This window comes from Sander lucioperca, chromosome 11, assembly GCF_008315115.2.
Source record: "Sander lucioperca isolate FBNREF2018 chromosome 11, SLUC_FBN_1.2, whole genome shotgun sequence".
Classification (NCBI taxonomy): Eukaryota; Metazoa; Chordata; class Actinopteri; order Perciformes; family Percidae; genus Sander; species Sander lucioperca.
The window spans coordinates 5,252,789-5,374,188 of record NC_050183.1 but is presented as its reverse complement, the minus strand read 5'-3'; the positions used below and the strand labels follow the sequence as shown (position 1 = coordinate 5,374,188).

The following is a 121,400-nucleotide window of genomic DNA, read 5'->3' as shown; positions in this document are numbered from 1 at the left end:
CCATCTGAGCTTTCATTTTCTCAAAGGCAGAGCAGGATACCCAGAGCTTGGTTTACACCTATTGCCATTTCTAGCCACTGGGGGAACGTAGGCAGGCTGGGGGAACTCATATTAATGTTAAAAAACCTCATAAAGTGAAATTTTCATGCCATGGGACCTTTAAATACCTGCCATCTTCTAAACTTGAAAGCTTTCTGAGCCATTCATTTTTGTTTTGTTGTTTGTTGTTTTTCATTTTGGTTTTGGCTCCTAGCTTCTCTTTGTTCCCTTTATGCTGACTGGATGGAGAAATACACACAAAAGCTGGGCAACATTGATCTGTAAAACCTTCGTTATTGTGAAAACTTTTAAACTTTCTCATATGAACAAAAGTTGTTACAGGTCTAAAAATATCTCTTTTATCTTCTAGGGTGGCTTTAATAGCCCTCACATTTGATGTATGCATCAGACTCTTATTTTCTTGACTGTATTCATTTCAATACAGTGTAATAATATTACAGGTATTGGATGTGTAGCTGCAAGCCAAGACCTAAGAAAGATTGGGGCATTTCCTAATGCAGTCATTTGTATCTTTGCTGTGCCTCCACAGGCAGTGACACTCATACATTTAATTAAATCAGTCTGCCTCAGCCATCATGCATGATATAAATATTTATGTAAGCTTGGGCAGAATGCTGCACATATTTGAAAAGCTATTTGTTTTGTCACCTACAAACTTCAATTCATATGAGACCATTATGTTATCGTGCATCCACAAAACACATGATTGTATTGAGCCAGTTATTCCAGATAATTCCTCTGCACCACCACAGAAGCAAAGCTTTTATACATGCTTTTTTTTTTTTTGCTTCTCTGGCATCACTGTTGCTAGTTTGAAAGTCACTCTGTGAAGTGAACATCACGTTCCTCGCCGTAAATGATAGACAATCTGCTATTCTGTATAGCTCAGCACCTTGGTGTCTAACAGGCGTGTCCACAGTCTGGGTGTGCTGTAGAAAGTAGGTTTTTATTCTCAGATCCTATGCAAAAGGTCATGTTTTATGTTGCCATTCTCAATTGTCAGTTTGTCCCTGTCTGCCTCGGTGGACCAAAAGGAAGTGGTGATTCTGTGCTTTGAAAGAACGCTATCAGGGGAAACCAGAGACCGGCAAGAGAGCCATTCATCTTCCAAACTGTACAGCTTTGATGTCATGGTCTGTATGAGAAGAAGTGTTTCATTAGGAAGCTGGGGGAGAACAAAACAAGTGTGATTGTGAAAAGAACAGAACCATCCACCTAAAGTGTAGCCTTCATGTTTTATAACTCTGTGGTGTAGCAATATGACCTCACACTCTCTGTATTTACAGACGTACATCAAGCTTTGCTATCAGATGTATGTTTTATTCCACAAGCGGCCACATATGATCTTTTTGAAACTAACCTTAGATGCACTTTGGGAAGAAAACTCTCCTTTTTAAGTGGACAACTAGCAAACTATTACTATTATCCAACCAATCACATTAATATGTTATCCACTCATACTAGCTACTGGCTACTAGCATAATAGCTACTGCAGTCAGATACTAAAATGTTGGCAGAGAGTCTCTTTGGCCAACCATGATGTTTAATAGATCAAGGAGGCAGAAGAGCCCAGTGAGACACAGCACATATGTTCATGCCACTAACAATCTGCATCGGAGGGGGGCTGACAGTGGACTGCACAATGGCAAAGGCAATGAGGACAAAGCAGAAGTGGATGCACACATTTATTCAGAGATTTTATTATGATAAAAGAATTGTCAGTGAAGCTGTGACATCATATCTGTGGGATAACGTCAGTAGATTTGAGTAAAATACAGACTTCACTTATCCCGTATAATAGGGCTTAAGTTAGTGCTAGCAGCACAGCTTTATAGATGGAAATGTCGCTCTGTCGGCCCACCACTTTGGTGCAGACTGAAATAGCTTAGCAGCTGTTTGATGGATTGCCATGAAATTTAGTACAGAAATTTATGTTCACCAGAGGATGACTCCTACTGACTTTGGTGATCCTCTGACTTTTGCCCTTGCGCCACCATTAAATAAAATGTCGAAACTATTGGATGGATCGCCATGGAATTTGGTACAGAGAATCTTACCCCCCTCAGGATGAATTGTAATAACTTTTGTGATCCCCTGACTTTTTTATCTAGCATCACCATCTGGTCAACATTTTAATGTATCCAATATTTTGGTTTGTCAGAATCAGAATTGACTTTATTGTCATTGTAGGTACATACAACGAAATTAAAAGTGCTACTCTATGGTGCAAACATAAAAACACACACATTAAACTAAGAACATAGAGCAGAGAATGTGAAGATGGTAAAATGATTCAAACTAGAGTAAATAGTAAAATAGTGAAATAATTTAGTAAAATAGTAATAAATTTACTTTAGTAGGTTCAAGGCTTTTTCCTATTTAATGTGCAAATTGCTTGTGGGAAAAAACTGTCCCTGAATCTGGAGGTGCGTGTTTTGGCCAACCTATAACGCCTCCCAGAAGGCAATAGTTCAAAGAGGTGATGGCCAGGATGGGTATAGCGTTTTTTATGTTATCTGTGTTGCAGAAGTCACACCACTCTGACAGTCTCGGTACCTCGTCCCTCGACCAAATACCTGCAAAATTGACATTCTCATCAGTCTCAGCTGTCCTTTGCGTTTACTGTTGAATAGCGACTTTTGGCACGCTCACACAAAAAAAACTGCATGACAATGATAAACATTATACCTGCTTAACATCAGCATGTTAGCATTGTCATTGTTAGCACCACTGTACAGCCTCACAGAGCCCCGAGCAGGCTGTAGACTCTTGCTTGCATCTACGTTACAGCTGCACAGCTACATTTAGCTCATTATCAGATCAAAATCTCAGAAAGTCCCAGACAAGCTTCCACCCACTTTTGTTTCCACAACCCATAAACCCAATCTACTTGTAATAGTTCCCTGAGAGATTGTTGAGAGACATGGGAGTTATTCTTGAGGCCAGTATCTTTCTAATTTAAAATATAAGCACCTATTCTGTCCCTGGTCCTCTCAGCTGTCTTTTGTGTCAATAGTGAACTGTAGGAACTCAAAACATGATGTATGGTAAGTTGTGATTTCCAAATCAACTCTAGTTTTCTTATGAGATTGTAGGTCTTTGCTTTTTTTGCATTTCAAGATACTGTAGTTGTGTTAAAAATGAGAAACTTATTTTTTTAAAGAAACTTTAAATTGCTGGCTTAAAATGGTAACTTCTACTGTGCACATTATACTGCAGTGCATTGAGATTGGATGCCTGGTGCCAGTTTTCTTTTTGTAGAACCTACCTACTGTACTGTACCCTCTCAGGTGAACTGACCTAGCTTAACGCATGCTCCTGAGGAACAGATCGAGGTTGATCGCATGCTAGATCCTCTCCATTTATTTTTCGGAATGCTGTTTTTATTTGTATGCATGAAATACATAGAAGTGCTTTCTTTTGCTCCCACAACTAACATAGAAAAATGAAATATATCATGAGGTTTTCTTACAATATTTCTACAATGCACTTTGATAAAAAGTGATGTACATAGGCAGTATATATTCGACACAAAATGCTTCTTCTTGCATAGAATGAGTGAGTGCGCAACTCGAGCGGGGAAACAGTGTGTGAGGAGTAACACACTTAATCTCTTCTGAACATGCTGAACTTGAGCTTACTGGTGCATTGCTACAACTGGCTAATCATAGGGTTAGACATTTAGAAATTCTGTAGACATTTTGTAATTATGGCTTCTACAAATTATAAATGTACTGATAACACTTGTAATAACCCCAGCCAATAGAGCTATCTATCTGTTGTTACCAACTGCTTTTTAATGTTGAAACTTGATCATGCTTAACTTAATATCAATAACTTGTTACACACATTCATAAAGCTACTGTACACTATTAATAGTTATGTGCTGCATTAGCAAACAACAAAAAACATTTAAATGAATGATATTAATATGTTCAGTACTAAGTTTACATATCTTTCCTCATCATGATTTATATATGGAGACCCAGGGTGTTAAAATTGAATAAATAAATAAATAAATAAGTCATTATGAAATAAATAATATATTAATTATAAATAAATAAATAAATAGACATATATACACAAAACCATGAAATAATTTGTGAAATCACAAACTCAGCTTATTAATTTTTACAATAACAGAGTATATTGCACGTCATTTATATTTAATTGTAGCCAGTTATGTGATTGGCTGTCTACTCAAAGTCACAGCCAATCACATGACTGGCTCTGGCCAGTTGGTCTTGATTGACAAAGGAAGACTTTGTGATGAAAGGTGGCAATATGAAATAAAACGGTCGCTGGGAAAAATGGTGGTGTGAAATGAAAACAGACTGGAAAAATATAAAATATAACTACTATGACTCTTTACAGCAGGCAAGAGAAAATATTTAAGACTTTTGTAAATTAAATGCAAGACTTCTATTTTTTGAGGAAACTGAGTTCAATGCTTTTCAAGACTTTAAGACCTGCATATACTCTGTATTTAATGTTGGAACACTTTTTTTCTCTATAGTTATAAAGCATTTCCTATTGCTTTGTAAGTGTGGTAATAACAATTTATAGATGTTTAGTCTTCTGCATTAAATAAAGCATTTCCAAAATGTTATTAACAGCATCATTGGTTGGGCTTCATAAAGGTTATCAGTGCATTTTTTTTATTCGCTCCTTAAAATCAACATGTGTACAAAAGGCTGTTTGTTCTGGTTTATTTATCGATGCATCATACATATGAATAAAATATTTTGATGAATGAACGTAGAAATTATATACTTTATATACAATATGAATTACTTATTGAAACACCTACTATACTGCATATTACTCTCCCTGTATAATCACAAGGAAAGCATTAGCACCTTTCGAAACGTACAATATGAAAGTAATCTTTTAAAATAAATTGTTGTTACATATTCTGTGCTCTTGTGTCTTTATTTTCCAAAAGTAAACACTTGAACTGAAGCGTTTTATTCATTCTTAAAGAAGGCCAAGTCTCAACAAAGGTGTAGTTTATTAAATTACCCAAACATTGTAAGTAAACAGTGCCACTGCGTATACTGTCATGACTCTATTCACATACACCTAAGCCACATTTGGATAAACGCATACATTACAAAAGTCAACTTAAAATAATCCCTTCAGGAAATCTATGTAATGAAAACTACAGAATTGGCACAAGCTTGTTTTCAAAAAAGGCAACAGAGTAAAAAGAAGTGAAGAACCTTTTTTTGACATTTAGTGAAATGAAAGAGAATACAACTCACAAAAGTACAATTGTACAATCCAAATAACTAAATGTCAATGTCTAGTGCACATGCTGACAGTGAAAAAGCATTTTTGTGACAAATGGAACCGTTTTAACGTTTTAACAACGTAGAGAAAAAGAATGGAAGAGACCGAGCTGGAGGAAGAGCTGAAACAAAAAGACATAAAATACAAAGACGACAACGTAAACAGGAAGATGGGGGGGGGGGGAACAAAAGGCGCAGAGAAATAAAATTAATTGCACAGAATATCTGAAGACATTAATGACAACAATAACAGCAAGACAAGTTTATCCCCCCCCATCCACTGATGTTCAAGAGCAGAAACACTGATTACAGACGAGGGTTCGATAGGATACATGTGGTTTCTGACAACAAAAAATCACTTTTTATTGGAAGAACGGCAGAAACACAAGACTTGCATAGAGAGACCTTTTAAGCCCCTGACACACCAACCTGACGGCCGACCGTTGGCAGAAAAGGCAGTCGGACTTATGATTCGGCTCCCCGAGGTCACACCCAACACACCGAAACGATGCCGACTTGAGTGTACGCTCTACGCGTGCGCAAGACGTAATACGTCTCCATAACAGCAGGCGGCAGCTGATTGGACGAACGCGTCACGTGGGTCTGGCTGCTCCCGGATTTTTCAACCGGGCATAATGGCGTCTTCGTTCGGAATACGATCTCATATTTTACTAAAATAGTTCACCGAAACGGGTTTCTGAAAACATTTTAAGTGAGAAATAGGCCATGCAGTTGCTGAATCTGTCTTAATTTCAGATCGACAAAGGTCAGTTTAAAAGATTTTCGTCAGATTTTGAGAGGCTTAGTCATGCTCACCCTGCTTGTCATTTCCGGGTTAGCACTCCACCAATCAGATTGGTCATGGAGTCCGACTGCCCACCCTCCGACCCAGCAAGTCAGGTCGGCCAAAACGAAGGCCGACAGCTCCTCCAACGGACGACGGCATGGAACATACCGAACAGACTCGAGTCACTGACCTCGCCAGACTGTCCAACGGCCAATTATCGGGTTGGTGTGTCACTGCCTTTAGAATTCCCAGCTGCATAGACAATGAAGCTGCAGTTGAGCAAGTATTGTCTAATGAAGATGAGAGGTCAAGATATAATAAAACTGAAGTTCTGCTCAGGGAAGTCCACGCACAGTGTTGTTAAAGGGGAGCACCGCTGAAATATGGATTTATTCTGTAATAAAATTTTTGTCTGTAAATATATTAACCCTAAAGGAAAAACACTCCTATGACTGTCTTAAAAAGCATTACCTGAGATTGTTGAAAGACATTTTTAGGGACAAGCATAGTACATTACAGTTATTGATGTTAATCAGATATGCAGTCAAATATGTCTCCTTTTGTTTCTTTCAACCCTCTTAAGAAATGTCAATTTAATGTCAAAGGATTGTCCTCTCCTTGAATATGAGAGGGAATGACTACAAAATCAGCAAAAAAAAATGCAAATATTAAGAAGGTGTAGACTTTTGCAGAATACCGTAACATTCGGAAAGTCTATTTTCAGCGGAACTCCCATTTGAGATATGCACCCAAAAGTGCACCATTGAGTGAAAGACAGTTTCACCACATGCCAGGATCACCAAACTGGAATTAAGTGTTTGTGCCCTTGACAAAATACCAACACTGTGATATTACACTTTTTTGGGATGCAACAGATAAAACCAGATTCAGTCAGAGGTTGCAAATTCACGAATATTTGACAAACAATGCACATAATATCCATTCTGAATCTGTCTGGCACATTTCAAACATACTGAGTAGATAAATGAGAAGAGTACAGAGTTGGTGGATAATCCAGCATGAGGTTATTTATAGTGACTAAACAGCAAAGGGCCAGTTCTACGTTCACTGTGGTTTCGGAGTATTTAAGCTGAACAGGAGGTTTTGGTTGCAGTGAGCACCATGGAGTTATACATTCAGCACTGCACCACATCTGTTAGTACAACAGATGCAGGTCACTGTACAGCTTTTCATCATACAGTAGGTTCAAGAGTAGATTTGGTTGTAGTTGCATATATTGCTTTACTCGTGAAAACAGTTCAGATGCATACATGAATTAACTGACCTGTTAAAAAGTGGCAACAGGTGAAGGAAAACATTCATTTTAAGGTTCTGGGTCACAGTCTAAATTTATCAGAGAGAAAGGAGCTAAACTGCACCGGCTGCAGCTGAGAGTTGAAGTTTTGCCAACTATGAAAATATCTTGTAATATGGACAAAAGGAGAATGAAGAAGTTCAGTGAACTTATGATTTGATAGATATTAGAATGAGCACAGCATTTCTTATATTAGATATCAATTATATGCAATGCTGTCATCTCCTTCATAGACTAATGGCTACTTCAAGGACTTACATGGTCAGCAGTACTGAAGTTGAAATTTAAGATATCACATTCAACTGCTTATAGCTGGTAAAATAAAAGTCCACTTCAACTGTATCAGCTGCAAAATATAAACTTGATTTAATCAAAAAGTGCTTTCAGGGAAGGAAAATACTTCTATCTTGATACTGTAACTCAGCTGGTTTACCTCAGAAAGTTTCTGATTAAAAAAGGGACAAACTTGCATGTCATCTCCGGGTAGAACTGGAGCAGGTCTGAGCCATTATTCAACCTGTAATACTGTATTTTTAACTACAGTCTAGTTAACGCCTTTTCATGGCCTTCTTGGTGCTCCCCTACAGTCTGAACATACAGTATGTTGTTAATTCTCTCAGTGACCACCCAAAACATTTTAATTCTTAATGTCCTTTCAATTTCCTAGGGATGAAAAAACATTCTTTTGTATTTCAAAGTAAAATACAAAGCCACGAGAATCAATGATTTCTCGTTTGTTGTTGCAGTTTCAGAGCATTTCAGGGCCGGCAGTGAAGCCATTTCAATATACATTTATAAAATGTACCACTTTGAAAATACTGGCACAGTAGCTGAAGGCATGAAGGAGGAACAATAAGATTTGATATTGACATTTTGTGTAGTGGAAATTGCACACATCCCTCTGCACCTACACTGTCAAGAAAATGTCTTTTCTTAAACATAAACACCGAAATATACATTTAAAGCATAACATAACACAAATGCACATTGCTTTCCTTTTCTGACCACATTTCCTGGTTGCTCCTGAATGACATCACATTAAGGCGAGCAGCTGGTCTGAGAGGTTATTTCCATCGTTTTCACTGTGGCTGTTATTAGAGTTGTCTGCCAGTCTTCAGGGTGAAAGACTGCGGTTCTTTAAAAGGTTGCATTGTGGAAGGGGGGGGGGACTTCAGTTTAACTGCTAGACAGTCGATGGTAAAAGTAGATGTAGCCCAAGTCTTTTGGAGGCCTTTCTGACAAACACACTTTGTGGTCGTTGTAGATCACCCACCTACAGGAAAACGGAATATGTGTGGAGTGTGAAATGCTTTGTCAAGTGTCACTTCTTTCAAAAACAGACTGCTATGAGGACAGAGGAAATGGGTCAATTTATTTTTTCCATTCAGTCTGAGAAAAATTGACTGTCCCTATGATTTTCAGACTTCTGGCGGCAAAAGCTTAATATTAGAAATGATAGAGATGCACCGATTATAATTTTCTAGGCCGATTCCGATTTTTCATTGAGTTTGACCTGCCGATACCGATTTGAGCCAATTCCGATTTAATTTTCTCTAACCACTTTACAGCACACACAAATATTTATATCCTATCTTTTCTTAGAACATTGAAAGGGGGGGGGTTGAACGTCAAAAAGTAACACCAGCGTGTAGTTTCTTTTTAGCATCTAACATCACACTTTCGGTCACTATGACCACTACTACGGTCAGAAACGTGCCAAAATATGAACAATAACATCTGCTAATGTTAGCAACCGACTGTTACCTTTAAACTATCCAGCAAATAGACGGTAGCGCAGGGTGCCGTTACCTGAAACCGGTGATTTAATGTCACCGCTCATTTTACACACAGTTTAACAACAAAACAAAACGCTGAGTGAACATTACTAGCTACATTTTTCATGTTGATTTTGAGCGGTATGCACCCCCACTAACCTGGAAAACGGTTTTAAAACAGTAACGTTAATACAGCGTGTCGGAGTAATACAGCGTCTCCTGCAGCGGCGAGTCAGAGGCAGTGGGACCGTCACCGCAGCGTTCGCTAACGTTAGCTTCTTGTCTCATCTGGGGTCTGATAAACAGTAAATTCATCAACTTCAGTGTCCACAATGCTATTTTCCAATAAACTGTAGCTGTCCGCGTGAGTGCGGATTTCATGTCGCGGCTTTCATCGCTGTTTGTCACTTTGCCTAAGATTGAGTGACAAGTAGTACTCGCCCTGTTGTTTATTTGGTTGCCATGACTTCGCAAGTGATGACGTCCTGTCACTGTTCCAGTTGCTCACCCTAAAGCAGTCGCTGGTCATGGCCGATCACGTGAAAATCGGCCAATTCCGGTCACCAGCCGGTCAACCGGTGTGACATTCTGTGACAGTGACTCATAGTGATCAACAATATGCTGTCCGTTGTGTACCACAATGAACTGAATGAATATAAAGTTGAGAAACTGTGTGCAACTCACCTTCCCTCCTTTTTGATGTGACAGACATAATGTCCAGACATCGTGGATGCTCCCATGTGACTGATGAAAGCAAAGAGCTCATAACCTGAAAAAGGGGAAAATCAAGTCACATATAAAATATGTGATTAGATAACACAGCAGTGTTTCACAAATACTAAATGTCTTATACTTAAACCATCTGTTACACAACCTGCTCAAACTAACATCTTCAATAGAAGAACATGTAAACACAGGGCATTCATACAAGCCTTGGCTATAAAAGACTATTTTAAGTCCTCTACACAGTAAAGATAAAAGGGCAGTTGCTAAAGGCAATGCCTTCATGTTACAGAGCAAGCACAGCATAAAAAAATAATCAAAAAGATCAAATATACAGCTATATTTAAAAATAATTCAATATCAGTTTTTTATGGATTTTGATGACCAGTAAACAAGGTCCTCTTGTGGCAAGGACAGTTCAGAATATGCTTCTGTGAATAATATACTTGAAAATTAATCAAAAATCATGAAAAGCCAGAACGTCTGCATTGCAAATGGAATTTTTGGATTTTCACCCACACTTTTGTGTGATAGTTGTTTAAACACCATTGGTATACGTATGTAGATGCTTTGTTACACTACATATTTTATTTGTGAGGAGCGTTAAAGGGGAACACCACTTAAATTGAGGTTTCCAATGTTATTTCCACGGCGGAGGAAAGTTCAATCAATATTTGTGAACATGAGCTACTCTCTTTCAAAGCCAGAAACCAGAGAAGTAAGTCTTAAACGAGTGATGTCATCAGGTATAAAGTCTGGATGGCTGCTCCATAGACAATGAATGGGAGACTGGTTTTGTGGATTCACAGAATGTCATCTAGTGTCATCTATAACATCTTTCTGAATTCATTATCTATTGAGCAGTTCGGACTTTATATTTGATGATATCACAAATTGGAGTTTTAGCACTCTAGTTTTTGGATTTGGGAGAGAGTTGTTCATGTTTAGCAATATTTTTGGACTTTCTTGGACCATAGGAATAACAGGTATGAATTTTGAAAATGGTTCCCCTTTAAGAGCTAAAAAGCTGCTGCATCATGTTTTTGTGCCTGAAGTTGGTCTGGCAGAGCAGCTCAGGGAGCAGCAGCACCACAGTAGACTGTCAGCGTCAGACATTAATTGGAGCTGAGGGTAAACTGGCCTTTCAAAGTACATAAGGTCCAGGCAAAATTAAAAATCAAGAGGTAGAAAATGCCCTCTGACACTTTTTTTGGACTCTGACCCCATTTTAATTTAATTGTAATGCAGGTCTTTTTCTTGCAAATGAATATACTAAATATGCTAAACGCTGCTGGATATCTGCCCCAATTACCAAGCTTACTATAAATTTGACTCCACCTTTCATTGCACTTCTACTGATTCAACAGATGTTGCAAAATGTCAACCTCTCATTACTTGATGCACCTTAGATAAGGATCAATAACAAAAAGTCAAGACATAAACGGCAGCTACAATCAGTCACGCAGAGTCACTCACGTCCCGGTCCGTCTTTGACCCGCGGGCCTGACGCGTCTCTGTCTGGGGACAGTGTGGAGTCGCTGTGTGAGTTGGCGTTGGAGAAAGCGTTGCCGTTGGGCTCCGTGTCGGCCATGTCTGAAAGGGCGTCACTCTCCTCCTCCTCTGGGTGGGTGAAGATCCAGTCGAGTGCTCGTTCGAGGTTGTTGTTCTGAAAGAATGTTTCAAGTTTACTACGTAAATTCAATGTAATCCAAAACACAAAATGCCTCTAATATATCAGTATTGAAGGAAGATTTTGATAGTTGTCACTTTCAGAAATATCAGTGTTGGTAAATCGGTTTTAGCCAGTTAAGAGTGTGCTGTAGGAGGATATCACCATTTCCTGGGAACATCCTGTGCTGCACAAACACTGATGCATAATATGACTGAAGCAGCACTTTCTTCTAAAAAGTAGAGGCACATAGAAGACATATGGCCTACATACAGATAGGCTACAATACATATGAGGTCAAAATCTGGGCTGAGGATAATATATTTTCATATTCTATCTTGTTTTCTCTCTTTCATTCCCTTGCTGTTGTGTCTTTAGGTAGCTCCTCAAAAATAAAAGACCATTTATTGGGGAGGTGGCAGGTATCCATCTGTGCACAATTCCCCCTAAAGGATGTTTGATTTTAATCTAAAATAGAGGTGTGATTGCTGGAGAAGTCTTGATTGGCGAATGAAGCTGCCTGCTTTTTCTGTCTCTCCCAGTCAAGTCACTGAGGTTGAAAACAATTTCCTCCTCCTAATTTTGGATTAATAATAAACCAGACCATGAGACCCCTTTCTGCGTCACACCTCCATCCCCCTCAAGAGGAATATGTTTTTCTGTTTTTCACTTCCACCACATCATAGATAGCAGGGAGTTTGGTGGTATTGTGGATGATAAACAATAAACAGGGAAGCCTGGTGTCTATTTCCGTGCCTTAATAACAGTCTGCTGTGCTATTTTTGCTGAGAGGGCAGTTTGAAATAAGAAACGTGAGAAACGGGGGCCATTTCAAAACAGGGGAGATAATAAATTTGCTGCAGATGCATTCCCTTTGATTCGCACAGAGTAAAGAATCGGAACTTCTTTACTGTGTGTTTAAAAATTCATTTGTGAGATGTAATGATAAAATGGCTTGCCGTATCTTTGAAGCAGATCCTGTTCTTTCCATATGCTGCTGGCACTATTTGTAAACACCATGTAGAGCAGACATCTTTAAATCATTCTTGACATGTAAGACCTACATTAAATTTGCAGTTTGGAAAGCAAACAAGTGGGCCAGCCAAGCCCATTTATGAGTGACAGAGCTTGGTTTTCATAATCTTGCCCTCTCGTTGCCCTCTTTTCAAACAACACCTCACTTCATGCCAACCTCCTGCTTTGTCATGAACTGGTGATACTTTTTCTTTTTCTGTCTCTATTGACCAGGACACTCTTCCTTTATCTGTGGTGTCAGGCAGGTTGCTGCTGTGGTGCTGTTTCTGCACTAATCAAACTGTGTGGGTGGTTCTTTGTCTGCAGATCTTCTCTTGACGTTTTTTTCTGCCATATAACTCTTTGTCTCTGTGAGTCACAGACTTAGGCCTCCTGCACACTGCCTGCGTGGCGTGAGCGTGGCGTTTCTGTTGCGTGGCGGCTGCATGGGGTTATCTATGTCTTTGCACACCAGAAACGTGTCTGACGCGGCGCTGCTGCTGCTGCTAGCCTTGTCTGTACACATGTATGTTTCCCATTGATAAAAATGAAATAATAGCGTGTTCTTCAACTTTATTTTGTCAATATTTTTGTGTTTGTAAATTTGTTTGCACATATTTGATTTGGATCACCCTTGTTCGACATATGGGGAGAGAGTTGTGGAAATTTACTGCACTCAAGCAGTAGTATACTTCATGTTAAACATAAATATACTGATTTGATTACAGTAAAGACAACATTGGCAGTATTGACGGCAAAATAGGCTACAGAATATTGACAGGTGCAATATTTGAAAATCGATAATTATTAAAAAAATTTTAAATTACATTTATATTTGCATTTATGTCAAAACCTAGAGACTTTCAAACATAAAAATGTCATTTATTAATATGTATTCGTGTCAAAATGACATATAAACATCTTTTTGTATTCTATTTTGCCTGGAAACGCTTCCAACACGCTTGCGTGTCGCGTGAATAATAGGCGTCGGTTCTATTTCTACATGGGTGCCAAAATAAAAACGGACACGCCACGCAGCTGACACGCTCACGCCATGCAGGCAGTGTGTAGGAGCCCTAAGGAATGAGCGCCACCTACAGGGGTCTGACTCTCAGGAAGTGGTGCTGTTTCCTTTGTTAGCTCAGTCATGGCGGCCATCACTGCAAACACTAGCTAACCTTCCTTTTCTGGCCAGTCAACACAAACCACACAATACAGCAGCAGAGGAAGGCGTATTAGCAGCAGCAAATGCAGAAACTCAAACTGAGGTTGATGAACAACAATTTAATCTTAAATGTCGAGGATTAGGACTCATTTGAATTAGCTGGCAGAAACAAATTATTAGAAGAAATAAGAAATGCATGGGAAATAAGTCTCAGTGCCAGCTAATAGGAAGTTATTTAATATCAAGACATGAACAGAGTGGGCAGAAGACTGACCGTGGCTTTAAGTGCCTGGATGCTGTGAGCGCGGGGGAAGCCCATTGAAGTGAGAATGGCGATGCTCTCCTCGGGAGGCGAGTTGCCCAGGAGGGTGGCGCCCATGGGGCTGTCGCTGGTGGAGGGACCCGGATCCATCATGGAGGGCAGAGTGAGAGGTTCTGCAAAGTCTGTGAATAGAGAGAGAGAGAGAGAGAGAGAGAGAGAGAGAGAGAGAGAGAGAGAGAGAGTAATAATAATGAGATGCTGTAGCTCTCCATATATTTTTAACCCAATCAATGAACATATTTGTGTTGGTCAAAGTTACAATATCAACACTAAGTACAGAAGTGCAGTTTCATGTACCTTTATTTTTTTAAACAAGTAAAACACATACAACACTAATAACAACAGTGTTAACATTACAATATTTCTGACTATAGGGGATCTAGTGAGTATTCATTAAGTCCCAAAACAACTGGAAAGGTGAAACACAGATCTCTGATCTCTGATATAACTGCTGTTCAAAAGAATCCATACAGGAAGAACATTACATGGATTTAAAATCAATGTAGGAAACATCCTCTACATTTGAACACTGAAAAACTACTTGTAAATGTTTATAGCCTCTGCATATAATACATTTAAGAATAAATTCTTTCTCATTTCCAAGTGAACTGCAATGCTTTGTACATCAACAGATTCAAATGAAAAAGAAGTGACCCTCAACCCATGAACAAGGACACTCCGGCTGGAATTACTCGACTGTTGGCCGTAAACAGAGCTTTCATTACCATCCTTGCCATAAATGAAAATGTGTACCACTTATCTCCCACTCCTGTCTCTATCTCAGACTCCTTGTCTTGTGTCCTTTTGATTACCAAATACAGTTGTTTATATGCAATAGGCAGAGAAACTAAAGACAAAACTGAACAGCTCATGTTTGCATGTTAAGTTAATTTTTTGTTAAATTGGTTATTATTTAACTTAAACTTTGACTTTGACTCTGTGTTTACGTCACATCACAGCCTGTATGAAATAGTCATGAAGTTTATATGAATTATGGCCCTGTTCAATAAGGCTCAATTTCAGGTTTTACCAAATTCACAGAAATATAATTACAACAAAAAAAAGTGTAATAATTGAGTCGCCTTGCCTGCACAATGCTTTGGAAATGCCATTAGTTTACCTTTGTAAAGCAGCACTCTAAGGTTCACCTCAGTCTAAAAGAAATGCATCTTAAAGCAGCTATATTATGCTCATTTTCAGGTTCATAATTGTATTTTAAGGTTGTACCAGAATAGGTTTACATGGTTTAATTTTCAAAAAACACCATATTTTTGTTGTACTGCACTGCTCTCTCTCACTGCTGCAGATCCTCTTTTCAGCTGGTCTCTGTTTTAGCTACAGAGTGAGACCTCTTTTCTTCTTCTTCTTCTGTACTATCTTTGATGCGCAGTAGCTCAGATGTAGATCATGTCAGCTAGCTAGCTCCATAGACAGTAAAAGAAAGGCTGTTTCTACAACTTCAGTCAGTTACAATGCAGGATTAGCTGGGAGACTTCTAAATGAGGGCGCACATGTAAGTAGTTCTTGTAGATTATGGTGAACTTGTGTGTGTTGTAGCAGTGCTTTGCTATTGAGAACGAGGTAGCATGCTAACGCTACAAGCTAATGGTTGTGGTTAGCCAGCTCATTTCGGCTTGTGACGTCACAAGCCGTGCTGATTTTGAACAGCTCACCCGGAGACTGAAGGCAGGACACATAAAATAATTAAGTTAAAAGTGTAGCTGTTAACATAAAAGTTTAAGTGATGTTAATTAGAAAGTATTGAAACCAAACAAATGTGGGGGAGGAAGAAGAAGTTACATTTGTGCAGCAGGCAAGGACGGAACGTTTTACTGAGGTTACTGAGCCTGAATGCAGCCAATACTGCGGATGTATTAAGCCCATTTAAAAACTAACAGGCAAGGGGCTGCTCTAAATTCTCTCCTCTCCACTGTAGAAGCCCTTTACAGCCAACCAGGGAAATGAAAGTGACACGAGTCAATGCCTCAGGGAGCGGCTCTACTGCTGAGAGCCTCTACAAGGGACAAAGTCAGCTCCGACAAAGTTTCTGATGTTGATCATCACACACACACACACACACACACACACACAAACACCTGCAGTACACAGAGGGATGCAAAGCCTGCATGATGATGCAAAAACTGGGGATGTGAGATATATCTCACTTTGAATTACCTTTGTGCTTAAAAGGTCCCATATAAATAAATTTGCTGTGGCGTTGTATCTTGCTGCAGAAATGTTTTTTGGCAGCTTTGCATAGGCAAAGAAAAAAAGCATAACTCAAGCTGACCCTGGCTTTCCAAATTAATCAAATTCTTGGCCGACCATTGGGTTGCATTGTGAAGCAGCATCTCCATTTCTCTTCCTCGTTCATTGTCCACATTTAAAAGTAAACTTAAACCTCTCCTCTTTGATAAAGCTTATAGTTGGGAGTGAGGAGTTGCAGTGTTCGCCTAGACCGACGGGGGAGGGTGTATATCTCCAGACACGGCACCCCTTCTCTTCTCTGCTTCTCTTCATAGTCGTCAGATTAATCTACCATAACATAAAAATAAAGGGAGGCAGGCCAGTACAGCCCGATCCGGCAGGGGAGAGTTCTACCCCGACCAGGCTCCTCTCCTTGACCTGTCTCTCTTAGTTATGCTGTTATAGTTTTAGAGTGCCGGGGGACATCCTTTGACACACTGAGTTTCTCTCTTCTCACTCTTTCCATCTGTGTGCATCCTTGTCCCAAAATGCTACTATGTTACTAACTCTGCTCTGGGGAGCTTATTCCCCAGAGTCCTTATGTGTTTCTTTTGCCCAGCATGTTTCCTTGGACTAGGGTGGCACCTTAATCATGGTGGCAGCTGTCCCGGTGGTCCTGCTCCGCACCCTGCTATGCCTTGTTACATCCCCGCTACGCTCTGCAGTGCCCTGCTACGTCCTGCTACACCCTGCTACGTCCTGCTATGCTCTGCTGTGCCCTGCTATGTCCTGTAACGGCCTGCAGTGCCCTGCTATACCAGGAACTACTACAACTATTATTTCTGGTCATTTTTCCAGTATCTTTATTGTGACTATTATTGCCACTATTCATCACACCCCCAACCGGCACTGTCAGACACAGCCTACCAAGAGCCTGGGTCTGTCCGAGGTTTCTCCCTAAAAGGAAGTTTTTCTCACCACCCAAGGTTTTTCCTCGTCACGGTCGCACTAAATGCTTGCTCTTGGGGGAATTACTGGAATTGTTGGGTATTTGTAAATTATAGTGTGGTCTAGATTTACTCTATCTGTAAAGTGTCCTGAGATAACTCTTGTTATGATTTGATACTATAAATAAAATTTAATTGAATTGAGTATCTTATGCTCACCTCTTGAAGTCTGCAGACTCAGCTTATTTAAGTTGTCGGAGAACTGTGTCTCTTTTAGTGCAGCTGCTGCTCAGTTTATTTGTCACCAGCATTTTTGGGTTACAGTCTGAATCATGCTCACAGTTGGCTCTAAACTCTGTCCAGTGAAACAGACACTGATGGGTACCATCTGTATTATTATCTGTAAACACGTCACATTGTAATTTATCTTTAAACTATGAAGAAATTGTGCACTTTTTGCTGTTTCTTTCTGTTGTACTTTCATCCCAACAGTAAAAAGTATGAACATTTGTGTCTTGATCTCTCCATATTGATGTTCCATTTGAATGCAGTGATGTTCCCTTACCAGGCTCTTCCATGTGTGCTATGATCCAGTTGAAGGCCATCTCTGGGCCCATGTTGCCTGTGTAGTAGACCGCCTTCCTACAGGCCTCCAGCGGAAAGCCCATCTCCGCCAGCTGCATTACTGCCGCCTCGTCTATTTCTGGAGCTGAGGACACGACAAACCAACATCAATAACTAAAAACATAGCAGTTGCTGATTCAACACTCCAGGTAACTTTCCAGCTTAAACAACCAAACAGATCTGCAGGGGCACTCTCTTTGGGCCTCATTAAACAAATAGACCGGAGGAGAATCAGCCCTGGGGACGTATCTTTATTGAGGGATGATTTATCAAGAAGAGAAATGAGTCTGGCTAAAAACAAGCAGAGCCACGTGGAAAAGTAAAGTTTGAAAGTAGAGAGCAGCTGCAGCACCTGCTCAAGTATGCATGGTCAGAGGTAGCATTCATCACTATTGCTTGGTGCCCAAAATAAATGTTGCATGGCTATAACTTCTATAAACATTACATATAGACATAGTACTGAGTAACTGAGATCTGTAAAAGAGAAATTAAATACTCACAGTCCATGGAGCCCATGGAGTTATCTGAAAGAGGAGAAGAAAAGCAATGAGATCACACACACACACACACACACACACACAGTGTACTTTTATGTATATGAATGATAACTAATTTACAGGTAACATAAAAAAAACCTAGAGAGAATCTTTTAAAATCTTGGTTGGTAACAACATGGTCGGATTATCCTGCAAAGGGGCCCCAGGGCAAATAATTAGCTGCTGGGGGCCCAATTAGTGCCCCATTCTGACTCAATGCACTCGGGAGTTTGCTGCTACAGCCCTATTTTGTCTGGCATGAGCAGCAGCCTATAATGGCTAACGATTACGGCTATAATGTTAACAAACTTGAGATATTTCTGTAAAATGGGTACTGCTGAATCAGTTTGCTGACTGTTTTATATGTATGCTGTCTGTTGTTACATTATGTTTTAACATTTACCATTGTCTCCTAATTGTCACTTGTGGGCACAGGGGCTGCTGTTTTTCAATCAAATTAGGGATGTCCCTTTACAGACAGGGCCGATTCAAGATGGGCTCAAGCTAAGATGTCAGAAGAGACTTTTGGAGGGGCCCTGCCACCACCTGCAGTGAGTGCAGTGGTTTTGTCACCAATACTTTACCTGAGAGTTTTACAAAGTCAGTTGCTGTTTTCATTGTCGTGCTCACCCAATTTCTCGTGTGCTTGCTCCCTCTCTTTGATATTTTCACTAAATATATATACAATTATAAAACAGACCATGGTTCATTTTAAATATCCAGTGAGTATATTAAATAGAAAAATTACTGAGCTTTCCGGTTTAATCTTGAAGGAGACAATCAGATTAACAAAGAAACCAAAACCAGAAATGAATATCTATAACGTTTGAGCAGTTTTTAATTGTTTGTTTTGTGGTATAGGATAACGGAAAAATGGAATCACAAACAGCCATGATACTTCTTTTTTTTTGTTCTTCCATTTTCTTAATGGCTTGGAATAATTGAGTGAATGGATGATACACAGACCAATGAGAAATAATGTGGTTCAAGCAGCATGCAGGAAAACACATTTGTGCGATGCTTCTGTGTAATCAATGAGAAGCACTGAAGCTTTCTGGAGACAGAAGGTTGACCAATGATTAATCACTGCTGATGCCAGCTGGGGACTAATGGGCCAGTGGTTCATTTGCAACCGACAAAACCCATCATATAAACGTGACATAAACAAATCAGAGAATGCATTGAAAACAGCACATCCATTCCCCCAACCTCTTTTCATTTCACAGTTTCAACGGCATGGTTTACACACATACTTGTTTTAACCTCTGTGTCTACAGAAAGAGGAAGTCAACAGGAGACAAAATGGAGATTCCAATTACTCTCAAACTTACTACATCCAAAAAACATTTACACATATTTCCATGCATTGATTTCACTGTGGCCGTCTAAGATAGCTGCATAGCTTGCTGCTGTCAGACGTAGATATGCACTGTTGCCTAAGCAAGGTAGTTTCAGCTCAAAGAAAGGACATTTTAATGTGCGAGAAGAGTTTTCTGCCCTAAAAAGCAGCCAGCTAAACGATTCTGTAAAGCTCTCATGAAAAAAAACAAAAAACATCCTGAGTCTGTCAATGTGTGAAGCACAGCAAAAGGCTGCTTGCAGATGTTAGTGTCTTTGCAGACTGGACACCCATTTTGTGTTTGGAGCTTGAGATGGCACAAAACACTTTGTGCTTCACGCCTGCTAAAATATTAAGGAGAACACTGATAACTTGATGTAGCTGAACTTGATATAGCTGAACAAACAACGGAAGAAGGAGGCATGGAGGAATGAGACTTACAATCACAGAGGAGAAAAACAAAGACAAGCAAGAAGGAGGGATGTTGGCGTTTTGGCCTTCCAGGAAGAGAGGCAGACATAAAGGCTCAAGTACACTGCATGTTAACATCACTAAGTAAATAGTCTGATGCAACAAAGTTTCACGAAAAGTAAAAACAAAAGTGTTTGTGTTCTAAAACACACTCGCTGGCTTTCTGGTAGGTTATTCCCACAGCCCAGGGAAGTGCATTATAAGGGGATCTTAAAAAATCATTATAACCTATTAGGCTTAGCCACACTGTGAACACAACATCTTTTCAGTAATTGATTGAGAATGCCTTTCCCATAGGATTCCATTCAATATGCCCTAAAGAGAAAACTTGGGCAGCTTTGAGCAGAACATCATATTAGAGACAATTTCACGGATCATTTGTCCCTGTCACAAAAATACCAGACACCTCCTGACAACGATGTTTGGCAGTAGCTTCGGAACAACAAAATCTGAGTTAGTTCTCAAAGCAACACTGTATTCCACTTTATTGGGAACACTCTGACATATATGTGTTTTTAATATTCTGTACATGTATACAATTAGAGTGGACACAATATGTTTGGGATAGCTGGGGTAGCTTGGAGATTACAGTGTTCTTTAAAATTAATAAAATTACTGTGAAATTGAACATAAAAGGCCAAAAATGCCCCCCAGTAGTTAAAAGCGCTGTTTTACGTTTTTGTTTTCCCAAGTAGTTGCATAAATGCAAATATATCCCTGTAGGACACTGTAGGTGAGTAATTGCAGCTTGTGACCAGGAGATCCTTCTCAGTGAATTCTGGGTTAGAAAAATAGAGCACTGTCTGATATGAAAACAGCCGAATATATTTGAAACACCACCAAATGCTGGCCTTAATGTTTATCTGCAAATATTCAGCAGTAATTAATATAGAACAAAATGTCAGATTAAAAGGGGCATAACATGTCCTTTACATTATCCTAGTTGTAATCACAGTGGTAATCGAGGTAAAGGAGCACACACACACACACACACACACACACACACACACACACACACACAAAATGGACTTGTTCCGTACCTCTGGTGTCTTCAGGTAGCACGATGGGAGGCATAAGGTCAGGCAGCTCCTCTTCACTTGCCTGCAGCCCAGTGGCCCGCAGCCGGCTCAGATCCAGAAAGTCTGGAACATCTATGGCCAAGTCTGTACAGGAATAGACAGATATAAAATTTACTGAGCAATGCATTGACGTGAATGGTGTTCAGAGCCTTTGCTGTTAAGTCCCTGTAAGCTGAGGTTCCAAAAGCATTTCAGTCCAAAGCAGTTCAAGACACACATTCATAAATTGTTCATTTATCAGCAGGTTTGTTTTTTTCTTTTAAATGTTGACATTTTTCATCAAATCCTTGACTGTTATTTTTCATCAAGTTCAGGTGGCGCCATTAACTTATATTTGAACACCTCTCAGTTCCACGGAGGAGTGAAAACAAATGTAAAACAACCTTGATCACATTATAAGTAAGGAGTCTCTGCTGGCTGTTTGTGTAAGTGGCACTCCACCATAAAACACAACTGTGACTGTGTGCCACGTAAAACTCCTAAATATATTAATGAAGATCATGATTTATAAATAGCAGTTGACACAATTTATCTATTATGTGTTCATATCTTATTAGTAAAAACTGCACAGAGTTAAACCCTTGATTTTGTTGGCAAGGGGATGAGGGTTCAGAGTTGCTGCAATTTAAAATGCTGCAAGACACTCTTAAATTCAGTGAATTCTGGTGTTCAGATAAATGTAAAACTCCAGCAGCCCTTCAAAGATATGGACAGAGTGAAAGATGGGGTAGTTTATGTCTACATTTTCAAAATTGCAGATGAAGCCATTTATGAGTTTACAAAAATGTACAGTTTCACCATAAACTGTATAAAAGAGTTTCACCTACTACTGTATGTGCTTTGCGAATTGCTGTTTGATGGTGCCCTCTGCTGGACATTTATAGCACTACAAATACTTATAATCAAGTCACAACTATGGTGTAGACCAGTACAAGTTTAAATCCCAGGGTGAAGGGTGACAGATAGTTACCTAGTTTCTTCGGCACCCAGTCAACCCCAAATGTGAATTTTTTGATCTGCAAAACCAGATACTCTGGGAAGGAGGCAAAACGGGAAGTTCTGCAGAGAAAAAATAACAATTTTGAAAATAACACAGAATTTCACATTTTTATCAATACAATTGGTTTTAATTTAAAGACGTGAGGTGGGATAAAAGCACTGAGGTGTAAAGTAGTCAATCCATGCCCAAGAACAGGTGGCCCTTTGCTTACTTGATTCCGGCTGACTTTGCCTGCAGCGCTGAGCTCCAGAAGTCAGGGACGTTCTCCGGCTCTGTGAAGGCCTGCAGGCAGGCGGTGAAGGGGATCCGTGCTCTAACCGGCTCAGGAGGAGCCCGCGTGTTCTCCTCAGCGTCCCTCCGCTTGGCCTCGTATGCCAGCAGCTCCTCTGGTAGAATGACAACAAAGACAAACCCTTTGAGCTGTGCAAATACAGTAAGTGTTAACATCGTCAAAACTCCATAATATTTATTATTTTAAAAATTCAGATTTAAGTAAAATCAAGGGTGATACAATTTGCATTTTAATATTACTAAATTATTTATGGTGTTCAAGATGGCCTGCTGACAAGACTGACAGCCTTATCATCTTTACCAGGGTCACATTTGTTTATAGTAATTATACACGATCATATGCAGTCACCTTTAGAGACAAACGTGTCCTCCCTCACTTTAAACTACACAGCTCCCAGTCTGGCCTGCCAGGACCTTCTGTGCCTTTCAGAGAAGGACCTGCTGATTCTCCCAGCGGCTGGTGCCACTTAAGGCCAGTGTCATGCCAGCTGTGTGCGTGCGTGCGTGCGTGCGTGCGTGCGTGCGTGCGTGCGCCTTTACCTCGATTGGTGGCCGCCTCAATGGGAGCTGGCAGCTGGATGCAGTAGTCCACCCGCTGAGTGTAACGAACCCGACGTGTCTGACAGCACTGAACTCGCTCCTCCACCAGGAAGCGGAAGACATCGCTTGGGTTCTCCGAGCCTGCACTGTTCCTCTGTAGGACAACAATGTATAGGGAGGATGAGAGGGTGAGTTTTAATATCAACCACAAAATCAGGCAATGAGATTAAGCACGTTTCACTTTGATGACAGACATATAGACTTTTTTAAAGTATTGAATAAAGACCAGCGATGTGGTCCAACACCGATAAAATGGAGGCTCCTCCCAGACTGCAATCGATACATAGTGTTTTCTTTGCACATTTCATTTTTCACTCAAGATTTTTTTCATCATTTAATTCTTGACTTGACTTATATTAGCCAAATGAAATCCCAAAGACCTGCTGATCCTCGGTGGGGATCTAAATTGTGTTTTTGACCCAATCTTGGATCGGTCTAATCCTCGAAATCTGACTCAATCTGCTATGTCTAAAACATTCTCTGATTTTATGAGACAGAATGGTCTTATTGATCCATGGAGATCTCGTAATCCTTCTATCAAAATATTCTCTCTCTTTTCCCAGGTGCACCATTCATATTCTAGGATTGATTACTTTTTTATTGACAGTACGCTTAATTCATGTGTAAATTCTTCTGACTATTTAGGTATTGTAATATCTGACCATTCACCTTTATTATTAGATATTCAACTTTCTACCTATAAACGTAGCCCACCACTTTGGAGATTTAACTCTTTGCTTTTGGCAGACAAAGAATTTTGCAAACTCATTTCAAATTCTATTGATGAGTTCTTGTCTTTCAATCAAAATGACTCTCTTCATATTTATTGCTGTGGGAGAGGATTAAATGTTACTTGAGAGGTCAAATCATTTCTTACTCTGCTCTTTCTAATAAAAAGATTAATGCTAGGCTTAATGCACTTACATCTGTGATTAGTAATGTAGTGGCAATCTGTCGACAAAAAAATGCCACTACAGGGAATTTGAAGCCATTTCCAACTCTTGCTGTTGCAAAAAATGAGGCCCTCCATCGTCGTGTAATTAATTCTTTATTGTATAAATGTATTTAAAAACACATACAAAAGACTGACTTGAAAGATTAAAAAACGAACAGACTAGATCTAAAAACCATCATTATCACAGAGCTGAGGTTGAAAAACTGTGTGGCTTCCTAGACTCAAAATTCGTTACTGGCTCACCTGTGATTCCCTTCTACCCTGGCTGATTAGCCCATACACACAGGTGCGCAGGTGACGTAACCTAACGAACAACCTATTCACACAAACCTACCACCCACACACACCAACATGCACACACATCCAAATTGGCCACAACACACCGGCCCCTAATTGTTACTGTATAATAACACAACAATTCACCAAATTAATAATGGAGCCAATGACAAATCATTCAATAATGTTCATAGTGCAAGTGTGCATTTTCAGTCAATAATGTTCATGTCGAGTAAATATCCATGAAGTAGGTAACCTCAAGGTTGAGATTTCATCATTACAAAAGTCTTAATCAGCCTCCAGCAGAAGACAGATCTTTGTGATCGGTCTCTCAAGTATGTTACATTTGGTCAGGACTTTGACAGACCGTACCAGTCCCTGTGTGTCTGGAAAGGTCTGCAACACCTTTCCTAACAGCCAGGATCCACGAGGGGCAGTAGAGTCCGCCACAAGAACAATGTCCCCTGCAACAAAGCTCCTCTTGTCCTTTGACCACCGTTGCCGTTCCTGTAGCAATGGTATGTACTCCCGAACCCATCTGTGCCAGAAAAGATCAGCAAGAAACTGAACTTGCCTCCATCACCGTCTGGTGTACAGATCACTTGTGTCAAAAAGTCCTGGTGGTAGAGCAGGTTTGCCTTTTAACAAGATAATGTGATTGGGAGTCAGAGGTTCCAAATCATTGGGATCATCTGAAGTTTTTGTGAGTGGACGGTCATTAAGGATAGCTTCCACCTCACACGGAAGAGTTTGCAATCCTTCGTCATCTGTGGTTTGCTGATGAAGTACGGAATTCAGCACCTTCCTGACCATACGAATGATTCTCTCCCATACTCCTCCATGATGTGAAGCACTAGGGGTGTTGAAGGTCCATTTTACTCCAGATTGAAGTAATGTGTTTTGAATTTGTTTGTGGTTCAGAGCAGATAGAGCTTGTCTCAGTTCGCGTTCTGCTCCGACAAAGTTGGTTCCGTTGACACTTGGCCTCGTCTTGAAATGAATCGGCGCAGTGCATGGATGCAAGAACTGGTGTCCAATGAATATGCCACTTCCAAGTGCACTGCCCTGCTCGCCATACAAGTGAAGATAACGCCATATCTTTTGATGCGGCTATGGCCTGCCTTCACCTCAGAAGGACCAAAATAATCAACGGCTACATTTGTAAATGGTGGGAGATCTGGTTGGAGTCTTTCCTTTGGTAAATCTGCCATCTTTTGTTCACCCAGTTTTCCCCTATAGCGTCTGCAAATAACACAGGAAGAAAGGATCTTTCTGGCTGCAGAATTAGCACTGGTGATCCAATACTGTTGGCGAAGTCTAGAAAGCAGATGATTTCTTCCACAATGTCCCAATTGCTCATGAATGTGGCGCAGAATGAGAGTTGAGATGTGCTGATTTTTAGCAAGAATGACTGGGTGTTTCATGCCATCAGGCATTGCCGCTTTACTAAGTCGTCCTCCCACTCTCAAGAGCCCATTTTCCAGCACTGGGTCAAGTTTGTAAATCTGACTACTTTTCTTAACTCCAGATGTTCCACTTTTCAATGCAGTTATTTCATCGCTGAACTTTTCCATTTGGCAATACTGAATAATGGCACTTTCAGCGGTGTTAATATCTTCCAATGCCAAAGTCTGACCACCCAATGTGGCTTTGAAGCTTTGCATCTCCTTTTCCACTTTGTTCTTCTGTTCAGTTATGTCAAGTCCATTACCAGACACACACGCTTGAATTTCCTGTCTTTTCTGACACAACAACTGCAACACCTTTCTCAACTGATGAAACCAAGCAACTGAGGTCTTTAACCTTTTCCATGATGAGAAGTTGGTAATCAGCTGCGTTGTTGCATTCTGTGACTCTTTGATGATCACAGTATTCACAATAGCCTGTCCTTTAACCTCAGGGTCATCACAGCTGAAAGAAGCAGGCTCCACAATATTAATAGGCCATTCACTTTCATTCTTGAAAAGGAAGTCCGGGCCGTGGATCCATCTGCAACATGTAAGGAGTTCCTCAGCTTTCAAACCCCGAGAGGCCTCGTCTGCTGGATTCCGTTTTGTGTCTACATACCTCCATTGGGAGACAACAGTGGCTTCTCTGATAATGGAGATCCTATTTGACACAAAGGTGTGAAAGCGTTTCGTTTCGTTCCTGATGTACTTCAGCACAGTTGTGCTGTCCGTCCAGAAGATTGAACTTTCCAGCTCTAGTTGCAACTCTGCTTTCAGCATTCTGTCAACTCTAACAGCAAGCACAGCAGCTGTTAGTTCCATCCTTGGGATTGTCACTTTCTTTACTGGAGCAACTCGTGCCTTTCCTAAAATGAAGGCTAGGTGAATCTTGTCCCAGTCGTTTTTTAGCCTCAGGTATGAAACTGTGCCGTAACCATCCTCGCTAGCATCAGAGAAGTGATGTAGTTGGACACTTTTTAGGTCTTCTAGCCACCTGACCCACTGCAGCTGGTAGTGTTGAGGAATAAGGTCATCCCAACTGTAGCTCAACCTACAGAGGTTTTGCAGCATCAACTTGGCAGGTAAGGTAAAAGGTGCCAGAAATCCAATGGGGTCGTACACTGAGCTCACAACAGACAAGATGCCTCTTCTTGTAAATGGTCTTTCCTGGACTGCCATCTTGAATCTGAAGGTGTCAGTTTCTGCACACCATTGCAGTCCCAATGTTCTCTCCACAGGGAGATTGTCTCTGTCGAAATCCAGTCCTTTCATTTCTTTGGCTCTTTTCTCTACATCAATGGACTCCAACACTGATCTGCTGTTGCTGACCCATTTCAACAACTGAAACCCTCCCAACTGGCATACAGCTGTCAGGTCTCCCACCAAGGCCATTGCTTCTGCCTCTGAAGGCATGGACTTCAAGCAGTCATCTACATAAAAGTTCTGCTTGATGGTGTTGATCACATGTGCTGGGAATTCTTCTCTGTTGTCGTCAGCAGTCTTTCTTAGGGCAAAACTGGCACAGCTGGGCGATGATATTGCACCAAACAAATGAACAGTCATTCTGTATTCAGTGAGATGTTGTGTCAGTTCACCATTTGGCCACCAGAGGAAACGAAGAAAATCTGCATCCTGCTTTGCCACTTTGACTTGGTGATACATTGCCTGTATATCCGCCATCACTGCTATAGGTTCTTGACGAAACCTTATGAGAACTCCAAGCAAAGAATTTGTCAAGTCAGGTCCCTGGAGTAGTTGACTGTTGAGGGAGATCCCTTTGAAACTTGCACCGCAGTCAAACACCACTCTCAAGGTTCCCTTTTTAGGATGGTGCACGCCATGGTGCGGGATGTACCAGACCTTTCCTTCTTTTCCTTCCAATTGGTGTTCTGGCACTCTCTCTGCATAGCCCTTGTCTATGACGTCACCAAGGAAATGAACATATTCCTCCTTAAATGTTGCATTTTTCTCAAATTTCCTTTTTAGGTAGAGGACTCTTTGCTCAACAACATGGCGGTTATTGGGCATGACATTATCCTCTCTGAAAGGTAATCTCAAGCAGTAATGTCCACTGTTGAGTTCAGCTGAACTGTTCATGATTGCCATAAAATTGAGCTCTTCTCTGGACATTTCTGGCTTGTCATCTGATGATTTCTCATTGAAGTCATGGTTATATTGCTTCACCAGTAGTTCCTCTATGTGAGCAATGGTTATTCTGTTGGCTGTGATAGTGGGACAGCTAATCTCAGCCTCATTGCCTCCTCTCACTGGTCCATTGATAACCCATCCGAGTATGGTTCTGACAGCATAAGGTCCTTCGTTGTTGCTGTGTACCACTTGCCATGGTTCCATTACCTTTGGAACATTGGTCCCAATTAACAGCTCCACATCAGCATCAATTACAGGAATTTCCACAGAGCTTAAGTGTGGCCAAGCACTTAACTCTTCCTGTCGTGGAATGTTGTCACGAGTCACAGGCATCTTACACTGGGTGTAGACTTCTGGCAATTCAAAGTAGGTAATACCATTGAGTGCAGCTATCTCCAGTCCTGAGATAACATGACTGTCAACAAACTTTTCTTGATTCATAGTCCTTAACAGGATTTTGGCACTCCTTCCTCTGACCTTTAGCTCCCTCATGAGTCGCTCAGAGCAGAAAGTGGCTGTGCTGCCAGGATCTAAAAATGCATATGTGGTTAGCATTTTGCTACCTTTCTTAGCCTTAATCTGAACACGCACAATTGCCAAGACACTGTCCTGTGCTCCGGCCCCTATATGGCCACATGTCTTGGGAGAAACTGCATGGCTGTTTTCTGATATTTCCTGCTGTGTGTCCTCTGAATTATTTTTCTTCTCTTTTGAATGGATATGAAGGATGGTAGGATGCTTCAGATTACACAATTTGCAATACAGACGCCTATGACAGTCTCTGCTCATGTGTCCAACAGATAAACACCCAAAACAAACACCTTTCTCCTTCAAGAAGTTAATTTTTTCACTGTGTAACTTCTTCTCCATTTTGGGACACGACTCCAATTTGTGACCCTCTTCACACAGCAGACAATACACCCTTGTTGGTTTATCAGGTACGTTTCTCTCATTTTGCATTTGAGCCACAGGGTGAGAATTGACAGCTGCCACAGAAGTAGCGAAACTGCTTCCTTTTCCTTTAAAGCATCCTTGTGAGACTTTGTTTCTCTCTTTATACTTAGGTGTTGAGGTAGATGTATCCTGAATGTTTCCAAAGAGTGGACTGGAAGCAACAGACACTTGCCTTTCAATTAAGTTGACAATATCACTGAAACCTGCTTGGCGACTGTGCTTCTCCTGCAGCTCATAAGCAGTGTTTCTCCATTTTTCCCTCAATTTATATGGTAACTTCAAGACAATAGCACGCATGTTGGAGGGCATATTCATCTCTGACATATAGCTGATGTCCTCCATAGCGTTACAACAGACACGTAAAAACAAAGCAAAAGCTTGCAAAGCGTCAATGTCTTCTGATTTTACTGATGGCCATCCAAGAGCTTTCTCCATGTATGCAGTGGCTATTTTTTGTTCATTTCCAAAACGTTCTTGTAAGAGGTTCTTTGCCCTTTGATATCCTCTGTCTGGTGGCATGTGTTGACAGCTCTTAACCAGCTCCCTTGGTTGTCCTTTGGTGTACTGCTCCAAAAAGTATAAACAGTCTATGCTGCTAGCAGCCTTTCCTTCCACTCCATGCTCAAATGCTCTGATAAATGTGCTGTACTCAAGAGGATCTCCATCAAAGCATGGTATATCCCTTGGAGGTAATGATAATGAAGAATGTTGTTGCACTAATAGAGCTGTTATTTCATTTTGTCGTTGCATGATGGAAAGAAGATTGCTTTGGTCCACATTAATTTGCGTCAGGTCAACACTATTAATGGGTTCCTTTGTATGATGTGTTGCATGATATGTTTCCTGAAATATTTGAGGCATGCTTGGTTGAAGATTCAGACCATGAGCTTTTGGTCCAACATGCTGTGAAAATGTTTCCTTGTTGTGCTCCCATTGATATGGCAGTTTTGTCGCCTCCTGTTGGTGGATGCTTGAATTGATGACTGGAATGTTTAGGCTGTGCCTCCATTAGCACTGCCGCATTGCTGCCTCCTGTTGGTGGATGATTGAATTGAGGCTTTGAACTTTGTGGAACAAATTCCATAGCAGAGAGTCTGAGAGAAGATTTGCGTTTAGAACTTCGCAGATACGAATTCATTCCATCTGAATGAGCTCTTGAGCTCTGCACATCAGATCCTCTGTACACATTAACCTTTGCAGTTTGAACAGCAATTTGACTTTGCAATTCCAGCAATTCCTTTTTCTGTTGGATTTGCTCCTCCTGAGCATCCAGCTCATGTCTTTCTTTAAGGGCAGCTGCCTTAGCAATGAGAGCAGCCCTTTCCGCCTCTGCTTTTAGGCATGCAGAGGAAATTGAAGACCTTGAAGACCTCTGACTGTAACGGCCAGTTGATGAGCCTGTTTTACCACCAACATTAGAAACGCTGTCCCCTGGACCAATGTCATCAGTGACCACAGTTGTGGCTGGTGCAGGTTTGTTTAGTGCAGCATCATCATTGTCCCTTTCGTCAAACTACCACTTTTCCATGTTTTGTATTATTGCTTTATTGTTGTGCATTTGGGTTTCAAACCATTCATTTTGTTTTGACATTTCATCCTCAGGTAGTTTTTGTTTCAATGATTCATGAAACTGTTCAATTTCCACACAAAGTTTCAAACACATTTCATACTTTGTTTGTACCTCAGACACATTTCCCTTTGAAATCATCAGTTGCTTAACTTCCTTTATTAGTTTGTATAGTTTCTTTATCCTGGAATTCCTTTCCTTTTGATTTGATATTATTTTTAATTCCAATAGTTAGTTAGTTTGACCGATCTTTTACCACGTTCATTTTCCGTTTCACTTTGATTGACAGACACATCACTCATTTTGATATTGATTTAGCAGAACTGCTGAAGGCTTTATTAAGAATTGTAGCAGGATGTACCTGTATCCCTTTTTTGTGAGAAGGCCAATCTCTTCCACACAGCTTCTAACAATTCTTGTTTTGTCCTACCGTAATTCCTCTGTGAAGCTTTTGCGCAGGCTGTATGCGTCCAATTGAGTGGATTCAGCTGGCACTGAATGAATGAAGCGCGGCGCTGTCCTTGTGGCAAATCCAATCGTTCCGTCCTTTGAAGCTAAGTTTTTCAACAAAATGTAGTGGCAATCTGTCGACAAAAAATGCCACTACAGGGAATTTGAAGCCATTTCCAACTCTTGCTGTTGCAAAAAATTAGGTCCTCCATCGTCGTGTAATTAATTCTTTATTGTATAAATGTATTTAAAAACACATACAAAAGACTGACTTGAAAGATTAAAAAACGAACAGACTAGATCTAAAAACCATCATTATCACAGAGCTGAGGTTGAAAAACTGTGTGGCTTCCTAGACTCAAAATTCGTTACTGGCTCACCTGTGATTCCCTTCTACCCTGGCTAATTAGCCCATACACACAGGTGCGCAGGTGACGTAACCTAACGAACAACCCATTCACACAAACCTACCACCCACACACACCAACATGCACACACATCCAAATTGGCCACAACAAGTAACCTTGATCAAAGATATGCACTGAACCCTTCTCCGGAACTACTTAAGCAGCGTCTTGATTTGCAAGCAGAATTTGATCTCATTTCAACTAAAGAGGCAGAGCGCTTGTTACTACGCAGCCGTGGCTCATATTATGAACATGGCGACAAGGCAAGTCGGTTACTGGCACATCAGCTACGACGACAGGCCACTTCCCATTTGATACCTAGTATTAAAAACACTTATGACACTATTACTACAGATCCCTTGGAAATTAATGCTACTTGTAAATCATTTTACTCTTTATATAAATCTGAATTTCCTACAGACAACACTAAAATGAATGCTTTTCTTCAGAACCTTTCGAATCCTGTCATTGATACTAATACTGCCAGGCAAATGGACTCTCCACTTTCCCTTGAAGAAGTATTAAATGTAATTAATGCTATGCAATCTAACAAAGCCCCAGGCCCCGACGGGTTACCAATTGAATTTTTTATAACATTTAATGGCAAATTGGCTCCGCTACCTTTATCCGTATTCAATGAATCCTTGGAAAGTGGTTCATTACCACCAACCTTGACACAAGCCACTATTGCTCTCCTTCTCAAAAAGGACAAAGCTCCGACCTCCTGTGGTTCCTACAGACCATTGTCTCTGCTTAATGCTGACGTAAAGGTGTTGGCTAAAGTAATTGCTTCCCGCTTAGAGAATGTGCTTTCTCGTATTATATCTGAAGAGCAAAATGGTTTTATAATGGGACGTCAATTGTTTTTTAATACCCGTATACTTTTCAATATAATTTATTCAAAACATTCGGCTGAACTTCCTGAGCTTGTGATTTCTTTAGATGCCGAAAAGGCATTCGATAGGGTAGAGTGGGAGTACTTGTTTGCAGTTTTAAAGAAATTTGGATTTGGTGATAAATGTATTTCTTGGATTCGCCTCCTTTATTCGTCCCCTAAGGCCAGTGTCCATACTAATGATGTTTATTCTGATTATTTTCCCTTGGACGTGGAACTCGCCAAGGTTGTCCTTTATCGCCTTTGCTCTTTGCTATTGCCATCGAGCCTCTGTCTATTACATTAAGATCTTCCCCTTTATTCAAAGGAATCACCTGTAATGGAATTGAACATAAAGTATCGCTGTATGCGGATGATTTGTTATTGTATATAACTGATCCTATACTTTCTATCCCTGCCGTTTTAAGTGTTCTGGAGAATTTCAGTTCGTTTTCAGGTTATAAATTAAATTTGGGGAAAAGTGAGTGTTTTCCCATTAATACTGCAGCATGTCATATGCAACAGTCAGATTTGCCTTTTCGATTTAGTTTATCAGGGTTTAAATACCTAGGTATTAACGTGACTCATTCTTTATCTAGCCTTGCATCTGCTAACTTCACTCCCCCTTATCGCAAAGTTTACATCCAATATTCAAAGATGGGGTAACCTCCCCCTTTCATTAATCGGCAAGATCAATGTTGTTAAAATGAATATTTTACCAAAATTTCTATTTTTATTCCAGTCAATTCCTCTTTTTTTGCCAAAACATTTTTTTGACTCACTTGATAAGATAATTTGTTCTTTTATTTGGGGTGGGAAATCACCTAGGATTCGTAAAACCTTACTGCAGAGATGCAGACTTAGTGGAGGACTTGCATTACCTAATTTCTTTACTATTGGGCGGCTCACATCCATAAACTATGCTACTGGTTAAAATCCCCTGGATCCTCTTGGTGTAAATTGGAACTATCATCCTGTAGGCGATCTTCTATACCTGCTCTACTTTATTCCTCTTTGCCTACAAAACCTTCTCTATATACTGATAATCAAGTGGTTCTTAACACACTCAAAATCTGGTAGCAATTTAGACGACACTTTAAACTTGTAGCTGCATCTTCCTTGGGTCCTATGAATAACAACCATTTATTTCCTCCATCACTTTCGGACTCGACATTTTCATTGTGGTATGACAAGGGTATTACACAATTCAGAGATTTATATGTAGATGGTGTCTTTGATAGTTTTGCCAATTTGTCATCTCGATATGAACTCCCTGTCACTCATCTGTTTCGCTATTTTCAAACTCGTAATTTTGTGGCCAAGTGTTTCCCTAATTTCCCCTCTTTACCTCCAGAGCAGCGGTGGGAAACCTTGCTTTCATTTGTCCCTCATCACAGAGGTATCATGTCAAAGCTGTATGACTTTGCTTTATGCTTTTAGCGACCACTCAAATGCTAAACTTAAGTGTACATGGGAAAGGGAACTGGGTATACAAATACATGAGTCCTGGGAACAGGCCATAGAGAGGATACGATCTACCACCCCTTGTGCTCGTCTTGGATTTATTAAATTTAAGGTATTATACAGGGTACATTTCTCTAAGTCTAGACTATCTGAACTGTATCTGGAAGTGGAAGACAAATGTGATAAATGCCATGGCTCTCCTTGTCACCTTAGCCACATGTTTTTTCTTTGTCCAGATTTGAAAGGTTTCTGGGTGGGTTATTTTACTATCATGTCCTCGGTTCTTGGGGTAAATCTCCAACCTTGCCCTCTGATTGCTATATTTGGGATTCCTGACCCCTCACTTGCACTTAACCCTAAAGGACATTATAGCTTTCACATCCTTACTAGCAAGACACTCCTTATTGTTACATTGGAAGTCTGCTAAATATCCTTCTATCTCCCAGTGGCTCAAAGACGTCATGTATTTTTTAAAACTTGACAATATTAAATACACGTTGAGAGGATGTACGGTTACATTTTTCCATAAATGGCAACCCTTTATTTCCTATTTCACTAATTTAGAGGTACTACCCAATTGAATGTGTGCCTGTTATTGTTGTACCTTTTGTTTTGCATAAATAACCAGTAATATGTGTGTTGCGCGTGGTGAGCTGAGTGGGGACGTGTGTGGGGGGTTGTTCATTGTTTATTGCACGGTACTCTGTGATTTAATTTAATTACTTTCTCCTACTTTCTTATCAGAGTGGTTTTTTTTATTATTTTCGTTTTTATGTGTGTATATGTGTCCGTGTACATATGCATATATGTTTGAAAAAAAAAAAAGGGTAAATTGTATCTGTGATTGGAATAATTGATGGCATTGAAAATAAAAGAATTCCAATAAAAAAAAAAAAAAAAATGAAATCCCAAAGGCAGTCAAGCTGTCCCATCTGTCCCTCACATTGTTTGGTATGTATGTATGTATGTATGTATGTATGTATGTATGTATGTATGTATGTATATATGTATGTATATATGTATGTATATATGTATGTATGTATGTATGTATGTATGTATGTATGTATGTATGTATGTATGTATGTATATATATATATATATATATATACACACACATACATATATATATATATATATATATATACATACATATACACACACACACACACACACACACACACACACACCGATAATCTCATATAAACGTCATTAGCCTGGAGGGTTTTAGTTTCTTGTAGTCTACAAATATGTTTTAGAGAAAACTCTGAATATTTCTGTTTGTATTTTAGCAGTTCCAAGACAAAAACACAAGGATTGTTATTTAAAATACTGTATGTCTGCTTAACAGCTGTGCGGAAGCTTCACATGTACCATGAATATGGAAAGCTTCTGTGATAAATCTATTATTTGCTGTGGTCTATTGCAGTCTCCTGGCATGACTTCAACACAACTGCTGTTTGACCCACATCTCTTAATACAGTCATTTATAATGTAGATGCAACTCTTTAATATAGGAACCGCCTCAACTAACCGTACATGTTGCATCTTTTTAGAATCACAGGCACATTAATTATGATTACTGAGCACCTCTGTGTGTCCTCACTGCTTATGAACCGCAGGGGTCATTGGAGTTTACACTGCATTTATTTGAAGATTGTGATAAAGGATGGCATCAAGACTTAACACACCAGGTTGCATTGCAGCCTTTCTGCAACCCAGCCCTTCTATTCTAAGAGGCTACAGAAATACTCAAGTTATAATTTTACTCAGGCCAAGAATGCAAGCTGACATAGACAGAGGAACATTTTGCTGATGGTGGTGGCTGTAGTCATGTTATTTATGTCTGGATAACTAAATCTGTGTCGAGTTTACAGACAGCTGTAGAGGCAAGTAAGTAGACTAAAGCAGGGGGGGAGAGAAGTAACAGCCTTTTTTTAACAAACCAAGTTTTAACCCAAGAACTAGAAGCTTTGTGCATACAATGGAGCAATTGGATGGTATGCTCCTGATCTTCACAACATGACATGGAGAAAGTGTCGGGGTCCAAGTCAGAGCATGGCATGAGCTGAGGCAGAATAGGAAGCATTATCTGTCCTCCCTGTGTACCGGATAGCACTGAGCTATATATATCCAGGTCGAGCAAGACACGTCAAAGCACCCTATGTATACGCACCAACCGAAGATAGTGTGCTGTGTTTAGTCAAAAACAGACCCTCCCCTCTCAATCAACTGTCTGGCCATGTGTGTCAGGGGTCAGATGTACTGTAACCCAGCCATTTTGTAAACATGTTATGATTTCACAGTGGAGAAAATTCAAGTTTAATGGGGCAGTCAGTTTAGTGACACTTTGTAGGTTTAACAGGAATTATTGACCAAGAAAAAATCTAATTCCAAATTCCAAAGCTTGAAATATCTAATTACAATTATGGTGATATCCATAACATCAGTCAAAGTAAATGTTCCCTTCAAAGTTATAATCACATTTTAAGAATGAACTACAGCAAGTGTATACATTAAAATAAAAACAGATGGCAATTGAGTCATCGCCACAACAACTGAGCAAACTCCATCTGCTGATGAAGACAATAAGATGGGGTTAAAAGCTCCACAAAAAAGCTAGCAAGTGGACCTTGTGTTAAGATATTTTGGACAAACTATACAGTAAGAGTCCTTATTATACTATTTTTTTTAAGCAACACCATGTAACTTTTCCCGCTTTGGTCCCCCTACAGGTTGTCTCATTGGAACTACAGCTGCAGCTAAAAGTTACATAGTGTTGCTTTAAGATACCTTGTCACAGGATATATATATATATATATATATATATATATATATATATATATATATATATATATAAATATATATATACACACACACACACATCATTTATATTGTATTGTTTTATCAACTAAACAGCATCTAATAACTCAACAGGTGCTATTTAGGTATGAAAGTTAGTCTCATGATGTCACATACATACTAATCTCCTATTATACAATTTGAATATTTTAACATGCACAGAGGTTTAGCTTCACTCACCTCCACCACGTTTAGGATGTGCAGGAAGAACTCGTGGGCATCTTGTTGTCTGTTAGAGGAGAACTCTGGGTGTCCCCTGCTGACCAGGGCCTTCAACATCCGGGGAGAGACGCCCTTCTGCTGGTGCTGGAATGACAACATTTGGGCATCACACACACACACTGACTGTGCATAACCACTCACCTGTCTCAGAGGGAAGTATAAGACAAGACAGCAGACCAGTGGTGAATATTACAGCACACTGAAAGCAGCATTGCGTGGCCTGCCAGTACCAGGCTCTGTACCAGAGAATAACCAGTGAATCCAATATAAAGAACTGTGTCACATAAATATGCCTTTATATTTCAGTAGTCTATATCCATGACGTTCCACTTCCTGGATTGCTCAGGTGCCGGCGGATATACCCTCTTCCCTCTTTTTTTTGGGCCGGATGTCCCACACCTTCTGCTTTCTTTGCGTTGGCATTCTAAACTCTGGTCGATTTATGAGGACTATGGTAAACTGCTCCTCAGATCTCTGCAGGGTAAATCCAGACAGCTAGCTAGACTATCTGTCCAATCTGATTTTTCTGTTGCACGACTAAAACAACTTTTGAACGTACACGTTCCACCAAAACAAGTTCCTTCTCGAGGCTAGTTTGCAGAGGCACCGTCATTGTGTCCGGGGCTTAGCAGCGCCCAAGACTATTGTGACTGGTTTAAAGAAATGCCAATAAACCAGAGCACATTTTTCTCCCATCCCGGAATGCAATGTGGACTCGCCAGACCCTCCTCCACAGCGCTGTGGAGGAAGGTCTGGCAATGCGAGACTATATCTTCAGTAAAGAGACTTGCTTTTATACCCTGTAAACAGTTTTGAATCTCTAAAATATCATATTGAGATACCATAATACCAATTTTACTGCGTGTTCCAACAACACAGAGAGTGCTATTGGCTGTAACTCAAGGTTTAGTATGCAGAAAATGTACAGCATCAACAATAAACAACTGGCATGACATCCTCCCAATTTAATGGGCTTTACCTTTAAGGGCCTGCTAAGCAGAAAATAGAATAGATTAAATAATAAAATTGTGCCTGGCTTATTGGTGTGAAACACTCAATGTTCAAAGTCGGAAGTATCCATAAGCCTTTATATGCCACCAAGCAACACAAGCAACTAGTCCTCCTCCACTCTCGTGGCCTGAGAGGCGACACTCAATGCTCTCAACAACTCAAAATACCCACAGCACTAAAGCAATCTTAATGCCAGTCATAACGGTTTTGATACTAGCAGCCCATGAATAAAAAGCAGTTTTTGTAGTAACATGGTATGCCAACGTTAAAGAAAAAGTTACACTTTTTTGGGAGATAACCGTTATGCTTATTCGTTTTCTGGTGGACAGTTACCCATATATTTTTTTGCCAGTAAAAAGACTTAAAAAGCCATTTTAATAAGAATATGTAACTGCAATGGGTAAGTAGACTGACCACAGCCTGCAAACTCGAGCCCCTTCTCAGCTGTCAATATGTATTCAAACCTGCCCCCACCATCACATGTGCAGGAAGTGCAGATCACAGCTCTGCTCTATCAATTACTGTGGCTGGTAAAGCTTATAAGAAGCCCTGTGCTGGACCTCATTATGCTTTAATAGCTTTCCTCTCCTAGTTTCCCAGTAGCTGTGTACTATGTAGTTCAAAAGGCAATGATTTCATATCCTGTGCATTTAAATAAGCAAAGCAAAACACAGAAAGTATATAGCCAAATAAATCAATTAATATTTGTGACTAAATTAAGCAGCAATCTAGGAAATTAAAAGCAAAACACAGTATGAGGGGTGTGCCTGGAGCTGTGTTCATAAACAATTTGAGTTGCACATTTGGGACCGCAGACAAAAGCTATTTTCGGACTAAAGGAAAAAGGTCTAAGCACAAGAAATCTTGACAATATGTCTTCCTTTTGTTTCGATCAACATTTTTCCAGCTGTCACAATTACAAAAAAGCTCAGGTTTAACACATACAGTATACTGCATTATAAAAAGTTGTTTCATGTTTACATTGGGAAAACATCAAACTGACAAGCTGAAACTCTGTCTTGACAACCCTAACAGTTTAAACATTTAAAAAGAGTCACTTTGCTACCACTCAATATTAACATGCTTCTGTCTGTTATGGGGACAGTTTGGGAGCTGGACATACCCAGTTTAATACCTTGTATTCTTCTTTCATCACCTGTTCAATGAGCTCAGATTTCATGGGTGGTTTGGAGTACTGGCCTGAGAGCAGTCCATGTCCCAGTTTAGCCCTGTCGGACAAAAACAAAAGGCATAAACATTAAAACATACAGTCAGTCCTTTAGTTTAGTTAGGCTGATTTCTTGGATGACACTCTGAGGGAACACATGTCTTCACTCATCAGAGAAGAACATTTCAAAACCTTCAGACAACACACACCTGGGGCCTGTTTCACCAGGCAGCTAACGTGTTAACCCGAGTCTCACAAAGCTGGCTCCAGTTCAAATTCAGCTCTGGTGCCATGGTAACAAACCTTTTAGGCAATATATCACTTTTCTATTCTCTGTCTTTTCCTAAATCCTTCTGATTTGTAGACGTGGTATCTAATTTGTAATGTATTTGTGAAAAGTTCATTTTATAACAAATCTTTGTTCCTTCTTCAGACTACAGACAGTCTGTATAGATTAATCATTTGTAATGCACCATACAACACATTAACTGTAGGCAGTAGTCACTCAACCCATTTCAGTACAACTTTCACTCAAGTCTTATGTTGTTTTACACACGGCAAGAAGTATAAAAGCAAGTTAAGTAAAAGTGAAGGCTGGCCATTGGTTTTACATTAATGCAGTGGGGTAAGTACAAGTCTTGCTGTTTCCCTTTTCATATGTATTTGGAAAGAATTTTCTGAATCTCTTTCTGTACCTTCTTATTTATTATGCACATTAAGTACTAGAACCCGACCGATAAAGGATTTTTAAGGTCGATATAGATACAAATATTTGGTGATTTAAAAATCTGATATATCAGCCAATATACATATATATAAAAAAAACATTAACGCGTAACAAAACATATAAAACAGATTTCCCTAACATTAGTTATTTGTAGTTATTTAGGAGTCCTCACTAAAATAATATGATAATGCAGTTTAAAAATAAACTTGTTTGTTTTATTGTCACAACAAAACAGAGGAACATCCAAATATATTAAAGTTCTGATTAATAAAATGTATAAAAATACAAACTTAAGATATGAAACTTAAAGGGTTAAACATGAGTGTTGCCAACAGGGACATTGTAGAGCGCCCTCTGGTGGACAAACTATGCAACGGCAACACTCATAACATGGTTGAAGGGTGTTTCGTCGGTTTTTATTTTATTTTTTAAATATTGATTTATCGGCCATTATAAATGCCAATACCGACAGTTTAGAAAATGCCTAATATCGGCCGATAATATCAGCCCGCCGATATATTGGTCGGGCTCTATTACGTACAGAATACGGGGTAACATATATTAATTCAATTCGAATAAGCATACTTCTCCATGAAGATTTAATTAATTTAACGCTTTGCCTTTAGTGCTATTAAGAGAGGGGTCATATTTAATCAATACGGCCCGACGCACTAGGAGACAGATTTTCTTTCTGAATGACTTGATTCCTGCTGACAGGCTATCAAATACGAACAGAGACGGGTATAAACATGTTTATCTGGCAATGTGCCTCAGAATATGAAACATTTGTTGCTTCACATATCTGATATCTATCGGCTGCCTGGCTAAGACTCTATTTACCTTTCATCATGACCACAGCACCCTACTGACCTCTTGCAACACACTGTCTTACATGACAAGTATTTAGCAGAACACATGGGAAAAAAGGCTTTCACCCAACAAAATATCTATTATTTATTAGCTTAATGAAGATTTAGAGATGATACTTCCTCGTCCCTCTTATGAAACTGCAGAGGCAATATTTAGTTATTTCAAGCATTTTGTTAACTAATTTGAAGTTAGTCACCGACAACAAAACCTCAGCCTTTTTTTTTTAACCACAGAGACAGCAGCAGTTGGCAAACACCTTCACTTGTTTTGTGTACTGTAACACTGCATTATGTAACACTGGAGTCACTTACATTTGTGTGGCGAAGTCCTGGCTGGGGTCAAGGGGTGAATAGTCAAATATTCTCTGAAGATTACCAACATACCTAAAGATCACAATACATGGAGATGGAGCACATGGGACGTTACACAGACACAAGACCATTGGAAGCAGACAGAGGTGGCACTAAGAAGACACTAACTGCTGTTGGCCATATTAGTAATTTAAATATCCCAAGTTGTTTCAAATATAAATATTACTCTGCATCATCAAAAAAGTCATATTTACCAGTTTGGCCTATTGAACCTCTTGTTATGTGTCTCATGTTACTAAGAAACTCATATCAAAATGCTGGTTCCAAGATCTCTTTAGTACCTGACAAATGTTATACCTGCCAATCAACCTAATATTTGCAATATTTTATTTTATCAGCTTTGGTAGTTCATTTAAGTCCTTCTCTGTGCTGCATTTACAGTATATTCTGTCTACCTCCCATTGTTACAAAGACATGGGAAATAAAAATCAGTTAATAAAATCAAGTTGTGTTTCTTTTGATAACGAAATTCTGTTTATACTGAAAGTGACTTTACTAGTGACTCCCTAAACATGGTCTTTTTGTGCTCGGATATAATTGCTGTGATATATATGAATAATGTAAACCGAAATAAAAAAATAATGGGGGGGAAATAAGTCTACAGTATATGCAAAATAATATAGACAATAACATATTATATGTGAAGTCTCATCACAGTGTACTCACATCCTCTGAAAGTCTGGGATGCTGAAGAGGACCTGTAGCACTGTGCCGAGGTAGCAGCTGTTCCCCAGGTTTTTGATGCCTGTGTAACCAGAACCAAACACCGCTTTCAGCTTCATGCCCGACTCCTGGATCACCTCCCATTCACTGACCCGCGGCCGGGAGTTATTGTCTGTGTGGTGACCATTCTCTGTCTGCAGGGAGAGAGCTCTGTGTGAAACCTTCACTGTGGAAGCCTCACATTTTGGTTTTGGTTTGGTTTGGTTTGTTCACAGCTTAACTTACTCTTTTCTGCATCTGTAGCATGTCTATTCCAAAGTGTGACAAGTGTTCTGATATGTGGGGGTCCAACACAGCTTCCTCCTCCTCAAATGAGTACACATCTGAAACCAAAGCATCGATTAAATGACTATGATAGACCCGATTTTTAATCTGACTCTAAAGAAAAAGCTTAACATTTTTAAATTACAGATTTCTGGTCAGCAAGTCCCACCATACCATGCCCAAATCTCTGACAAAGTGTCAAATAAACATAACTGAAAATGATGAGCTCCATGTTTGTACAGGTGTACATCGTAACCTGGTAAATCAGTGCATATCATTTTCAAATCATACTATTTAAATACAGTAGTATACAATAAGAGTTACTGTTTGTGTGTTTTCTGGTGTGACACTTTGCCAAAAAGTTTATTTGCATTAGTAAAACTCAAACAATTTAAAAGGACACCGACTAACATACAAACACCATGTAATAACTCGGATTCTGCAGTCTAGATAATGATGTCACATGTCTCAGACCTGCTCCGTCAGGGGTGATGGTGTCCAGTTTGACAGCCAGGGGGTATTTGGTCTCTTTGTAGTGGTCCAGAGCATGGCCGTTGCCTCCGCTCCCATCAAAGAACCACTTCCCACAGAGCACTGCTCCATCTGTCAGGTTCAGCCACAGGTTTTCTCTCATCTCACACTTTTGACACTTCCAGCCACTGATAGTAAAGAAACAGAGACTCTTGTTACTGTTGTGTTTTTTTTTTAATCCTGCAGTCAAAAAGAGTCACTGAATGACCGCATTTTGCTCACAAGCAGGTGAAGAAGATTTACACTTTGACTGTTAACAGATTGGATAAACAAGGCCAACAGCAAGACAAAGTAATGCGGTCATGTGAATGGCTACAGAAATGCAATCATCTACCCAGAAATGTAAGGCCCAAGGTATAAATGATACAGTGGAGTATCAGTGTGGCTTGGTGCCTTTCCTACCTGGGTGGGATCCTGACCCCATTATCCAGCTGTCTGAGGCTCCTGGCATGTCTGGACACCTGGATCTCCTCGTCCCAGGATTCAAGCTCCTGCTTCTTGTAAGCTGATGGTGCATTGAGCACTGCGTCACAGGCGATGGTCACCTGAGTGTCACAGGAAACAGCAGAGACAGAATGAAGTTCTGGAAGTGGGTGCGATTCATGTTACATCAACCTTCTTCTTAAAAAGAAAGCTGAACGGATTAAGAACCTCTCACTCTCCTTAACAGTTCATTTGTCAGATATACAATTACCTTACCTATTTAAGATAACCTTAAATGTAAGTAATCAATAACAGTAAATAGAAAGGACAAATAGTGGATTTGCAAGATCTATGAAAGACATTGTTAAGCTGTACCACATAAAGCGATTGATTCACAGACAGAGCGGCCCTCTTTTGCTACTGTAGTGCAGAAACAAACCATGCAAAACATTGCAAAACAAGAAGGGTAAGGGTAGTAAAACAACTATGCTCAACATCACAATTTGTTCATTAAATGATACATGCATAAAATAATTTTAAAATGTAACTCCCATGACATGCCAACACCAAGCCTCATTCACTGTAGATACTCATACTGCTCTAAAAAATAAAACAAAAAGGAAAACAGGGATAAAATGTCTTCTCTGGACTCCATGCAAGAAATGAAACACAAAGCCAAAATACAGTATGTGTGTCCAGTGGTTCCCCAGACTCTTTTCTTGGCCAATGAAACAGCCTTTACACTAAAAGCTTCCACCAAAACCCATCCAAATGAAAACTTTTAAACAGCTACTAGAGGTTAGGTGAAGCACAGGGGAAACTCGAGCTTCCACAGAATATATTATATTCTTGAGTGCAAAGTTTAAAATGTGTGACCATGAAACTCTTACTTAAACCTTAACAAATTCAGGCATTGCGGCTCTTCAACCTGTCTGTTCAGTGACAGGGGAACCACTGAGTGCACCCTCCCCATCGACATGCATGGAAACACACCAGAGCCCGTGCAGCACCGACTCACTGACCAGAGCAGGCAACTCCTCAATATTTGGTAAGGGGATCTCGAAGTGGTCTGGGAAAATGACAAGCTTGACCTCGTCTTCATATTCATAGTCTTCTCCGTTAAAATCACGGTTTAGCTCTAAATCTACAGGGGAGGAAGTAAACATTGACATACTTTGTTATTTTATGTTCTCTTCTTTTCTGCCCTCGAGTGTGAGGTCTGTTCTTTTTTTATGTCCTTCCTTTGTTACTTTAGTCAAAAACATAATAGTCTGATGATGCAGTTGAGTACAAACAGATGAATCATTGAACAACAAAAAAAACAAAACAACGGCACCTTTATAATAATGACAGGATGACTTCCTACGATGCTGATGACTCTTTTGCTCAACAACAATTCATGTAGAGCTATATTTAGTCATTTATAATTTATAACTAAAATTTATAACTCTTATCAACAGCAATTTATAGAGTTACTTAGGAGTACTGAGGATGGCTTACATCTCTGACATTTGTCTGTGCAGCTATGGCACCCTCATGTTATTATTGATTATATAATGAGACTACTTAAAATGTGGGCTGCACTACAATTATTATTTTCCTTATTGATTAATCTGCTTGGTATTTTCTCGACTAATCGTCTATACCATGTCAGAAAATATGACCAACACACTTTCCTAAAGCTTTCCGACTAACAGTCCAAAACCCAAAAGACATTTAGTTACGATGGAGCTGAAACGAGTAGATCAATAGAAAATGAACCCGCACTTATTTTGATATAATTAATTGTTTTTGCCAGCTAGTTTTCTGTTAAATTTTTTTGGGGGGCTTTTTTTGGCCGTTTGTCGTACAAAATAAGGCATTTAAAAGACATCATCCTGGGCTATATGAAGACATTTTCTGTCAATCAGCTAATTGATTACTTAACTAATCATTTCATTTCAAACTTTTTGAACCAAAATCTAGAGAGAGCCTCTACTCTTTAATCACTCTCCATAAAGGGTTGTCCGTTCTCCACTCCAGCCTAAAGTTGTGTAATGACTCATGAGAAACAGGATCATAGGTTATCCCTGACATTGTTATTGTAGGTTATCTGACGTTACCAGCCAAATGAGATCACTGGACTGGTATGGATATGACGGCAGATACATACATGCCCGCTGTCACATCACAGACCCAAAATGGATGGCAGCAAGAATCGTCTCTTAAAGAGAGTCTGACAAAATTTCTATCAGAGAGACCGAGTCAGACGTTGCTAGAGGGTTGACCTAAACATGCACAGCAATCATCAAAAGGCAACGGATAACAAAGTCTATGACAATTATAAAACAGAAACATCAATTACATTGAGGGTGAGTGGAAGGAATTCCTCCCCCGCCAGTCGAGCAGTGATGGAAGGGGGAAAGGGGGGTGGGGGGGTGTTGAGAGACACCTGGTCCTCTCCAAGCAGTGTCATAGCTGCTGTGGAAGCGTGTCAAGGAGGTTGACAGGTGGTGGCAGCTGAGAGGCCAACGACCAACACCCCTCCCCACACCGAGGAGGAAGAGGGGAGTAGAGCAGGCTTTGATTTAGAATAGTTACCAACCACATATACAAATATATGGGCTATATTTGGAGCACAGGAGGTGCAGAAGAAGGAGAATGGTGGAGAACGGAGGAGAAGGAGGAGGAGTCTGATCATGGGAAACATCTGACGCTTTGGGTAAAGGGCACTTGGGGGGGGGGGCAGCTGGCGGGTCACCACAGTGTAACAAACAATAACACCAACTTGTAATGGAGGGGTTCTCTTAGTGGAGAGAGCTGTCTCTGACCACACAAATCAAATACTTAATAATAAAACACCAGGTTTAGTCCAGCCTCTGGCCAGTGGTGGAAACTGACTGAGTCTGGGTTTTTAGTCTTTTACCTTCATTGGTATTTTATTTATTTTTGCTTGCTTATTTTCTGTTTGGATCCTACTGTATTTTAACAAATGTTTATCATGTGAAGCACTTTGCGACTTTGTCTGTAAAAGGTGCTATATCAACTACTACTTAATTACATCTCTGAGGAACTATTGCAATTTTTACTTCACTACATTTATCTGATCTCACCGTTTGGATCTCTGAGAAGTGAGACCCCAAAACACACCTGCAATTACTGCTTATCGCCATAGGTGCCACCAAAGAGAACGAAACGGAGAACTTGGAGATTGTAACTTTAAGTAACATTTTGAATGCAGGATTTTCACTTGTAATGGAGCATTTTTACATAGCGGAATTGATACTTTTACTAAAATAAAGGATCTGAGTACGTCTTCCACCACTGCCTCTGACTTACCTAGAAACACTTTTCCATTTCTTCGTCTGGGGATGGCACCTCCTGCAGCTCCTGTGGCTTTCTGTGGGAAGCAGGAGGGAAGAGATTAAACTGGATCAGAGAACCCTCATCCCATTAAAGGCATCTTTTAACACCTTTGATGATTCTCTTTGTAAAATGCTGGAAAACGCTTTTAAGCTCTGCTGTGACAGAAGGCCCAGATGGTTGTCATTTTGTTAGAAATAGATGCTGGATGTTCCAGCTGCCAGGTCGGGTTACAAGGCGAGGGGAAAACCCCTTCCATGGCATAGTCAAAATTAAAGAAGGATAAATTTAAGTGATTCAGTTGCCCGGTTTTTACAAAGACAATTTGTAGATTTGTACAGATACCATTTATGTTATGTCACACGTCATGTGTTTAGGCCTCTCTTTGCCTGTAGAGCGTGACATCGTTTTCCTCTTTTCTCTCTGTCCATAGTGGTAGAAAACTAAAATTATTTATCATTAACAGACTGATAAACTTTTTCAGTCTACCAACAACATTTTCTGACTTGATACATGAATCAATCAACAAACTAACTTTCTCTTTGTCAGTGAATCCACCAAAACGTGAATCTGCCAAATGACTGGCTGGCAGCAAATCAACCCAGTGCCACAGACTGGTTTCCTATTTATCCCATCAGGTGACTGCTTCCAGTTCACTCAGCAGGGAGGAGGACACAGTGGCAGACAGACAGAAAGACAGAGAATGCTGACACACTCGAGACCAAGTGGACTCATGGGGGGGGGGAAAAACAGCAGACACAGGAGCCAGCAGAATATGAGCAGCTGTTTCAGACCAGATCCAGGCATGGAAATAGCAGCTCTTTACAAAGCAGAGCTTATCTGAGGGCAATTAGAGCCAGTGAAAACATGGCAGCAGCTAAGGCCTTGTGTTGTTCAACATCAACTTTTTAAAAAAAAAAGGGGCTTGTTTGGGTTTTCTTTTCTTTAGACAAAGAAAAAGCAAAAGTGCAGTGCACACAGGGATGGACAAAATAACAGAAAAAAACATGAATGTTATTTATATTAATTGGAAGAGTACCACTTTTGTTTTACATAATTGGCCCCAAATTACCAGGTTCTTTCTGGGAAACATTAGAGGATAGTAAAAGAAAAAGAGGAAACCGTAAAATGAAGTGTTACATATAGCTACAAACAGAACAGTGTGAAAGGTTATGGTTGTGATATGGGGAGTATAGAAAGATGAAAACATATCAAGTGTCAGCCAAAAACACTCAGACAGGCCTCAGCCTGAAGGCGAGTCAGGTCCAATGAAAAGGCTAAAACAAATATATTCATTTTCACCTTTCTTCAATTAAATGTCGATGACCAAGCACTCCAGCTCCAATAATATGCAGAGCACACAATGTAATATAATCACTGGCGTTCAAGTATCTGCATCATGATATCAGCAATCCAGGTCACTCAGTGTACCTTTTTTATCAAAAGCTACTTTCAGTACTGCATACTTCTGCAGCATCAGTCACTACAGTGTGAATTTAACTTGTAATCCTGATGGCATTAATAACATGATCTACTAACTGAATATACACATTCCACGTGTGGCATAATAGTAAAATGCACAAGTGCTTCTTTAAATAAAGAATGGCTAACACTTTAAGTTCCCCTATTTATTTATTTATTTATATATCATAAGCGGTATACAAACATGTAGTAAATACTTTATAACACACCATAATGTAGTTCTTTGCAGCTTTAAGGACATTTTAAATGCTTATTATTAATGTACAGTATTTGTCAACAAGTATAACTTTTATGAAGACATGTTTGATATTTTTAAAACAGTGGTATATTATTATTCATTATCTGTTTATACACCACTCTCCACTTGTGGGTGCACACAAGAGGAGTTATATTTGTGTACAAATACATTAAGAAACATTGGTAGTGTGTAATAAACCATGTGTTAAATGTTTATATACTGCTTATAAATGTGGGATAATGTGTTACCAATTTTTCAATTCCACCGTGCTACTTTTCCACATGTTCTCACATGAAACTCTCAAACTACATTAATAAGTTGTGCGGGTCAAGTTGTATGAATTAAATCGATTTCACATAGGCTTACTAAAATAGATAATGTTAAATAGATTTAGATGTTAAAAATCAGTACCCACCCAAAAATACAGGGCAGGTGTAAAACGTACCTCTTTGACATGTCGTTTGAGGTGCATGTAAACGCTCTGTCCCGTTTTGCGATAATGTCTCTCCACATGTTCCCGTCCAAAGCCCAGGAATGTGTTCATACACACATACAGGCCTCCCTCTGACTCCTGCAGACCAAAACAAACAGTAACAATGAACAGCAGCACGAGGTGAAGAACCATCAACACAACAACATGTTTAACAGATTGAAAAATACCATAGAATTGTTGTCTTCTATTTTAATATTGCCTAGTAGCGCAGAGGCAAATTTATACTACTTACAGTGTATTTTTTGTGTATATATATATATATATATATATCACACAAATCTTCCTTCTTATAATGCCTTTTCTAATCTGACACACAGAGGCAAGGCGGTATTTTAGCTTTATTAAAAAGGTATTTCACAGTGACAATAAGATGAGACTAATCATTTCAGTAGAAGCCGTCGTGACAAAAACATCAAAGCTAAATTTTCATTGTGATGCACTGTACTTTGGCCACACTCCCTGGCACAAAAACATTCACAGTGGAAATGCAAGCAAGAGAGATGTGTCGATGATACTGCAAGCACTTTTTCAAAAAGCCTTTCTTGCTCAGTCTTTCATGCATTTTGTCAAATGGCCCAAAATGTTAATTTTAAAGTTATTTTAATCGAGAAAATGGCTGTTGCTGAGAAGCCTGTTTTTTTTACTGTAAAATCCACCGAATCGCATTCACCTTACACACACTCTTTTAGTCAAAGAACGTCTCAAAAATGGGATTAATCTTTGATAATTTGTTTTATACAAACAATTTGATACATCAATGTTGCTGCTACTGGTGTTTCAACTAAAGGCTATGTGCATCCTGTTACATACAATTTCATTGACAAAGTAGTAGGCTACCGCTTTGCTTTTGGGGCACTGAGGACCTGCAGGTTTAAAAACACAGTAACCTTATTCCTTATAAAACAGCTGGTGAGTACCAGTGGACTGAGGCCCACACATGTCACATCTTGGATTGACGTACTGTTTCTGAAACTTGTTGCAGGATACAAAGGTATGATGCATGTGACCAGTGGCTCACATTTAAAGTATTTTAAAATGCATGATAAATACAGTAGGACCTCCTTCTGGGGATCTAATTTCTTCTGACAGAAACAACCTCCTGCACTTTCACACGTGGACTGTTAGAAAGACAAAATACATCAAGAATACCGCTTCAAAACTAACCTAAATCTGCAATCGGTGCGGGCCTAACAAACCCTTGTGATAAACCTTTAAGTGGCCCAAAGTGTCATATGAGCTTCAACAGTCCAAGGATAAAAATAAACCAGTCCTTGGGCCAACATGATGAACTCCAGACAGCTGAGTCACCTTTAAATACAGTTTCAGTCAAGAAAGTAATTTTTGTATTGTATGTATGCAGAATGTGTTAAGTGCTAAAAACTCAGACTTCCTATCAAGTCTTTACAAGTACAGGAAAGGTTGAACTCTGCATCAGAACTGTAAATTCTGACATTTAAAAGTGTTGAAAACGAAAATGACTAATTAAATGAAAATATGCATCAAAATATGGCTCATGAGATTCTCTATGAACTCTCTAGTGACACAATAACATAAAAACAGACTCATTAGTGTCTAGTACTACCAGTACCACAATACTAGCAGGGTTAGCATGAATTTTGGATTAGTCATTGTAAACGCACTACTCAACACAGAAGTGAATTTTAACTGTACATCACACCACACATTGATTGTTATACTATCAAAGGCTAAACAACACTATTAGGATTAAAAAATATATTATATTAATATTACAAACTTCCAGCTAAGCACCACTGACGCACTTTAAAAGGTGGCTGTAAACACCCTCTCACACACCGCAGCTACATCTTGAAATTAATTCAAAGCTCGAGGCAGGTGTGTTAGCAAGTGTGTTTATTGGTTGAAGCGGTAATGTGGCCTGAACTGCACCGTCTACCTCTCCCTGTACAAAGGGAAACCCCTCCATCTCTCTCTCTCTCTCTCTCTCTCCTGAGATGTAAACAACGTTGAATTATTTATTTTATTTTCTCTCAAGTTCACGGAGAAAGGTGGCCATGGAGACACATACACACATTACAGCAGAATCACGTGTGGTGTTAAGCCAAGCCAAACGAGACCGTCAGTCCCCCCCAAACAACGCGCTCATGTCTGGGTATGTAGCAAGTATGTGGACACTTACTGGAGAGTCGAAGGAAAAGGCGCACTCGCTCTTGAAAACCCTGTCTCCTGTTTTGGGCACTCTGATGGTGGGCATGTATGGGACCAGCAGCTCTCCGAGGTCTGCAGCCATCTTCGCATTCCTGCTTCTCGCACCACAGTGCTGCGGAGCCAGCGGAGCAGCGCTGTCAGAGGAGGATGCTATTTTTAAAACACTCTGTCTCTACATTCCTCCAGCCAGGGGGATGTGACGCCGAAAAACATAAAAATAAAAGGGGTGGAGGCTGGTTGCAACACATGCGGCAAAGCGAAGAGCATGAAGGCTAATGTTGGTCTTTTGGCTGTTTTCTTTTTTTGCAAAAAAGCTTTGACCTGCGCAGAAATGACATCGCTACTGTTGACTGTGGTGACGCCTTCTGCTTGGAGATGTTTTACCAGAAGGGCCCCTCCCACCTCTGAGGATGATTCATAAAGCCACCCACACTTACTCCCATGCACTTACTACAGCATGTTTCCCCCTCCAGGATCAAGGAAAAGCATGACTATGAGGTGCACTTTGATTTTTAATAGCTGCTGCTTGCAGTATCCTACAAGTCCACCACACAAAAGACTCCATCCACGTGTTAATGTATAGTAGCTTTTGTTGTTAAAATTGTAAACCATTTTTAAAAAGCTAATTTTATTTCTCTGTAACATTTTTCGTTTATAATAAATAAACGGTGGAAGTCACATTTAAAAAGTTATTTCGTGCATCTTATAATTGAAGGCCCTTTGTCCATCAGACAAACATCTTGTCTGCACAGCTCTGCCACCAGGTGGACGCTCTAGTTAAAAAAATAAGCAATTGATTTGGCAAAATTGTATCCCATGCAGTGTGTCCTTGTTGACAAACTAATGTGTCGCCTGCCAACCTCCTTGTGGATGAGATGAACAAGCGTGATCTGTTTCTTATGAGGCAAATACAGCACACTATCAAAAGGCTATATCTTAATTTGTACTCCAATCAGACAGACAAGACAAATATAAAAAAAAGATTAAAAAGAAAACAGACCACATAAAATGGGACTGTACCCGAGTGCATATGTATGAATTTAAAACTCAATTTGTTTCTGTACACATCCATCACATCCATTATCTGTACCTGGTTATTCTTTGCACTGTGGCCGAGGTAGAAATTTTACCTGCACATATGCAGCATCCTGCATATTGATGAACTGTGAGAGGACATTCATACTTCATACAGAAATATCTTACCTACCTTTGCCCAGCAATGTAACCTAATTCACAAAGATTTAAATAATTGTAAAAACATTTTTGCAGCATGAAGCCAATAAAAACACTGGAGAACTAAATATCAGAGTACATATAGATACTTTATTTACGCAAGAAGGGAAAAAATGTACAAACAGTGAGATTGATCGGCATGATGTACTGATGGCAGACACGTCTGGATTAATTGTCAGGCGTTGCCTTGGGGCTGTAGTCAATTAGCTCCTTGTTGAGGGTCCCCACCTGGAACCAGGGGCCATCTCCCTTCGTCCTCATCTGTCGACGCACCTCCAGCTGTGTCAGTCTGTTGAAATGGAAAACAAGAGCAAGTTGTGAATCTCAGAATGGTGCTACAACACCCTCATTCACGTTTCACAAAGCCAGGAGAAAAGAAAAATCATCAAAAATCAAACCTTCATTTATGCTTGTACACTCAATCTCATTAACATCCTTGTGTGATTAAACTAGACTCACACAGAAACCTGTCTGGAAGCGTAACTGTGCCGCGGATGTCACTGGTGCTTATAGTTCAGTCAATCCTTGAGGGGTTTCTCTGACTAATGCTCAGTAGACGCTTCACACAGAGATTGCCGCAACAGAGATTGTGAACTGTACCGCCACGGTCCGACTTTGGGACCAACATGAAGAAACACAGATTGTGCCATGATTGCAGTTTGCATCTGATGCTATAAAGGGGTTGTGCTTGATAAGAAACATTCTCTCTTAAATCAAATATTTATATTTAGTCCATGTTTAGTGTGTGACAAACAATTTCAGTTTGGCAAGATACATTAAGAATTATTTCTGAGACAGTTTATTTCTGTCACCGGAGATGTTTAAGGACAGTTAGAAATGTCTTTATGCCCTGTATCAAAGCTGCTCTCTGGCCTTCACACATGACAGGAGAAGCTATAACACACTAGTACTAAAACTCACCTCATGTCTGCCTTTTCTTTCTCTATTTGGATTGCAGCCATCATCTTTTCATAGTCCTTTACTGGGGAATCATAGAGGTTCCGTGCAATCCACCTGGTGATGGGGTGCTGCCATGACACACAAGACAGGAGTATCTTTAATGACTGCAAATGTATTTGATCCCAATAAACAATCACTGACATTTTAGTTAAGTAATCAAGTAATTTAACAATTACTGTAACTATATTAGATTTTATCCTCTTACATTTTTCAAAATGTTACAACATGAATGAATGGGCAACTGTACAGAGGCTCCTTTCTGAAATATCTGGAATTATAGAACTCTGCTCTTACAAAATCTGTGGTGGGAATATTGCAGACACAACAGTCATAAAACATTCACTGGAGGTAAACAGGGCTGCTTTAAAGATTGGCACTGCAGCAAAGGCTTCATGATGGCAAGGGTGATTATGGTATGCATGTACTTAGGGCTGGGCAATATATCGATATTATATCGACATCGATTATGAGACTGGATATCGTCTTAGATTTTGGATTTCGTAATATCGTGATAAGTGTTGTCTTTTCCTGTTTTTAACGGCTGCCTTACAGTAAAGTGATGTAATTTTCTAAACTTACCAGACTTCCTAGCTGTTTTATTGTTTGCCTTTACCCACTTAAGTCATTGTATCCACATTATTGGTGATTATTTATCAGAACTCTCAATGTGTTAATATTTCGTGAAAGCAATAGTCAACCCTACAATATCGCCACAATATCAACATTGATGTATTTGGTCATAAATATCGTGATATTTGATTTTCTCCATATCGCCCAGCCCTACATGTACTATGATGCCCAATTCCAAATTTAATGCATGCTTGAGCCCACCCATTCCTGAACTAGGGTTCAGATCAGTGACACAACCTCTAACGAGATAAGATGCTACAGTAGCTACGTACCTTGTAGTACTCCCAGTGCTCAGGTTCGTAGTCCTCAGGAGCTTCAGCCAGCTCTGCCTCACCTTCACAACACAGTCACACTCAAGTTCAATTCAAAGTAACATGTAACTTCTTTTGATTTACTCATCAAATCACATATTTAAATGAAAAATTTGTATCAACTGATCTAAAATAAAACACACAAAAAACTTGAAGACATATCCTTACTTACCGGCAAAGACATTCACACATGTGACAATGACAGCCATAGGAATGCCAGTCAGGAGGATGTAATATTGCTGTGAAAAAGACATGAGAAGACAAAATGACATACTGTAAATTGTAATGTTGGGGTGAGTAAGACTGGAGCTCCAACCAAGCCAACATGTCAGGAATAATTATTACATTGAGGCAAAAGCAGTTGGCATTTTATGCATGGCTTTAATTTCATTACATTGAACCTCTATAGCGTAGAAACTACAAGATCAGGAGAAATTTTGGACACTTTGGGCGTGATGCCTGCATGGCTCACTATTGGCTCCATGTCAAGTTAGTAATCCAAGTGTGGAAGCTTATCCTATTGCTGAAATAAATATAAGTAATTCTGGATCAGTGCATTTGCATTTGTGAAATATAAATATGACATGAGCATGTGCAAACATGATCTCAAATAAGGGTGATAATGGCATGTTATTTATTAGGTGGTTCAATAAGTAAATTCCAATAGTTTTGAACAATGATGCAACTACCTTCAGGAATACAACTTTAAAGACTGTTGAGGGGCTGAAGTTGAGTAAAAATTACATTAAAGGCTTTTATTATCCTTGTCAAAACTGTAAAGAGTGAACAGGTACACCAGGGCTATCGACACACAGATGTTTATGAAGACTTACTGCTGCTGGCATCAATATTATCTACTAACTGCAACACTTTAGTTTCTCATGATCACAGGAAATTAAATTAGATGGTGTTACAGTACTCACCAATAAGCGCAGAAATCTCCTGTCATAGAAGTCAGTGGGTTTGATGACAAACATTTTCTTTCCATGACCCCAACGAACAGCCACTGCAAGGCAAGGCAGGGGGACACTGTTGTGATCATGTTTTTCACAATTAAAAGGTGGGTGCTTAATTGGCACAGTACTGATATCAACACATAAGACTAGACCGACTGGGATTTTGGTTCTTGTGATAATGGCATGAACTTATTATGCTGTCTGTAGTATCTTATCTCATTATATCCACAATACTGATGATCATTCCTCAAATGTGTCTTCTTTTTAATAAATCAGGGGTGAGCACAATGAACAAAATCACTATTATGATCATTATCACAGCTTCATCTTGTCAGTGATATTTACCAAAGTTTATAAAATTGTATTTGTAAAAATGTTCAATGTGCATCCCACTGAGTCAAATGGGTTTTTATAGTGTAATAGTGTCTACAAATTACAAGTAGCCTACACATAATATATTTCTCTGGTATTTAAGCTCTCGAGTTATTACAGAAGTTGGTAACATAAGGTGTATAATTCATTTCGACATTGTAAACCAAAACATTTTGTAAGAGAATTTTGACATGATTATAACGTTAATAGTGAGATGATTAATTGTCATTCAACCGCTAGCTATAAATCAACTTTTACAATACAAATACTACTTGCTCTATTGAAAAGAACGGCAATTTAAAAAGGTTATTAGCTGACAAATAAAATAGAGCCACTGCCTATTACGTTAACTACTGAAGTAACGTAACTAACCTACTTTGAACTTTTTGTTGACAGCAGGACAAACGTTACCAGCTAGCTAATATTAGCAAGCTAACAAGTCCCGGCGCAAGGTCATAAGAAGAGACGGCCACCTTTAGGGTCAAACTTCTCACTCTTCAAAGGCCAAGGTGTCTCTTACCTTTATCTGTCCGTGGGATTGTTCGAGTGAGTACATTTGCAGCATTATTTCCAGATTTAAGAGGACTCAGTCTGGCTGCAAAAGCAGCAGCAGACCTGAGAACACTCATGCCCACCATGTCTACTAAGGGATGGCGTTTCAACAACAAGAGCTCTGATTCGTTGATGAAAGAGTGAAGCAGAAACCGCCATCTTTAACGAGGGCAGATCATAGGGGCAGATCATATGGCAGATTCGTTGATTTTTATCCTTCACAATAGTACATATAGACACAGTATATAAATGTGGTAACGTAAATATATATTAGTAACTGAAAAAGTAAAACAATAAAAACAAAACATTTAATATAGAAAAATGCATGACGGGTAATGTGGGAAGGACTACAGGCATGACCCGCCCTACTCTCCCTTTGATTAGCTAGTACTTGCCTGCTCTGGTTGGTTCGGGTTTAGAAAAGATGAGTGGGATTGGTTAGGCCAAAGTGAGGGTCGTGACATATGTTCCCCATCCTTGGAAAAAAAAAAGTACTCGCCTACGATAAAGATGGCGGCGTCCTCCTCAGCAGGACGCGTTTTGACTCTTTGCAAGCAGTTTCAAAATGTCTTTAGGATATCCTCATCGATAAATACTCAGCACTGTTCTACTACTTTGATCAAATACCAGCCTCGTCTTTACAGGTAAGACGCAGTTGCAGTGTGCAAAACATGACATATAAGCGACGTTAAAGTCAACGTGTTCATAGCTAGCTAAGCTCTGCTCCCATCAGTGACAGTCTGTGTGGATTCTGTAAAGGAGTCATTATCTAATAAAATACAATAAATACAAGCCTCAATATATTAAGATGGACATCTTCAAGTCTTAATTGAATGATGCCACCTCCAGACGCGTTGAGTTCATCCATTGACATTGGATTAACGTAGAGTCGTGAATCTAGTGGCTTGTTTTTGACTAACGTTAACACATAACGTTTTACGTTAACTCTTAAATTTAGGATTATGATTTGCAAGGGCCTCTCTGCAGCTCTCTGATGACTTGTTACAATTCAAACTAAGAAGTGCAATCTTAGGAAATGGAATACACATTCTAATGTGAGGTTGATTATCCCTTTTACATGTTATGTGAATTCATTTTGCACCCACCAGGGAAAAGTCTCCACTCGCTGCCCTGTCTTGGTACAGTCCCGCCAGCTCTGTGGGACAGTGTCGAGCCCTGCACACAACCATCAACAGGAGAGGGCTGGAAGAATTCTTTGACCTTCCTGAAAACTGGGGAGAGACCAATGTGAAGTCAGGTAAAACACTTCAGGGAGCTTATGCCTACTATGGCTGCACAATCTGCTTGTGTCTTTTAATAATACAGTTGTTTGAAAATGTTTTAGGTGCACCATGGACTGCCAAACAACTGAGAACAAAGAGCAATGAAGATTTACACAAACTCTGGTAAGCACTGTTGAGATCACACAGGTGCTTCACAGTGTATGAACATTTATCAGCTGTCTGTAACCATAGATATAGAACGTTCTATATCTATGTCTGTAACGCTCTTGTTCTATCTCAGGTATGTGCTGTTGAAAGAAAAGAACTTGCTGCTCACACTTGAGCAGGAAGCAAGAAGGCAAAGGGTTCAGATGCCGAGTCCAGAAAGATCTAGGAAGGTTGGTTTGATCCTCAAGTGATATCTCCACCATTAATGTAGAAATAGATTATATGGAATTACATTTGACAGCTCAACTTTGGCTCAGCCTTTGACTGAGCTTGTTGGGATGCAGGGTTTGTACTTGCAGGACTGTGCGTGTTGTTTGTGTTTAAGTAGGAGCCCTGGCTAAGATAAATATTGCTGTCTCCTCCTTCCTCCCAGGTTGAGCGGTCGATGATCAGACTGGAGACAGTGGTGAAGGAGAGAGAGACTGCTCTGCGACTGCTGCAGACAGGACAGGAGAAAGCCAGACCAGGAGCCTGGAGGAGGAACGTATTTGGATACGTCTACTGGTGAGGGCAGATTCTCCGTATGCATTACATCACACATACACATAGAGAAATGCAGCACCCTTAATTAACATTTTTTAGGTTTCCTGTGGAGTGCTATGAAGCTGTTTTTCTGTGTTTGCGTCCCCATTTTTTTAATCTCATGGAAAACACATGCATGTTTCAATTCCACTGATCGTGTGGCGGTAAAATGCCAAGATATGCTGCAATGCACCAGGGAAGAACCATGTAACGTTAACAATTCTGAAATTAAAATTCTTTAAAAAAAAAAAAATGTATTACATTTCTTTCCAGAGTTCAAGAATACACCCTGATCATTTCTAGTCAAAGCAGGTCCCGATTTCAACAGAATTTAAGTTTAGGCAATGCAGATTTAGGTGGCCGAGTTAGCTCAGTTGGTAGAGCTCGACGCAGTGGCCTCGGGTTTGACCTGTGGCCCTTTGCTGCATGTCATTCCCCTTCTCTATCCCCTTTCATGTCTTCATCTGTCCTACGGAAATAAAGGCCTAAAAATGCCCCCAAAAAATTATCTTAAAAAAAAATGAAGCTGATTTAGACTTTCTGCAGGTGCTCTGTTAGCTGATTGCAGTTACCTCTAAGGGCCAGGCTTTAGAAAATGAAAGGTGGTAAGTGGCATTACTTATGCACACTTGTTTTCTTTCCCTCAGGTATCGTTTCAAAGAATATGCTATTCCTTGGCACATGAACAGAAGGTACAAGCGAAAGAGGTTTTTCACACCCAAGTTTGTCCAACCACATATAAGGTAAGATATCACAGACATGCAATATTGTTGCCCTTTTTATAGTGTAAATTATGTTTTAGTAGATGTAAAATGTTTGTAGTTTTTGTTCCCTTTAAAGTATTCCTTTTGATTTCATATTTTTGTCTTGCAGACTGCGTATAGAGAAGCATCTTCGAGAGAAGGCCAGGAAAGCCACATTAGAGAAGAAAACTCAGTCCAAACTCAAGGAGAAGTTCCCTCGTGTGAAAGTTTCCGCATCGTGAAATTTCAAGCGCACATTTTGCAATATTGGAGTTTTTGACAGCTGTGAGCCTGACGTGTCCAGAAACAAGGCCTTCTCAGCATTTATTTATCTGCTGAGTTAATGGGAATACTCAAGTCTGAATCAGCTCATGTCAATAACTGAAGGTCTGAAACTGTTGTCCTATGTCGAGTACGAGTTTTTGTTCAGCTGGAGCCTATAAGATAAATTATGCTACATCACCCTGACATGTTTGTCAGTTTTCATACCTTATATTAAAACAAACCATGTATCATCTTGTACTAGTCCACAAGATGATTATTTCAAGTTTGAATGTGTTAATGCAACTTGTCATTTGATACCGTTATGAAAATGTTAACCTGCTGTTTCATGTTGAACAACCACGTTGGTCTTATTAGCAATTTCACAAGAAACCCTCAGAAGAATTCAAATAAAGTGAGCTATTATACTTTCATCACACACTTCATTTAACAAAAACTGACTTTATTTTTTTAAAAGACAATATGTAGCTAGGCTGACAAGCAAAGTGAAAATTAAATACAGATTTATTTGAGTTGACACCAAAAAGCAGAGGCGAGAACTGACTGTCCTTTGCCTCTGATTAGCTTGCTTACTACACAAAAAGAGGTTTATGAACAGAAGACATTATTCACCTTCATACTAAGGTTGTTCCTCCAAATGCACGTTATATTCTGCAGAAACCTTGCAGAACAAATTTAGTTTTTCCACATTGTGATCAAAAACTTCATTTAGGACCAACACGCTGATATTTAATGATCCTCGGGACACGTCAGACTATTTCTTAAGTAGGGGGAACAAGAAAATACAATAGGATCAAGCTTTTGTCGATTCCAGAAAAACTTTTTGAAGATGCAAGGTTTCCACAAAACTCCCAACAATCTAAAGATAAGGCAACAGACTGACTAATGACACAAAGGAACTTAAACCCCATTTCATCATAGTAACAGTTTACTTTGTATAGGTTTGTCTTATCTTCACAAATCCCAGACAAACAAAATTATTAAAAAAAAAAAAATCATCCGTGGGTGTTCCTGAGTCCAGGGTCAGAGGTGCGTCTCATGACGTTGAGCTTGTGGCAAAGAGGGTGATGGACAGGGTGGGGTTGGGTGTCAAATCAAGGGCACTTCCTGTCTACACACTGCTTTCCTCCTTCTTCGTACTCCTGTTTGGAGATCCACATCTGCTGGAAGGTTCCCTGCCAGACACAAAATTATTATTAATTATTATTATTAGTTTGAATAAATCAGGATAAAAATAGGAGAGGCAGGAATACACACACAACTAAAGACAAAGCTGTCAAGCAAAGTGGATGTGTGAATACAGTTATGCATTTTGCCACCACTATTATCAAATTACAAGTAAAAGTTTAAATTTAAGAAAAATAAACTTTTTTTTACAAAAAAAAGCTGTTGACAAGAGTCCATCTATGTAATACTGTATATCAGAGATAAAATAGAAAGTTTCTCTTGAAATATTTAGATATGAATGCCACAGGCCTCCTCTGCAGACACCTTTTGCTCCTATTATGAAAAGCCATTTGCTCGTGGTAGCCTGATGGTTCAAGAGCAAAGTCAACAGCTCTGGAGGTTCTGCTTTAAATCCCATCAGTGTGTGAGGGACACCTTTCCCTCAAGAAACTACTGTGATAAAGATTAAAGACCTGTTGATCTATTCTAATGACGTGGTTTTAACTGCTGCGTGTCCTTACGAGTGACGCCAGGATGGAGCCACCTATCCAGGCACTGAACCGGCGCTCCACTGTAGTGTTGTTGGCTATCAGCTTCAGCCTCATGCTCTGCAAATCACAGACAAACATTTCAACTCTGGCAGGAAATAGAGTAGTGTTTAGTGATGTATTTAAAAGAAATTGTGCATAAATCAATACTTGTGCTGTAAAATTGTAATCCAATTTGGCTGCAGTCTATCATTAACTACAGCCTAAGATAATACATGTTCATCAGAATGTGTGAGGAAGTGGTGGCATTCACTCACCGGAGGGGTTTTCTGGGAGAGTTCTCTGTTTAGTCGGTCTGTGAAGCCCTGAATGAGTGTGTTTCCTCCAGTCACCACCACACTGCCATACAGTCCCTGAGGCACAAAGTCAAATGGTTTAGTAAATTAGAATTTCTGTTTTTAAAGCAACGCTGATGACAATGACTGAATTTATTACCATTATTATTCCTGGACAGAACCAGTACATGAAAATGCAAGGGACTGTTTGTAGCATTTTATTTTTATTAATTTTTTTAAGATTATTTTTTGGGCATTTTAGGCCTTTATTATATAGGACAGCGGAAGATGCGAAAGGGTAGAGAGAGGGGGAACGACATGCAGCAAAGGGCCACAGGTTGGAGCCGAACCTGCGGCCGCTGCGACAAGGACTGAGCCTTTGTACATGGGACGCACGCTCTACCAGGTGAGCTATCCAGGCGCCCCTGTTTGTAGCATTTTAATTGAAGCTGCAGGTTGGCAGACAGATTCAGCAACTGCATGGCCTATTTCTCGCTTAAAATGTTTTCAGAAACACGTTTCAGTGAACTATTTTAGTAAAATATGAGATCGTATTCTATTCTGGCTTTGAATTTCCGGAGAAACCAGACCCACGTGACGCATTCGTCCAATCTGCTGCCGGTTTTAATTTTTTGGGCGATAATACAGATTAGCTCCGCCTGCTGTTATGGTGACGTATTACACGCTCAAGTCGGCGTCGCTTCGGTGTGTTCTGAGGCACTTTTTGGACCTCGGGGTGCCGACTGATCAGTCCGACTGCCTTTTTTGCCGACGGTCGGCGGTCGGGTTGGTGTGTCAGGGGCTTAAAACTCACCTTTTATGATTTACCTACATTCCTGGCTAGCACCAACAACAAAGGTTTAAGCAAGATATCTTTACCCATTCAGTCATTTGAAATTAATTCTAATTTGGAGCCTCATTTAAATGGATAGAAGTTCAAACTGAAGTGTCTCAAAGAACAGGAAACATATTTCAGACACCATATGTAATATAACAAATGTGTAACCCATGTTAAAAAAGTGTTTATAATCACCGGCCGGATGTCGATGTCACACATTCCAACACTGGTCGTCACCACGTGGCCGACTCCCAACATGGTGTTTCCAGACAGGCCCTGAAGTGATCACAACAACCAACATGAAAAAACATTTTCACAAAACTTATTCATAATGCATAAAAAGCAATACTTTAAAAAAACTTTTCATGACAGAGCTTTCCTTATTTAGAGCAGTATGTTTAGCTATTTTGGCTGCCCTGTTACCTCTACATTAATAGCACACACCTTGGCATTAGAGGGATCAAACAGCCCCTCTGGGATCTTCAGCCTTTCAGCCCCAAAGTCACAGTTGTAGCCATTAGGCAGCTCATAGTGCACTGTGGGCATCTGTGCAGCAACCCTGGTGAAAGAGAGGGGGGGGGGTTACTTTAGGAGGAAACTCTTATTTTAACCTTTCAAAAGAGATTTACTTTTAGCATGAAAACCTCCATAGAAGCTGAGGGTTAAAGTGGCAAATAATGCTCTTACTGTTCATCATATGGCGAGTCTGACACCTGCAGCACAGATGCCTGGAAGTCCTGGATCACACACTGCAGACATTAAGAAAAAACAAGTTGGCACACATTCGACAAAACACAATACATACCAACCAAATCAACTATTCCTTTATTACTGCAAAGATTCAACACACGTAGGGGAGTCTAAGAGTTTGCTGCTTACATTGCACATGTAGTTGTGCCATGAGCGGGTGACCTGAGGTAGTTTCTCCTTTTTCTTCCAGCTGGCCGGTGATCCCTCTCGCACTCCATCCTGTAATGATAAACACTGTGGTTGACACGGTCTGGTATGAAGGAAGATGACAACAAGGACAAACACACACTGTGTAGGCACATAGCACACAGTCACATTAGTTTTTTTTTACCTTTGATGCAATCATGTAAGGGGGGATTATTTCAACATTTAACTCTTGAAAAAGCTCCCGACACTGCATGCTCATGAAGTCTCCAGCCAGGGGCGATTTGACGATGCCTATCAGAGAGAATAAATAACACATGGCTTGAGCAGTAAATCTCCCCCATGTTTACATATAATACAGCAACTCCACGCTCTCTGCTTAAACTTGATAAATTACTTAATGTGGCCTTAATGAATTAGCAATCTCTTAAATGACTCTGCTTCTTTTGTTTCACTGCAGCTCAGATAGTTTCAAATAGTTTTGTATTCAAAAGCATAATGTTGCCGTTTTACAACATGATTTAGTTTCATCCTGAAAAGTGATTTCAATCAGGCGCCGTTTACACAGAGGAATCTTTAGAGATTAACAAACGTGCTGGGCTGATGGCTCACTGATAATGAATCTTGCCCAACAGTAGTCCATAATGGTAACGGAAGCTTGTATTAACAGCTGGCTTGATTGGCAAGGCTGAGATGCAAGTTTAACCAGCAGATGGCAACATAAATCATAGATGAGGTAACACATGCATCAGTGAAGGATTATACATTTTCCATTACTCCTCTTAGGAGATAAATCCCCTTCTTGGTTTATATAGCCAAGTAAAATCTGCAGGTAGATCATCCACTTATGATGAATGATGTATGATAATTGTTCACCTTGCTGCAGGACGTAGCCATCATGCACTGGAATTGCTGTGGTGTGTGTGGCTCCGCTGTCCAGGACCAAGCCTGTAGACCGCCCATTGGCAAAGCTTAGACACTCCGAGTTAAGGAAATGTAATACATTAACAGATACAGTATTAGTTCAGCAGACTTTTCATAAGAGAAACAGTTCTGTGAGGCCATTATCAAACAGTAAAGGGAAAGTCAAATGGCATATTAGCTCAGTCTCTCATCCTTTTTCTGGATGAAGTGAAATAATAAAAGGATACGCAGATAGCACAGCAGATTTGCAGAGGAAGAAGGCAGGAATGTTGTAATGTTCGAACATCAACTCTGTTAGTTTCTCTCGTTTCGCTCGTGTGTTCCACTGCGGACACAAAACAGAAAATAGGCTGCTTAAACAGATTATTGTCAGCACAACACACGCTACTAAGTTTCTCCGTGAGGTGATGAGGACCACAGCAGGAAACAAACTCAAATCCTCACCTCACCATACACAGATTATGGCTAACACAAACCAAAAAAGGTCACCAGTTACCATGAGCATTTAACTAACGTTAAAGTTAATATTTTAAGACAGCTCAGAACTACATCAGCCAGCATTTCGCTGTTGGCTGATACATTCAAACTATGTGAATACTGTTTGGCCTTGGTACAATCACAGAATATGTAGCCAGTGTTGTTCAGATCCAGCTCGTACAAATGCTAACTCACCGATGCTTCTGACATGAGCACTGGATGCAGGCTGGGTTCAGACTTGAAGTGCATCTTGTAGGTGTGATCCAAAATGGCCTGGAAACTGTCCCAGTCCTCAACTGTAAAAGGGACAGAAGAGAAAACAAGGACGGCGCTTGTTAAATGTCAAATCACTGTCAGATTACTGCTGATTTACTATTTGTGGCTATTACAATTATACAGGTGAAAGCAAAAGGACAAACAACCATCTGTGATAAGCATAAGATAGCCAAAGTTGTTCAAATTCCACCTTTAGTTTTGGAAAATATGCAGTTGTTGATGGAAACTACATATGTAGAAGTCCGGTACACATAGCAGCTATGTTCTCAAGATATATCCTTACTTTATGCTATATGGCATGCAAAAAAAAAAATCACTGTCACAAAAAACTTGCACCTTTAATCATCATTACTACTGGGTCAGATGGCGGAGAAAATAGAGTGATGATGAGCTTTTTTAGATAATAAATTGAGCATCAGGCACCAATGTTCCAGGTCAGCCCTCAGAGGGAGCCTGTGGTCCCACGGTGCTGTTCTGCTGCAATTAAGATTGGTGTCACACTTGTCTCTAAATAGCCTCACAGCCAAACTCAGCTGGAGCAGATTCTGATGAGCATCATCAGCTAGGTCAGTGCACTGGAGCGCTTGTTTCATATCCGCTGTCGGCAATACTCCTGAGGTGACAAATCAAACACACCAGCAAAATGTTGCGTACGTAGCAGAGAATTTTGGCTGGGCTTTGAATGCTTGGGACAGAGCGGAAATGATTAGACAATTACCTGATCGGACAATAGAGAGGAAATTCATTTACAACAATTTTGATAACCGATAACCAAAGACAAAAGCCAACATTCGCTGCATCCAGCCTCACCAATGTCAGGCTTTTAATATCTTTGGAAATATATGTTATTTGGATTTAAGTTATTTGAAAATCTCCCCATGGACTCTGGGAAATTGTAATGAGCATTTTTCACTTTTTTTTTTTTTTTACATTTTATAGACTAAACAAAAATAAGTGATTAATCAAAAGGAATACAAAATAAAAAAAAGATTAGTCGATAATTACAATAATTGGCTGTTGCAGCCCTAGTTTAGACAGACTGGGCAGACAAACTGAGCCTCAGACCAAATCATGGGGAAATAATCCAAGATCCAGGACGTCATCACTCGCGAAGTCATGCCAACCAAATAAACAACAGGGCGAGTACTACTTGTCACTCAATCTTAGGCAAAGTGACAAACAGCGACGAAAGCCGCGACATGAAATCCGCAGTCACGCGGACAGCTACAGTTTATTGGAAAATAGCATTGTGGACACTGAAGTTGATGAATTTACTGTTTATCAGACCCCAGATGAGACAAGAAGCTAACGTTAGCGAACGCTGCGGTGACGGTCCCACTGCCTCTGACTCGCCGCTGCAGGAGACGCTGTATTACTCCGACACGCTGTATTAACGTTACCATTTTAAAACAGTTTTCCAGGTTAGTGGGGGTGCATACCGCTCAAAATCAACATGAAAAACGTAGCTAGTAATGTTCTCAGCGTTTAGTTTTGTTGTTAAACTGTGTGTAAAATGAGCGGTGACGTTAAATCACCCTACGGTACCGTCTATTTGCTGGATGGTTTCAAGGTAACGGTCGGTAGCTAACATTAGCAGATAAGCCCCCCCCCCCAGTGATTTGTTTTAGGACAATAGCTCTAGTTCAGCACCAAGGACAGAATGTAAGACACATCCACAATAAAGACCAGAACAAACGAGGATGGGAAAATATGATCACTGATAGGCAGACATGGCGGTAAACCCAAGACAGAGTTGCCTTCCACCTAGAGGACACTATACTGGGGAGCTCATTATAATGAGTTGCCTTGGTCTGTAAATAACCTCATTAATATTCATGATGAAGAGCAGTCATCTATACGTCAGTCAGTGTTGTGACGAGTTCATCTACAAAGTCGGCTGGCAGACCAAAAGAGTCTAATTATGGACATGGATCGAGCAGACAGGATTATAAATATTCATTGCTGAGTTTACGTCACAGATCATGACAAAAAACTCAAGAGTTGTAAATGCTGTCATTTCTCAGCACTGCAGTCTGACAATCCTGAACCCTAACATTGCAGTTAAAAACCAAAATGGTATTTGGATTTTAATGCATGAAAATATATATATCACACACACCACGAGTCAACACTTACTCATGCCATTCTTGAGCGGAGACATGACCTCCATGCTCTCCCTGGGTACCCTCAGCTGGTTGGTATCAATAAAGTAGGTGGTGCCACTCTGCTTGCTCGGCTTGTCACCATCCGTCTCCATGGGTGTGCTGCCATCCTCTCGGTCAAGGGTCACACCTATCACCGTGGGGAAGTCCGCCTGAGCCGAGCCAAAACGAAACAGGACGCAATACAGGTCAAAACTCACATGCTCTGGTTTACCAATATCAAGCATAAGAACAAAAGTTAAAGAAAAACGTTCTTTCCCATAATGTAGTCAGACATGTTCAATCTGTGCCTGTCAGTGGCAAAAGCATGCACTTTTAGTGGACGTACATTGATGGTGCGTAATTGCCCCGAAGGATCACATTGCAGCCCGTTTCGTAGCTGCAAGGCTCTCGCTCAACACTGAACCAATTTCAAAAATGGTTGTCCCCATTATTCAATCAGGCACAAAACATGAAAAAAATAGGGTTCTGCTTGAAAAATACTGAACTTCCTCTTGAAGTCATTCCATAGGATTTTTTTTTTCATCTGTAATTTTGACTTGTCATAGTAGCAAAAGCACAGGTGTTACTAATAACATCAACAATGGCTCTGTTCTATTCAAGTGCCCCAGTAAACCATGACAGTGTGACAGTGAACCAGCATGGACAATACCGGTAGCCTAAAACTGTAGCAGCTAAATGGAATTCAGCCCTCATTCATTGTATTATTTACACCTGCAATTTTCCTCCCGTGATATGTCAAAATGTTCTGGGGGAAAAAAACTATTACAGCAGCTTGTGACAAAACAAATATAGCGATTAAAGCTAAAACAATTAGTCGACTAATCAATGAATTTATTGACAGAAATTAATTGATTATTTTGGTGATCAACTAATTATTAGTCAGTATTTTAAGCAAAATTGCTGGTTAACAAAACAAGACATTTGAATAGGGTTGGGCATCTTTTGGATTTTAACAATTCTGATTCCAATTCCGATTCTTCCTTTTCGATTCCGGTTCTTATCGATTCTCTTCAGATTGTTTGAGGGGTGGAGTTGAAACGGGTCACATGCCAATTTTCACAAATAAGAGGAACGTTTTATTTTGATTCAATGGTGGGTTGCAGTTTATTATTTATTATTATTCCAATAAAGAAACGATTCCACTGGAATTGTAATTTTTGAAACGATTCCAAGTAGGACTCGGTTCTCGATGCCCAATCCTACATTTGAATACGTCAGCTTGGGCTCTGGGAACCTTTGATAGACTTTTGTGATATTTTTCTGACATTTTATAAACTAAAAGATTGATCAATTAATAAATAAATATCAAAATAATCATTAGTTGCAGTCTGATAGCATTACTGTATTACCGATAGCATTACTGTATTACAATAGCTTCTCTTGATATTTACACAATCAAGATCTCCACCTAAAGCACAGATCAATCAAAACGGAGCAAGCACTCCAGAATGATCTGAACTCAATTTGTGCCGTCTGTCTCCAGGGTGACAGCCCTCATTTCTTGACATTGGCGAACCCCCAGAGAGAAGATGAAGATGTACAGAGGAAGAAAAGACACATAGTTAATCAGGTCACTTGAGTGATCCATTTACCTTGGGACAGTCTTCTCCTGCGTAGCCAGCTCTTACAGTGTATGAGCCAATGTCGAACACCAAAGCTCCCACCTCATCTGCAAAAATAAGAGTGCAAATAATTTGATTTAAACTGTAAAAGATTATCTACCAGAGAGGAAGGTCTGTAATTCAAAAAGAGTTTAAGTCAGGTATCTAAAAAGACATATACCTTTTTGCAATATATTGTATTCTTATAACCACACAAACTGGCACTTGTGTATTAAGCTGGATGTTGTACACTAAATTTTTACTTTAAAGACCAATTTCTTCTTTCAACTTTCACCAATTCGCTACACAGGCTGTTCTACTGGATTTGCCAGATCTGTTTCAACAACATAAACTCAGTATGTTACATTATTATGATATTGTAATAACGCAAATAAAGCTTACACAAGGACATAGTTGTTGAATGAAACCGATACAAACACTCAAGTACATTTTAATTATATGGCATAGTTATCATTGCAATTGAAAACAAACTGAATGGCATGTTTAAGTAAAGTAACGTTACTCCGAGCAACAGATCCACTTCAAGAAGAAGTTGTTTCAGCTCAGGAAAAAAACACATCTGTGACGTTCTTAGATATGTGAATGTCAACAGAAAGGCAAACGTAAAGCTAAATAACGTTAGAAATCAATCACAGTGGAAATATGTATCTCCAATTCTAAGAAAGCTACGTGTAACGGTGCCCTTACACAAACGGAACTGGATGTGTTCATGACTTCGACAAGCCCACTTTCATTCATTTCCATGCTAGCTAGCTAGGCGACCCCGCGGTTACATTGCTGTTGCATAAAACAACTAAGCTCAAGCCACAAGACGAAGCACTTCACATGTTAACAAATTCACATTTTCTTAAACGCATGATGATTAAAGATGTTAGCAAGAATCTAGCTTTAGTCTACAGCGAAGCTAACGTTAGCACACCTAGCAAAGCTAGCCAACTATAAAGATGGCTAGAGCTAGCTACAGAACGGGACAACGTGCACAACATTTTCGTTTTATTTTAATCATAAGAGCCCACTCACCGCCTCCATACACTCCGCCACTCATCCTCTAGGTTTTCGCAACAGCAACTTCCTTAATATAAGTTATTACAGCAGAATCACAACCGCTGAACGGTTAATCACAACAAAGGGAATTTGTTAGCATGGATCAATCCAAGCAGGCGCCACACTGCGTCGAGGCGGCTATCCAATCAGAACGCAGCACAGTAAGAGTACTTCCGTTTCAGCTGCAAGTACATCCATGCTCTGGAGTGGACGTGGCCCTGCGCACTTTATATCAACGTAAGTGGAAAAACTGATACATAAATTGCATTAGCTTACTTTTAATCATTAGAAGTGATGTACAGATAGTGTAAGAGCAGGGTTTATAACAGCACGGTGATGTTAGTTAGTGTTAACCGCAGGACCTTGAGTCACGGTCGTTTAAACTCAACAAGATTGACGCTGATCTCCATGTCACTTAGTTCATGCTGCAAAAGTAGCAACACTGACAAACGGAATTTGGGACTTTAAAAATGCAAACCTGAAATTATTCTTTTGGTTTACATTCGGTGATGTTGTCGGTGTTAACTGTCTTATTTTTATGTCATAAATAAGTTGAAGTTTCTAAAGCCTCGTGGTTGTCCAAAGTTGGGTTAGTTGCGCAGGCGCATTGGTTGGCTATGGTTGAGTAACTTGCTGGTCATATACTGAGAAGAGCTATGATTATATAACCCATAGACTATTTCGAATGAAACGCATAAAACTCCAAAGATACTACTTTTAACCAGTCACAGTCTTAATACATATTGACTTGTGGCTTCTGTTTTATTGACTTTTAGTTATAGATGTTTTTGATATATAGTTTAATATGAGAATATCATGCATTTTCACTATTGGTCTAAAAAAATATCAGAAAATAAGGAGTAAAGCCCAAGGTGATCTCTTCAAATTGCCTGTTTAGGGCCTTAATGATATTTCTGCATTCATAGAGAAGAAGTTCGAGCAAAAAGCATCTATATTTATACCAGCACTCTCCGGTTAACACCTGTTGACTGGCCTCATTCCTTGTTGTACATGTTCACTGTATCCTGCAACTTTCTGAAGTTATTTATTAATTTTGAAATTGAAAGTTAACTCTTGAACTTTGAAAAAGCAGTTGACAGAACTGGCACTGAAATTACAAGTAATTGATTAGTTAGTGGACATAAGATTAATAAGATATAATTTTGATAAACTGTGGATTTAGGTTATTTCTTAGGGAAAATGACAGACATTCTCTAAATCAGGCTTTTCAAACGCAAGCATTTGCTGCTGTTCTTTGTTTTATATAATTGTGAATATTATTGAATTTTAGACATTGAATTTTAGATTGAGGTCTTTTTGGGGTCTAGGAACTTGTGATTTTCACTGAAATGTTATCAACTAAACCATTGCTCGAGATATATATATATATATATATAAAAATTATCAAAAGGTTAATCATTTGTGAAAATAATCGTTAGTTGCAGCCCTAGACAGAACACGCTCATCAGAACGTTGTGGTGAGATTGTTCTGTCAACAATCATTTATAAATGTTCTTCAAACCTTTTTATTTGTAACTTGTGAAATAATTTTTTAACTTTGTTTACTTCCAGCACAGATGCAGCACTGCCTCACACTGACCTTTGCCCGGCACAGTAGGCTCCTCTTGAGAAATAAATTTGCATCTATCTGCTACCAGCAGTCGGCAGCCATGTCAGGTCTCCTCATCAACCAGCCCAAATACTCCTGGCTGAAAGAGCTGGGCCTGTCTGAGGACAACCCTGGCGTTTATAACGGGAGCTGGGGAGGCAGCGGGGAGGTGATCACGTCATACTGCCCCGCCAACAATGAGCCAATTGCCAGAGTAACCCAGGCAACCATGGCGGAATATGAAGAAACTGTTCAGAAGACGAGGGAGGCTTGGAAGCTGTGGGCAGATATTCCAGCACCCAAAAGAGGAGAGATTGTGAGGCAGATTGGAGATGCACTTAGAAAGAAGATTAACGTCCTGGGGAGCCTGGTGTCTCTAGAAATGGGCAAGATCTATGTTGAGGGAGTGGGAGAGGTTCAGGAATACGTTGATGTCTGTGACTATGCTGTTGGTCTGTCTAGAATGATTGGCGGGCCCATGCTGCCTTCAGAGAGACCAGGCCATGCCCTGATCGAACAGTGGAACCCAGTTGGTCTTGTCGGCATCATCACTGCCTTTAACTTCCCAGTGGCTGTCTACGGCTGGAACAACGCCATTGCTCTGACCTGCGGCAACGTCTGCCTCTGGAAAGGAGCTCCAACCACACCTCTCACAAGTGTTGCAGTTTCCAAGATTGTGGCTGAGGTTCTGGAGCGCAACAACCTGCCCGGTGCTATCTGTTCCATGACCTGCGGAGGCGCGGATATCGGCACAGCCATGGCGAAGGATGAGCGGGTGGATCTGCTGTCGTTCACTGGCAGCACCCACGTTGGCAAGATGGTGGCCATGATGGTGCAGGACAGGTTCGGTCGTAAGCTGCTGGAGCTCGGTGGAAACAACGCTATCATTGTGTTTGAGGATGCTGACCTGAGTCTTGTGGTGCCCTCCGCCGTCTTTGCATCTGTGGGAACCGCTGGCCAGCGCTGCACCACCACTAGGAGGCTGATGCTGCACGAGAGTGTTCACGACACAGTGATTGAAAGGGTCGCCAAGGCCTACAAACAAGTCCGCATCGGAGACCCCTGGGATCCTGCCACCCTTTACGGGCCTCTGCACACCAAACAAGCCGTGGATCAGTACCTGGCAGCTATTGAGCAGGCCAAGCAGCAGGGTGGCACTGTGGTCTGCGGAGGAAAGGTGATGGACCGTCCTGGAAACTACGTGGAGCCCACCATCATCACAGGGCTGGCTCACGACGCTCCCATTGTCCATACCGAAACCTTTGTCCCCATACTGTACGTCCTCAAGTTCAAGACAGAAGAGGAGGCGTTTGCCTGGAACAACGAGGTCAAGCAGGGCCTGTCCAGCAGCATCTTCACCAAAGATATGGGTCGGGTTTTCCGCTGGCTGGGGCCCAAAGGATCCGACTGCGGCATCGTGAATGTCAACATTCCTACAAGCGGAGCTGAGATCGGAGGAGCCTTTGGTGGAGAGAAACACACGGGAGGTGGAAGAGAGTCTGGCAGTGACTCATGGAAGCAGTACATGAGGCGTTCAACCTGCACAATAAACTACAGCAAGGATCTTCCTCTTGCCCAGGGAATCAAGTTTGAGTGAAGCCTTCAGGTGGTTTGTTTAAGTGTTTAATAAGCCCAAAAGAAAAACACTACATGTTTGAGTGGCACATTGTTATCTAACAAATGCTAGACGTTTGTCACTGCATGTTTGCATTCAGAAAGGTTAGTTTGAATTTTAACAAAATTCGAAATCATTTTGGATCGGTTTAATTTTTCCTGCCTATGGTTGAAGCATCAGATATTAATTATGGCTTTAAAACAGTTGTGTTAAAAGTAAAATACTGTTGGTGTGCACTTTTCTATTAGCACTTAGAAATTGAGTGGGAATGCTAGATTACTGTACCAGATACTTTGTACTGTTCAAAAAATAAATATTACTTTTATTTTGGAAGAAAAATTGGAGTGGACCTTATTAATTTGTAGATTAAAGCAATGCAGTGCAAATAGCATTTTTTCCACAGACTGATTAAAATCTTGTCAACATTTTAAGGTTAATAGGAGGTAGCTAATTAAATCACTGGCTGTTTGCATCTCCTTTCCAGCATTATTATACTGTACTTTTGCACCCTAGAAGAAAGTCGCTGTGTACTTTCCAGACAATAAAAAAAGTAAATAAAAGCCTTGATGTTGACATGACTTTGCCAGCCTATTCTTTATAAAGTTTCATAAGGAGGATTAGAAGAAGCAACAGTAGTCACTAAAACCTGTACCAGTACGACGTGAACATTAGCACATTCAGCTGTTTTATTGGAGCTCTGTAATTTTTATGATGCCTTGTTTTTTTCCCATGGGTCACTCAAGTATCAAAAGCCACTGATTTAGGCAAACAAAATATAAAAAAGCAGTGAAGATATAAGAAAGTGTTTTCTTAAAATGAATGTCTAATTTGGATTTTGTGTCAAAGACAATGTGTGGGAAACATTAAACCCCATTTCTAATTACAAGAAAAATCCTTTTGTCATTGCTCACATATTAAAACCAAATACTTAATTGTGACTCCATCCAATCTTTAAGATTATAACCAGTTAAATCACCTCTGCAGGTAGCCACAGAGAGCACCGTTTTTGTGCAAAACATATGTGTTATTTGGTAAGTGGTTATAGGCTAAGTCTTGTACACAAGACTTCAAAAGACAAAATAAGACTACACTACAGTAGGCCATTAGCAGAAGACAAAGTGACTATCACCAGCACATTTTAAGCACACATTTATTGTATTTGGGCCAATTTATTTCACAACCGTTGTTTGAAGCCGTGTAAAGCTGTTAATTACTGGCATTATTCATTGGATATTATTTCACATCAATGCAACTATAAAATAATTCCAAAATGGATTGCCAATAGGAGCTGTGCTTTAAGGTGCTGATTGTACAGTACCTACAAATTGATGCTCTGGTAGGCAGGCACAATGCTAATATTCATACTTTTTTGAATGTAAAGATTGAGTTATACATTATCAGAGGAACCCTCATCCTCCAAAGGCCTTTCCCACAGCAGCCTTTTTGATTTGTTATAGTAGAAACACACAGGTGTTGCTAATAACATTAAAGTGGCCATATTATGCTAATTTTCAGGTTCATAATTGTATTTTGAGATTGTACCAGAATAGGTTCACATGGTTTAATTTTCCAAAAACACCATATTTTTGTTGTACTGCACATTGCTGCAGCTCCTCTTTTCACTCTGTGTTCAGGTCTCTGTTTTAGCTACAGAGTGAGACCTCTCACTGCTGTAACATCTTTGTTGGCAGTCGCACATGCGCAGTAGCTAGGTAAGATCACATCATCTAGCTAGCTGTTTGTTTCTACAACTTCAGTAGTACAAGGCAGGATTAGCCGGGAGACTTCTAAACGAGGGCACACTTCCAGCTTTGCGTGGAATACCTGCAGAATAGATAGATAGATTTTTATTGATCCCAAAAAATGGGAAATTCCGGTAGGGACATGTAAGTAGTTCTTTTGTAGATTATGGTGAACTAGTGTGTGTTGTAGCATGCTACGGTTAGCCACCTCGTTTCGGCTAGTGACGTAAAAAGCCCTGCCGATTTTGAACAGCTCACCCGGAGACTGAAGGTAGGACACATTCAGAAACCGTATCTCACTCAAAACAGCATGGATGTTTTTTTTCCAAGTTTGTATGCGTGTGGAAGCACCAGAGACACAAAATAACACCCCAAATCCCAGAAAAAGTGATTTTTTCATAATATGGGCACTTTAAAGATGGCTCTGTTCTATTCAAGTGTGACAGTGAGCCAGCACGCACAACACCAGGACCCTGAAACTAAAGAAACTAAATGGAATTCAGCCATCATTAATTTAGTTATTTACACCTGTGATTTGTACATCTTCAGTTTACAGGAGGTTCATATACGTCTGTCATGCTTTACACAAGATGTACTTGTCCAATTATCTGACAAAAGTTTGTATAGGTTCTGTGTCAGCAGTATTTGTCCATTGAAAAGACTGACTGATACATATTTTACATTTCTTGGCATTTCTTAAAAAAGGCCTTTGAAGAAACATCTACAGCTGACCTCATCTTGGATGATCCACCCTCTTTCCTTGACTTCCACCAAGTGCATGCTCCCCTTTCCCCCGAATCAATTAATCTTCCTCAATATCAAAAGTTCTTCTAGCAAATTAATCCTACATGCAGAGCAGTGTGCCCCCTTTTTTTAAAGGTAACTAAACTTCACTGTGCTATGAACTGTAGAAGTTTTTGATAAAATCCAAATGGCATGAGGGAGTAATGAACCTGTCCTGGAACTCAGCATTACAACATGTTTTCCAGAAACAGAGGATTTCTGTAACTCTGTCACTTTAATAGAAATACTACTCCATCTCCCATCCTCCATGCCGCCCATATGCTCACCCTCCCACTCAGCAGCTCTCTACCTCATACTCCCTCTCTCTCCCTCTCTCTCTGCATTTACTGTTGCTCCTAGCAGCATCTACACTCACAGCTGAAAGGAAGAACTGAAACGACAGCGCTCTGTACGACTCACAATCAATGCCATTTAGGACATATGCAGAAAACTTCCTCTGCTACTCATCTGCAAAGGTAGAAAAGCTTTAATTATTTGACTACATTTTGAGGTTTTGGTGTGCATTAGTGTGCATATTGTCTGGTGTTTCCTCTTGATTCATTCATCTAAGATTCACTGCCCCAGCAAAATAGCTGCTAGGGAAAATCTGAAATTAAAATAACTGTATATTTGGTCAAATGTCCATGTAAAGCACAAAGAATAAATTCCTATGGTTTGGAAATATATTTGTATTCTAACAAAACATCAAAAGAAGATCTGAAATCTGCTCTCGGAGAATCATATCAGTTAAAACAGAGATGGGTGTGGAGCCCAAACTAACAGTCATGCCACCCCTGCAGAACTACAGTAAGAGAGGAAACACTGGTGACTGGGGTATTTTGGTTGTGAGCTTGTCAACCGATCTGTAGCTTTGGCATCAAAGGTCCTGCTTGCTTTTCAGGCAACTGGGAGGTAAAACATTATCTCATGTTCTGAATCCAAATGTCAAGTCAATATTATTGTGGGCTCATGGTAATAAATTAATGATCATCTGGTATCATAACGTTGCAGCTATAACGGGAGGCATTTGAATAGTGTGCCATTAGCACATCGGGGTTGTTCCTCACTTCCTTTATTTATTTTTCCCATACATGCCTTGTGTGATTCACTTCTTTGGAAACTCAAAGCATGTTAGTTCATGCTTTATGTTGCTTGTTGCACCCTCGATTTACAGAAGTATCTGGGATTCCCCTGGACTGAAACACTCTCACTTCTTCTCTTTGCACATTTCCTCTGCAGCTTCTCCCTGAAACAAAAAGCTATACACTTCTGGCCTACTTATTCTGGTTTTAATTGACTCTTTTATGTACATTTTTCACATGTAACAGGTGCTTTTGTATTTGTAGAAATTGATAATACAAAATGAAAGGAAACATTTCTGATGTTGCATCTTTAGAACATTTTCAGGCACAGGATAGTCTTTTTTAATATTAGATATTGCATTTACCTTTTCCACATACTATATATACACATTAATATTATATATAACATGCATGTCAATAACAAATATATTTAACTTATTTATGAAAGCAGCCCAGGATATTTTTACTCTCAAAAGATTCTGACCTGTGATTGAATGTTAACACTTTGTTGTTTATAGTTAAATCTGTTATATATGTTTTTGTGCAGATTCTAGTGCATGAGCACATTAAGACCATTCCATCTTAGTGGGCAATAATCTATTTTATTCTATTCTCTGAGTGAGACAAACCAGTATAGACATGATATGAACATCTAATGTTCTAGCATATTGATTTTAAACTATTGCTGTGATATTATGATAGTAATTTTGTTCATATTTCCCACCTCTACCCCAAAATGGACATCATGTCAATTCTCTATCACATACATGCTTCTGTTCTGCTGTATTCATATGGATAGCAACAGTGCTTGGCCTTTGCCATCAGCAAGCCTGACTCCACAATCTGTGCCCTGATAGTGTGACTCCAACACAACATGAGAGGCATTATCACAGAAACGATGAGGGCTCTTCACCAAGCTGCCGGTGTGACAGTCTCTCACGGGCCAACAACAGCACTGAGATTAGACAAGAACCTGACACAGAGGCCGAGTAAACTGCTAGTAACGCACTGGACTTACACATGATCTGAAGTGATCTCTTCTGAAAAGCTACACGTGAATGTCACTGTGGATCCTTGTTACTTAACCAACAAAGGATCTGCTGGGGATGTTTATAGCTGATGTGCCAGATCTCTTTCTTGCAAGCAGCCATACATTATGATTTACAGTAGAGAAAGGTTTTGCTTTTTGGAGACTAGCATAACATCTGAAGTGTGTTCACATCATGACACAGCAGCATGCATACCACAAGAGTACTTTTATTTACAAATGGCGTTAAAATGATCCAACCTGGGGAAGATAAAAAAAAACTATGTGTTCTTTAAAGATATAGTTTATCAGCAGTGTTTGACTAAAAATGGATCATTTCCATTGTGCCAGTCAAGCTTTACTTGCTGACTGGCACCAAGCCGTGCCAGTCAGCAAATAAAACCCTGAAACTGTCAACATCTATTTTCCTCATCACAGAGAGAGAGAGAGAGAGAGAGAGAGAGAGAGTGGTGGTGGCGAGCCCAGCTAGGCACGCATATTTTAAGTCACTTTGCACTCTTCAAGAGAGCCCTTTTTTCAATAATCCATTATGCATAGCAGCTCTGGCTCTCCCTGGTATTTCTCCTACCTTCTTGACGTCAGTTGCCATTTGTGAGGGTTACCCTGGCAACGGACAGCCTCCCCGGGAGATGTCTGGTGGATAAGAAGGCCCTATTAAAGCCTTTTAAGGTTCTACTGTCGCTACACCTTTTAATTGCCTTTGATACAGTGGAAGTATTACATGGGGGTCGTTGGGCGTGTTGCCACATGTGGCCAAAAAATGGGAACGCAGATAAAAATAGACATTGAGAAGCTGCTTCAGATTGACATCCCATTATCTCCACTTGATTTGATCACCCACGGATTAGGCTCATTTTTGAGCAGTCCTGTGAAACTGAATTGATGTGATAGATCTATTTTTGGCCACGTTTTGCTCTACTCCGTTACTTCCGTTACACAAAGGACACATGTGTATGACCCATTTTAACAATGTGACATTGTAGCGTTAAGATAATAATTAAAGACTAGATAAAGCACCCTGCCTGTTGTGATGCCTCTGAACAATATGCAGATGTAATTATGAGATAACATGAAAAGATCATACATCAACCAAGTCAGTCATGTAAGACATTAACCCTAAATCCCCTCTGGCATGCAAACTTGTAAGTGCACATTATTGATTATTATAGTAGATTTAAATGTATTATTGCAGCAGACGCCATTGTAATTTTGCATCTATGCAAAACATCCAGACTGCAGAAACATCAGATGTTAACAGTAGAATGAAGATGCTGTCTCCAAATGCCAACCTGTGGTTAGTTTTGAGCCTTATTTACACAGTACTGAGGGAATACATAAACCCTAAAACCTCCCTCACATTCAAATTATTTCATTCAGCTGCCTGACTGCTGCTGTACTTTACTGCGCATCCCATGCTGAATTTGCATTGATGCAAAAACGTCTCATTCGTGGGCAACAATACAGTTGAGTTACTGTACACGATACCTGTTCCAGGCTCCAGGAGGCTATTTATAGCCTCACCAACATGTGTGTCTTTCCTTTTTTTCCACACACCAGGCTATTGATGTGCTATTTTTACAGTGTCAATGTGCTCCCTCCCTCTCCTTTTGGTTGCCAAGCAATGGGCCAAGGGACCTGATTGGCCAAGGATGTGCTTTTGGACACCTTGACTCTGTTTCTCAGCTGGCTAATGAATTCAGTATTTTCACTCACTAGAGGCAGAGAGCAGAGAAGGTTGACCCCTTCTTAGTTTTTTTTATGTCCTTGTAAATCAATCTGTGGTCCAAAAAGGCTAAAAGAATTGATGGTAATGAACTGACTGTTTAATGAAACATAATGTACAGTATGAGTAGAGTTCAATTGTGTTTGCATGATTTATATCTACCATTGAGTATTCATTAATACATTTGTTGAGCAACTTCAGATGTTACACGCCAGACAGATTGGGCTGACCCAAGATTGTGTCATCTTTAAAACAAGTTAAGGCAAAAACCTGTTTGTGTATCATCATTCATCATGCTATATATATTTAACAAGAACAGGAAAACTCGCTCAGATGTCATGATTATTGTGAGGATGAAAGGACTTTGTTTCTGATATAGGGGCAGATTTGTGGTTATGATTTGGTATGTACATCACACTTCGCTAAATTGTATGTAAGGATATTCCGCCAAATGCAGTGAATTGTAAGCTAGTATGAAGGAATTGATAAAGTATTTCTCGTTTTGAGAACAGCTGTCCAGAAACACGTAAAACAAACTGTATATTGCTGTATTTAATAATGTATTATATTTTATTAATTACATTTTGGTGGCAACACTAATGACAAACCAACGACAACATGTTTCTGCTATCATGCAAATCCTAATCCTCCTAATGTATTTAGGGGGAAATTGGTCTGACACACCTAAACTACTGCTGTGTGTGTGAATTCAATTAGACTTAATCTGACCCCATGCCACTCCGAAAGGAAACCAAGGGCTGGGCAACTTTCATCTTTCCTCCATTGATTGTGGCTCGTGCAGAGATATGGAAAAGCCTATCCCACTGCTCGCTTTCATTGGCCCCATTAAAAATGCATCCTGTCCTAATGGAGAGAGATCCTTTTCAATGAGCCCACTGCAGGCCAACTGTGGTGTGCTGGGGTGAGACTTGGCACAGCTGCCTCCATATTTTTTCTGTGCCTTTTAGGGCCACCACTAACAATTATTTTTTTTATTTATAGAATGAAAATAGTGAAAATGCCCTTCACAGTTTCATAGAGTCCAAGGTGACGTCTTTAAATGACTTGCCAACAGTCCAAAACCCAAACATAATTTACAATTAGGCCTAAATAAAACAGAGAAAAGCAGGATAATCCTCATATTTGAGAAGCTGGAACCAGAACATGTTTGTCATTTTTGTTTGATAAATGAATGAAACTATCAATTGTCAAAATTGTTGCTGATTCATTTTCTGTCAATTGACTAATAGTTTAACCTCGAAAGGATATGGCTACATGCAGACTTAGCCTACTATACCTTTTGCTAATTACAGTCTCATATAGGCTGACAGTTATCTTTGAATAGCTGCAATATTACCACCTTGGTTTTTTATCTATTCCTGCACCTATATAACCTACTGTAGCTTGACTGAAGTATGTTGTACTTATGAGCTGCTTTGATATGCAAAATAAACAGAAAAAGAAAACATGTAACTTTATAATAGTGCTCACAGGTCACAAAGAAAAGTCACAATAGGTAATTGATAACATTCACACATTAAACTAAAGAATATTGTACTCTCTTCACCTCCAACTTTAACATATACAGCAGATTTACGACTGTCCTGGTTGTATGTATTGGCATTTGACCAAATCATAAAGTGGATTTTTTGGAACCAAAAGGTGTCTTTGCAAACCTGAGGTGATGTCCATCTGAATCACTACTACTACTACTACCCTATGCTACTACCACAGGCTTTATAAGTCTAAAATTTGTTTCCTGTATCCCATTCGGTTCCTTTTTGTTGAGTGGGCTGACGGACGGTACCATTTTATCCGTAGGTTATACAACCTATTTAAGTCATTTTCCCAAGCTAAGAGAAATGAGTACCGATGGTTTTGGAGTGCTGATTTAAATATAATACGAGTTAATTAGGGAATGGTATTGTATAACGTGTTATATTGGTTAGAAATTAAAAATGATCGATCTATTCACTACCGTGCACCCCTCAGCGTAGGCTGTTGCCATGTTCCCACTTTCATGGGTGTGGTGATTAGCTTGCTTGGTGAAAATTTTAGTCTAATCCGACCAGAGTCGCGCTCCCTTTTGCACCTTTTAAACCGATTAAATTGTCTCAAAATTAACACATCTGCCTTTGCGATTTCTTTCACAGCTGGGACCATGGTTGTCGTGTGAAAACGGATCGGTGTGACTCTGATTGGAAGGACGGACAGAGCCAAAAAAAAGCCCATTTCAGGTAAGGACGTGTAACGTTAACGTTAGTCTTGTCTTGATATTTTGGAGGCTTTTAGGCTATTTCCTGCTTTGCCCACGGCGGGTGTAGTTTGTTTTATGTTGAGAGATGCAAAAGTGCCCGTGAGCTTGAAATGTTGTCTGTGCTGTGAGCAGCAGTGTAGCTCTTGACACCCAGGCTACTATTGCTTCAATGCTATTTTTTTTTCTCCTCTTAACAGTTAAGCAAAGCTGGAAATCCACTGCAATGCAAACGCGGCCTTTACAGGCTGTCAAACGACTATCACGCGGAACTATAGGGGCAAAACCTTTCACTAGTGGGCACATATTCATCTCTTCGCATTTCGTACATATGAGCTTTCTCATTTGTGGTTGCACAACACCCTGCGTAGCTTTTTTTCTTTTCCATTAAATATACATGCCAGTCCGCCTTCATCCGAGCGGCAACTGGTAGCGTGACGTCGCGCGAGGTTCATGCAATTTGTTGACTGTATCAGAAATGTATCACGACTCAGATAACTTCGTAAAGACGCTTAATAGCCTACATGTTAATTTCACCTAACGTTACAGTCTATCTACATATGATGTAGCTGAGATAGCATCCTGTCTTGGCTGTTGACTGTCAGCATAATAAATCAGGCCAGGTGGGTTGTTGTTGATTTCTGATATACAGTATGAAGTTAGTTTTGAATCATGCATGTCATCAATCTGAAGATTATTTGCGGCTGGTTAGTACATAGGCTACCTATGGTAGTTTTTGGCATAGTGCTTTCCCACAATGGCCTGTTTAATTCAAATCAAAGGTGGATAGCATGGTGATTGACTTAAAATATATCATGGTAAATATAAATGAAGTGGGTGTGATGAGCAAGCAGATAACATACACTGTCGATTTAGAATAGTCAAATAGTTATGTCATGTATGTCATTTAACTGTAATACAGACTTTAAAGCCAGGTAAAGCTCAACCATTAATCGATTCATTGATCAACAGAAAATTAATTGATACGATTTATTTACATTTTTATAATTGCTTAATCGTCAATTATCAAGCTCAAATACCCCAAACTGTGGTTTCAGCCTCTCAAATGTGAGGATTTGTCACTTTTCGCAGTCTTTTATCATTGTAAATTAAATAGGCTACATGGGCAAAACGAGCAGTTTGAAGACGTCACTTTAGGTTCTGTGAAAGTGTGACAAGCATATTTCACTATTTTCAGTTTTATAGACTAAATCAGTAGTCCATTAAAAGAAAAACAAATATTCAGATGAATTGATAATGAAAACAATAGTTAAATGGAGTCCTACAGCAAAGAAAAGACAACACTAAAAACATGTAACGGTAACCTGGAAAATGAGAGACGATATACCGTCCTCACAATAATAAAACTGTGGGTGGCTCATAGGGACGGGGATGCAATAATTAGTATATCAATATAATAATTTATGGACTTTTATTTGAATTGTATCGTGATGATATGATCATGTATCATGGATCGTAAAATTCTGTTCTCAAAATCAATGATTCTAAAGAAATTGTAACTGAAAACATCAAATGAGTTCCTATAGTTTTTGTTTTACATGTATTGAGAGCCAAAAAGTGGAACACAGCTTATTGCATTAAACATGAACTGAATATTTCATGTGACTTTGCATACGTTTGCCACATTTTGATATTATATACAGATTTCAACCATACCACCAGCACTAATGTACTGCATCTTCAAGCTATACATATTCCTATTTGTACACCTGTATGTTACCAAACCTATACCACACCTCCAAGAAACTAACCTGAGGTAACAACAAAATAACAGCCGGCAGTTTTTATAATGGACCCATAATACACAAGCAGGAGACCTCAAACTTTCCCTTAAAAGGGTTATGGTTTACTGCAGATTATGGATGTCACTTAGGGCCTGTTTGGACAAAACAGTTTCTGTCTAATTGGGTTCTTGTAGTTTCGATTAGGAATGATGTGTGACGACATGATGTGTAATTCTGTAGCTGTCTGGTGTAGGTGGGGTGAAACCTGTGATTAAAAGTAGGTCATATACTGTAGTCATTACACATGGATTTCACTGTGTTCCTGTCACTTCTGTGTAATAATAAGCAAAATCAATGAGCATGTATTAGCTGACGAGGAGAAAGACATGTAGCCTCTCACTGGAATCTCACCAGGCTTCCTCCATTCTCCAGATGTTTGGAATAGTCAGTGGTTTACCTGAACAAGTTTAAATCTGGTGGAGCTGCCCTGTTGCATCCAGTTTTCACTTTCACACACCAAGCTGTAATGCATTTCCTGCCGATCCTGTACAGACACATGTCTCCTGAAATTGTCTCTCAGATAGGAACTGTGACGTTGAGATCAGGCGTAGGTGTAGGGTTATTTTTTTTTGTCAAATATTTAACAAAATCAAAACTTGATCATTTAATGAATATCTGAGCATATTCAGTATCCTCCAGAGGTATGTTTCATAAATGAAAATGCATTAAGTGATGAAGTACTGAATAAAAGTTGCTCTTAGTTTAAGAAAAGGAAAAAGGAAAGAGCTAAATATTGGTTGGACTTGAGCCTTTAGGTTGTACATGTAAAACAAATTAAACACATCGTAACATTTAAGAACAGACTAAGTCTAAACCACATTTTCAAGTCAATTTGTTGTAAGGGATCAAAATGTCTGAATATGTACAAAAAATGCATACAATTTTTTAAATGTTCTGTTCATTGTAACTAATTCAAAGGCTTACAATTTTGCATTGGAAAAACGTGTCCAATGTGATTTTGATAATGATAAATATGTAAAATCTTACTGGAAACACTGGTATTAATGGCTCACAGTGGACTATCGCAATAATTTGATTAGACCTGGCTGTTCATAATTTTAATTCCTTAACTTCCTGACCATTTCATGTTGTTGGGCCCCTGTGGCTCTGGGTGCAGCTGCATTGCCTGCACCTCCTGCTGCTCTATTCACCAGTCTTTGTTCATGAGCGTTATGATTCCAATCTTCTCCAGTTTTGACAAAGTGAAACACTTCTGGACTTAAAGCCTTTACTGTCCTTTGGTTATATGTTTCCTGCTGAACATGAACTATCGCTGAGTCAGCAGGGGCACACACTAAAGCGACAGTGTCCCCTGTAACAAATATGTTGTGACCAAGCTTCATTATGAGAATCAGAGACTATAGTGACTTGTGACTGACAATGTCCTTACTATGGAGAAGTTAAGGAGATCTCTCTGTCTCTTTTTCTCCCCATGTAGTATAAAAATGAAATGAAATTGAAAGGTTGCATGCAAATGTGATCATTTTTACCGATTTTTAAAATTCAATTATGAAGATGTACAACAGCAGCTCATAACATATTGTCAGCTGAACCAGATGTAAAAACAATGATTAAATGTATATACAATTTCTCATCTATCTGTCTATCTATCTATCTATCTATCTATCTATCTAACTATCTATCTATCTATCTCAAAGTTCTGGCATTTTGCTTACAAAAGGACTTTTATGATCACTTAATTACCAAAATAGTTCCAATTAATTAATAGTTGATTAATTTTGTGTCAGTTGACTAATTGACTAATCATTTCAGCTCTGCTTAAGGCTGCATACCTTTTTAACTAACGTTACATGCTGCCAAGTGTAGTGTTAACTAGCGTTATGTGCAGTGATGCTTCTGTTGCCTCTAAGTTTGTCTCGGAGCACCAGAGAACAGCACAGGCATTTAAGTGGCACTGAAGTGAGGCACCTCTGCCAAGCAGCACTATCTACTGTAGCTGGCAGCCTTATTCTACACAATAGGCAGCGCCAACACACAGCTCTGCCTTTGTCACCCCTGATCCTGTGCCATGCTCTGGGCCTGCATTGGCCTGGCTGATTAGCTGCATGACTCCAGTCACACATCTGGAGAAAAGACGCACTGCTCACTGAGCTTTACAACTATAAATTGTTAAATATAAACTTAATTTAGTCCTGTAGTAGGCTTTTGATAGGCATTTATCAGTATGACATGTTTTGGCAGTTATGTGGTTAGTTATAACAGCAGTAATGAGTGGACTGTTTTGGTTTCTAAATTACTAATATTTATTATCCACGTGAACGAGACAATTTATGAGGCACTCCTGCAAATCACTGCCATTGCATGCCATCAGAGCTGTCAGTTTTATCCAAACTGATGGCAATGCACCCCAACACATCATGTTTTTCAGCGTCATCTTCTGACATAACTGCGTTATTTTCTACCTCATCTCTCTTGTGTGCTCCGTTGCCTTTCACGACACAGGCCCAAGGCTGAACACATTGATTAAAAATATTTAGCCAAGTGTAGAAGGTCATAACGGGTGTTTTGGTAGTCTACAAGGCGCTCTGTGTGACGTGGCAAATTTCAGAGGCATACAGTATAATGGATCATAGCAGTCATAGAGCAGCACCACATTGCAGGTGAGCTGACGCTGAGAGCCTCTCTTTAGGGGGGGTTGCGTCAGTGGGAGGCGAGAGTGACGTCACTCCCGGGCAGCTGAAAGTATTGCAAGTCCCGCTGCCCCTGATGCCTCATTACTGTCAAAGAACTCCTTGGCTAAGACAAGAGTCCTCGATAAGCAGTCCAAAGCATCCTCTCTTGTGTTTGCAGAGCAGAGGCACAATGGCCAAAACCAAGTGAACCGAGAATCTAAAAGAGTAGCTTTTCACACATTCACAGTATCTTAAAAGGCAATCGTAGCAGCATGGACATCAAACCATTGTCTTAGGTACTTCATAGCTATTTGTAAAATGATTCTTTCGTGGTAAATAAAAAAGTAACTGGGCCCCAATGGTTTTAAAGCCTCTGCAAAAATGAAGATAAAGCACAACAACCTCCTTTTTATATTTAACATGATTTCTCTGTGGAGAGGAAGGGCTGGACTTGGTGTAATTGTTGAATTATAGAAAATGGAACTGAAAATTTTATCTCTGAGGGTTAGACTTCTGGACAGCCTGGAAAATGAGGAGAAAGGGTGGGGGTTCGCAGTCCAAACATTTCTGAGGAGTGTCTAAGTGCTTTGCTTTGTGACCCACATTCAGGCTCCCCAAGGTAAAGGAAGTGGCAACACACACACACACACACACACACACACACACACACACGTGTTCGTGCACGTTTAAACAGATCTGACATACCTAACCTAGACACGCGTTTAAATAAATGCTCACATAATGTAGCTACGTACACCCATAGATGAATATATGCACATATGTTCTCTTTTGGATATAATGTCTAATAAACCATCCTAATCTGCTCACAATACACACACACGTACGTTCGGGGCTCTTCGGGGTGGGGAGATCAAACGGCGAAATGCAACAATACAAAAGGCTGATTAAGTCGTCAGGAAAGGTCACAGCCTGGCTCAGATGGCCTTTTGAGCCAGACTGGGGGTGTTTGAAGAGGCAGGCCACCCTCCAGGCCTCCACCCAACCCCACCCTTTGCAGCACCATCCTTTGGTCTGAACCCATACAGGATACCTATGTTTGTCTGATGGAAGTCTTCCCATTCTTCACTGTCCTTCTGCCTGTTGAGCACATAGTATTTCTGTCTCTGTCTTGCAGGTGTCAGCTGGTAAAGCGTGTGTGAGAGTGTCTGGCTGTGTGAGTGTGTGTGTGTGTGTGTGCGTGCGTGTGCGTGCAGGCAGGCACGTGTGTTTTCCCAGCTCAGTCAGTATTTGGAGCGGAGTGTGGCCTGAACACATCACAGAGAGACAATGAGCGAGCTGGAACAGTTGCGGCAGGAAGCCGAGCAGCTACGCAATCAGATCCGGGTACGGCAACATTTTGTGCGCACGTGATCTATAAATGTCAAGTTGTTTGATTATTCTGTGATCACTGAGATATTCACTTTCTGTAAATAGCAATAACGTATAGCACATGTTTAGAAACTTATTTAAAGTAGTTTTTTTAGTCTTTTGTTTCATTATTTGGTTGTCCGTGCAGTAATCTTGTGTGTTACATGTAGCTGTGCAGTGACTAAATAAGCTATAATTTGTTGCTGGTCAGCATGATTATTGAGGTTTTTGTTGTGTTGCAGGATGCCAGGAAAGCCTGCAGTGACTCCACTCTGTCACAGGTAAGACTTTCTTTCTACATATAGAAAATTGTGTAAACAATTAGTGGTGTATTTTTCTGTGCAGTTTTCTGACACATTTTCATGGTCACAATTATCATATTTTGTAAAAGAAGGGAGCGTTCAAGACATTAAAAGTTACTCGAAATGGCCAAAACCATGAACAATATGAAATACATCTGTTTACCAAGTTGAGGTTGTAGATTTTCTCAAGGCATCAAGTATTAGGGTGAACCAACTAAATAAATACACTGAACAAAATTATAAACGCAACATTTTTGTTTTTGCCCCCATTTTTCATGAGCTGAACCCAAAGATCTAAGACTTTTTCTATGTACACAAAAGACCTATTTCTCTCAAATATTGTTCATAAATCTGTGTTAGTGATCACTTCTCATTTGCCGAAAAAAATCCATCCACCTCACAGGTGTGGCATATCAAGATGCTGATTAGACAGCATGATTATTGCACAGGTGTGGCTTAGGCTGGCCACAATAAAAGGCCACTCTAAAATGTGCAGTTTTACTGTATTGGGGGGGGGGTCTGAAAAAAATGGGGGCAAAAACAAAAGTTTTGCGTTTATAATTTTGTTCAGTGTATACAGAGAACACCATGAATTAAGCTTTGCCCCACTGACTAGTAATATATATTTTTTCAGTTCTGTAGCAGTTTTAGCCATATCTGGTCTGAAGCTAGATAAGACAATCTCACTTTTGAATACCTTCGACAGTTGCAACACAAATCTATGCACTGCCTTCAGTGTAAGTCAGTAGCTAATCAAGGTCAAAACAGACATTAGAAATTCCCCAGCCTGTTAGTATTTACAAACATAAGTTGTCACTGATTCCATATAAATACTCCAGACATTATACACCAATATAAGGTGTGTGTGTGTGTGTGTGTGTGTGTGTGTGTGTGTGTGTGTGTGTTGGCAGATCACAGCTGGTCTGGACTCAGTGGGCCGGATACAGATGCGGACGCGACGCACTCTCAGGGGCCACCTAGCCAAGATCTATGCAATGCACTGGGGAAGCGACTCCAGGTAGTGTAGTTATTCTACAGACAACACAATTATGAGCCAAGACCAGGAAAGGAAATTTACCTTTTTATACCACTGGGGTTTTTTGTCTTCCTGGTCGGATTTATGTTTTTATTTTGTTTTTTTTCTGGCTGTATCTGTAAAATACAAACAGTCTGTACTTTAAGATGATATCTAACTTCCCCCCCCATTTCTGGAAAGTTTTGGGCCTTATAGATGACAAAATGCAGTTGTACACCCTCAGTCCATCGTCAACTTGTTTTTAAATATGTGTCCGGCATAATATATAATTTTTGATGCAGTGGTTGATGTAGGTTTGTTGTTTCTTCTGCTGGCTATATGGTGTCATTTTCAGCTGCTTTAGGTTGCTTGCTTGGTTGTTTCCATTCAAAAGATTATTTTTTTGTTTATCACGGAACACACTGAACCAAAATAATATCTACTCTGTAGTTCTCATGAATTACATAATAACCACCACAATTTAGCCCGTTTTCTTTTCTGATTTTATTAGAATTGTACGACCTTTGAAGCCAGTGTTAATTTCTGTCTGCGCTAAGAGACTGTTTAGTTTCTAGACTGCCAGTGACAGCATGGTGACTGTTAACACTACAGCTATAACTGTCAAGATCTACAGTAGGGCTGCACGATATGAGTAAAATTTACAATAACATTGTTGAATATCGCGATAACAATATTACTTGCGATAAATTAATGGATATGAAAGTACTCAGTTCTGCATTTCTGCTGCTTTCAGTATAAAATACAACATATTGCTTGTTGAATATAACAAATGAAAGGAAATCATTTCCAACATTCTTCGAACAGTGAATTGAATGTAAAAGGCACCACTAAAAAAGAATGACATTACATTTTAAAGTGCAGTTTTCTCCTGATATTTTCTTTCAACTAACACAAAAAAATCTCTGAGTGTCTTTCACGATGTGTCACAGCCTTTTCGCAATGTGTTTGCGTTTGTATGCATTGCGGCAGTTGATATTGCGAAAAAATGATATATTGTGCAGCCCTAATCTACAGTATGTTAGGGATGGGCAATAAAGTGCCTCCAAGAGCTGAATGTTTGCAAGTTTCTATTTCAGGCAAACATGGACACACCTTTAGTGGGAATTTTACAATAAAATCACCTGGCATCAGCTCAATCTTGGTCTTGGAAAATTGACTTAACTGATTCAATTCTTACATAATTAGTACTTCCTAAGTAATACCACCAACAGTCGATATCTAGGCTATGCAATGTAGCATAACTTGAGTTTTGAAAATTGAAATTGAAACCAAATTTCAACTCTCACTGCAAATATACACAGGTACAATTACCTTTTAGAATATAGGAATTTTCAATTGTTATTAATATTTCTGTGTATAATATGTCTGTGTCACTATTTATCTTTCTTTCTGTCCACCTGTCTCCCAATGCAATGCACTGGGGCAGTGACGGCAGTCCCAGGTGTGGGGCTATACTACTATCAGTACTACTACCACTACTACCACTACTATTTATTATTCTACTAATATGACTAATACCACCATAATTGACTGTCACTACTGCCACCTCCGCTACTACTGTACATCTGTCCGAGTGCTAGCACTGTTTTACGCCCTCACTATGAGCACAGTAATGATATTAGTTGGGCACAGAGAGACAGGCAGCCACCACAGCTTATTTAATATTTCCTTAAAGATGCAGTTTGTAAGATTTAAACCTTTTTTTTAGATTTTAAAAGTTTTCCAAATGTGATGATTCACAATTTATCAGTGAGTCCAGATTGGACTGCACAACCTACAAACTGCTTTTTTAAATGGAATTCCTGCAATTATGAGCACCAAGAATTGTATTTTCCCTATAGTATGCATGCAGTGCACTGGCTTAATCCATACAAAATTAACTGGAAGACGGTGTAGCCAAAAAGTAGTTCTGTTTTTCTGGTCAATTTGTAGATTTGACCTGTTCTGCAAACTGTTCTGTTTAAGCAAATTAGTTTCAGTAAAACCTTCTGGTATTACCTGCAGCTGATGATGCATAGGCTGTTTAAACGTGTGTGTGTGTGTGTGTGTGTGTGTGTGTGTGTGTGTGTGTGTGTGTGTGTGTGCCTAGTACCCTCTGGGTGACTCTGCAGGAGGCCAGTGTTTATTTTGTATACAGCCACTGACATTTAAGCATGATGGCTCTCCACTTGATTGTAGCATAGCACCGTCAAACCACTTCCTGTCCTTGGAGAGAGGGAAACGCCCAGTTAGGAAGGGAGGTAGGGGTTCCAGCTGTTTCTGCATCTGCACCACCTATAAGTCTCACTCTATACTGACTGTTTCTACTTCATCATCTCCTCTGCATTCCCTTTTTGGCTGTCCCTTCTTGCTGCCCCACCATTGACTGTAAATATTAATGGACAAAGCATCCGGTTCGGCAAAGTGCTGCAAATGCGCAAGTGCCTTAAACCTGCATTTTATCTGCGGTTTCAAAAGGAGATCGGTTTCTATAGAACTCAATGAGAAAGTGACCCACTTCTCACTTGATTGATTACCTCAGTAAACATTTTCATAATGAGTTTATGGTCTCAATCGCAAGTTTTAAGTCTTCTGCAACACAGAATGATGTTCAGTTTTTGAATTATGGTCTCGTTGATTTTTAAATCAACGATTAAGCAGGGGGTGTTTTAGGGCGTGGCTATGATGTGATTGACAGTTTGCGGCCTGTCAGTCATGAGGGTTTAGCAAAGCTTATCCATGGCACGTGAACTTAAAACCTAGCAAAGCTAAATCTTACCTTGAATTATGTAGGCTAGCTTTCAGCAGCAGTTGCATCCAGATTGCCAGTGATAGTGTGTAACGTAACGTAGAGTGTAAGCAGCGTTGCCAACTTTCAGCTGACGTCACAGTCAGATACCGCCCAACAGTCTATGGCTCCTCCCTCACTCCTCCCTCTCGTCTAAAATCGTCACATCCGCAACCAAGATGGCTGCCCCCCTAACAGCAAACTCGACGACTCATAGCAGATCTCCACAAACCAACGGGTGACGTCACACGTGCTCTGTCCATTAATATTAACAGTCTATGTGCCCCACCCCAGCTTCTTTCTAGTGCTTTCTCAACCCTTCAGGCTTCCACCTCCCACCCGACAGTAGGGACTTTCACATAACTGGGGTAATGAATATTACATGGCGTGGGACATTAAAAGAGACTTCCCTGGATGAGGAGACTTCCACCAGGAGGGGGAAGAAGAAGGAAGATGGAGGGAAATGGGGACTGGCAGAGAAGAGTAGGGAGCTCACGCTGAATGCTTTTTGACAGAGCACCTTAAACTTATTCAGACAGTATAGCACAGTACTCTGTTAGGTGGCTGCTGGCTCTCATTGCTTTTAATAACCCAGGTTGCATGTATTTTAGATTGTGGTTTTTTTTCCCCCCAAGATTATGTGTTTTATGTGTGACCCGTGTGTCATGCTGCTGTTCTTAACATGTTTCTAGGTTACTGGTCAGTGCCTCGCAAGATGGAAAGCTAATCATCTGGGACAGCTACACAACAAATAAGGTGAGATTATTCAAAATCAATAATAGAATGCATAATATGTACAAATACAGTTGCATTAAATTCCATCAGAGTTACAGTACATTTAGAAGTTTTCTGCCATCAGCAATGTGCTGCTCTCGTCAGACTTCGCTGACTCTCGTCTGGTAGACAAGCTGATATCTACTGTCCAGATGTTCCTTTAGAGTACAGACTGTAATTTATGCACTGGCCTTAAACACAGTACTGTTGTAAATATGTTGGGAACTGCGACAGGCCACCATCCAAATGACCAATTATCTCTCGTCTTATTGAGAAGCAAATTCAGAGTTTTATAATGAAGTAGTGAAGTAAAGAGGAAGTGGCCGAATTTTGTCAGCTGATGACTTAATTGTATCACACAGCATTTTGGATTGAAGCACATAAATTGACCTTGAAGCTGAACATTATTTCCTTTTATTGTATTTAATAATACTCTCCTGGTCCTCAGATGCATGCCATCCCGCTGCGTTCTTCCTGGGTGATGACCTGCGCCTACGCCCCCTCTGGGAACTATGTGGCCTGCGGTGGCCTGGACAACATCTGCTCCATATACAGCCTGAAGACCCGTGAGGGCAACGTGCGTGTCACCCGAGAGCTACCCGGACACACAGGTAGGCCAGTCAAAAAATAATACTAATAAAATGAGCCGTTTCCTGACTCAACAGAACCAGTAACTCTGAGCATATTTCTTATTTTTTATTATGTTAACTAACTTTTAACTGTTACTTATTTATCATATCCCAACCTGAATGCAGCACTCCAGCATGCCTGATTTGTTCAATACCTGTGACACACATACTGTATATTTCCTTACTGTAGTTTTAGATTTTAGATATTATGTATAGACTGGCTGGTTCAATGTGTCAAACAATGCTGTTATTTTCCACTGGATGTCACGTTTTCACAGGCTTATTTACAGTATGTCTCCTGGTACATACCTCTCCTTGAAGTGTTAATTTAACCATAGCTAGATCAGTACTTGCAGTACATTTAATTAGTTGTCAGCCTAGGAAGAGAGTACGATGACACCATATAGCCATTAAGTTTCACTAATATACTAGTGCAACTCTAGTGCACGCACATCCCTGAAGGTGGAGGGACATTGTTTTCTACTACATGGCTACAGTGCTGGATGAACATGCCCATTTCGCAACTTTTAAAAAAATTTCAAATCACAGGATGTGGATAAAGGGTGGGCTCAGCTACCTAAGCACAATCTATACGAGTGGGAAGGGCCACAGGTTACAGGAAAAATATCTCACCCCTGGTTAAAACTTACATAGACAACATTGTGAAGAAGGATTAGCATAGCAGTCAAAATTCAGTCGTGGTAGGCCACCATGTGAGTAGTTCAAGAGTAAAGTGCCTTGCCCAGGTGTACTGACAAGGCAGGGCGGAGCTCTCCGTGTCTGATGTTGAATCTCTGTTTATCTCCAGGTTACTTGTCCTGCTGTCGTTTCTTGGATGACAACCAGATACTGACCAGCTCTGGAGACACCACCTGGTGAGCAACCACCCTCTGCTCCTATCTGCACAGTTTAAATAATTTAAAGCTCTTTACGTTATTAGAAATATTCCTGTCTCCATGCTACGCGGTAGATTGTAGGTGCTCCACCACATTATATAAAGATGTCAAAGAGTTTCTCTCCAATATCCATCCTCTTATTCTCACTATCTTACCCTCATGTTGCTGTTGTGGAATGCCCTTTGTGTGGATTTTACAAAAACACTACTCTAGTATGTGAAAGTAGATACCCACGGCAGACTCTGTCAGTCATACAGGGTTATAATTCTACAAAGGTGTATAAAGATGCATATGGAAAAAGCCCTTCAATAATGGCACTAAAATTGTAATAATTAACATAAATCAGAAAATTCAGTTAATATAGGAGCTAGTATGTCTTAGATAATATGTAATTATTACAGCATTTATTGTCTCAGGGGACAATCATACCTAAACGCTACCTCCTTTCTTGCAGTGCATTGTGGGACATAGAGACAGGCCAGCAGGCCACCGCCTTCACCGGCCATACAGGGGATGTGATGAGTTTGTCTCTAAGCCCGGACTACAAGACCTTTGTGTCAGGAGCCTGTGATGCCACCTCCAAGCTGTGGGACATCCGTGATGGCATGTGCAGGCAATCCTTCACTGGCCACGTGTCCGATATCAACGCCGTCACCGTGAGTACTGAAACCCCTCACACAGACACACACACACACACACAGTCTCTCTCTCTCTCGCTCTCTCGCATTTACCCAGATTACTTTACTCCGATCATTTACATCAGCTTGTAGCGATCGCAGCCTTTGATAAAACACCTCCTGCGCCACAGACGCACTGCCAGACAGCCTAGAGGCCGGTCGCTTGTTTATTGAACAGAATATCCGAAACACCAAATTTATAACGTCAGGGTTAGTTTGAAACGGACCAAACAAGGTAGGTGTGAAAGCAACCCAAGTCATCTGTTTTAACCACGCTTACAGGCTGTTATTCCCTGGAGCCAACATCTGAGTTAAACACGAGAAGAAAATCAAAGAGTAACTAGGCAAGAGGCGTCACTAAGTGTAGTTTTCCTTGTCCAGTGGGGAACTTGAGACTGTGAAACAAAAAAATGGTGTGATCGGGAGTCATCGGGACATCCATATATTTTTCCTTTGCAAAGTATAAAGGTATAAAAAAATGATACCATAATAAAGTTAGAATTTTGGGCGCCCGGATAGCTCAGTTGGTAGAGCGGGCGCCCATATATAGAGGTTTACTTCTCAACGTAGCGGGCCTGGGTTCGACTCCGACCTGCGGCCCTTTGCTGCATGCCATTCCCCCTTCTCTCTCCCCTTTCTCGTCTTCAGCTGTCCTATCAAAATAAAGGCCCGAAAATGCCCAAAGAATAATCTTAAAAAAGAGAAAGTTAAAATTTTATCTCATTTCATTAGCCACTAATAAAATACTACTATGTTGGGTGGATGCAGCAATATCTTGGAAAAGTTAAATTACCCACAAACAAATGATCTTTTGTGTTTTGTTTCGTTGGTCTAACGTGCCAGACTTTAATTGCTTTATGAACTTTTTATTGTGGTAAAAACAAGAAAACAAGGAGCCTCTTAAAAGAAAACCTCTCCCCAAAGGCCCCAGCCCTGTGCCTAAAAAAACCCCACATATGATGATTTAACAACACTTGCCTGACTTCCGCTTGATTTTTCTTTTCTCCTGCAGTTTTTCCCCAACGGGAATGCCTTTGGCACAGGCTCAGATGATGCCACCTGCAGGCTGTTTGACCTGCGTGCCGACCAGGAGCTGATGATGTACAGCCACGACAACATCATCTGCGGCATCACCTCAGTGTCTTTCTCCAAGAGTGGCCGGCTGCTCCTGGCCGGCTACGATGACTTCAACTGCAATGTCTGGGATACGCTGAAGGGCGAGCGTGCAGGTAAATGGCGTCTGAAGTCTTAATGTCATTTTTATTTATTTTTTTCAATTGTAGATGACCGATGATCCGACCGTCTTGTTTATTATCAAAATAGTTGGCAGTAATTTTTCTGTAAATCGATTTAATCAACCAATGGATTCACCTCTAATATCAGGCATAAGTTGCATCCTAAAAAAAAGATATTAACAGACAAATGAGTAGCAAGTTGAAATTGAATCAAGTACTAGTGTGAACACGGACTGTTTAACTGCTTATGTTACAAAGCTGAAGACTTTACAGTTATTTCTAAGTAATTAATTGATGTTGTTTGAAAGGCTTTTGACTTTGGGTTGCAGATTTTTAGTGATCAACCTTTTGAATCTGGTTTATTTTCTTTGACCTCCAGGTGTGCTAGCGGGCCACGACAACAGAGTGAGCTGCTTAGGGGTGACAGAAGACGGCATGGCTGTGGCCACCGGCTCCTGGGACAGTTTCCTCCGGATCTGGAACTAATCTCAATCTCTGCCCGCCAACTTCCTCCTTCGCAACCCCACCCCACATATCCCAACTCATCTACTGGGCTGGACCTGAGGGGTGCTCACTGTGTCAGCCGAAATCCTCTCAACTCACCCCCAGTTCTCCTCTCTGCTGGCGACCTGCCCCCCTGTGAGAAAGTACCAACTCTTTCTACCTTTTCAAGTGACGTTTTTTTTTTTTCACCCGGCTATTACACAAAAACAAAAATAACCTTTCAGTAGAATTGTTCCAATCAAAAATAAAAAAGAGATGAGTAATGAAAAACTGAAGGAAAAAAAATAGAAGATTTCGCCCTTATACCAATTCTCTTTTAGATAAAGAACATCTGTTACCGTGACTAACAACAAACAAGATGAGCGTCAGTGTGTAATATGTAAATGTATATAAAAAGACAGTATATATGTATAGCATTATGTGTGTATATATGCATCATATATGCATATATAATGTGTATGTATATATTTTTGTAGTTTATTTCCAACACTTGAGTTATTTTTATGATTTGGGGGTTTTTATGTTTTATTTCAACTGTACATATTCACATTACAACATACAACATGATGCAGAAACACTTGTACCTGTATGAGTACCAGATGTAGTGTCAGACAATTTAGACACCGCAACGTATCATAGTTTAACCGAAAGTCTCCTTTCATTCACTCATCACTCACTCATCCAGCAACAAAAGAGGATTTAGCAAGTAAACAAAACAATTTGCAAAAATATAATTTGTCCCAACTAAACTCACTTTCCTCATTTGTATGTGTATTAGAATTGCAAGCAGTGGGCCTCATGCGTCCTGTTTCTACAAATTCATGTGAATGATGACAGTTTAATTTTTTTTTTTTTTTTATCAACACAGCACCTGGCATTCCTCACCACAGTCTTTTCATTTGGAAGGAAACCGCCACAATGCTAAACGCCAACAAGTGGTGTTTTTTGGATTTTAGTCTGGATTCAGCTTCAGCTCCAAAGTAGAGAACGGTGAATTTTAGGCTTAAGATAGATCATTTTATTTAACTGGAGACCCTGCCTTGGCCTCTACTCACATGGATTGTGGTTTCAAATCACCGGATGCTGAATCCACATCTGAAGACCACATCCATTCCATGCAAATCAACAGCTGTGTGGTATGATTGACAACCCCAAAATAGTCCTAAATAGAGGTTTTGCATCATAATATCTTATGTGGCCTATAGAATCTACGCTTTTCTTAAGAGTTGAGACGAGCATCTCAAGTTGCCCGTACAAATGACACTGATGGAGAAAAGGCATCGCAAAGAGAGACTTGTTCTCCCCAAGCAGAAGCCGTTTTCTACCTGTGAGCCTGTAATGGTACTGAGGCCTGTATGGACACATGGTAGAGAGCTCAGTCGTTATGTGGGGATATTTAAAGGACCATAAAGGACAGCAGTGACTCTGTCTGCTGCCTATGAGGACTAGAGGAAAGATGCAGAGAGAGAAAAAGGAAAGTTTGTATGTCATTTTAATCTTTTTTTTTTTTTCTAAGCAAAGGATCAACAGATCTTTGTCATCAAGGTGTGAACTGGGTGACTGCATGGAATTAAAATCATGTTAGCCACTCCTAAATAACACCAGTCACCACAAGCCTGTAAATAAAGAAAAAAGTTTTTCTTTTAAGGGTTTAACATTTTTATTTCCTCACCAAAAACATGTATCGAACTGAATATTGCTTGTGAAGAAAGTACACTTGGTAGACAGAAATGTACACTTAGTAGAAAGCTAGACATGCACTCACAAACTGTAGTACAAATGTAGTACCATTGAGCACATGTGACTTATTTACCCATAGAAGTGCTATCTCTGATTTTGAGTATTTTCTCATCAAACATCTTCTATTATTTTGGTTCCAATAAAGGCTTAATAAAATACACATATGTGAGTTGGACCTATCCATCAGCTGTCTAAGGTGCCTATCTCTGAATATAAACATTTGACCCACCTGGGCTGGATAAAGGAGGGTTTGTGCTCCTGTGAGATGTGGCATTATTGTGTCTCCATTCTGCCTTACGATACCATTCATAATAGAAGGTAATACTAGCATCGACTACAGTAATGTTTTCCTCTTACTGTTCCTTTTTAGACACTGATCAGTAAGAGAGATTGCTAATTATTTTTCTTTTCCCAATAGAAGCACATTCTGATACTAGTGAACACTAAAAAGCATGCTTACAGAAAACCACTGCAACCACATGCAGCTCCATACTGTTTCTTAAAACAAGTGTTTTACATCACTTTTTATACAGTTCTGCTTTCTACTACTACCGTACAGTTTGTAGTATTTATTTAGGTTCAATCAGCTATCAATGAAACCCCTCTTTGGCATACCGTGATTCTAGTGACCTTTTTTTGTTTTTGAAGTGTTTTAGCTGCTTCTACCTGGCTTTGCATTAATGAATTCATTTTGAGAGAATGTTAAAGATTATAGTTTTTAGCCTGAGAATATCTTTGAGGTGTGTAGGATGTGATATGTATTGCATATCAGTGTTGATAGTGTGTGTGTGTGTGTGTGTGTGTGTGGGGGGGGGGGGGGGATGATTTGCTGATGTATGTGGATAACATATAGATTTAAGTGTTACTTTCTCATTTGTGCCAATGTTATCCACAGACCCTGAGCTGTGAACTGAAAACTAGTCAATGTGACAAAAAAACAAAACATGTTTGCTCACTACTCAAGTGCCAGCCTCCTCCATATCCATCAATTCAAGTCACGTCAGTATCTGATTTTATACCCAACCGCTTATATCTGAAGATGGGGTTTTTTAGTGTTATTAAGTTATTAGAGTAAAGTTTCCATCTCAGTCAGCGGACATCAGACGCTCATGTGTCCCCAGATTAAGATGAGAAAATGTATTTAAAGGGATAGGTTGATATTTTTTGGGAAATGTTTGCTTTCTGGCGGTTAGATGAGACGATCCACACCACTCTCGTATCTGTCCGTTAAAAATTAGGCAACAACCAGCAGCCTGCTAGCTTAGCTTAGCACAAAGAAAGAAAACCGGGGGAAACGGCTAGCCTAGCTCTGTCTAAAGCTCACTAGTTAACATGTTATATCTTATTTGTTAAACAAAAACCGACAATTCACCAAACTATTGTTTTGGCTGGTAGCAGTAACTTTGCCTAGCAACTGGCCAGGCACATACCTACCCCGTTGAACTTCAGTTTTTGTACATATTAAAAAAAATGAGATATGTGTTAATTAGTCAGTGTTAGAGATGATGATAGGCAGACATCGTTACTGCTGGACAGAGCCAGGCTAGCCGTTTCTCTCGTTTCCAGTCATTATGCTAAGCTAGCCAGCAGCTAGCTATAGCCTTTTAAGTTATTTGGTAACAGACAGACATGAAAGTGGTATCTTTCCTAACTCTCCTCAAGAAAGTGAATGAGTATTCCCCAAAATGTTAAACTATTCCAATAAACCCACCCTGTTCTTTCATGATATTATGAGCTGTGAAAAATAAAAATACACCAAAGCCCTTAACAGCTGAAAAAGGGGAATGTGTGTATTACTGACCGTGATATTCAGCAGCAGCCATTTCCTCGCTGTGTGTGTAATTCAGCAGTATTAGCAGCTGAATCTGGAATAGTAACACTTTCTACATGCCTGTGCAGTTCACACATTAATCCAAAAGGTGCTGGACTTCATTTAATTTCACAATATTGTATTCTCATCCAGTTTGTTCTCTTAACTATACAACCGATATGGTTCTGTCGAATCAGCTTTTTTTTGGTGTTACGAAATGTCAACATTTGATGCATTTACAGTATTGCCAGACATTGTTACCAAAGTACCAAGATCTGTGACTTCTTTGAATCATTGGACTGGTATGTACGTTTTTTGGCGATCAACGTGAGTTGCGATTGGTCAGTCACCCACAGTGCCAACGTCTAACTTCATAGAGCAGATGTGAAAATGTGTCACTGCTGCACCATGTTTGGCCGTATTTCTGCATTTGCACAACCCTCTAAATTTAATATCTGGATATGAGAAATTGAAAGTTTCTGATTCAATGACACCCCACCACTTGAATTGATTATGTCACACGATCAGCACCATCACAAAATAATGCACTGCCCTTTGACTCTACAACCTACTGTTCTGACATTTTGTTTTGATTTTATTTATTGTTTTATGTTTTAAGCCAGTAAAGACCAGGGACTTGGTGCCATGATAATTCTCTTACAGTGCTTTTTGTGTGGAATTATAATCACTTGTTATGGAATAATTTTTATAGTCTTTTTCACACCAGACCTTTTTTTTGTATTTGTACAGTGGCTTGGTGATACTGATATGTTGCCATGAGTTATTGTAACCAATAAAAAGCTTCTAACCAAGAGTAAAAAACCCTGACTGATTTCCTTTATTGCAGAAATGTAGACTGTATACAAATATATAAAGATCTATATGACATAGAAAGGGACATAGATTTAAGTAATTCAAAAGCTAACATTTGGTGTTTGTTTTTGTCTAACCAGGGGCGATTCTAGGATCAGACCTTTAGGGGGGCTCAGCCCTTAATGAGAATGTGACACGGATATATAGCTAGTGCATGCAAAAGTGTTAACCCCCCCCTCCGCTAAATCAGTAATTTCATTAGCCGATCATCTCTGAGCTAGCTACTGAACAAAGTCAGCTAACGTTTTTTATCACTATGATGGTACTAAAGCTGACATTTTATAAATCACTGTAATAAAGACCAATTTGACACAATGTTCTAACATTCTGCAATTTTAGTTGCTTACGTTTCAATTTGGAATTAATCTGCGACAAGAAATTACCAACTTCTTCTCTGGGGACTACCGACGTTAAACTTCACAACCGCACTCCTGCTCTCCCTCTGACAGATCAGATAGAGACTCAGCCAAAGGCAGGAGTCTGGCACAACCACCTCCAATTGGCCAAAATTACGTTTCTGTTAACCCTTTCCTTGACGGGGTTACAGGTGCATAGCATTGGCAACAGACACACAGGATATTAAACCTGTTTCAAGCCCTTTTAACCTGTAATTGTTTGTCCTCTGTCTGAGATGAAATTTAGAAAAGAATTTTAAAAAGGATCTAAAATCACCAATGGGTCTAACAAACGAGTGCATTTAACCTGTCATCAACCTTACATCTGTGTTCTTGCCAGCAGCTTCTTCTTCACTGCCTTTGTTGTTGCATAACTGCCACCAACTGTAGATAAGTGCAATATCTTGAAACCATTTGCAGGATGTGTATCACACTGCCTGCATAGGCACGTGCATGTGGTCCTCGTGCACAATACAAACAAAATGTGGACCCGCCCGTGAAAGCATTACTAGTGGTGAAAAACTCCACCGGGTACCTTTAACACTGAGTTCTGAAAGTAAAGTCTTTCTAATAAATGCACAAAAAGTCAGTTTTAGATAGTGGCAGATTTAATACAATCATGCAAATCTGGAGGTATTTCAACACGCATTCAAGAAAAAAGAAGACAATTTGAGTGCAGTATGTTCTAATTGTTATTAGAAGTTTACTGGGTATATATAAAGTAGGATATTATCAAAATATATGAGGATTTCCACCTTTAATCTATACAGTTTAGATAGTTAGAAAATAGAACATGAACCAACAGTATGCTAAAGACATGCTTTCCCTTTCTGGTCAAATTATTTCTCTCAGTGAATTGACTTTAACTACAATTAAGAAAAAAACTGTTCGGTTATTATTAAATATATTTATTTTTTGTTGCTAACATACAGCAGATCATGTGCCCGAACAGATACTGTACATGTACAATCTTATAGAAACTCAAACTTCATTTAATCCACAAAAGTTAGTCAAAAAAAGGCATATTCACAGTTAGAAGCACGTTAGTGTCAAAATGTAGCACCCGACCGGTAGCCTTCCCAACGACCGAGATTCTATCGCCACCTTGTAGAGTGTCTTTGCACATATTAAATCCATGTATCTTTGTTTAACAGGCAGTTTTTGTTTTACAGTTTGTTCACTGCGGTTTCTCAAGCACCACTGGGCTGGCTGAGGAGGAGGGGAAAATACTGTCGTGTCTGGGCCTTCAATCTCCTCTGTCCACTAAGAGTGACAATTCTGATTATTTTCATTATCAATTAATCTTTTTTTCTTGATTAGTTGACAAGTCAACAAAATGTCAAGAAGAAGACAAGTGGTCATTGAGTTACCAAAAACTTTCTACAATTCGACTATTTTGTGTGACAAAAAAAACAAAAATAACTACATTTTTACAAATGACACAAAACGACCGAATCTTTACACTTGAGAAGCTGCAGAAGTTTGGTATTGTTGCCTGATAACCTTTCATTGATTATCAAAATATCTTTAGATTTCTTTTCAGATGATAGACCAATCGATGAATTGATCTCTCTGTCCTGCACTACTGTCCACAGAAACTGTGGTGTAGTTTAGGGGATGAGGCCCAGGCGCCATGAGGCGGCACCTGGCTGAGGAATGATTGGCTCAACAAGAACCAAACTGCGGCACGATGAAGAAGAGCAGCTCACTGCTGAGGCTGCAGGTACTGGTTTGTGAACTCCTCCAACTGTTTCTCCAGGTCTGTCGCTTTATGTCTGCAGAGGAAACAAACATGTCAAATTTGGACCAACTTCATTTCTAACGGTTCATTTCACATTTCCAAAGATGTTCTGTAACATCTAAAGTTACATCTTAATTCTGTAAATAGTGCAGTCATATGTACATCATGACTGAATAGCTGACTTTTTTGCCAAACGTAGTATATCCAAACAGTATTATCAATTCCCCAACCTTTCATTAGTAACAGTTCAGACTTTTCCCAACCTGCCTAAAATCCCTGTTTAAATAACTAATTTGCCAATTTCCACACATATTGTGTAATATATGTTTGTTATATTGTGACACAACTATGTAGACCTTTGTACATATCACAAGCACAGGAGCAGTGGCAATAAAAACTCAAATGCATTTCCTTGTGTTATCGCTCTCTTTGATTGCCTCCAGGTCTTGACTTTTTTTTGTTGCTGTTCCTGTACTATCACTCATATCATCTAGATATTAATTTCCCCAAAACTAGACCTTCCCAAATTCCAATTCCCCATCCCCTCTCTTCCCCACTTCTCCACCCTTCATATTGCTCCCCCAATGAGAGAAGGAGCCAGACTGACCGCAGGCTCTTGGAGTGTTTCTGAACGGTCTCCAGCTGATCTATCTTGGCTGTCAGTTGGCGGATTTCAGCCTCAAGCTCTTTTTGCGTCTGGTCCACCTGCTGACAGAGCCGGGCAAAGGTTGCCGCCATCTCCCTGGCAACACAGAGGGCACAGCATTGCAGTGCTTATTTATTTAGCCTTGCTACAGAGGGGAAGGCTGCGTGGGACTAGGATCTATCTATTTGCACGTGTGTGTGTGTGTGTGTGTGTAAATGAAGAAATGAGCACTTGATGTCAACAAAAATGTGCTGCATGTAGAAGGATTAATCAAATTGAGTATTTGTGATCAACATTTCATGTACCGCTCGGTCTAGTTTGTCCTCCTATGAAATTACAGAAAATATACTGTATCAGGACTTACTGTTGGACCTGGTGACTACAGTTTGCACTAGTAAAGCTGACGATGAGCTGCAGCTTCTCACTTGCGTAGTCCACAAACTGGCGCTTCAGAGTGCGCTCCTTTGCCTTCGTGGTCCAGGTGAGTCTCTCGTACAGGTACAACAAGCCGTACAGTGAGGCTGACAGGCCGATCAGCCTCCAGCCAACTGTTCTCCACACCTAAGAGAGAAAATAAATAAACAAACAGAAGCTGGGTTAGCTCCCTCACAGTCAGCCTGGCCTTATCAGGGATGGTTTTCAGCGCCATGTGCTGCATTCGTAGTAGCCATAAAAATAAAAAAAGGACTGGTCAGGTTTTTTGCATTCAAATCTTTATACAATTTTGGAATCAACATACCACTCCCCCAACGATGATAACGCTCATTGAAGTACGGGAGGTGAGGGATGCCACGTTGGTTGCCATGGCTACCATCAAGTCCTCTTGGCTCATGAGGGCTGTCTCGTTGTTGGGCGGGGCTATCGTGGAGGGGGGTCCTGAGGAGGGCGTAAGGGCCAGCGCTGGTCGAGAGGCCTAATGACAGCAGAGTTTTTCAAAATCAGACTTCTTCCAAATGTTACGTGTCTGCGTGAATTCGGTAGCATCACACAAAAAGTAAGAATAAATACTGACAGTAGCTATCACAATATAAATCAATGAATGTTGATCCTACTAGATAACTAGCTCTCTCCCACAGTGGCAGCCTGTACCTGGAAGTTCTGGTCCACCAGTCTGAGCGCTTTCTGTGCATTGACAGATCCCAGGAAGCGGTGGACTAACGCTGTCCAGCCCAATGAAAAGTTAAACTCAATGTTCTCCTGGAAGTCACTGCAAAGTGTGGTGCAGTTTAGGTCATAACTCAGGTCAAACTTCCTGCTGGGCACCAGCATGTGGACTTGGCTCTGGGCCGTAGAGGGAAGCAGAGGGAGCATGCTCTCTGGAGAGTGAGAAAACATGACGTATGAGAATCACAATAGAAACAGACACAAATACTGTAAACAGCACAAACACAAACATGCACTGACGCAAGGGAAAATATGTTAACACTCTAAGGGAGTATTCTTCCAAATCAGTACTTTTACGTTTAAGTTCATTTTACAGTTAATACATGTTTTGTGAATAATGGGGCAGAAAATAACAACAAAAGATGACAGAAACAGCATCGCAACATTATCATTATGGTCTATAAAGCAAAAAAGCCACATTTGATTTGAATATACTGCTTTTCTTCATCTCTCCTTAGGGGAGGAAAAAAAAAAAAAAAAAAATCACACCACAATTTCATAACAGCACCTGAGTCCTTTTCATCAGAGGGCACATTAACACCTTTTCAACATCACTGTCACTGAGCACAGCTTGCATGCATGCCTGACACAGTGACGCATTTGTAGCATAATGGGGCATGGGATGATGGCATTCAGCAAGGAGGGTAAATATAGCAGGACGCTGGGTGTTGCAGACCATAGCTCAAGTACCCAAAAGGTTTTGACTAAGTTTAGCAACACTCTCATTTTCTAGGAAATAATGATTTCTTCTATGGTCTTTTAAACAAGAAAAGGTTTTGAGAAAATTAGGATTTTAGACAACCAACCATACATTTACAATCTTCACTATTCTTCCATCTGACAGTTCTTTATTAGTATTTCTGCTTTATTAAGATGGCATACTCAATAATACAAAATATCATAAATGAACAAGAGAAAGCTTTAAAGCTTTAGTGCCTAACTTTTTGATATTAATTATGTCCGTTACATTCAAGCCATTGCCAAATGAGTTGCTACAAAGCTAATTAAGACTATCAGCTCCACAACTCTCTGTATTTCTCAGCGTGGCTATGTTCAGAAGATTGTGTCATTCGGTGACTTTTGCGTGCAGAAACTTGAGTGAAGATAATTACCTCCTCTGAAGAGTCCATCATGTTTTTTTAATCCTCCGTGTCCTCCTTGGCCACAAGCAACTGTGTGGAGGAGGGGTGGGGGCGCGTGCGTGATCACGGAAGGCTTGTATCATGTGGACGCGCCGACCGTCATTACTTAGAACTCCTCATGGGGGCAACAGAAACTACGCACTATAGCTTTAATCTCTCACTTATGGTGTCTACTAAATTCACGTTGATCATTAAGAGCTCAATGGTGTTTTAAGACTGACACACCAACCCGACGGCCGACCTTCGGCTAGAAATAGGCCATGCAGTTGCTGAATCTGTCTTCATTTCAGATCGACAAAGGTCAGTTTTAAAGAGATTCGTCAGATTTTGAGAGGCGTTAGTCAGGCTCATCCCGCTCGTCATTTCCAGGTTAGCGCTCCACCAATCAGACTGGCCATTGAGTCCGACTGCCCGCCTTCCGATTCAACATGTCAAATTGGCACAAATGAAGGCCGACAACTCCTCCGACTGACGACGGCACAGAACACACCGAACAGACTCGAGTCACTGACCTCGCCAGACTGTCCGACGGCCGATAATCGGGTTGGTGTGTCAGGGGCTTTAAGCCCCCACCGTCGACTTCAAGGCACCTAACCCTAACCTAATCCTAGTGCCTTCCATGCAGCGCTGCCTGGAAGATGACGTTGGGGGCTTAAAACACCAAACACCTCATTAAGAGGTAAATGATGAGGTGCAGATTATTATTTGTTGATTTCTTTAAGCCAACCTCTTGGTTCAGCAGAACTATTCACTCCTGATAGCTTAACCTAACCTCATTATTTTGTACACAGTTAAGTTTGCCGTTTAATTACCCACCCATCATGTAACTCTGAGAGGACTGGACAGAAGCGTTGATGGCGTTGGAGCAGCGGAAGGCCAGATTCTTGCCCATCCCCTCCTCCACGTGAGCCAGCAGCTCCTGCAAAAAGCAACAGGAGTCACAGGTCACAGCAGTCAATACAAGAAAGAAAAAACAGAGTACATGTCACCAGTGCACCACAGATTATTGGCCAGGAAATTGTGAAGAAATAATCTGCGCCTCTACTTACAGACTTGTAGATCTTGAGGACGTGTGGCGACGGGTGGAAGTCAGCGTTGAACTCATCAACGATTACGTTGAGACGACAGATCTCCTCTCCCATGGCGCTGGACACCTGGATGAAACATTAGCATTCAGCTACAGCACATCAGCACAGGAGCAGGCAGGACTTGTGTTTCCCACCAGCCGCACGTCAGAGCTCAAGCTGGTGCATTGAATAGCATATTTTGGTCTTTTCCTAATGAACATCTACCTGTAAGACCACTTCTGTTCTTGGTTTCTGTCCAGGCATCAAAGTGTTTTTTTTTATTTTTTCTACTCTGTGTTACAGTTGATTAAAAACTGCATGCAGCTGTAGTATTAGAGGTAGGCATCAAGCTGAAACTCTTATTTAGAGTAGAGCTGAAACAACTAATCAGTTAATCGATTCATTAACAAAAATGTAATCAGCAACAATTCAACTGATTCAAGTCAATCATGCAAAATGCCCATAATGTGCTGGTTCAACCTTCTCAGATGGAAAGATTTGCTGTTTTTATGGCCTTCTCTGACAATGAATTGACTATCTTTAGCTTTGGGGCTATTTGAAGACATAACCTCGGCCTCTAAAAAAAATTATGATGGGCATTTTTCACTATTTTCGGCCATTATAACCAAACAGTTCATTAAGAAAATAATCAATGTATTGACATGAATCAATGATGGAAACAATAGTTATTTATCAGTTTGATTCAGAGCTGCTGGTGTAAGCAGGTAGGTCCCGGGCAGTAAGGTGGGAATAAGAACATTTAAACAGGACATTTAATAGTTCTTCCACCAGTCGTCGTCTACATTACCTTAGACTCCACGTCCTCACTGATGGCCTTGATCTTTTTCTTGATATCATCAATCAGCAGGTTGAGCTGATTCTTTACAAACTCCAGCCGGTCTATCTGATACTCTCTGTCCTCCAGTGCCGCAACTCTGAAGCCCCACCCCGCAGACAGGAAATTAAGTCAAATGCAAACTAGCAGCTGAACGATTTCACTGTCAAAAAGAATCAGGTGAAGATACACAACGAGCAACACAGTAGAAAATAGCATTTTTGAGAAATCCACTGATAGTTATAGAATGTACTACTTAATGTATCCCTCTATTACTAAACAAAAGTCATTAAAACTGTGTTACACCAACATATCTATTTAGTTTCATAGGTTACCTCTATAAGCACTAACCATAGGAGACAACATCAGACTTACATACAAATAAATCTCAACCAATCCACTCCCACTAAAAGAGTATGTATGGAGCAAAATACCCACCTCTTCTCCGCCGCCTCGATGTTGATGGCGTCCATGATGCTCTGGACTTTTTCTGTGATCTGCTTGGCCCTGATAGTGTGCTGCTCAAACTTTGTTTTCACTGCTGACTGCGAGATACACTCCTGCGAGGCCATAACACACAAGTTACTGTGACGGCTATAGGGGCTGCTGCTGGATAGGGTGCATGAACATGCACACGCTACCAGGGACGAACAGAGGACAAGATAGACACCTGCTACTTTAACTTAAGAGAAGAAACAAAATGGAAACACAGGTGTGAAAATGACAGCAGCAGTGTGTGTATCTTGCGTCCTACAGCCCACATATTGTGAAGTCACAGTAATGTGTTGGTGAAGCCACAGGAAAATTATAAAAAAAAAAAAACATATCAGGTGTACACAATTAAGAATGCAAGTGAAAGAAAATAAAAAAAAACTGTAACATGTAAGAGTAGGAATATTGTGTAATTTTGGGATAAATTATCAGTTATCATAAATCACTATTCCACTCCTTAATCCATTGTAGCTCATGCAAAACAGATTATGTCTAAAGCACCATTGCTATTTTTTATATTTGACATCTAGTTATGATCCATAAGATTTTCATGAAATCAAAACCCAGTTTTTAATTTCAGAAATTACCTTCACATAAGAGTGGGATGCACTTATCTCATTAATAAGAGGCTCACTGTTTACGGTTCAATCTCCTAAAGGTGTATCAGAGCTGTACTAAGTTACTGCTAATGCAAACATTTCATGCTGCTGCTGCTGCTTCACATTTAAAACCTTCAACTGGCCACACAGGTGGGGCTTTTATTGTGAAGCAGCAAAAGGAAACATTATGTATTTGTCACAGGCAGGCTGCACACCTCCAACTCTTCAGCAAGGTAACCAACTTTACTGTGTCCTGCTGATGTGTGGGAAAGGACGTGTTTGGCTGTACTGTAAACAGATAGAGCAGCTGCTTTCTGTTGCATTTCTGACAAAGTAGCTGCTCAACGTGTAGTATTCAACCGCACTTGCTGTTACCACGGTAACCACGGGTGTCCCCCAAATCAACCATGACTAAAATCTTAAGGATTATAACTTTCAGTCTTGTGATAATTTCCTCCCAATATGGACACAATTAAATCCCTGCTAGTTAGAGTCAAAACACAGAAAACTCAACAAGACAGAACAAAATCAAAGTGGACTGAAAACAAAATGAATGTCCTCGCCTAAGTGAATCTAGACTTCAGCAATGAAGACGCAGGTTGATGGGAAAGGCACAGTGATTGGTCTAGAAGGCGGTCGGTGGCAGCGACACCTAACCACTGAGCCAGGTTCAAGTAGTTGACCGCTCAGGTTAAATATTACTGTTCAGTAAGTAGGGACTGGTTGCTTTTCGTTTTATTCAATTTCTTTTACTATGCAATAATCACACACACACACACACACACACACACACACACACACACACACACACACACACACACATTTGTGTAACTGAAACAAAGTAAGCTCTGATAACAAAGAATGAAAAAATAGCCTCACTTCTCATAATAGTGATTTCCCTTCTCTCTCCGGTTGCAACTCATTTTCGCCAGCAGCAGCCAGGCAATATCAATACTTAGCTCTTTATGATACACCAACCGCGGTGTTTATCAACTTTATCAGTCTCCGTGTAACCTGCTGTTTTTGGCTTGATTTGACACTGGTTTCACCTCAGAGGCATACCTGTTGAGACAACTTCCTGGTAGCAAATATATCGACAGCTAATCACAAATGTGCCAACATTATTAAAACTGCTCCATTTTATTCAAAATTTGCCTGTCGGGTTCAGACAGGAAATAGATTTTGCTTTGAGAAGTGAAAATAAAATTATTGGAAGACATGAAGAGAACACACACACACACACACGTAACAACAAACACACCTCAAACCTCCTCTCAAAGCATTGGAACTCCTTCAGTCTCTCCTGGAAGCCTTCAGCCAGGGCTCCACCTGTTGGATGAAATGATCACATTGTATGTGAAATAAAAAAATCTACGTGCTATTATTGCACAAATACACAACTTGCATCAGCACAGATACCTTATCCTACACCAGGTGTGAAATATGTAACTGTTTATTGACTTACTTTATTGTTATTAAGCCTACTTTTTTGTTTTGGATTATTTTCATTACTGTAATCAATATGTATATGAACGCCTGTATCCAAATTTTATATAAAGATTCAAGATTCTAAACGTTTTGCCATTTCAACATAGCTGTTTGGAATTTGGTTTGGTAAACAGCATACTGGTTGGAATGATATCAAACAAAGATTTGAACACGGTTTCTCCATCTTCCAGGAATACAGCATCCGCTAGAATGTGAAGACTCACCTGTTTCAGGCATGCCCTGTGCACGTTGCATGCGGGAGTTGAGCACCTCTTTGGCGGAGACAAAGAAAATGCGGTTGGGTGCCTGATCACGGTCCACAACCTTCAGCTCCTCCACCAGGAAATTCACACAACGGTCGGTGTGCTGCTTCCTCACCTGGAGGAAGAGGTGTCACATTCTGAGGGTGCTCTATGGATAATAATATGGATATGTGGCTAAAAATAAATTCATAAAAAACTATTTTCATTGGAAATATTGTAATTTAGTCTGTTTAACCAAATTACAAAAAAACATGCTTGATGGTGTTTTAAGCCCCCACCGTCGACTTCAAGGCAGCGCTGCGACCGTCGACTTCAAGGCACCTAACCCTAGTGCCTTCCATGCAGCGCTGCCTGGAAGACGACGTTGGGGGCTTAAAACACCAAACACCAAAAAACATGTTTCTTTTTATTTAACTTTAGTGGTAGCTAGTCTTGCTAATTTTGCAATAATCTGTAAAAACAAATATGACATTTACTTCTGTAACTATCAAATGTTATTGATTCTGACATGAAACAGATACAACCGACGGTTGACTCACATCCTCCATGTACTCTGGTTCGTTGGCTGAGGCGTCCCAGCGGTTGTTGAGAATGAAGATGTTGGGCTTTGACAGACGCTCGTTCACTTTGTGGAAAAAGTGCTTTTCCTAGATGGTGGAAGGGGGGGGGGGGGAAGAGAGATTGGTAAGAGTTGCTCAAATCAGTGAAAGAAATCTACATTTAATACCCTGCTTTTCTCTTTTTTTCTCAATCAAAAACTTTACATTTTCCAGAAAGTTGCAAAAGAAAAAGCACCATTCTAGATCAAAATGTGTTAGTTTCAACACAGTGAAACTGACTTTTGTCATTTACTTTGACATTGAAATTCATAACCTGCATTAGATGCATGTGCTGTGCATCCAGGAACACAAATATTTATTTATTTTACTTTATTAATTTTAATGAAACTACTAAGGATATTACAGAAAAATTACCAGTTGAAATGGGATGCAGATTCAATAAACATTGTGGGTGTATAATAACGAAAGACCAGCAGGCTTATCCAGCATCAACTTTGGACCTTTGAACCCAAAGGTAAAAGCAGATGTCTAACTTTAAACTGAATAAATAAAACTGAATTTTAAAATGTATATATTCCAAACACTACTTATGGAAGTGACAACCCAACAGTTCATGGAAAGGGACAAACTGATATCGAGGTATATGTAGAATGGCAGAAAACCAAGAATTATGTATAAACTTTACAACTTAAAAAGGAACATGGAAGAAAGGGGCTCCAATGCTTACTATAGTATTACTTTGCAGTTAAGGCAGGGCAAAACCCATGTATTACTTGGTGTGCACCAATACAGCAAAGTTGGATAAACATTTTCATGTTTGCACACCCAGCCAGAATTCAGGCTCTCAGTGACACATGACGCCACTACTTGCTCTTACCATTATTTACATAATGCCTGGGATTTATTTCCATAGAGCCCAGAGGGGAATTTGCGTTGCTTTCCCTTTAAGAGCTGCTGCCGGGTTAAGGAGCTCTGTGATTGCCTGTGTGTCCAGCTTCACATTACATGAATGCCTGAGCAGACAGAAACAAAAATGGGGCCTGTGTGGCTGGATACAAACACAGGCATCCACATTCTCCACTCTTTAATCAGTTCAGCATAGAAAACATCCACACTGACCCTTTGAGTTCACATAAGTGACTGACATAACTGAAAACTTACTTAGCTGCCTACTGTGGTTCATTATTATAAGTTATGACAATTTAAGTGGTCAAATTACTGTACTATCATCACCTTGAGTAGACACAAAAAGGAACATTCAGTGATAATAAGCTATGCAAACAGAAATTGTAATATCTACTCATAGGATTAACTATTTTCAAACTATCCATACACGTATGTAACAGACATAATGTGTAATAACAAAAACAAAATTGTAAGACAGTGACAGAGTTTGCAGCTAATGTACAAAATCAAATTCAATTCAATTGTTGAATGAGTGATGCAAAGTTGCTTTGGTTTGATTGTAAAAGCCATCTAGCCTCTTCCTAGCTCAAGTTATTCTATCACTGTAAACTATGTATGAACGTGAAGGTGTCATCTCAGCAAAAGTTAATCCTTGATGCAGAATGACAACAATGGCCACCCTCAATACCAACATGTACTGTACATTTCACAGGATATTGGCCAGTCATGAGCTTCATGAGGCTCAGAGGCATTACCGTGTTCATAAGTGTGGATTCAGAGTTGGCCACCAGCACAAAGACATCAGCATCCAGGCAAAACTTGTCAATCCAGCTGTCCAGTTGTGATGTGACATCTGTCCCCGGGCTAAGGGAGTGGAAAAGAGGTCAAGAGGTCAAAAGCAGGACATCTACAAAATATGTAAAGTAACATTTCATTTGAGCTTGATTTTTTTCTGCACATTACTGACTTTATCTGTGTAAATAATGCTTTTAAATGTCCTAGAAGCTGACAAATTGATTTTTGACAGATCTGATTAACGGATCCTGTTACCTGTCTACAAGCACCAGGTCGTCTCGAAGCAGAGCACATCTGGTCTTCGGCCAAAACACACGGACAAGACAGCCGGCGTCCAGACTCTCATCCATGTGGAGTGCGTGAGCCAGCTGGTTTACAGTCTGCAGAGGAGATGTAAACAGACTGAAGTTATGCTTGTTAATGTAATAACTTCTCTTTAAAGTAAAAGCATTATGCAGCAATCATTGTGTTATCATTCTGTTAACTTCATGAATTGAAGAAAACATTACCCACCATTATTATGATAACGTGTTTCCTGTAATTGTAATAACTATATGACTCTACTATCTCAGGCCATGTGTGATTGTTGAGCACCAGAGAAAATCTGAGCACAAGGCTGTTTCTTTGATCACACAATCAAATATTCCACAATGGCAGTAATACATCTCATCAACCACATCCCTGCCATTCTGACTGCATGTGTGCAAACACTAGTAAATCAACAGAAGAACTGTGAGGAGGTGCAACATCACTGCTGGTCTGATTAGTGAACATGGCCAGTTTCTGGTTTGTGTTAAACTGTGTCTATCCAATTACTCTAGCAGAAGTACAAAATAGTTCTCAATTGTTGAGAACAACAAAAATTTGTAAATATTTGACCAGTGCTTATAAAAGACTAACAGAAACCTAACCAAACCTTTACAAAACAGTTATTAAAATAACATTTACCTTGATGCTCTTTTCCTCATCAGAGCCCTCCGTCTTGAGGTAGGCCTTGTCATCATCAGTTCCCTCTACACTAAGGAAGCAGTTAGTGGTGTGGCCGATCCCGCTGGGCAGCACACGGTCCCTCAGCATAGCATTGACAACTGTGCTTTTACCATTACTGGTCCTAAAAACAAACAATCGCAGTCACTGACTGTATGTGGAACCAAATCATTTGCTCATATCTCAAATTGATCTCACAATGAACACATGTGAAGTCCTAGGGGGTCACATCCTTATTTATTTGAACTGTGAATGCAACACACATATGTGGCTACTAATGGGTCAGACCGAGTAGATAATCTGGTTACACTTGCAACGCAAAGTATTTTCAATGCAAGCAACTCATTGCTGAATCAAACAGAGGTCATCTCTTTTTTTCTCTAACACACCCTTCCTATTGTGTTTTGGATTTATAAGTGTTCCTTTGCATCAGTGCCGAGCACAACATGGTTCAATTAACAGGTTCAATTCAGCTTAAACTCAATTACGCAGCATAGGTTTTACCAATAGAAAATGAATGAGGTGACTGAACAGTGTCATAACTGTTAGTTTTAAAAAAACATAAAAGTGAAAGCAAAAGTGCTATCTAAACAGTATGAGGAAGAACTAGTTTAACGTGCACATCACAACAATTACGTCTGTAAAGGTTGCTTTCATGTAAAAGAGCGTTTGAGAATCAGAAAAGTGTTCAAGACAATATTCTCTTCAAATAAAATTCAGGTGTGTATATAGATGTTTTACCTGCCAAAAAAGGCCACTTTCATGTGTCTGCGTGCCAGCACCTCCTTAATGACAGCAAGTTTGTCAGCATAGGCCTGGATCTCCAACTTTTGATCCTGACTCGCAATGTTCTGCAAAGCTTTATTGCCACAGGTTTCTGTTCAACACACACACACACACACACACACACACACACACACACACACACACAAGAACACCTACTTCATGAGACATTCAGACGGAGAGAGCTGTTGATGTCATCACTTCTCTTTAACATAACATTATTTTGTATACAGATAAGCAAACCCTCTCACCTTCTACAAAAGCTGACGTCTCTTTCACGTAGTTCAGTAGTTGTTCAAACACATCGCTTATCTTCTTCTTTGCTACAACAAAGCGCTTCAGAGGGGAGAACTCCCCCCGACTTGAATCTGACCGTATGAACGGAGGAGCTGCAGCCATTGTGTTAAATCTAAACACAGAGAGGGGTCAAAAAGGGCAAACAGTTATATCAGTGCACACACATGGACAATGTTCACTATCGTGATGGTGATTTTATCATACTGTTTAGATCAAGCATGACGGTTTATGTTTGTGATGATACGATTGCAGTTGTACAACTTCTTAGGTAACGTTAACGTTAACTGTTACATTGCAGTAAAGCTGGAAGGTTAACGTTACATACTGTATGTTAGCCAAGTGGGTTAAGTTATATAATAATACGTTATCCCACGGTTAGTGAAGACCGCATAGAAGTTAGCAATGACATCGTGCAACTTTGATACACAAGACACATGAGAAAAACCTTATATATGTTTGGCTTTTATTTGGAAATCGTATGTTAAACGAGCGGCCACGTTACAAAACAAGCTAACTGATTGAAGCTAGCTAACGTTACAAGCGGCAACGCGGTAGTAAACTAGCATTAACTAGATAGTGGTATTATTGCCTTACCACAGTCCTAACACAGCCAGTGTCCTCTTCTCATAACACAAACAATATTGATCCGCAGCGACAGACAATCCTTTGCCTCGCTGGAAGATACTTGCTGTCAGCCTGGCTGTCTTCTCCTGTATCCCTGTAATGGCACAAATGTCAAGCTGCTGGTCGCAGACAGAGAAAGGCTTCCGGAACAAACTTCGTAATAAAAACCCAGTTGATCAAAGATGCTGCGTTTGACATAGTATTTGAATGTGGTTGGTTGGATAAGATTTTAGTTTAGTTCTTGCTGACTTGCATATGTTTTAAATAGCTGTGGGTGTTAAAGTCAACCAATTCACCTTGTGGTTTTGATTTTACAAGGTATCTATTTATTTGTATTATTATTATTATTATTATTATTATTATTATTATTATTATTATTATTGTTAAGGTTGGTATTTTTTAGCAAATGTTTAGTTTGACTGTTTGCATCATTACAGTCAAGTGTAGTCAGAAGAAGCAAAATACGTCAGGTTTAAATGTATTTTGGTCTATAAAAACGTGTTGGCTGAAGCTACAGCTTAAATTTAATATTCGCAATCTAACGTTAGCTATATGTGATGTCAATAGTAACACCACACTTGTTATGTCTATATTATACTAATGCCAACTGAACTAATCATACATTAGTAGTTTATATAAACTACTAATGTATGATTAGTTCAGTTGAAGCTACATTCATTTTTTTTTTTATATCATAAATATTTTTTTAAAACTCATGTTAACGTGTGCTACACATGATGGTTGATAAATTCACCACTGTGATTTTGACCGTTCCATTTCTTTTCTTTTTTATTTTGAAACTAAAAGTATATAGTTTCCTGCTTTCTTCATATTTACTGTCCTCAGCTCGATGCAACTTCCAACTGATCGGGGGGGGGGGTCGACGACGACATGTGACCAAAAGGTTGTCGGTCAACCAATCAACGGGCCAAGAATCCATCCAACCCCTGTGATCTCCTTTACTGCAGCTGCACACCAAGGCTGCAATGGATTATACACAGGACAGGTTGACTGAATGTAAAGCTTAAAAAAATAGTGTCAGAAATGATGGTAAGTTATGTAATAATACATATAAGAACTATGCATAACTAGAAAAAATAATAAAGGTAAGAAAAAAGTGTGATCTATTTACTTTTCACTTGGAAAAGGTTAAGAACTCTCCGTTTAAACCCTCTCAGGGTTTACATTTCCTTCAGCTTCATATCTGATTTTTCAGGCCATATCAACAATATATCACCAAACTGGTACACTGGTCCTACTGTTCTCCATCCATTATCAATACCCATTTATCAGATTTATTGCTGTTGTGCAATAAATCTTTTACCAAGCTCTCTGTAGAGCTGTACAAACCCCATGAAAAAAAATTACATTTATTCATATAATGTCACCTCTCCATGCACAGAGAATAGACAGCATTTCAATGAAATCAGCAATATCTGTGTTGCCTTTGCCAGCCCACAATAACTATTATTCATAAGAGCAGTGAGGCTGCTTGTGAATGGGACAATGGCAGGGCGGAAACGCCTCTCTGTGTATGTGTGTATGTGACCTTAGCAACTGTGGCAAACTGTCACCAGTCACCTAACCTAACCCACCAGCAGCGGACACTGAAATACCTCCAACAGGACCTCCAGCGTCTGGTTTGGCTTTGGGATATTTGACAATCATCTCAGAAACTTGGAATCAATCTCTTTCTGTTTTTCATTTCTTGCTGGATTTCTTTTTGGTTATGTGCGGATTTATGATGGAGAATTAAAATGGTGAGGAAGAAAAAGCTGCAGGTGTTTGAGTAAGTATTAATCATGTATGCATCTGCTCTGTGTTGACTGTTTGAGCCTCTGACATGAATTCGATAAAATCACTATCATAATGCTATAACATTACGAGGGCTGTTAAAGGTATGGCACTTTTTTATAATATGTGTTATAGTATGTCTACATAATGTTTTGTTTAGTCACAGTGGATGTTTTAGAGCAATATTAAAATAATCACACAGAGTTAAACTGTGTGTTTTCATGCCAGAGTTTTGGTTTGGTAAAATAATAAGAGGCTTTTTTCAGCGTGGCTCCAGCATCATACATTAATGATGAGATGGATGTACTAATTGCTCTCCTGGGCAGATATAGATTTCATCCTATCCATATGTCATTTTGATCCAAACTAAACGTTTCTCTTTCTCCGGAATTAACCACCTTGACATTTTAATTTCATTTAATCTCAGGTGATCATAGGCAATTCATTTTAAAAATAACAATTAGAGATCATGAAAGTGATATAAATTCACATGTTTATGGGTGATAATAACCTGGGCTCAAACTATTTTTCTGTCAGCTTCCTCATTGTGTTGATGCTATTGTGGCAGCACAGGTGACACAAGTGCCTGTGTGTGTATTGTTTGTGTGTGTGTGTATGGGTGCCCTTTACATTGTACCATCCTATCTAGCATTCTCTTTCTCTGGGAATTTAGTTATGTTTGCCTTTTGACTCTTGTCTTAACACAAACTCAGTCATAGAATAAAAAAACATATATCATTTCTCAGATTCATATTAGTTTGTTTCTCCTAAATGTGTTTTCTTTTCTTTTTAGAATTTGTGGAAGCATGATGTGGGATGGATAAACAACAACAAAACTCCACTGTAAGTTGACTGAAAGGCTGTAATGAATGACCTGACATTTTTATGATGGCCGAATGTGGCTATGTAATGATGGAGTATGAATGAACCTGCTGGAAACGTATGTGTGAGTCATCTCAAGAGTCTATTTACTACTATTGTTTCCTTAAATTGTAACATGTATATCATTTTGACAAGTAATCCAGCAACTGTTGAGTTTAGAAAAAGGCCTGATAAAAGATTTTAATTTATTTAAGTTTTCAAGGGATGTCATACTGCATCAGATGTTTTGTGACCATAATATGAAATCATCTAAATGTTTAAAGAGTGTAACTTTTGATATCTCCAAAATGTTTCCATATTCTAAACATTCTTATTTTATACTCAAATGTCATTGTTTTATAATAGACACATAAAGCTCTGCATCACTTTCATGAAAACAATGTTTCAAATAGTTATAAACTGCATCTGTAATACTGTGTGTCTCTTTCTCACTCTGTGTGCAGATGGCCTCTAATGACCCTGACCTTCCTGACCCCTCTGCTGACCCCCAGCCTGGTGACCTCATTGAGATCTTCAGACCAGCCTATCAGCACTGGGCTCTCTACCTGGGAGATGGTTACATTATCAACTTAACTCCCGTTGGTCAGTACAAAATGAGACGAGTGTAACTGGCTGAGCTAAGTTTAACAAAAAAAAGTGATATCTCAAACACCATAGGTTTGATAAGAGGACAGGAAACTCAATTAATAGGAAACTATTGTCCAGCTGTCAAATTTGACTGCACTATCAAGGCACTAAAAGTCACATTTTATCTTAAGTATGACCATTTAGACACCAGCAGTCACATGTAGATGAATTTGAAGCACTTTGATACTGTGGGTTTCAAGTATAGGGTCCTCCTGCAGCCTGCCTAAAGCTATGTAAAGCCACACTCCCACCTCATAAAAACACCCCTTTAAACACGGTTATGGATCAGAAGTGGTGAAAAGTAACTAAGTACATTTACTCAAGCTCCGGCCGGGAACATTGTTTTCACCCTTCTCTCTCCCTGCGTTTACTGCCTGTATTTCTACTGTCTACATTAAATAAAGGCAACATGCTAAAAATATTCTTCAGGAAGGACTTTGACTTGTAAAGGAAGTATTTTTACATTGTCGTATTGTGACTTTTCTTATGCAGAAGATATAAATACTTATTTCACCACTTTGGTTTGGTTTAACGCCCCTTAGCACTAACATTCTACAACATGAAATATTTGTGACTAAATATGTCTAAAACTATTTTAAACTATCAAAGTTTAAAAGCATCCTTACTTATAATGTGAGAGTTTTACACTCAAAAACTTAACATCAGTCCACCAACAGTCTCTATATTATGGTATATTATGGTTTCTAAAAATTGAACTTTGTGTAGGACTTGTGGCTGGTTCGCTGGTCCAGTTTTGATGAAATTATACATTATGATAATACATTTAGTTTATGTGGCCAGCATCCAAAATGACTTTGGGATCTATTTGTTGTGCATCCCCACATCAACTGTCTTTCTATATTTTGTTTCTAACGATTTTAGGCCCAACATCCAAAAATATTCACTTATGGTAAGTTGTAAACACTGTAGAGAAAAATCTTGTTATCACACTAAAAGCCTCTCCTCTTCCTCTCCAGATGAGAACCAGGCAGCCGCCATGTCCAGTGTGAAGTCAGTCTTCAGCCGGAAGGCAGTGGTGCGCATGCAGCTGCTGAAGGAGGTGGTGGGAAGCGACTCGTACCGTGTCAACAACAAGTACGACCACAACCACACACCCCTGCCCATCTCGGAAATCATTCAGCGAGCTCAAGTCCTCATTGGCCAGGAGGTGTCTTACGACTTGCTGGGGAGCAACTGCGAGCACTTTGTTACTCTTCTGCGCTACGGGGAGGGAGTGTCCGAGCAGGTCTCTCACTGTTTATTTTGTTTCTGTCTCATGTGCCATCAGGGCAAAATACTCACTTTTCACTCAACATATCACAGTGAATGATGACATGTCACCACTACCATAATTGTACTTGTGAAGTACATATTTTAAAACAGAACAGGACAGTTACACATTTAAAAGACAACTTCTTTAAAATAAACCTTACCAAAATAAATCAAACATTTACTTTTTAATGGCCTGTGTTACTTTCTCTACTCCAGACTGTTTCTGTGTACATTTCAGTTCAGCGATTGTATGGTTGTCAGTTTAATTTAGGGATACTTTTTCTTTTACCTGAGAGGGTTCTATCCATTTTAGGTCATAGGTCTGGCATAATTAGATAAACTCACCTAAATACAATCACAGTTTTGACTGTCTGGATTTAGGCACACGTTTCAGTTGTTAAAGTTATGGCCACAGTCTGGGTGAATATTAAAAGGACACTCCACCAAAATCTATGTTTTGATTGTCACTCACCCCTATAGCCTTGAAAAGGGGCTAAAGATTTTGTACTTTCTATCTTCACAGAGCATAGGAGCTGTGTATAAGGTTGAACTACTTAAATTTCCAAGGGTTTCCATGAGTTTCCAATGGTTTTGTGTCCAGTTTTTAGGTTTAAAAATTATCAAAACATCTATATAAACCTCTCAAAAAATCTTTGCTGTTAATTTTTATATTCAGTGTGTTACAAACATATTCAGCCTAAGCACAGTCCTTGTTCATTAATATGTTTAAGATCACGATAATTCTCCACCTCCTCTTGTCCTCCTTGTCTCTTCAGGCTACACGGGCCATTGGGGCCATCAGTTTGGTGACGGCAGCAGCCAGTGCCTTCTCTGTCCTGGGACTGATCAACACACGTTCCAGAAACAGGCCTTTCTGACAGCTGTGTTCTTCACTGAAGGGTGTTGTCTCCCATCATTCATGCGGCTGTGATTAAAAATAATTTAAAAAATAATAAAGAATTAATAAAAATGCAAATGACTGTGTTACTTGTTCAGAAACTGGCCTCATATAGTTTTCACCATATAGTCTCATCTGTGTTTGTTGGTCAAATATGAATAATTCTGAAGCTTGATCAGAGAGTGAAATTGTTGATGCATTAGTGGTTGCTTCAACTAAATTATGGCAACTGGTCATGCAGACAGTTTTGGTTTTACTTTTCCAAGTTTTGAGATATCTGTCCCTGACATTTATGTTGTCACCCTAATACAAAGGGGCTAGATTCATTATAAACAGCAAGGCATGTACACTATCCAGAACATGGACAGTCTCTGGAGAGAAAATTTCCTGCTGAATTTTGTGAATGTAATTTCGTTGCGGTGATCATAATAAATTAATTATACATTGTTATACTGGGTTAGTAGAAATCTCATACATACATACGTTATGTAACACTGTCAGCAGAGTAGGCCTACTACCTTATTTACTGTTGGGTGGTTGAAGACAGATATCTTTATTGAGGGGGTCTGTGACCCCCCAGGGGGTCCTCAGAGTTACTGCAGGGGGACCACCAATTAAAAAAAAAATTACAATATATTGGAAAATATACATTAACATGAATCCAACATATTAGATAAAAGATAAATCGCCCTATTTGTGAACAAACCAAACCATATAATTTATACAACACTGATAGGCTGTTTGGCCTATAGGTAAGGTAGCTACTAAGGTAACCATCCACAGATACATAATGAATACCATACAAAATGAATATGTGTACTTTAGGCTTAGGCCACCCTACACCTTATTGTAGGAGTTGTACGTTTTTTACAATTCAATTTAAAACAATATGCAGTAGGGACTCCCTACTCCCTCCGTCCCTCTTTCAGCTAAGAGGTCATTGGCCTAAAAAAGTCAAAGACCCCTGGTTTAAACTACAGCAATGTCTCGTATTTTTTATGACTTTACATGTTTGGTATGTAAAAACTTAATCAGAAAAGTAGTAACTAGCATTAACATGTGATGGACTTAAAAGCACCACCTTTACCTTTAAAAAATTGAGGGATTAAAGTGGAAAGCTTCTCAAAATCCAATTACATGACTGAAGAATTTAAATCTTCAAACTATAGTAACAACACATAATAGACCTTTTTCACGGCAGACTTGTTGACATGTCATAGTAGGAAAAGCGCTGGTGTATTCAAAACCATTAATGATGGCTGCATTCCACTTAGGAGAGGCCTTGGTATTGTGCATGCTGACTCTCTGAAATAGCTTACTGGGACACTTGATGGAATTGAGCCGTCG

At 39.8% G+C, this 121,400-nt stretch overlaps 8 protein-coding genes across 16 annotated transcripts; 4 read left to right on the top strand and 4 right to left on the bottom strand.

Annotated features, from left to right (window-relative positions):
• Positions 1–6,543: 6,543 nt before the first annotated feature.
• Positions 6,544–51,010, bottom strand: usp13 (ubiquitin specific peptidase 13). 2 transcript variants are annotated; one of them, XM_031307075.2, is made up of 21 exons: positions 50,621–51,010; positions 48,415–48,540; positions 46,226–46,286; positions 43,930–44,051; positions 42,887–43,029; positions 42,428–42,612; positions 41,915–42,012; positions 41,633–41,823; positions 40,907–40,978; positions 38,966–39,059; positions 36,778–36,903; positions 23,136–23,289; positions 22,516–22,690; positions 22,275–22,363; positions 21,266–21,388; positions 18,380–18,403; positions 17,821–17,964; positions 14,074–14,243; positions 11,428–11,617; positions 9,913–9,997; positions 6,544–8,726 (listed from the first exon to the last, which is right to left on the bottom strand). In XM_031307075.2, exons 1-21 carry the CDS (start codon positions 50,729–50,731, stop codon positions 8,630–8,632), a joined length of 2,580 nt encoding a protein of 859 aa, XP_031162935.1. In that variant the 5' UTR covers positions 50,732–51,010; the 3' UTR covers positions 6,544–8,629. The 2 variants fall into 2 exon arrangements, with proteins under 2 accessions (XP_031162935.1, XP_031162934.1); XM_031307074.2 differs by having other exon boundaries at positions 38,954–39,059; positions 50,621–50,731.
• Positions 51,011–51,952: 942 nt separating this feature from the next.
• On the bottom strand, positions 51,953–55,858 carry ndufb5 (NADH:ubiquinone oxidoreductase subunit B5). The gene is made up of 6 exons (XM_031307097.2): positions 55,632–55,858; positions 54,707–54,789; positions 53,956–54,022; positions 53,745–53,806; positions 52,804–52,910; positions 51,953–52,171 (listed from the first exon to the last, which is right to left on the bottom strand). The coding sequence occupies exons 1-6, from the start codon at positions 55,747–55,749 to the stop codon at positions 52,051–52,053; spliced, it is 558 nt and encodes a 185-aa protein (XP_031162957.1). The 5' UTR covers positions 55,750–55,858; the 3' UTR covers positions 51,953–52,050.
• A 241-nt stretch (positions 55,859–56,099) lies between these two features.
• On the top strand, positions 56,100–58,847 carry mrpl47 (mitochondrial ribosomal protein L47). Its single transcript, XM_031307096.2, has 7 exons — positions 56,100–56,307; positions 56,773–56,921; positions 57,009–57,069; positions 57,188–57,284; positions 57,488–57,618; positions 58,284–58,379; positions 58,510–58,847. Exons 1-7 carry the CDS (start codon positions 56,174–56,176, stop codon positions 58,619–58,621), a joined length of 780 nt encoding a protein of 259 aa, XP_031162956.2. The 5' UTR covers positions 56,100–56,173; the 3' UTR covers positions 58,622–58,847.
• A 239-nt stretch (positions 58,848–59,086) lies between these two features.
• Positions 59,087–69,069, bottom strand: actl6a (actin-like 6A). The gene is made up of 14 exons (XM_031307095.2): positions 68,868–69,069; positions 67,818–67,894; positions 66,197–66,374; positions 63,980–64,080; positions 63,535–63,632; positions 63,260–63,354; positions 62,571–62,677; positions 62,369–62,458; positions 62,177–62,238; positions 61,934–62,048; positions 61,685–61,765; positions 60,634–60,729; positions 60,350–60,436; positions 59,087–59,836 (listed from the first exon to the last, which is right to left on the bottom strand). Exons 1-14 carry the CDS (start codon positions 68,890–68,892, stop codon positions 59,756–59,758), a joined length of 1,293 nt encoding a protein of 430 aa, XP_031162955.1. The 5' UTR covers positions 68,893–69,069; the 3' UTR covers positions 59,087–59,755.
• On the top strand, positions 68,967–72,693 carry aldh7a1 (aldehyde dehydrogenase 7 family, member A1). 3 transcript variants are annotated; one of them, XR_004898728.1, is made up of 3 exons: positions 68,967–69,128; positions 70,464–72,220; positions 72,259–72,693. XR_004898728.1 is itself a non-coding variant. In XM_031307093.2 (2 exons), exons 1-2 carry the CDS (start codon positions 68,990–68,992, stop codon positions 72,095–72,097), a joined length of 1,773 nt encoding a protein of 590 aa, XP_031162953.1. In that variant the 5' UTR covers positions 68,967–68,989; the 3' UTR covers positions 72,098–72,693. The 3 variants fall into 3 exon arrangements, 2 of the variants coding, with proteins under 2 accessions (XP_031162953.1, XP_031162954.1); XM_031307093.2 differs by having other exon boundaries at positions 70,464–72,693; XM_031307094.2 differs by having other exon boundaries at positions 69,027–69,128; positions 70,469–72,693.
• Positions 72,694–74,993: 2,300 nt separating this feature from the next.
• Positions 74,994–99,735, top strand: LOC116055283 (guanine nucleotide-binding protein subunit beta-4). Of its 4 annotated transcripts, XM_031307149.2 has the most exons (12): positions 74,994–75,116; positions 80,647–80,730; positions 86,321–86,529; positions 86,796–86,834; positions 87,767–87,873; positions 89,318–89,332; positions 91,351–91,414; positions 91,881–92,043; positions 92,870–92,936; positions 93,412–93,613; positions 94,647–94,863; positions 95,249–99,735. In XM_031307149.2, the coding sequence occupies exons 3-12, from the start codon at positions 86,473–86,475 to the stop codon at positions 95,353–95,355; spliced, it is 1,038 nt and encodes a 345-aa protein (XP_031163009.1). In that variant the 5' UTR covers positions 74,994–75,116; positions 80,647–80,730; positions 86,321–86,472; the 3' UTR covers positions 95,356–99,735. The 4 variants fall into 4 exon arrangements, 3 of the variants coding, with proteins under 3 accessions (XP_031163009.1, XP_031163008.1, XP_031163011.1); XM_031307148.2 differs by lacking the exon at positions 74,994–75,116 and having other exon boundaries at positions 80,491–80,730; XM_031307151.2 differs by lacking the exons at positions 74,994–75,116; positions 89,318–89,332 and having other exon boundaries at positions 80,492–80,730.
• A 1,050-nt stretch (positions 99,736–100,785) lies between these two features.
• On the bottom strand, positions 100,786–114,797 carry mfn1b (mitofusin 1b). 2 transcript variants are annotated; one of them, XM_031307302.2, is made up of 18 exons: positions 114,551–114,797; positions 113,911–114,068; positions 113,618–113,753; positions 112,838–113,000; positions 112,145–112,269; positions 111,850–111,958; positions 110,168–110,275; positions 109,590–109,743; positions 109,139–109,206; positions 107,225–107,346; positions 106,760–106,886; positions 105,934–106,038; positions 105,701–105,803; positions 103,668–103,894; positions 103,318–103,491; positions 102,943–103,139; positions 102,540–102,674; positions 100,786–101,966 (listed from the first exon to the last, which is right to left on the bottom strand). In XM_031307302.2, exons 2-18 carry the CDS (start codon positions 114,056–114,058, stop codon positions 101,897–101,899), a joined length of 2,271 nt encoding a protein of 756 aa, XP_031163162.1. In that variant the 5' UTR covers positions 114,059–114,068; positions 114,551–114,797; the 3' UTR covers positions 100,786–101,896. The 2 variants fall into 2 exon arrangements, with proteins under 2 accessions (XP_031163162.1, XP_031163163.1); XM_031307303.2 differs by having other exon boundaries at positions 114,562–114,761.
• Positions 114,798–116,069: 1,272 nt separating this feature from the next.
• On the top strand, positions 116,070–120,131 carry plaat1 (phospholipase A and acyltransferase 1). 2 transcript variants are annotated; one of them, XM_031306994.2, is made up of 5 exons: positions 116,075–116,369; positions 117,168–117,217; positions 117,700–117,838; positions 118,861–119,129; positions 119,932–120,131. In XM_031306994.2, the coding sequence occupies exons 2-5, from the start codon at positions 117,191–117,193 to the stop codon at positions 120,031–120,033; spliced, it is 537 nt and encodes a 178-aa protein (XP_031162854.1). In that variant the 5' UTR covers positions 116,075–116,369; positions 117,168–117,190; the 3' UTR covers positions 120,034–120,131. The 2 variants fall into 2 exon arrangements, with proteins under 2 accessions (XP_035863570.1, XP_031162854.1); XM_036007677.1 differs by lacking the exon at positions 117,168–117,217 and having other exon boundaries at positions 116,070–116,369.
• Positions 120,132–121,400: the final 1,269 nt, after the last annotated feature.

Bases quoted from the DNA above. Each gene is read 5' to 3' on its own strand.
- plaat1 (XM_031306994.2), top strand. From the start codon at position 117,191: ATGGATAAACAACAACAAAACTCCACT. The intron at 117,218-117,699 runs GTAAGTTGACTG...CTCTGTGTGCAG, and splicing joins AACAACAACAAAACTCCACT to ATGGCCTCTAATGACCCTGA. The intron at 119,130-119,931 runs GTCTCTCACTGT...TTGTCTCTTCAG, and splicing joins GGGAGGGAGTGTCCGAGCAG to GCTACACGGGCCATTGGGGC.
- aldh7a1 (XM_031307093.2), top strand. From the start codon at position 68,990: ATGGATCAATCCAAGCAGGCGCCACACTGCGTCGAGGCGGCTATCCAA. The intron at 69,129-70,463 runs GTAAGTGGAAAA...GTTTACTTCCAG, and splicing joins CCTGCGCACTTTATATCAAC to CACAGATGCAGCACTGCCTC.
- ndufb5 (XM_031307097.2), bottom strand. From the start codon at position 55,749: ATGGTGGGCATGAGTGTTCTCAGGTCTGCTGCTGCTTTTGCAGCCAGA. The intron at 54,790-55,631 runs GTAAGAGACACC...CTTGCCTTGCAG, and splicing joins AATCCCACGGACAGATAAAG to TGGCTGTTCGTTGGGGTCAT. The intron at 54,023-54,706 runs GTGAGTACTGTA...TCTTTTTCACAG, and splicing joins GGAGATTTCTGCGCTTATTG to CAATATTACATCCTCCTGAC.
- actl6a (XM_031307095.2), bottom strand. From the start codon at position 68,892: ATGAGTGGCGGAGTGTATGGAGGCG. The intron at 66,375-67,817 runs GTAAATGGATCA...GGCTCGGCTCAG, and splicing joins CAGGAGAAGACTGTCCCAAG to GCGGACTTCCCCACGGTGAT. The intron at 62,049-62,176 runs GTAAGAGCATTA...CTCTTTCACCAG, and splicing joins GACTCGCCATATGATGAACA to GGTTGCTGCACAGATGCCCA.
- mfn1b (XM_031307302.2), bottom strand. From the start codon at position 114,058: ATGGCTGCAGCTCCTCCGTTCATACGGTCAGATTCAAGTCGGGGGGAG. The intron at 103,895-105,700 runs GTGGGTAATTAA...CTCACTCTCCAG, and splicing joins CTCTCAGAGTTACATGATGG to AGAGCATGCTCCCTCTGCTT. The intron at 103,492-103,667 runs GTACAGGCTGCC...TGCTGTCATTAG, and splicing joins TGGTGGACCAGAACTTCCAG to GCCTCTCGACCAGCGCTGGC.
- mrpl47 (XM_031307096.2), top strand. From the start codon at position 56,174: ATGGCGGCGTCCTCCTCAGCAGGACGCGTTTTGACTCTTTGCAAGCAG. The intron at 56,922-57,008 runs GTAAAACACTTC...AAAATGTTTTAG, and splicing joins AGAGACCAATGTGAAGTCAG to GTGCACCATGGACTGCCAAA. The intron at 57,285-57,487 runs GTTGGTTTGATC...CCTTCCTCCCAG, and splicing joins GTCCAGAAAGATCTAGGAAG to GTTGAGCGGTCGATGATCAG.
- usp13 (XM_031307074.2), bottom strand. From the start codon at position 50,731: ATGGCTGCAGACCTCGGAGAGCTGCTGGTCCCATACATGCCCACCATC. The intron at 42,613-42,886 runs GTAGGAAAGGCA...CTTTACTATCAG, and splicing joins GGGGTCAGGATCCCACCCAG to TGGCTGGAAGTGTCAAAAGT. The intron at 18,404-21,265 runs GTACGGAACAAG...CTCCTCTTTCAG, and splicing joins GCTACCTGAAGACACCAGAG to ATAACTCCATGGGCTCCATG.
- LOC116055283 (XM_031307149.2), top strand. From the start codon at position 86,473: ATGAGCGAGCTGGAACAGTTGCGGCAGGAAGCCGAGCAGCTACGCAAT. The intron at 86,530-86,795 runs GTACGGCAACAT...GTTGTGTTGCAG, and splicing joins AGCTACGCAATCAGATCCGG to GATGCCAGGAAAGCCTGCAG. The intron at 91,415-91,880 runs GTGAGATTATTC...CCTGGTCCTCAG, and splicing joins ACAGCTACACAACAAATAAG to ATGCATGCCATCCCGCTGCG.